The sequence below is a fragment of the Mytilus edulis genome, chromosome 1 (genome assembly GCF_963676685.1).
Source record: "Mytilus edulis chromosome 1, xbMytEdul2.2, whole genome shotgun sequence".
Classification (NCBI taxonomy): Eukaryota; Metazoa; Mollusca; class Bivalvia; order Mytilida; family Mytilidae; genus Mytilus; species Mytilus edulis.
The window spans coordinates 91,850,557-91,994,735 of record NC_092344.1 but is presented as its reverse complement, the minus strand read 5'-3'; the positions used below and the strand labels follow the sequence as shown (position 1 = coordinate 91,994,735).

The following is a 144,179-nucleotide window of genomic DNA, read 5'->3' as shown; positions in this document are numbered from 1 at the left end:
ATCAGTGACAGTGTGAACCGTGATCTAGCCACTATATTTGAAAGACAAATTGTATGAGCTATAAGGTCCAAACATAGAGTTGGTTTAATGACGAATACCTACCAATATAGTAATAGTATTAAACACATCATACTTGCAACTTGAGTATACAGTTTTACATGATATGTATATGTCGTGTACAAGTTGCGATTTTGTACAGGTTATAACATGTACAAAAATATTGTACATGTTATAACTTGTATAATGCAAAAATACAAGTTATAACATGTACAAAAGTACCCCATACATGTTATAACCTGTACAAAATATTGCTTAAAAATGGTTTTAACTTGTACAAAATCAAAAAATAAGGATAGTTTTCTATTATCGCAACAGATGATATTGACCTCAATAACATTTTCATAACTTTTTTATTATTCCTTCATGTTAGTGTGTTTGTCCCTTTTTGATACAGTTGGGTCAATATCTTTAATTGTTTTTACATAGGCGGTAATGGTAACGTTTTTTTCCTGTAGCTCAGTCCATATCGTAAACTTGGATAGCTCTTTAGTTAGCTGTGACATTTTCACAAATGTGGTTAAATTTTCGGGGTACAAAGTGAGATTACTTTTTCCGTAAATTAGCATACCTCGAACATCCTTTTGAGATGTGGCTCCTTGTGGTAAAATATCCACTTTTTAACACAATAAGTTCTTTGAAAATTTAATACTTTGAACACATTTTATAGCTCCATAGTTTTTACACATTTATTCTATATTCCTCTACTTTCCTAATCACCACAAATGGTTAAGTTCAGTCATTTGTAAAAATTAAAAACATGTCCAATATCACTACACAGAGATTTTTTCTTTACACATGACTTTTGAGTTCCTCATTTCGAGGCGCATTAGGGATGTTGTCCCAGTTAATGTCCAGGGGTCGGTATTACAAAGCATTCTTAAGACCTGTCATAAGATATATCTTAGGACATGTCTTATGATCTCTTATGACTATCTATGGACATATCTTTATTTGATGAATTATAATTGTGAGTGTCCACTTTGAAGGCATTAGTAAAATACTTTTATTCTAGATACTAAAAGACATAAGAGGATAGTCAGGATAGATGTGTTTACAAATAAAATTGAGAATTGAAATGGGGTATGTGTCTAAAAAAACAACCTGCCCGTGGAGCAGACAACATCCAAAGGCCACAAATACATGCTTTCAAAGTAGAGGATATATATTTAAAACATATCAAAATGACATTCGCCTCATGCAATGATCTTATAGTTTATAAACAAAAATTGAGTTATAAATTTACATAAGTCATGTTGTAGGCCAAAAATGTTGAAGAGTAGATCCAAAGATATTGATAATGAAGCGTGGTCCAATGAAAACTATTTCAGCTCTCTCTTACTTTTACAGAGTAAGCATATAAGACATTGTTTTAGTGTTTGCACGCTATAAAATCGAGAGGGAGGAGTATTTCCCAAAATTATTAGGAATCGTTCTTAAATTTTTTGGAAGAATTTAGTTACTAGTATCTAATGTAATTGTCATTGAGGAATGCAAGCTTTTAGTAAATAGTTTCACACTTATTTAAGCCATGATGGACTGCATAAAACATACAATTACATGAAAACACATTTTGCCAACATAAGTCATGAAACATATATTTCTGAAACTTTGTGATCATTGTCCTCTACAGAAAAAGACACTTTCTGGTCTATTTATTGTTGTTCTTTATGCATTGGTGAATTTAAATGTATATTTTACTTTATTTTAAATTTTGTACAAGTTAAAACCATTTTTAAGCAATATTTTGTACAGGTTATAACATGTATGAGGTACTTTTGTACATGTTATAACTTGTATTTTTGCATTATACAAGTTATAACATGTACAATATTTTTGTACATGTTATAACCTGTACAAAATCGCAACTTGTACACGACATATATATATATATATATATATAAATCAAATATAAATATTATGTACAATTGTGTGTGAATACAATACTATTTTGTAAAGAATTTAATCAGTATCTCCTGTTTCCCCCCCCCCCCCCCCCAATAGTGTTTAATTAAAACAAAAAGATACCTTTTTTACAAACAAAATTATATACACGGAGAATATATTTGTACATTTACATGTATTCAATTATTTCTTACTATAATATTTTTTGGTGCGTGTTTGTGTTAGGCAAGGGCGGTCTGTTTGACTTTTATTATATTTTTGAAAACTTCTTTTGATCGAAATCGACATTTTTCGTTAATAGATTTATTTAATTACAAGCTATAAAAAATGTACAATTAAGCTGATATGATTATAAGCAAAGTTGACGAAAGAAGAACAGAACATGTGTACGTTCACTATAGAATGCCACATTTACACTGCTTTTTGTTTTTATTTTGAGTGATCGAGAGATGGTAATTTTATCAACTGTTGAAAAGATCTTACGATATGTACGAACATTCTACTACTTAGCCAACTTTATATAGTTGACATGATGTGGAAAGAAAAAAAAATGTTTTGGGGATTTTTTTTTTTTTATTGAATTACAGACTTTGGTTGTATTTTGGCTATCAGAACAACTAGAAGAAAATCAGCTATACCGTTACAAAGTGTAACTAAATCAACCGTTATTAGAGCATATATAACAGGGTGGAAAACAGAACAAAACAGAACAAAATGAACTCAACATGAAAATAATTAAATCAAACATAAAAAAAAAAAAAAAAAACACACAAAAAACCCACATATAACAAATAAACAATGTCTATAGGTTATGAAGTATTGGTAAACATTTTTTAAACTTTTGTTGATAAGATAACAACTTTTAAAGCTAGAATAAATCAGTTTTTGTAACTGTCTCCAATCAATCATGATCTTCTGATTGCTGGTTTGCACTGTCTGGCTGATTGACAGGATGATTGTCAGGATGATTGTCATAAGCAGCAGGCCTTTTAAATGGAGGTCTAAGATCACCAACGTCCTGCCAATTCTGTATAATTAGCTTTCTACTGCTTTCAGATTTTTTAGCGAATATTCGACCGTCGGCAGTCCAGTAAGCACTGATTTGATTTTTAGTTTTCATATCGGCCAGGCTTTTTACTAGTTCTGTTCTATATTGTGATAGGTTTTCGGTTATAAAAATACCATTTGTGTCACCCTTTAGTTCCTTTTTATTGCTGTACACCAAATGTTTCATTCTATATGATATGAACCTGACTATAACTTGGGACCTGCCTTTTCTTGCCTTGCCTATAACATGTGACCTTCCTATGTCATTCAGGTCTATGTTTATCTTTAGCTTGTTCCTGATGATATCCAATACTATCTCATCTGTATTGACAGGGTGTAAGATCTTTCCTTGGTTGTCAATAGGAACTGGAATGTTATGAAAACGAAGACTTGTTCTTCTAGAATATTGTTCCTGACTTTCCACTCTAATTTTGAGGTCAGAAATTTCATCACTCAGACAGTCAAGGTCTTTGCCTTGTTCTTTGATTGTTGTAATATGGTTTGAGGTAGCCTTTTCAAGGTTTGATATTTGTATGAACTGTTTAAGGATGTGTTGCTTGTCAGTTTGTATTACAGTTTCTTGTTCCTTTATTTGTTTTAGTAGTGGTTGTATCTGTATATCAACGAATCTTTTTGCCTCTTGCTCAATTATTGGTGTAAGGGTATCACTGATCTTTTGTGACAATAAAGGTATCATAACGTTAAGAACTTCTGGGCTATTAAGGGCATCAAGTACTTTATCGGCAACTGTTTTCCTAAGTGTTGGAGTTTTTCTTTCGCCTACTCCTCGCAGATCCCCAATTGAGTTACTATGGCGTCTGCGGATTTGACGAGTTGACTGTTTTTGTGTGGCTGGTAGGGAGTCTGGGCTATCAGGATTACCACGTTTATTGCTGCCAGTTATTATGGAAGAGATTGATGGACTTGGCTGTGAGCTAGTCAATATAATGTCGGACTGAGATTGAGACTCAATGTTTACATCAAAGGAGGCATCCATTTTGTGTTCACTCATCTTGACCTATGGCTATTTTAATGTTTTTGTCTAATTTATTGTCAGTTTTATTCAGTTTACGAAGGATCAATCACGATTCAATTGTTTAAGTTGACTATTTAACGATGCATGTGTTCATATCATATACGTTATCCATCATACAAATCCCATTTTGTTGGTCAAATATTTTACCCTACCATTCCAGTTAGCGCATGCCCAAAACCATCATATAATTGATATAAATCAAAACATCGTGTTATTTCTGATTAATTTTTTCGAATTACTTTATTAAGGTGTTGAGAACCTTTGGCGACCCCATAGTTTAAGTGTCTTTAAAAAGTACACAGTGAGCAATGGTCGTTACATACAAACGTTCACCTAAATTGTCCCAGTCAATGGATGAATTTAATGTGTCAATCAATGGCCACAGCCACACTGTTTTGAATTTCATTCTAAATAAACAAATAATTACAGTTCGTTGGAACAAAACTAAAGAACTTTCAAGATTTGTATTGTGCTCCCTTAAGAATACACAATTTTTTTTGCTAATACTTATTTTATCAGCACTATAACCCATACAGACCTCAGATTGTTTGTCCACTTTTGGTTATACTGTTTTTAATACCATAGCACAATTAATGCTTAGAATCATTGCCCGGATTCTGCAATACTTATGTCCTTTTATATTCTAACTTAAAAAAGACACTTATATTGAGGTTCTGAACTAGTTCCATTTATGTTTTGTTCATTAAAGTACAAGACTGCTACTTTAACACAGCCGAAACTTAACCTTATGATCACTGTGACGGTAGACGAAGACAATATACGGCACAGACACGGAATATAGTATACTCGTCTGTCTTGTCCTGGTGTCATTGGCTCATACTTCCTGTTAAGGTAACCAATCCGATACATGATTAGCTTATATATTTTACTTCGGTATGATATACTAGTATATCACAGTTCTTTCTTAGCGTGTTAGAGCCATATGACCTTTTTTTTTATATTTCTTCGCGCAAACATTAGTCAGATAACGTAAACCGACTGGATACATTCTCAGTTGTTGTTGGCTTTAAACTATAATATTTCGATTACTGCGAGTACTCTCAGATCGTTACTTTGCGTCCTTAAAAATAATAAAAAATGTAATCGAAATGACATATTTGTTCTTACCTATTAAGCGCTTCAATTCTTCTGGTGAATTTGCGTTTGAATTCCCTGAAAATATATTTAATTTATTTTTTGGGTTAAATATTAATAATTTGTAGACATCGGGAGACTGGTCCTACTCGTTAGACGAGAATGTTCTGGATGGTCTACCTCGCTCGTAACGATTTGACATTCTACTTTAGAATTTTTGATATTAGAAAAAATCGAGAAAGGATCGAGAAGCTAGTCACTCGTAAAGAGATCGGGAATTCGTCGACTCGCGGTCAAATTGACCGAATTGATTGGTCGAACTATAATTATTCTACCGATCATTACTCGATTATCGTGACCTCTGCTCGACTTAAATCCGATCGTTTTTCGATCAATTCCATTCTGTTTGATATGTGGTCCAGATCACTACGACTGTTTTATTTCCGTAATCCCAGACCAGATGCACCTTTACCCGATGTTTACTCGTCCTTGGACCTGTTTTAGGGATGTGCTGATTTTATCCAAGAGTCGAAAATTTGGAAACGACAAGACAAGCAGCAGTCAATATAACACATCATAGAAAACTAAAAACTTAAAAACACGAATTCGGAAACCCAAACAGATACACGTTACATCCGTCGTATTGCTTCCCAGTGACAAGTCTCATATGGTGGCGACTTTTTCAAGAAAAGAACAGTACACTTTATAAATATAAGAAAATATAAACGGTTCAATGTCTTTTTGAAACGCAGAAAAAGGCAATAAATATACTACCGGTACTAGTAATTTTAAAGCTTAAGTACAACTTTAAGCAAAACAAAACATAATAAAACAATGTTCCGCTAAAACTGAATGTTGCCTTATTCAATAAGAAGGACTAAGTTACCCATATCTTCTAATTTTATTTGATATTGTGAATTTTGATGACAATAGATAAACATGCTACATAATTACCTTTATCTCAGGCAAGACAATCTTAATTTTATAACACATGGGCAAATAGTGTCATATTAATATCTACAACTACATAAGCGGTTTAATGTTGAAATTACAAGTTACAGTAAACTGTATAGTAACATCGATAATCTAAATTTTGGTATTCTTGTCTTTCATTTTGCTAATATGCTTTGTCTATATGCCTTTTGTGTTTCTTTGTTAAACATGACGTGGCTCTGTACTTGTACATCCCGTCATTGTGTTATTGTGTCATGGTAAATGTTTGATTATTTATTTGTTTGTTTTTATAGTGATTAAGATAATAACACAATGTTGACTGCTGCACCCCTATTTTTGACATTTTACCTATTAAATATTTTCGCTATTTTTAAGAGGTTCCCGAATATTTAAAGCTTGTAATGTATTCCATATTTTTTAGCTGATAGGAAATGCAAGCACGGGAATATCGTATTAATTGGGAGATATATACCCCGTATGCAGGTGCTGATGGAATGTTGCTACTTAGAAATGGAAAGTTCACAATTGGAAAGCTGAAATCATCTCTTTTGTCGTAAAGTTTTGTTTTTAACCGACCCTCATTGTCAATTTCTAGATGTAAGTCAAGATATGAAGCCGACTTAACTGTATCTGTAGTATCCTTTATCTCCAATTCGATGGGATAGATGCGTTCCACATAGTCACCAAATTTTGAATTGTTTAGTGAAAGAACGTCATCTATATAGCGGAAAGTAGAGTTAAAGGATATTGCTAACTTCTTATCTTTCTTCCTAAGAAGTTCCTGCATGAAGTCAGCCTCATAATAATAAAGAAACAAGTCGGCAAGTAGAGGGGCACAATTTGTTCCCATTGGGATGCCGACAGTCTGTTGAAAAACACGTCCTCCGAATGTTACAAATATGTTGTCAATCAAGAAATCAAGCATCTTGATAATATCGGTTTCAGAGAATTTTTTGTTTGAATCAGAGTGATTCTTTACAAAGTATGATTTATCCCTCCCTAAGACAAGATACTTGTATCTACGTTGGCCATTCTTTTTTATGAAGCAAAGTAATACCAACTCTTTCAATTTGTCTTTTAGTTTGGAATGTGGAATTATTATACTTGTGTACAGAGTAGAAAAGTCAAATGTTTTAATACTGTTACAAGATGAAAGAGAGTTAGATTGTATGTACTCTAAAAGATCTTTGGAATTTTTAAGTATCCACATCGGATTCACGCCACCTCTAGAATAGGCAGTTTCACAATAACTTTGAAGCCCGTCTTTGATTGCTGATAAAATAGATGTTAATAATTTAGAAAGAGGTTTCGTGGAGCACTTGGAAGACCCAGCAATATACCGTTGTTTGTAAGGACACTTATGTAGTTTAGGTATCACTAAGTTACCCATATCTTCTAATTTTATTTATATTATGAATTTCGATGACAATAGATAAACATGCTACATAATTACCTTTATCTCAGGCAAGACAATCTTAATTTTATAACACATGGGCACATAATGTCATATTAATATCTACAACTACATCAGCGGTTTAAAGTTGAAATTACAAGTTACAGTAAACTGTATAATAACATCGATAATCTAAATTTTGGTATCCTTGTCTTTCATTTTGCTAATATGCTTTGTCTATATGCCTTTGTGTGTTTCTTTGTTATATATGACGTGGCTCTGTACTTGTACATCCCGTCATAGTGTTATTGTGTCATGGTAATTGTTTGATTAGAATGAAATTCAAAACAGTGTAGCTGTGGCCATTGATTGACACATTAAAATCATCCATTGACTGGGACAATTTACGTGAACGTTTGTCTGTAACGACCACTGTTCACGACGTACCTACGATAGACATTTAAACTGTGGGATCACCAAAGGTTTCTTAACGCCTTTAATTATAAAATAATTCGAAAAGTTAATCAGGAATAACCTTTGTGTTTTGATTTATATAATTAAGATAAATCAAAATATCGTGTTATTTCTGATTAATTTTTCGAATTACTTTATTTAGGTGTTGAGAACCTTTGGTGACCCCATAGTTTAAGTGTCTTTAAAAAGTACACAGTGAGCATTGGTCGTAATATACAAACATTCACCTAAAGTGTCCCAGTCAATGGATGATTTTAATGTGTCAATCAATGGCCACAGCTACACTATTTTGAATTTCATTCTATTTTTTGTTTGTTTTTATAGTGATTAAGATAATAACACAATGTTGACTGCTGCACCCCTATTTTTGACATTTTACCTATTAAATATTTTCGCCATTTTTAAGAGGTTCCCGAAAATTTGAAGCTTGTAATGTATTCCATATTTTTTTTTTTTTAATTAATATATTTTTTTTATTTTATATATCATTTTTATAATTAAAAGTGCACGACATATAATATGTGAGAAACAAAAGTAAATACAACTTAAAAACAAAACGGGGATAAAAAAAAAGAGAGAAAGTTCACGAATGTTAACAATTGCCTCTAAAATAAAAAAATAAATAAAAAAATAAAAAAGATGTGGTATGATTGTCAATGAGATCAGAATCACACAGAAATTAACAACTATAGGTCACAATACGGACGTCGACAATGAACAAAGCCCATACCGCATAGTCTCCTATAAAAGGCCCCGAAATGACAATGTAAAACAATTCAAACGAAAAAACTAACGGCCTTATTTATGTACAAAAAATTAACGAAAAACAAATATGTAACACATAAACAAACGACGATCACTGAATTACAGGCTTCTGACGTGGTACAGGCACATAAAGTGTAGCGGGGTTAAACATGTTAGAGGGATCTCAACCCTCCCCCTAACATGGGACAGTGGTATAACAGGACAACATAAGAACGAACTATAAAAACCAGTTGAAAAAGGCTTAACTCATCAGATGGACAAAAATAAAAGTAGATCTAAGAGTTTGTTTTTCAATCAGGCCAAATATGCAATATATGATACTATTCACACACAATAAAATTGAGAAAGGAAATGGGGAATATGTCAAAGCGACAACAACCCGACCATAGAGCAGACAACAGCCGAAAGCCACCAATGGGTCTTCAATGTATCGAGAAACTCCCGCACCCCTAGGCGTCAAATTACCTTTTTTAGTACCTTGCATTATAAATTACAAAAGTTGTATCCCCTTAAGGGGATAGACCTTGGTTCAGGGAGATTTGGGCCAAAACTCTAAAATGTGCTGAATTTGAAGCGAGTATTTACTCTTACGCAAAGAGTTGTTTCGCCTATATTGTAACATAAAGCTTTTGAAGGTAAATAATAACCTAATTTGAATATATATTCAAGTCATTTGAATATGTTATCAAATTGGCCTGTGAGTATGAACAATAAGTTTTTTTTCATATAATTACATAAGATGTATGTTTCATTATAATACTTTATTCTGATTGGCTAACAGCACATCACGTGTTATTCCGTAAGCAATTGCATCACTCAATAAAACTTTTCATTCATGATAACACGTGGTCACACAATAAAGTGCACAGGTGAATTAAATAAAAACAATATAAAATTCGTTTTTTCTTGGTCATAGCTAAAAAATGTAATTATAAGTATTGAATGCTTCTTTTTGTAATTTCATAGGGTTGTAAAAGCGTTGACCGTGCGCACATTTTTAGAATGAAGCGCTTCCGCGCTTCATATAAAATGTACTTCGGTCAACGCTTTTACACCCCAATGAATTTACAAAAAGAAGCATTCAATTCTTAAATAAACCTTTACCATGCATTTTTCTCATTGTTCCTACCAAGACATAATGAATACACAATATTCCATTCTCTCTATGTATATCCTGTTTCTCAAAAAATTGCATTTTCATACTCCGTTTAATAGTAAACCACTTATAAAAATAAAAGTCAATTGCGAGTGTATTTGTATTGTTTGTAACTGTCTCACGTAACATTTTTATTTACAGTAGTTTTGTAACCTTCAGTCACGTATCTCATTACCGGCATATATAATTCATTGTAACCTTACCACAGGTTTTAAACGTCTGCCCTCGTGCACCGAGGTATTATGCATGCAATTTGATTGCGGTATTATGATTAATAAGAAAAGGCAACTCTTTGGTCGGGTTGGTGTCTCTTTGACATGTTCACCATTTCCATTCTCAATTTCCACAATATATTACCTTTTAAATTGTATTTACGTTTTATCAAGTATAAAACGCTAACTATGAAAAGTGTTAACAGTACACCAATGCCAATGCCAAAGCCAACAGATGAGCTATCAAAAACAGAACCTAAAACATAAACTTGCTTATATTATTTTGATTATCATAACATACGATGTTAAGGTGGTATAGTAACAATACTACAGAGAAATAACTCTGTAAAAATCAGCTGAATGTTTTAATCACGTTCCAGATATATTGTTAATGAAATATTAAGCTTCTCAATGATAAAAAAGAGTGTTCGTCAAACTGCCAAATATCCAATGATTTTTTTTCCAAAAAAGTGAGTGGTTCATTTTTTGTGGATTCTTTTGTCAAAGGGTCAAAGTAAATATTTTGTAAATATTTAATGAAAATTAAACGAACAAAATTAATTTTAATCAGAGTGTTTGGTACCACCTTAATATATACATTATAAAGGATTAATCTATTGTGAGAATAAAGATATATATCAAATATTAAGATAAAATTCTGTTTGATTTAATTACAGTCAGAACGGAAATTACTTAATTCATAACATTTTTTTTTATTAAAAGGTAAAACGACCCTTGATTTAAACACCTTTTTAAATGTAAGATTCCAGAAGCAAGATATAGCTATTAATGCAACATAGAATACGACAGATGAAAACTAATAATAATTATGACAGATAGAAAATCTACTCTTTTTAAATTTTTAACCGGATTTTTGTGACAAAAATGTCGGTTATTGATTTGGGGATGTACGGCGGGCGGCCGGGCGGTCGGGCGGCCGGGCGGTCGGGCGGGCGGGCGGGCGGGCGGCAATCAAATGTTGTCCGTGCATTAACTCATGAACCGTTCAACCAAAGCTTTTAAAATTTTAATATGTTATTACTGACAACTATACGAAGGTCAAGTTCAGTAATGGCGATTTTGACTTTTACCGTTCAGGAGTTATGGTTCTTGAAAGATTGAAAAATGGAGTTGTCCGTGCATTTACGCATGAACTGTTCTACCAAAGCTTCCCAAATTTTAATATGTTGTTACTGATGAAAGAATGGAGGTCAAGTTCAATAATGACGAATTTGACTTTTACCGTTCAGGAGTTATGGTTCTTGAAAGATTGAAAAATGGAGTTTCCAGTCGTGTCCGTGCATTTATGCATGAACTGTTCTACCAAAGCTTCCGAAATTTTAATATGCTGTTACTGATGACAAAATGGAGGTCAAGTTCAATAATGACGATTTTGACTTTTACCGTTCAGGAGTTATGGTTCTTGAAAGATTGAAAAATGGTTTTTCTCGTTGTGTCCGTGCATTTTCTCATGAACCATTCAACCAAAGCTTTTGAAATTTTAATATGTTGTTACTGATGACAAAATAGAGGTCAAGTTTAATAATGACGATTTTGATTTTTACCGTTCAGGAGTTATGGTTCTTGAAAGATCGTAAAATGGCGTTTCCATTCAGGTTGTTGCATTTACTCATGAACCATTCAATCTAAGCTTTTCAAATTTTAATATGTTGATACTGATGACAAAATGGAGGTCAAATTTGATATTGACGATTTTCACTTTCACCATTCATCAGTTATGGTTCTTGTGATATAGCCAGGACACAAATAAATGTTAATAAATCCGGTTTGCTGTCGTTGTGACAGCCTCTTGTTTTTTTTTACTTCCAATGCCAATGAAATTTGTCACTTAGGGAGCTACCATTTGATTTTTATGGGGGGGGCTAGGATGAAAAATTTTGTCCTGCATTTTTTTTTAGCTGTAATCTCTGTCCTGCCTTTTTATTTTTCACTCTGTTCGGTCCTGCCTTTTTTTTTAGTTTATCCTGACTTTTTTTTACCTAAATTATCGTCCTGACTTTTTTTTTTTGTAAGTGTCTCATCCTGCCTTTTTTTTTTTACTCAAAACTCCTGTCCTGCCTATTTTTTTCAAATTTCATCCTAGCCCCCCCATAAAAATCAAATGGTAGCTCCCTTATATATGGGCCGATACAGGAATTGATTCTTCTTCTATCATGATAGCTGTTTTATTTATTATTACAAAGCTGAGAACTCTGTTATGTGAAATTGTTCAAGAAATGACAAATACAGTCTTCCAAAACAAGTCAAGGCAATTGAAAGTGGTTTTGGATGTGTCCATAAATTTTAATAATAATACAGACTATCTTATTGACGGTGGAAATAGAGGCCGTCTCAAAATTGGATTAAGCTAGCAGTCTTGATTGCAATATTATTTCAAACTGTTTTAAAATATGATATAGATCTAATATTAAATGTAAATTTATTAAATTTATTTATGAGCTGAGACTTTAATTGACAATGATAAAATAGCACAGCACTAGGACATATGCGATTATACTTTTAGTCCGTTTTATGTTAACAGCCGTCTTTGTATTAAGCTTTGGTCTCACAGTTCATCTATAAAAGCATGCAAAGCAAACCATTGACCAACTTGCTTGCTATGTTTGTTTGGATGTTTGTAAACAACAGGTACGAAGTCTGTTTGATATATATTGGAATTTGATTGGGCAATAAACATTACCTTCAAATTCATGTCCAATCAAATATCAGTATATATTAAAACTCCGCCTACCTATTGTTTGCAAACATCCAAGCAAGGATTTGTGTAGTAAGAAAAAGGCCTTGCAAGATGTTTTCCTGAAACGGTGTCAAAGCAAAAATCAAAATAGCCTTGCAAGATGTTTTCCTGCAACGGCGTCAAAGCAAATAATTAGAATAGCAAGACGTCATAATTTTTTTAAACCTGTGCATTACAAATTTACATGAGCTTTTTCTTTTCTAGGCCCAACTGCCTTAAACTAAATGTATACTTCAGTCAAGTCTAGTTAGAGTTTTATATATATATATATAATATATGAAGGATATTCTGTTATCCAAAATATCTAACATTTATTCCTTTTATTATCATTTTTGGTGATGTTGTACCCTTTTAGACTGGTTATATATTATATTTTGTAGTAAAATGTATCCTAATTTTATGATCCATCGCCCCTTAAGATTTATCGTTTGCTATCATTCAGTCATTTTATATATTATTTATATTCATATCAAGATAGACCCAAATAGTTCCAACTTTTTTTTCTAAGTCGCTAAATATTAAATTTTCCCATACTTTTTGTTTGTTTGTTTTCAATACTGTGAAGATATGAAAATATCAATTTGTTGTTTGAAGACACACATGAATGGTGTGACAACGTGCTACATAAGTAATGATATGTTCATGTATATGTACATGTACATATTTTTGTAGTTGAGCATTGTCATTAGCAAGCACTATTAAATCAAAATATTTGATTTTTTTTTGTTTGCGACATCTTTTGATCCTACAATATTGCAAAATATTTAAAACATTGCTACAAGTATAAATAATTCCTGTGTTTGCATAAACCCATAGAAAACTAACATAAATCTAACAAATATAATTGTTCGAGCAGAGATTTTGAGGTAATATTGCTATTGTTAAGCAAGGACAGATTTGATATTGGAATTGTTTAAGCCATATGCTACATTGTATTGTATTATTATTGCCACATGTAACTATATTAAACATTTTCCCCCAGTATTTTCCAAAATGCGCAAACTGGTGAATGTTAAGAAGAAAAGTCCAGGCACAAGGATTCAAGTCCCCCAAAAAGTCTAAGCAGTTGTGTGCCAACAGCAGTTGGCCATTCATGCACTAATCTAGTGGACTAACATATGATATGCCTTCAAATAGAAATAAAAATACTAGTGTATCGGTACAACTGAATGCCACTATTGACCAGAATGTTCCTCCGGATATCATTTATGGAGGATATACCAACAATATTTTATTAGATCATTAACATTCAATCTCTTATACCAAAACTTGAGAGCTACACATTGTGTGTAGGGAACTTTGATAGTGACTTGATAGATGATCATGTGATACCTAGGTTAAATTGGATTATTTCTATATTTTAACATAAAAATAAATCATTGAACATCTTTTTTTAAATTCCATTACATGCCAGATTCATTTAATACTTCAAATCTGCTTGGTGTTGAGTGTATATTGATCATGACGATTCTCTTCCTTTGTCACTGCCTTTATTAATTCTGTTTTTCATATAAATCTGTGTGATTAATGTCTATGTATGAGTAGTAAAATAAGCAAGGAGATATGGGATATGATTGAAATAAGACAACTATCCATCCAATATCAAATGAAGATTTTAAAAGCTAGTAGTCTACATGTACATGTACAATGATTGAATCAATGAATGTATGTTGACCACCATCAACAAAACCCATGCAGCATAGCAGGTCGATAAATATTATCACATGAAACCAACAGCCCATACATCATGTACATAATACATGTACAAAAAATAGTTTTATACCAAATTTGAAGTTAAGACATAAGAGTAAAGAGATGCGGGATGTGGTATGATTGCCAATCGAATGAGACAGCTCAGTTTACAAAAGAGACAAATGATGTTGATGTAAGCAATTATTCAATCTACTGTTATTTCTTATCTTGATAGGCAAAAATCGTTTTACATGTATATTCGTAATTGTACGAAATAAAGTCAATACATGTACAAGGCAAAATTGTACAAAAAGTATCTTCTGTTAGACGAGAAACATTTGAGTTATCATTTAAACAAAGACATTTATTGTAAAAATAGTTTTATACCAAATTTGAAGTTAAGACCTTAAGGTAAAGAGATGTGGTATGATTGTCAATCGAAATGTCATGTATACCAATTTTGAAGTTAAGACCTAAGAGTAAAAAGATGTGGTATGATTGTCAATCGAATGAGACAGCTCAGTTCACCACAGTTCAAATGATGTTAATGTACCCGTAAGCAATTATTCAATCTATCCTTGATAGACAAAAGTCAGTGTTTTACATGTATACTAGTAATTGTGCGCTATAATGTCAATACAAGGCAAAATTGTACAAAAAGTATCTACTGTTAGACAATAAACATTTTAGTAATATGTTTACGAAGACATTTATTGATAAATATCTATAAACGCTACAGTTTAGACCTAGCAAGCATGAAAGTTACAAACAGAAAAGTATGGCTTTTGTTTTAATACTTGATGTAAATTGTTGTTACTTACCTCATATGAAAGTGTATTAATAGTGTACAGTCAGAAAAAGATAAAGTCTTCTTTGATATATGACAAGTCGCTCTTTTCAAGTTAATTTCTGTATTATACATGTATACTACATAACCAGGAATAATTCCATGACCGACGACTTGAGATGCCGTCATACATGCATGACAGAGAGCTGACACTATAAGGTTGTCCTATTAATTCATGCACAACTTGATGTAAGTGCTCTGATAAGAAACAAAAGTGCATTAAAGATGTAATGTTATTAGTACAATTAAACAAATTTGCTTGCAGTTGATAATTTATAACACACTGACTAACGTTTCTTGTATGCCTATATAAATAAATTTGGTGTTTTTACTATCTTCTGATTGGTTAAAATTATTAGTTTTATTTTCAATGTTGTCAATTTTGATGGCGACACGCCCACTCTGACGTTGTGTATTCATACGCCAACATGTGTGTACGTTGTTATTGTTAATATAAATAATATAAAAAGTTCTTTGAGCCTTATTTTTGATAGAAATTTATATATAATGTATGGCAATAATTTATTTTGATTTTATTGAACCATAAAACTAATTTTTGACTCTTCACATATTACATAATCCGCTTTGCAATAAATTCAAAATAGATAATAGCCATTCATTAAATTTTATGATGATTGAAACCGACTACAGTAACATGCAGAGGCAGTTTTATAGGGTTTACCAGTGGGATCTCTCTTTAACAGTACTTGTTCCAAACTTATGATAATGATCAGCCACTGACATGTATATAAAACGCAATGCAGTAATTAGTCCTGAAATTTGTGGTCAGTTCTTTTTTGCCACAGAAATGGTTTTGCACCTGTTTCCCGAGATTGATAGTTTCCGAAGATGCAAATTCGCATTTAGCTATAATGACATAATTTACAAGAGTAAGATTTTTTTTTAATTTCTTTCACAATTGACATACAAACACATTGTCAACTGTCGTTATACACATTGCATTACAATAAAATTGAGAATGGAAATGGGGAATGTGTCAAAGAGACAACAACCCAACCAAATAAAAAACAACTGCAGAGGGTCACCAACAGGTCTTCAATGTAGCGAGAAATTCCCGCACCAGTTAATCTATGTTCATTATTTATTCGGTTTGTTGCTTTATTTTCAGCATGGCAAAATTTTATTGTCTTTACTATAGTGCTTCTGCTGTTTTGTGCTAATTTTAGAAACTTTATGTGCTCTTAATGTGCTTTCTATGTGCAAACCATTTTATTTGTGCTTTTGTTTTTATCTCATAATTGCATGTATTAGTATGTGTTTAACTTATACGATGCTTAAAGAACTTTTGTGCTGCATGGTTATATACTGCTATGAACTCTTGCTTTATATGTTTAAATTATCAAGTGGGTGAAATAAAAGGAAGTCAATAGGTATAATTTGTATTGCCTGATATAAATATTTTTTTCAATATATTACAAAATACAATATATCATAAATAATTAAATACACAAATGAAAATACATAAACATAGATATATAACCAAATTTTTTGGCAAACATCCGCCACTATGAATTTATAAAAGGAAAAAAAAAAAAAATTTAACAAGGGAGGGAGGGTGGGTAATTTCAACGTAATATCAAATTCAAAAATGTAAAGAAAACACTTTGCAATAGTATAAATAAACAATTAACAACAAAGGAAAAGTTTATATCCAATAAAAAGAGCGAAATAATATAGTGAGTAAATTTAATGCAAGAGTTTATACTAACGAAAATCTAGTTTGAACCAGTGTGATTACTGAGGTGTAAAATATAAATTTCACTGTTTTGCTAATTAAATAATTTAAATCTTAAATTAAACCAATTATCAAGTGGGTGAAATAAAAGGAAGTCAATAGGTATAATTTGTATTGCCTGATATAAATATTTTTTTCAATATATTACAAAATACAATATATCATAAATAATTAAATACACAAATGAAAATACATAAACATAGATATATAACCAAATTTTTTGGCAAACATCCGCCAAGCCTGCAAGGCCGCCAAAAAAAAATTAAAGATAAAATAATAACTATCAAAACAGTTATAATGATGATAAAAACCAGACATACTATCATCACTCTTTTTTCTCACTTCAAATAAGCTCCATCCTTTCAAAATGTGTATAGATAATGAAAGGACAAAACAGCAAACCAACTCAAAATATATGTAGATCTTGAGTAGTTAGAGGAAAACCAGCATCATATTCGGGATGCAAGTTCTCTGAAAAGAGAAAAAAGAATAATTACAGTAAACAATATACATGTATGAAGTAAATAAAAAACACAATTGTAACACATTACAATTTATATACTCTGATGCTTAATAATATTGATTATCTTTTTTCTGAAAAGTTCTGTACCAGCAAAATTTAAATGAAGCCCATCTCTCGGAGCAAATAAGGAAGCATCTGGAATATTGTCGAGTAAGAAACTCCTATACAAATTACAATATAATAAATTATTTCTTTTACACAATCTTTTTAACTCAGTATTAACTTTATTAACTTTAGCTCCAGTTTTCATGTGATCAACTGGTCTAGGAAGAATAGAAGTAAAGATCAACTTAGCAAATGTCATCTTTTTTAACTTGTGAATTAAATCTCCGAAATATGATATAATAGTATCCACGGATTGAGACGAAGAAATATTATTAGTACCAACATGAACTATAACGAAATCTAATGAAATTAAATCTACTTTCCCAGATGAAATTAACTCAGTAAGACGACCAATAGTGGCACCAGGAAAGGCCTGAGTTGTACACCCATCTATTCCACTAACATATTTAGGTATAGACGCTGACACAATGGTCGCCCTTTTTTCAAAGAAATTCCCTGTAAAAATTTATAATAAAACATCTGAAATATGTGCCGTCATCTTTTCTGCTACTGAAATCTTATCATCTAATGAAAATTTTAAATATCTTTTATAAGCATCGCTTTTCCAATCTCCGTACAATTGAATTAATTCAGTAGGTACTTCGGCTGCAAAAGCCCAGCTAGCCCCCCCTCGCCTAAAACTATGTGTAGAATATGAACAAGCATCTAAACCAATCTCAGTAATTAACTGTCTCAATATTGTCTGAAATTGTCTATACGTGACAGGTACACATAATTTATGTTTTATAAAACAATAAGCTGGACTCTTATCAGAAGTACAAACTAAAGACTTCATATTCAAAAAAGCTTGAACGGGACACAATGGAGAATCTGGTATCGAGACTAAAGGTATCAATAATTCTCTCTCACCAAACTGAATGGTTTTCGACCATTTAACACTTATCAATAATAGCTTACGCTTACAATCGAAAATAATACTATCCCTACAAAGCTGCTTATTATGATCAAAAGTAGAAATGGAGTCTGGCACCAAATTAGATTTTCTAAACATTAGAAAAAAGGCATGTAAAAATAAACACCATATAGTAGCATCATATGCACTATTCATATCCAGCTTCTTATAAATTTGAAGTAAAATGTGAGGAGTAATTGGCAAGGCCTGTTTTTGACAATGTGCCTTAATTCTACATAAACCTCTTAATACTAATCTCAAATGAAAAGCTTCAAACTGTGGATATTCTAAATCTAACAATAAATGCAGATATCTTACTGAACTAAGATAATTCTTTATAGAGTCAACAGATTTAAAACTTCTACTTAGAAACTGTGCATATAGTGTCAAAACATGAACTGTAGCAGGAACAGGCATAAGTTCAAAATATATACAAAACATAAAATATGATTCTAACTGAGTTTTCTTATTTTTATAAGTACTCTCCGCAAAAGCATGTTTAGCAGAATCTTTACATTGAAACCGCAGAACCTCTAACTCTGTAAAAAAAATTACCAATTATTTAAAAATGAAAAATCTGACATGAGAACTGGTACCTCTTCATATCTATCTACTGAAATAGCTGACTTAAATAACTCTCTGTATTTATGACTACAATGCCATCGAGACAAATAGTCAGCAAGTCTATTTTCTACACCTAAAATGTGTCTGGCTCGAACTTCAAACTGAAATCTTGCTTGAATAAAACAAAGCTCTCTCAAACAAGTTTGCATAAAAGCATCCTTAGATGAACCTGAATTGATGACCTGAACAGACGCCTCATTATCACAAAAGATCATAATTTTTTTCCCGCAAAATGTTTCCCCCCAAATTTTAACCGCAACTACAATAGCAAGTAACTCCAAACAATTGATATGTAATTGATCTTTTGTGATATCAGAAGGAAAAACAGCATGAAAATACCTATTTGAAGTAATAGCTCCAAACCCTTCTAAACAAGCATCGCTTGAAAAAATCTCATCTGGAGACGACCAATCTTCAAGAGACATCATCGATATACCATTATAGCTCGACAGAAACCTATGCCACCACAATAAGTCTTTCTGTACCTCTACCGGAATCTTTCTATATATCTTATGTCCACTGCCCACGACATTTGAAGGGAAAGCACTACGAAGCCAGTTCAACAAACGACTGACAAATAATCTACCGGGTCGTACACAGGTGGACACAAAATGAAGTTTCCCAAGTATTGACTGTAACTCTCTTAAAGAAGCTTTTTTCTTTCTTAACCAAGCCTGAACTAACAACGAAATCTCTAGAACACGATCTGAAGTAACTTCCAAAGTCAACTTCACAGTGTCAACTGTGATTCCTAAAAATTCCATCCTCGTAGTAGGAGCTACTCCTTTTTGCTTTGACTCCTCTAGCCCACAACTATCTAGTAATGCACCTAAAGCAATATAAGCTTCATCAGCTTTATCCACCGTATCCGCACCACCAAAATCATCTAGATAATTGATAACCATGTATCCCATCTTATAAAACATAAAACTAACAGCTGTAGTGATTCTTTGACAAATCAAAGCACTAGACCGTAAACCCATAGGAAGAACACGATCCGCAAAGAGCTTATTATCCCACTGAAAACCAACTAAATGCAAATCACCTGGGTCAATTGGAATTTGCCTGTAGGCCCTTTTCAAATCCTTCTTAAAAACCAGACACTTACCACCTTTATCCTTAATTATTCCGACTAAATCATCAACTTTCGGATACGATAATTGAACCCTTTCACCTAAATAAACATCCTTTGAGATAAAATCATTTACGGATCTTCCAGGTGGGAAACTTAAGTCTAAAATGACCCTTCGTTCCACCGAGTCTTTTTTATACACCGAATTTAACGGTGAAATTTTGAAATGACAAGAAAAAGGATTTTTGTCAAACGGTCCAATTATTGCTCCATATGTAGCTTCCTTTAATAAGTAAGCCAAAATTTCATCATGAAAATCTGTAGCCCCTTTATGATTCTTAACTTTAGATGAACCTTCATTTAACATTTCTCCCTGATATCCAATCGGAGCACCAAACTGTAAAAACTCGCAAATGATTTCATCGTCATAGTCTATCAAATTTTTCCTAAAAAAATCTACATTAATTCCAGATTTAACTGGAATTCTACAACCCAAATAATTTGGGTAACCTGATTGAACAATTTGATTATGTATTTCAATAGTATTTTTAAACTCAGTATCGTTCAGTTTATCCTGAGCAACTAAACCAACCTTATTAATCTTAATATTCAATGTGTCTACATTTACATCACACAATAAATCTTTCTTGTATTTTTTACAAAAATGTGTACACTTATTAATAAATGCATTTCCCTTGTCAAGATTATCAACCTTATCAATATCAAGTTTATCGTCACTTTCCAACGATTTCATATAACTTGGTAAAAAAACTTCTGCTAGTGGGTTTAACATTGTACATTTACCAAACACATTTTTTACTGCCAGTCATTTAGTTTGATGCGGACAAATTTCTGACGATTCCGGATGATAAGCCTTTCTGTTATCTTCTCTCCAGCAAGTCGCACAAATATGTTGAAGGTACTTATCGACACCTCGAATTTTGCCATAATGTGAATCCTTATGCACACATTTTTTCCTTTGAAAATGCGAACAATAAAACACAGTCTCTTCTTTCTTTACTGGTTTTTTGTTTTCCCCATACTGAATAGATTTTTTAGACTTGACATCTGATTTTACATATTTAATCAAAATGGGAGTTTCAATCTCACTGAAATCTTTCGACCAATCAGCCAAACCATTTTCAATCTGCCTTATTATATGAGCATACATTTTTTTCAGACCCTTCCACTCATACAATTCTGTATAATACGCAATTTTTTTCAACAGCTTTGTTCTACCAATTCTTTCGACATCGCCTATCTTTGAAGAGGACAAAATTTCCAATTCTCCAGCCACAAATAAGTTAAACTCAAGATCATCAAAATTGATTTTAGACCCCGCATATTCAAACTGCAATTTTGATTGCGGCCACAATTGCTTTTTTACTACTTCATCTGACGGATGATCAAATATACCAGACTTTTTCTTGCTTTTATTTTTGTGTCTTTTGGATTTTTTTATAGAATCACTTAATTCATCGGACTCACAGCTAGAAGTGGTATCCCCACTTTCATCAGACGAATCATCTGAATCAATTTCTAAAATTTTCTTAACAGCCGATTCTGCCTTTTTCTTAATTGAAGGACATTTTCTTAAAGAATTAATGTTAAGAGAATCATCTACTTTAGCAGTACCTTTTTGTTTCTCCGTTTTCTTCTTTAACTCTTTTTTCTCCTTCTCTATTTCCTTCCTGATCTTTTCTTTCTTCTCCTGTGACTTTTGTTCCTTCTTTTTCCGCTTTACTTTCGCCAACTCCTTCTTTAACTTCTGCAACTCCTCATCTTCCTCGCTGCTTTCACCACTGTCATTGCTGTCGACCTCCGACTCAAGTTCCTCCACTTTCTGTAGTCTTCTTGACTTCACTGGAGTCATCTCCTTCTCCAAACTGAACACATCTTCCGTAACATTAGGGCTAGACATTCCCACACAATGCAATTGTTTATAGTTAACGTTCTTACTTTCCTTTAATTCCCGAGACATACTTTAACGGCGGAAAAGTTCATTACTATCAACTTCAAAAGTCACTTTAACTCAAAAAAGGCAATCAAAAAATTCCAAGTAGCTTTTACGTAATATCTAATTTCAACGTAATATCAAATTCAAAAATGTAAAGAAAACACTTTGCAATAGTATAAATAAACAATTAACAACAAAGGAAAAGTTTATATCCAATAAAAAGAGCGAAATAATATAGTGAGTAAATTTAATGCAAGAGTTTATACTAACGAAAATCTAGTTTGAACCAGTGTGATTACTGAGGTGTAAAATATAAATTTCACTGTTTTGCTAATTAAATAATTTAAATCTTAAATTAAACCATGTTGTGTGCATGACTCGATATGTATGTTTTGTTTTACTTGTTGTTATGTCGGTTTTAAAAGCTCTTCAGAGGTTATGTTTGTAATTGCTTGCTTATACCGACTCTAAATAAAGTTTTATGTCTTATGTAAGTGTCGAGTAGTAGTAGTAGTAATAGTGGCGAGAAGCGAAGTCTCGCCGCGGAAGAGATTACGATAAACCGCGAGATTCCGATCCTTCTTATTATACAAATCCTAGCCTGGGGTCCTAGCTAATCTTGTCATGCGAAGTTAGAATGGGCCAGGCTATACAAATCCTTGATCCAAGCAAATATAGCAAGCAAGTTGATCAAAATTTTGTTTTGCATGCTTTTATAGAAGAGCTGTAAAATATTTTAGCATTAAACTTCAATATTAGTACCGTTACAGTTTTGATAGGGGTTATAAATAGACTGAAACCGGCATAATAAATCTGATAAGCAAAACACAAGATATACAATAGGTCAATGTGAATAAAATTTTCAATCGACTCCTTACAGGAATTGTTGCCCATTAATTACAAGTTTTTTCCCCCCAACAAATGGATATACGAAAATTTGGTCAAGTGAAAAAAAAATTAAAAGCAATCCAAGTTGTTGGCCCACTGTTTCATCACATAAAATTATAATGAAAAAATGTCAGTTGATCAGAAAAGGCTCCTTGAATTAATTATATTAGTATAAATTTTCAATGTTTTAATTATAAACCATTACTAGATAATTTTGTCTATTATGAATTGATTCATAGGAGAACAAGAAATTGTAAAAATGTACAGACTTTGGACGTAAAAGGGGTCGAAAGCTTGCATGGGCAAATAGGCTAGTAGGAGAGCAAAAGATTTTAAGGAAATATTTTAAACTTTCATTCATTCCAATGTGTTGGGGGTACTTACCATTCACTGCAACTGGAAAAAATGTTATTTAAATTGTAGTGCATATAAAGTAAACCGTTCAACGACAATATATTATTCTTTGTTGATGTGGGCTTTTAACTAGCTTTAAGTAAGTAAGAGTAGTCTTACTTATTTGTTTTTTGTTCATTATTTTGGAAATATTAATTAAGTAAACCGTTAGTTTGCTCGTTTGAATTGTATTACATTTGTCATATCTGAGCCTTTTGTAGTTGACTATGCAGTATGGGCTTTGCTTATAATTTAAAGCAGTACGGTGACCTAAAATTGTTATTTTCTGTGTTATTTGGTCTCTTGTGGATAGTTGTCTCATTGACAATCATACCAGATTTTCTTTTTTATATTATATCGTTAGTTTATTTCTGTTATTTGTCATTTTTACATGATGACAATGTTTAATAACTGTTGAAAAATCAAAAAGGATCTTATTGTTATTGATAGGAATGCATACAAATTAATGGTAATCAGATGAGTCAATTTTAAATATTCATACGACAACACTTATGCAGGAGGGACAAAATGACTTATTTTTTTATCAGTAAAACTACTAGTCGGTATGGTATTCATAAATGATCATCATTAATCAAATCCAATTGCACTGAACCACCATTGTCCTTTTTGCAAACAAATATGAAGCGGAATCAGTTATCCAAATTCAAATTTTACAGATACAAACTATTATGTGTTTAACTGCTGGTGGACGTTTCGTCCCCGAGGGTATCACCAGCCCAGTAGTCAGCACTTCGGTGTTGACATGAATATCAATTATATGGTCATTTTTATAAATTTTCTGTTTACAAAACTTTGAATTTTTCGAAAAACTAAGGATTTTCTTACCCCAGGAGTAGATAACCTTAGCCGTATTTGGCACAACTTTTTGGAATTTTGGATCCTCAATGCTCTTCAACTTTGTATTTATTCGGCTTTTTAACTATTTTGATCTGAGCGTCACTGATGAGTCTTATGTAGACGAAACGCGCGTCTGGCGTATAAAATTATAATCCTGGTACTTTTGATAACTATTTACACCACTGGGTCGATGCCACTGCTGGTGGACGTTTCGTCCCCGAGGGTATCACCAGCCCAGTAGTCAGCACTTCGGTGTTGACATGAATATCAATTATATGGTCATTTTTATAAATTTTCTGTTTACAAAACTTTGAATTTTTCGAAAAACTAAGGATTTTCTTACCCCAGGAGTAGATAACCTTAGCCGTATTTGGCACAACTTTTTGGAATTTTGGATCCTCAATGCTCTTCAACTTTGTATTTATTCGGCTTTTTAACTATTTTGATCTGAGCGTCACTGATGAGTCTTATGTAGACGAAACGCGCGTCTGGCGTATAAAATTATAATCCTGGTACTTTTGATAACTATTAACAATTATTTCATTATTTTCGTGGATTTTTTTTAACAAATAAAGCGACAACAGATCTTTCGCGATCATCGTTAAACAGTACCTGATGAAATCGATTTTTACAGCGGATGGCCTTGAGCGCATTCCGATGTTATGTTGCCATAAGCACTTCTACCCATGTGACTTGTGTTTTTAACTGATAACCGAACGTATTTCGTATAACTGTTATACAAATATTAATATAATATATAACAACAAACCATGCAGAGTATACTGATAAAAAATGATTATATCACTCCAATATAATAGTTATTACTGTGAGGTTGAATTTTCTGTCATCAACACAAGAACTAGTCTCAGATTTTTTTTTTATCTATGTACCTTAACCTAACTTTCAGGTATGGAGATGTGATTTTTTTCTGAGACAATTGCTTTTGACCAACCACCAGAACTTGCAGTCATCCGAAGTTTAGAACTGTCCCATGAATATCAAATACTGCTTACACTAAATGCTTTGATTAATTGTTTAAAATGAATTAAACTTTTACCTTTATGGTCATTGCAAGGATTAGTCACATAAAAGCTGTCCTCTTCTAATTTTTCTCCATGCTTGCATTGCCAATAACCGTAAATAACAAAATAATCGTTGTTACTTGCGACAACTGTAGTAATATTCGTATTTAGATTCTGTGTCATATTAATTTTCTTATCGCAAATTATGATAGTTTTCGAGTTTGGGGTTGGTGCGGGGCAAAAGCCGTACCGTTTACCATCTTTATAAAAATCTACATCTAAAAGCAAGTTGTCGATTTTACAGTTTAAAGTCAAAACTTCGTTTTTTACTTCTCCTTTCAAACAAATGCAGATTGCTTTACCTGAAAAAAAATTAATAAAATAAACAATTCTTCACTCGGTAAATAACAAAATTATACCAAAACAATTATCATAAATCGTTCATTAAAAATTTGAGGTGAAATAATTGCCAAAAAGTTACCTAACTTAAAATAATGTTTTCCAAACTTCCAAAATGCAACCTTTTTTTCTTTGTCCAACTTTAAGGTTTCTAAGGAGTAGAGATAACAAACAAATCGTTGACCCTTATATCAATTTCAAGTTCATTAAGATCAAATCAAACTTAGACTTTTTCTTTGTATTGATTGATGAGTTATTTAACATACAGATAATTTCAAGTACATCACTAATGTCGTATACCGATGGAAGTGTTTTCCATATTACTTGTTGCGACATACAATTCATTTGGTCGAAGTGGTCATATAACTTTTTACAGTCTATAAAGAAAAAAAGAAGTAGTTTGTTGTTGTTGTTTTTGTTGTGTATAATTTTTACAGATTGAGAGTACGCATTAATTGTGGTTTCTAATTATGAAAAGCTACCATGATTTAAAACTCAGTATAGATTGCCGATATCAAATATAAACCAAAAATGTTAAGTTTACAATAAAATCTTTTTAATTTGTGATATTTGTATACTGATGTTTATTTAGATAAGCAATATCTATAATTATCTACATAATTATATATATTTACATAATTTTGTGTAAGATAAAACATTCATAACACGTTAAAGTCAGATGGTATAACGGGAATGTGGTTTAGACAATGTTTTTTGTCTGAGTTCCTATTAATTTTAATTTTATTGTATTATGTATCATATAAAGCCGTAGTCTTTTACTTTCGAATTTTTTAACATTGGTAATTATATAACCCTATATAGATTAGTATGCGATATTAGCCAAGGCTTTACCTTGGAGGCCGTATGATTATTAGTTGCATACATGAATGACATTTGCATGGGGTTTGATGTATAGTTTATAAAGCATTTATTTTGTCATCAGAAGGAGCGTTAGCTAATGTCATTCAAATGTAAAGTAGTACTCGATTTCATCTGGGGGAAGGAATGGTAGCCAGAAAATTTCCGCCGGCCATTTACCAGTGTCAGTTGATTTCTTTCTATACTCTCAAGGTGCTTAGCCCACCAGACTGGATTTACCTCAAAAGTTCTATACAAGATGAAAACGGCGACAATCTATTTGCAGGGCACAACATTTATATACTTAATTGACAAATTCATAACATATGTACAACTGGCTAACGGAAGTGGTTTACATTGATAAGTGAAAAATAACATTCATCTGTAATTCATCTGTGCACAATCGGCGCAAATAAAAGATCGAAACTTCTTAAAATCGGTGCATATGTCATACGCCCAAGTCAAACAGAATATCGTTCTGTAAAAGTTATATACCTGAATCAACTCTAGGAGTCTGGAGAAGAACAAAAAGTAATTAAAAGTTCCCTTTTGATTGTTAAATTAATTTGTAATTGCATTATTGTTTATTTATTGTTTATCTAACATAACTATATAGAGGCTGTAAGGAAATTGTTTAAGATCATTCGAATAACTGTTGATAGATTCCTTTTTTTATAGCCTAACCATGAAGTCAACTTCATTAACATTCTTGTAAGGTAAACAGTTATTAATAAAGATAGATATGAATAAGAGAAAGAAAATTCTTACTTGCAAAACATGCAGTCAAAAGAAAAGTTCTCAAAAGCATCTTAACTTTTCTTTCAATACAAGTCACATGCATATAAAATCACAAGTCAATGTTTATAATATTATGACTACGCACATATAGATAACGTATCTTCTATAAAAATAGTCCTACACATTGTTTTGTTACCTGTACATAGTCAACGAAATAAGATGAAACTTTGACTTATAATATGCACAAGGCAAATAAGATAAGTCTTCTGAAGTTGGAAGTCAGTTTATCATTCATTGCTTTTTTTGTTTTTTTTAAATGAGATGCTTTTATGCAAACAAATTGAGCAATCTTTCGATCTTGCTTTTTTTTTCTTTCATAATTTTGCGTTATCTATAAATAAGCATAAGGTTAATTGAATATTTCAAAATTTATTTGTTTCCGTTATTTGCTTTTTTTTTTCCTTTCTGGGACTGACTATTAGTGTTTTAAAGAATGTTTTCCGATATTCGGACAGACATTGGCATGCATGTAGTTGTCTCCTTGAATTCCTGAACTTAACGGTCATGTGTACAATTTTTGTACAAAAAATTAGAAACTGCAAAGTAGAATGCACCACAGATGTTTATCCTCAAAATGATTAAATAAATCATGGGACATCGCAATTCAAAATTTGATACCTGTAATTAAGCATATATCAAATTTCTGAAGAAAAAAACCCATCTAATTTTAAACACGTGAATGACTGAAATGAAATGTAAAAAATAAAAAAAAACCAGATTTTTTTGGAACCCATTGTCCGTCTATCCATATGAAATATGTTATAAAAGGGAAAGAAAATAGAACTGCCGTACAGATAATATGTATTTACTTGGTTGGTGTTTTAGCAGTTCCAATCCATGCCAAATGTCAGTTTGAAAACAATACTATGATTATAACTGTCATTAAAAGAAATAAGGAAATGGGAAATGCGTAAAAGAAACAACACCTCGACCAAAGGTAATAAAAACAATGGGCCTTCAACACAGCGAGAAAATCCTGCACCCGGATGCATGCTTCGGCTAGCTCCTATACAAAAATGTGTACCATAGGTCAGTGAAAATGGACGTCACACTAAAAATGCGAATGATATAAATGAACTAAAAAAAAAAAAAAAATAACATACAAGGCTAACAAAGTCCAGAGGCTCCTTACTTGGGACGGGCACAAATATGCAACGGCGTTAATAGATATAAGAAGATGTGGTATGAGTGCCCATGAGACACTGAACTCTCCATCAAAGTCATAATTTGTAAAAGTAAACCATGTTTTGTCAGATCTCAATCGTCCCCCTAAACCTTTAGCCAATGTAGAATAAACAAAACACTCATAGCAATACGCACAGTAAAACTCAGTTTAAAAGAAGTCTGAATTCGATGTTAAAATAGGTATTAGAAGAAACAACGCAAAATAACAATGATCAACATATATTAATTACCAACATGCCGGCTCCAGACCTCAATTCAACTGATTGAAAGATTTTGTCTTCTTCATATGAAAATCCGGTAGGGGGTTAGTATCATACCATCATAAAATATATGAGAAGAACATAACCCTTCTCATGCCCAAAACTGATTTTTAGAATAAAAGTGTTTATTACCATGAAAAGACTCTATGAGTGAATCAATATTTATACCAAAATATGCCATCTTAATGACAACAGTATCGTTACTGGTGTAGTAGTAAAGAGATATCCGTGTAATCGCGATTTTATTTTTAGGAACACTTAAAAAAAATATGGTATTTTAAAACGCGGTTGCGGATTTTTTCATTACAAGTACCTGCACTAATTGGGTTGAGGTGATTTGAACCATACTGAGAAGACATGAAAGTATGAATAAAAGTTTCTGTCTTGTCAAAGTATGTGTTTATTTAAGAAAAACAAATTTGGTTGTTTGTATATAATTAAACGTAATAACTGTTTAGACATATAATTTTCGTCCTGTCTATATAAATTTGTCTTAACTGAAAAGATTATAATTCCTTCCGTAAGGATTTGACTTCGACAAAAGTGATGAATAAGATCGAACTATCAACCAAGATTGGTTATATAATCACAAACGTCAGACAATTCCTTCACAGTGACGAATACAGATAACCACTTTATTCAAATATTTCACACAAATTAAAGTTGTAAAAAGAAGAAGGTGATGAAATTCGCCTACATTTTACTAGTCACTACGAGACATAACAAACCTTCCCATTATTAAAAAACAAAAGATACTATTTTTTAACTTATTATTGAATTTTTACGTCATCTTTGAACCTTACTTTAAAGTATATAAAGTATAAAATATATCAAAGGTATTGATTATATCTTTTAAAATAACTATGTGGTCCCATAAAATAATGTATTTATGTTTAGAATTTGTATTTCTGACGGGGTTAAATTAATGAGAATCTGCCCGATGGTCATTGAGAAGCAGTGTTAAAACGGTCCGCAGCAATAAAACTAATGACCACGTGTCTGGTTTGTTAACAAGGCAATATTTCAGAAAAAATGACGTTTTTACAAATCATTATAGTTCTCGGACCATGATGAATGAGTATCGTTGATAATTATCATCATGCTTGTAATGAAACTCTTGTAATAGATTTGTGATTGTAAAAGATGGAAATAACATAATAACAATATATATACGAATAAATATGGAAAATAATAAGACAAATTATTACGTAGATAACTGTTTTGATATGGAACTTATTTCTAAATCTGGAAAACTTCTTGGAAAAGGACAAGTGAATATCGAACATTCTTTTATGCATGCTAAATTTTGTGATAAATCGCACAAGAAAAATTTTGGTAAGTTTGCGTTTTAAATATAATGATATATGCATGAAAGTTGATATTTTACATTGTTTTGTATATAGCATTTTTTTTTTGGTAAAACAGTATCTTATACGTCAAATTCTCTACTCTTATTCGATATAAGTATTTGTTTTCAATAATATACACCGTTTTAAAATGTAATTTTTGATATTTCTAAGATTACACTTAATTCTAACAGATAAAAAGTAGTTGTTTGGCTAATATACAATCTGTCTTTAATATGGTAAGTTAAGAAGATCTTAATAGAAACAATAATTCACTTGAACGTTTTTTTTAAATGTTAAACGGACGAAATAGTATAAATTGCTAAACAAAAATTGAAAACTATTAATATAAAACATTGTTTAATATCATTAAGACATATTTTGAGAGTGAGAAAAACATATTTGTCAAGAAATGTAACATCATTTAAAAAAAAAAGTTTCGTCTTTTCTTCTATCTATAATCGATATAAATTATTAGTGACTGAAGAATTTACATTTTCAAAGTAAACTTGCTTTCGCAAATATTAACTTTAAAACATTACATTTTAGACTGAATTGAACAATTAAACAACGATAGCATCTGTTCTATGTAGCATTGTCAGTTAAGTATCGCATTATAATTAGCTCACGAAAAGACAGAAGGCAAAACCAAAAATCGTTAAACAAAGTTATAGTTTTTAAAACAACAAGTAAAGAATTTTCTGTGTGCTGAAAATATTTTAATGCCGTAACATTTTAAGATGCTGTCCCAGATTGTGTATCATAAAACAAATCTCTGTATATTTGCTTTGCAAAAACAACAAAAAAAAAACTGTTAAATTTACCGAGTAGATTACTAGATATACTCCTTATTAAGGTGCTCCTACTTACGGGAAACTCAGTGAGTTATTGGCTGTAATAATATCTTTTTACTTTGAGGTGTTGAAGGCGATTTTGTAGTTTTAATATTTTATGTTTCAATTAATAACAACCTTGCATGAATGACTTTTGTATTTTTAGTATCCGATGGTCATAACAAGACACAATTGGATACCTTCGCAATCAATTTACTGTCACATTTCACCATGTACTTGCATAAGGCCCTATATCTGGATGTATTTGTTTAATTCTATGCAAGTATGTAAATGAATCAAGCTATCAAACTTTCGAAAGTTTAAGAGCGTTTAAGAGTGTAGCAGGGATTCTTCAGTCCAGTATATAGTAAACCCGTGTTGAGCGTTTGTGGAATGGAGATCCGTTTGACTATGTGGCTAGTATAAGGATGCTGTCAACTTTATTATAAATGGGAGTTTTCTTTTTGTGAATATCATAGTCGTAGACATATAGGCTAGATGATACACTGGTTTGTTAACGTAAATATATGCCATGTGTCCAAAATTAATCGACGAACTTATCCTTTTCACGTTTCTAGAGCATGAACAAGTTTTTTTTAATTATTTTCCAAAAATGTTCATATATTGTGTATCTATACCACAGCTTGAACACTTCCTGTTGGTTCTATTTACTTAACAGAGTAAATAAAAGTGTCATTCATTAATATGTTATTTTATGACCCATCATTTTTCTCCTGGGTTTTCAGCATAAAATTTTCGAAGAGCTCGGTAGACCTTCTAACTTTTCCAGAGATTCTAACCAACAAACCCAAAAAGTTTTTATTTTTTCTAAAACCTGGTATTGAATACTAGAATTTCAATGCTTGCACTCAAAGGGTTACTGCGGAATAGTAATATGGTAACTACACATCTTCATCCGGCCGGCAGTAAAACTTTTTCTAAAGTGGGGCGTCCGTTTTCCTGTGCAGGATGTACAAGTACGCAGCCACGTCTGGTCAGAGTGGTGACGTTAAATCAAATGTCTCGTGGTCGTTGCTGGTACATGTCTGTTATAAATCAAGACGTTATTTTTCTCAATTAAATTGTTTCATATTATTTTATATCAAGACCATTTATAGCCGACTATGCGATATGGATTTTCCGCATTTTTATAGTTTGTACGATTACCTATATATAATTGTTCGCCGCGATATAGCCTTTTTGTGCTAATGCGGCGTAAAGCAACCAACAATCAATCAATCAATCAATATATAATTGCTAGCATCCACTTCATTTGAACTTTGGGTGATAGTTGTCTCTTTTTTCTTTATAATAAGTTTTTACTTTTAAAGACTAAACCTTTATCATTTGCTCTTTAGGAAGATCCATTTGTTTAAAGAAAGATGGTAATAGTGAATATATGACACCATACATCTTGCCCTCATTATTATACTGATATCTATTTCAAGTATTTGAACTCATTATATTGAGTATTGTTTATTTATCGCCTTTTTGACACATTTACTGTATATTGCATACCACACAACCAAACTAACATCAACATTATGCAACGTGCATTATATTTCTACTGACAATTACTTTTAACCAAGACAGACACACGTTGCAGAACCTACGATGTACCCAATTAATGTATTGTTTTGTAAATGTTCCATATAAGACATGTTATACTAGCTTCTGAACAATTAATAAATCTTTTTGTATTATTTTGATCGTAAAATATGTGAATTCCTTGTGAAATGTGAATATACGTATAACAACTTGACCAAGTCCCTTCATGGTATTGTCTACCAAATTTCAGAGACAACTTGAATAAAAAAATATCACAAATCATCAAATGGACAGTACAACTGACAACAACCATCACTCACCATTTGGCCCGGTAAAACACACAAACCAAATCCCGAACATATATATACCAACAGCATAAATAATAAATTAAACTAGGGAATTGATATTCGAAAAACAAGGAAACAATTTGCTCGCTACTACAGGAAGCTAGTAATTTAGTTTCTTTTATGATTATTCTTTGTTAGTTTTTATGATATGATTTTTATAACAAGATCGTTGTTTTGTTACGAATTTTAGGCGAATGTACAAACAATGCAAAGTTATGATATTATGCCGTTTAGCCATGACGTTGTCGAATTATTTTCGATCTATGAGTTTGAATGTCCCTCTGGTATCGTTCACCCCTCTTTTATCAAATATTTCGTAATGCTGTTTTGATCGACAAAACTGTAAATATCATATATTTTAAAACTAGATATCTGTTATGGTGGTTTTTTTTAAGGTGTATGAGATTATTTAGAATATTTATATAGAGAAATCAATAAAATCATTGAAAAATAAACTCCTCATAGATACAAGCATTGCATTTGCGCCAGAACGAGCGTTTCGTCTACAAAAGACTCATACATGATTCTCGAATAAAAGAAATATTAAAAAGGTCATATTAGAAAAATCTAAGTACAAAATAGAAGAGCAAGTTTTGCAAAATACAGCTAAGGTAATCTATTCCTGTGGTAGAAAACCCTTAGTATTACAAAATTCTGAACTGGACTTGAAACTTATTTTAATTGTTGAGTGTTTTAAAGATTTTACGGATATTTCTAGGCTGCACTATGGATTTTGTTGAAAGTTTTCCAGTCAGGCTTGTTGTAGAAAATAAAATAGAGGGGGGACCATGATAAATATATCAATGTATGCAAAATGTGTTTTGCGTTTAAAGTTAATACCTTCGACTGAACCTCATTTATGTTAAATGCAAACTAAAAAAGTTAATACATCAAACTAAAAAATATAAAGACAACCTTTCTTACGATGACAAAATCACACGAATTTTGGATAAGGAGTCATGTCTAATCTTTGCGACATGCATCTGTTCCGAATGATGATTCAACAGTTGTTTTCATTATCTTATTGCGACATATTCGTTTAATCCTGTAAAGACCTTTCAGTTGAAGTCATGCATAGCCAATAACTATCCATTAGCACATATCCGATATGAACACTCTGTTGACCGATATGTAGATGACTTTCACTTGTAATAGTTAAACTTGGGCAAATTTTTTTTTATTGCTATTATCTTACTCATCATTGTTTAAATGACCGTCTAATTACAAATCTTTAAACTCCTTTCCACCAAATCAAAAAGGTCTATATTACATTCAGTAATGACTCGAAGCTGGTTCATTTGGAAGGAATTTAAAAACCAAAGGGTACATGCTTTAAAACACAAACCAGACTACTTGAAAAGTTTAGACTTTGAACCTACCTCAGTTATATACAGAAATTTATTTCTGACTCGTCTGAATAAAAAAAGAATATTCGAGTTTTCCTCATTCCTCGTGTTTTTTAATGAAGGATCAGTGAGGAAAATATGACCAATTGTGCTGAATTTGAGTGTAAGCAAAATATAAACTTGATAAAAATGCGTTTCTGTTTTTCTTGTTTTGACCCACTTTCCCCCTTATTGGTATAGGATTCTTGTCTCTAAACATATGAATTTCTGTAAATCAGTTATATTCTTCGGTTTTATTTACATGTTTGGAAATATTACAATAGAAAGCATATTATTATTAGTAAAAACAATAAGTAAGTTTATGTTCGTCATATATCACAACATTCTAGTTTTGATATTTGCTACATTCAAAGAAATGGGTCAAGAAAGAAACGCAAGAATTGTAAACACAACTGTTTTCTTTATAGACTCAAGGACAATAAATATTTCGTTGGCTCAAAATGTTAATAAACTATTTAATATCATAATTTACAGACAAACACATTACTAATTTCTCTGCTATGGTGTTGACACAAACATTCTTTGAACTTGTTTTTTTCCCTAATGATTGTTATGTAGACCGTGGGCTGTTTAACAAGTTAAAATATGACGTGTTGGAGAATTATTGGAATTTTGGATTATCGACATAATCCTTTTGAACCTGATATGGTTATTGTTTGCAATGTTGTTACACACGTCCTTCATAAAAAAAAAGAGAAAAAGAAGTTATTGAAGTGTTTACGATTAAGGTTTAAAATGTAAAATTCGTGTTTCATTTTTGTAAGTGTATGAGTGGACATGTCAGAAGATACAAAATAAGTTATATTTGAGCATCTTTTAGGTCGCCATTTTGGATTTGTTGCATTTGTCACAAAGCTAGACCATTTTGAAATTTGCAAACATTAAGACTTTTAAAATACGTTGCTTAAACCATTCCAAGTTCATTGATTTTGTATAAAACATTTGCGTCATAATTTCATAATTCTTGTATTGAAAGCTACCAAAAAGCACCATTATATTTTAGCCACAACCCTTTTTCAATGAACAATTATAAAACGTCATTTTTGAAGGTGTTTTGCAAATGTACAGAATATTCATATAGAGTGTTCAGTATATTTTATAAAACTGGACTAAACCCTTGTTGTTGATTGCCCTAGATTTTACATAAAATATTTTATATACGATATCAAATCGGGCTATAACAAATTCAAATTCAAATATTTATTGCCATGTAAACTTTAAACATTAAGTTTGTGACATACAAAATAATAAACAATATAACTATATTTCACACATATATATATACACAATCATTTATTTACAGTAAATATTCCAGTATAAAAAAATATAAAGAAATAAAAAAAAACCGCTTGATCTATTTCACTGCTGGTTAGCATTATTCACCGAATGCATTTTTGTGCTGACATCAAATAGCATTGAATGTTTATTTTCTGTAAATTTACTAAATATTCTTAAGTTTTTCTACCCCCAGTTATATATAGATTATTATGGCTGTATTGTCCACCTTTTCGGTATTATGGTTATAAATGTTCATCAACTTCGTATTTGATTTAGTTATGCAACTGATTCCAGGCCCCGGATGAGTCTAGTGTAGACGAAACACGAATCTAGCGTACCAAATTATTAACCTGGTATATTTAATGTGGTTTTTCCTTGGATATCCTTTTTAAATAAACAAACAAAAACAAAAATGACAATGTAAGAGACTTGCCATCAATTTTAACCGTCATACTATTACTTCCGAATTCTGATTCAATCTTAAATTTTATTATGATTTTTGCACATATTCGTAAACTCCTTGAAAGACCCTTCTGAATCAGTAAATGTCATGCAGAACTAAGCAATATCCATTAGCCATTAGCACATAAACAATGTAAGCACATTGCTGGCCGCGTGGAAGCAGTTTCACTTGAATTGGTTGAACTGGCACACATTACTGTTTGTGGCTTACTGTTAAAATGACGATTTTAAGAATTGGCTTTAAATGACTGTTTTACTGGGAAAAAAATTCTAAGTTACATTTTTGAACAGTGGTATACTATTGTTGTTTTTTTTTTATTATCCTGCTAGAAATAGGTTTTTGCTGGTTTTTCTTAAATCAAAATTGAATCAAAATGTTTTGAAACGTAAACGAGAGAAGAAAAAATTTAGATAATGTTTTCCTTAATAGTGTGTAAGTCCTTGTGTTTTCCTAGGATAAACATGAACAAAATTTTGATTAGACAAATATTTAAACAACAAAAAGCGAGAAAATTATTAAAAAGCAATAAAAGCTACAGAGAAATATCATCACATTAAGTAGACCAAGAACTTGATTAAGAACTCTTAAAGTTAAACTGCAACGTGCTTCTTTTACAAATACATACATTTAAAAATAGAATTTTAGGCGGAAATAAGATACATTTCTCTATTTAATGAATGTTCAACAGAAGCAAGGACAATGGCTATTTATATAGTTTTACATTATTTTTCTAATGCCCGCGTCACACTGTCCCGATTTTTATATACGATGGACACCCGAATGCGGAAATTGTAAGTTCGTACGAAGTTGGTCCCGATCTCGTTAAAATACCAAAAAGTGACCGAAGCAAGTACGATGAATAACGAAGTCTATACGATGGTGCCGAAATTATATACGATAGCAAAAGATGGACATACGAAGGTTAACCGAAGACGGGTATTTAAGCTTCATATCTCAGCCGAAGCCTACACGATGGATCACGAACCCTACACGATGGATTACGAAGGCTACACGATGGATTACGATGATGGCGCGATGGCCATACGATGTCTAAAAGATACGAACAGAATTTCGACAACATATCGTTTCTGTACAAGTCTGCCATGCATGGCGGGAAATCGATCTTTTTGTCTAATTCTTATAAAACTTAGTTTATTATCCCCTCGCCTACTACATGTAAGTTGCGTGTAGATACAATTGTTATGGACACTCTAGAACCAAAATGCTCAAAACTTGGTATGGTGTTACTCGTTAAGAATATCTTAAGCGCTATTGACTTTAAAGTTCAAAGGTCAAGGTCACAGTGGCAGTTGTAATACAAGGCAATATCGCCCTTGTGGACACTCTAAAACCAATATGCTTCAAAAGATTTTAACCACAATTGGTATATTGTTCCTCCTTGTAATGATCTGACATTTTTTACGTTCAAGACCAAAGGTCAAGGTCATGCAGATGGACTTGATTTTTCTCCTTGAAATAGCATAATACACAGGAAATTGTTTGCTCATTTTTAACCTGCTGGTTCTAAAGACAATATTAAAGGTATTTCCATTTACTGAATGTTTTGGTTGATTTCTAAAAAAAATAGTTTATGTATCAAATATGCATATTCAATTTACAATTTTCTGCATGTGTCATATACAAATATAGTGTCCATATTTGTCCCCAATATGTTACATACGAGGGGATGCCACGCTCGGCATTGCCTTGTTTGAACTGTAAAATGTGTGCACTAGTCTGAATAATCACCCATAATTATGCCCATGTTTACTGATCTATCTTAAAGGTAAGGTAATGGGTTCGTTGATCCCTTTTATTCAAAAAGAGCTCTTACCAGGAGAATATCATAATAATATAGACAAAAGGAAGGATGTGGGGAAAGCAACAAATGCGGCAAAATATGACATATAGAAAACAAAATGGGTATGGAGTAAATATTCGTGTGACAACAACTCAGACGATACATAAAAAATCAGAAAAAGTTGGTTTCCCTATATACGTGTACCTGCAGTGTTGGTGTACGAGGCGCGTTTATGATTTTCATTATGTTACTTGATATGAAAAATTGACAAAAAATAATATTTTACTTGTAAAACTTCTTAACTGTCGTATTAGACTGACCAGTGCATATCGCGCATGGCACTTTAAACGTATTTTAGCGCGAAAATTAACTTACATTTAGCTGGATTTATTGCCGTCGTAGTTCCATCTTGTCGCCTTCGTACTTTTATTCGATGGCAACACGACGGGATTACGAGGTCTTAACGAAGTCGTGTTGCCATCGTAAGACCTTCGGGTATCTTCGTGATTCATTCGTGTAGACATCGCAATGTCAAAACTGCCCGATGGAAACGATGGAAACACGAATGCAATACGATGTGCAAAGATGCATTCCCGGTGACATTACGATGGTGAGGATGGTGATACGAACTCAATACGAACCCTCAACATCGGACGCACCTTCGGGGATTTTTTAACATGTTAAAAAATTTAGAACCCTTCCCGAAGTTGTCCCCGAAGGCTAGAAAAAGTGGCCGATGGTTAAAGATGGTTAAAGATGGCACTACGAATAGCCCGATCTGGATACGATCAGTCCCGATTTTGAAAATTTCCATTATCGTGTTGCCATCGGCGTAATAATGCCCGCGTCACACTGTCCCGATTTTTACGCCGATGGCAACACGATTATGGAAATTTTCAAAATCGGGACTGATCGTATCCAGATCGGGCTATTCGTAGTGCCATCTTTAACCATCTTTAACCATCGGCCACTTTTTCTAGCCTTCGGGGACAACTTCGGGAAGGGTTCTAAATTTTTTAACATGTTAAAAAATCCCCGAAGGTGCGTCCGATGTTGAGGGTTCGTATTGAGTTCGTATCACCATCCTCACCATCGTAATGTCACCGGGAATGCATCTTTGAACATCGTATTGCATTCGTGTTTCCATCGTTTCCATCGGGCAGTTTTGACATTACGATGTCTACACGAATGAATCACGAAGCTACCCGAAGGTCTTACGATGGCAACACGACTTCGTGAAGACCTCGTAATCCCGTCGTGTTGCCATCGTATAAAAGTACGAAGGCGACAAGATGGAACTACGACGGCAATAAATCCAGCTAAATGCAAGTTAATTTTCGCGCTAAAATACATTTAAAGTGCCATGCACGACAGTTAAGAAAGACGTTCACAAAACATGGAGCTCATATCATATGATTCTATGAGAACAAGAAAGGCGACAGCGTTGTTTCTATTAATTTAAATGGAACCAGAAGAGCAGCTATTACAGGCTCAGGATTTACTTTTACAAGCAAAATATTATTTTTTGTCAATTTTTCATATCAAGTAACATAATGAAAATCATAAACGTGCCTCGTACACCAACACTGCAGGTATACGTATATTTTCTTCATTATTCTGATTTTTTTATGTATCGTCTGAGTTGTTGTCACACGAATGTTTACTCCATAAACAGTTTTTTTTCTATATGTCATATTTTGCCGCATTTGTTGCTTTCCCCACATCCTTCCTTTTGTCTATATTATTATGATATTCTCCTGGAAAAAAGCTCTTTTTGAATAAAAGGGATCAACGAACCTATTACCTTACCTTTAAGATAGATCAGTAGACATGGGCATAATTATGGGTGATTATTCAGACTAGTGCACACATTTTACAGTTCAAACAAGGCAATGCCGAACGTGGCAATCCCTCGTATGTAACATATTGGGGACAAATATGGACACTATATTTGTATATGACACATGCAGAAAATGGTTAATTGAATATGCATATTTGATACATAAACTATTTTTTTAGAAATCAACCAAAACATTCAGTAACTGGCAATACCTTTAATATTGTCTTTAGAACCAGCAGGTAAAAATAATGAGCAACCAATTTCCTGTGTATTATGCTATTTCAAGGAGAAAAAAACAAGTCCATCTGCATGACCTTGACCTTTGGCCTTGAATGTAAAAAATGTCAGAACATTACAAGCAGGAACAAATGTGGTTAAAATCTTTTGAAGCATATTGGTTTTAGAGTGTCTACAAGGGTGATGTTGCCTTGTATTACAACTGCCACTGTGACCTCGACCTTTGAACTTAAAAGTCAATAGCGCTTAAGATATTCTTATACCAGAGTCAAGTTTTACCCTTCAAGTCCACGGTCTTCCGTCTTATGATTAAACCAGAAATTAAATGTACAATATAATATATATTCAATATTGATCAAACAATTTAAAACGCGTGATGCCTTCGGCATATAATTTAAATGCATCGTAAGCTGTACACGACGTCTTTTAGACATCGTATGGCCATCGCGCCATCATCGTAATGCATCGTGTAGCCTTCGTGATCAATCGTGTAGGCTTCGGCTGATATATGAAGCTTAAATACCCGTCTTCGGTTAACCTTCGGGTGTCCATATTTTGTTATCGTATTTTAATTTCGGCACCATCGTATAGACTTTGTTATTCATCGTACTTGCTTCGTTCACTGTTTGTTATTTTAACGAGATCGGGACCAACTTCGTACGATCTTACAATTTTCGCATTCGGGTGTCAATCGTATATAAATATCGGGACAGTGTGACGCGGGCATAAACAATGTCCAGAAATACAAAGATTAATAGACTTTTCTCTGCTATGGTAAGATAAACATTCTTTGAACCGGTTTTTCCTTATGTTTTGTTTTGGGACCTTGGGCTCTTTTCAGAATGATAAAACACATTGAAGAATTAATCAAATTGTTGTGTGCAATGTAGGCACAAACGTTCTTCATGATAACTAAATGTACAGAAATTATGTTGTTTTGTTACGATAAATTTGTGGTACACGATAAAAAAAAATATATAAAAATAAAATGATTAGTATTAATATTATTATTAAATTGTAAAATTCGTATTTGATTTTCATTTCTATAAGCGGACAGCTCAGTGAATAAGAATGAGGTATAACTGAGTATCTTTTGGAAATGTCCATCTTGGATATTTTGCTTATTTTTTTTATATAAGACTTTATCAATAACATTTTAAACGCCAGAAACATGGCCTTTATGTAAATTAGTAAAGTACCCCAAATATTGACATACGGTTATGTTGTTGTCTCTTTGACACATTCTCGTTTCCATTTTAAATTAAATATTGTGTAATTTCTTAGCTTTTAAAGTTGATGCCTTCGATGAAACAGTAGAAGGATACAAAATGTAAGACAAACTCATAGAAAGAAAAAAAATGTTGCTTTTTAATGTATATTCCTACCCCAACAAACAAAAAAATCATACCACTACGCAGAATGAAAAATCATATTTTCTTTAATAGCTATATACCTACCTGCGAATTATGATGCAATCGTTATTTTCATTATTCCTATGCGACACATTCGTTTAACTCCTTGAAAGACTTTTATAAACGTCATACACGACAATTAAATATCCATTAGCACTTATGTGCCATAGACCTCATTTCTGACCAACATGAAGATGATTTCACTTGAAAAAGTTGAACATTGACAGTATGTTGTCTGTTTTTGATATAAGCATGTCAAATTATATGTCATTCAAAACAAAACGGAACTATATATTCAAGTGATTAAACTCAATTCTTGAGTTGTATTTTTATCATGCAGCCCAATATTCATGTCGTTCCCAAATTATAAAAAATCCAGAGCCAATCCATTCCCACCGAAAATTTAAAATCTTAAAATAATTGTAACTTTGAACAGGGACTTTCTATACTAAGTATATTAATAGAAAGTCCCTGCTTTGAAAGATGAACACCAGTTTTCTCCCTTTTCAAAACTTTGACGTATTATTATAATTATCTATTATGTTTGATATTGCAACAACTTGTTCTATATGCTCCTTGCACACGTCATTTGGTGTTTCATATACATATTAAATAATAAACTGGATTTATAAATTCATTAATTCTTCAGAACACTTTATTACAGATTTTAAAATCTCACTTAAGGACATTCTTGTAGTAAAGGAGGTTGATGGTACGTCAGACGAACTCATAGTTGAGATACACTATATAAAACACGAACTTCACAGACTGTTGAAAATGGAAAGTATTAGATTTAGAGCGGGCGCATCTGAGGCAACATATTTTCATATTCTGATGGATGACGTCATTCAAGGTATGGCTTATTACAAAGCATTAGTACATGGTGGGTAATGATTTGGTACAAGCGTTCCAACTGGTCTTATTTCCGACTCTCCTAAATTGATAACTTTCATGTTAATTGTTATCAAAGGTACCAGGATTATAGTATGAAATTCAAAACAGTGTAGCTGTGGCCATTGATTGACACATTAAAATCATTCATTGACTGGGACAATTCAGGTGAACGTTTGTATGTAACGACCAATGCTCACTATGTACTTTTTAAAGACACTTAAACTATGGGGTCACCAAAGGTTCTCAACACCTAAATAAAGTAATTCGAAAAATTAATCAGAAATAACACGATATTTTGATTTATATCAATTATATAAATCAAAACACAAAGGTTATTCCTGATTAATTTTTCGAATTATTTTATAATTAAAGGCGTTAAGAAACCTTTGTTGACCCCACAGTTTAAATGTCTATCGTAGGTACGTCATGAACAGTGGTTGTTACAGACAAACGTTCACGTAAATTGTCCCAGTCAATGGATGATTTTGATGGGTCAATCAATGGCCACAGCTACACTGTTTTGAATTTCATACTAATTTAATACGCCAGACGCGCGGTTCGTCTCATAAGACTCATCAGTCACGCTCAGATCAAAATAGTTATAAAGCTAAACAAGTACAAAGTTGAAGAGCATTGAGGACCTAAAATTCCAAAAAAAGTTGTGCTAAATATGGCTACATTAATCTTTAAGCATGGAGATATGGCATAAGTTAAAACAACAATTGGATTTTACTGTTCAAAAGACATAAATCTATTGAGAGAAAACAAATCCGGGTTACAAACTAAAATCGAGGGATCACATCAACTATAAGGGGATAACAACGGAACAACTGAAACACTGAAGTGCAACAAAAACGAACGCCAACAAACATAAAAACGAACTTTTTGATAATAACTGCCATATTACTGACTTGGTATAATTGCCATTGAGACAAATGTCCAACAAAGTTCAAAGCAATGGGCTTAGGCAATCATACGGTAGTCGACAATGACAAAAGCCCCAAACCGTATATTGTCGGGTAAAAAAACGGTCCAACCATGAAATATATGAAAACAACTAACGGCCTATTTTATAACAAAACAATTTACGTAAAACAATATTACAGAATTGAACGACAACCACATAACTACAGGCTCCTGACTTTGGAATCATTCATTACAGAGTGTTGGACTCTCGTCTATTAGAACATTTTCCCTTAGTTTAACGATAACGTGCCATTTTTTTGCCCACAGATGTATAAGTATGGTTATAATACTTTAATGTAAACTCTTCTTTGTCCGAAGATAAAAAAGTGAAAAAAATCCCCTTTTTATAGATAAACAATAAAATAACTAATCTCTTGACTCTAGTGTCAACACTATGAGCATTGACATTTTACATCAATGATAGCCTAGTGTATTTTTTTTCCATTATATTTTATAATAAATGTACAGTATTTTTTTTCCCGGAAAATACCTTGAGTTTGAAAAGGTTACTAGTACAAGTGTTCTTGTTGAACTCAACTTGTTCATTCATTTATCATATTCATCCTTGTAGGATATGTAAGCGAAGTCATATGAATGAGAAAAATATGTATTTAATCAATTATGATAAAAAAGGGTAACTTTTTTGTTTAATTAAAATATTTTATTTGTTTAAAAATAGATCGATATAAATCAGAAGAAACATATAACAAAAGCAAAGGGTATTTATACATCCCTCACAACCAAAAAAGACACAAAGCACTGATATGAAAGACGTCGCTCTTAGTAACAGCTAGTTTAATGCCAATAACAACTAACAGATCTGAAACATTATTTATCTCGGACTAAGATATCATTCAGTATATATCTGGCATCCAATGGATTTAGATAAAGACGTCATTAACTTTCAGAGAAAACATTACTTTGTGCTTGAAAATCAATAAAGCATCTTTCAGACACTCTAATAAACTAAAAAAGCAACATTCTTAAAGATTTTTTCAGTTTTACAACTAAATCGAAGTAAGCATTCATTTAAGAACCAGCTTAGATTTTCTAAGAGTTTTGTCATCAACATAATTTCTTTGAAATTTCTTTATTATAATTCATTTTTACAAAAAAAAAAGTATACTTTAACCCCGCCGCATTTTTCCCCTGTCCCAAGTCAGGAGCCTCTGGATTTTTTTAGTCTTGTATGCTCTTTAATCTTAGTTCAAGTGTATGTTTTTGAGTGTAGTGTGACGTCCATTTTACTTAACTAGTACACATTTTCTTAGGATCTAGCTGAAGCCCGGCTCCGCGTGCGGGATTTTCTCGCTGTATTGAAGACCCATTGATGGCCTTCGGCTGTTTTCCTCTTTTTAGTCGGGTTGTTGTCTCTTTGATATATTCCCCATTTCAATTCTCAACTTTATTGGATGTGTTATTTGGTTATATTTTGCTGTTGTGTTTCCTTTTCATTCAATTTAAACACAATTCATATTTCAAACTTCCTTATTTTTATTATTTTAGGTTTCTCTCGTCCAAGAAAGCTTCTCGTTTTTATCAATCCCATCAGTGGTAGGAAGAAGGGATTAAAAATTTACCGACAACAGATGGCACCTATTTGCAAACTTTGTGGAATAGAATGCAGTGTGATAGGTATGTACATTTATATAAAAGCAACGTAATATTTCCCACAGAACATAAAGAAAAAGTAACATGCAATATCGAAGCAGAGGGATATAGTTGAGGGACTATAAACTTGCCATTGTCAGATTAGCAAATCAATTACGGGTTGATAGTTTCAAAAATTTTTGCTGCAAGCAAACATTTCCCGTACTTTTTGTATACTAGTAATTCACCTATGTTCTGACCATTCAGACAAAAGAAAGTTAATATTCCCCCTCGTTTGATTTGTTGATTGTTGGTTTATGAACGTCCAGTGGCAAATATTTGACGGATGTTAAAAAGTGTATTCTTCCTCGACACCACCTCTTACAAGTAAATAGTATGTTTACGGGAAAAAAGTTTTTGAAACTATTAACCGTTAACTTGTTTCTTCAGACAATTTTGGTAAATTTGAAATAGTAAATTTATTCATTTATCTTTTTTATTTAAAAAAGAAAATACATGCTGAGGTATATTAATCCAAGGTAATTGCTGTAGACGTGATACAACTTAAAATTCTGGACGTCATCAGTGAGAAAAAAAAAAGTTTTTATAGATTTGCATTACAATAAAAGTGTTAATTCATACATATTTAAATATGTGAATATTATCTTTGGTAGAATATATTGCAATAGAAAGCTCGTATAATATAAAAATCTACTCTGGAAAATTTTAATAAATATTCATGCAATATCCCCATAGACTGTACAAGTATACTGGACTTTTATGGTATTGTCATCAGGTATTTTATCTCGTTACCTTGAAATATGTTACTGTTCGCATAAACATGTTATTATATTTTTAAGTTAGTCTGAAATAACAAAACATTTCTTTTGACTTTACCCCACACATTGCTTTAAGAAAATAAAGATTAGCAGTATTAAACAGTTCTTTAATTACTGCGATTCGTCATGTGGTTGTTTTCAAATAACTTGTCCTGATTAGTATTAGTATTGGTCAGTTATAATGTCTGCTTCGTCATATAATAATCATTGCTGTATATAATTTTATAGTAACAAACAGACGTGGTCAAGCGCTGGAAATCCTAGACAACTACGATCTGAGTAGTATAGACGGGTAGGTATGCGATAATTACTTTTATATCCTTTATTAACTTTTTCGCCTCCATTAAAAATATGTCCGTAGGTCGTGTGATTTAATGCTTCAGTAAAATTGTACATAAAACTGTAATAAAATAATTTGTTTTCTAAATGAGCAATGTTTTTCTTTTCGACAGGAGAATGACCATGATATAAAAAGAAGATTAGTTACAAAACATATCAACCATCACTAAAATTGTTTTATATGGTTGATGGACATGTTACTAATTTTTTTTTCTTCAGACATATGTATTTAAAGAACGCGTGTCCTTAAAAAAACCACCATTTTAATCGCTTCAGCAGTGTATCGGCAGTATTCTGTGATATTGTTTTAAAGAACATATTGATTAATATTTATATACAACAATTCATTCATTTATTTTTAATTATAAGGGATATTTAGAATTTAACTACACAAATAACACTTTAAAAGTATATTCATTGAAGTTGTATATATTGTAGTTTAAAACAAATCTGAATTATATCGTGATTTTAATATTTTTTTTACAGCAATAATCGTTTTAAATGTAGTTAGTTGTATTTTAAGTTATCTTTTGCGTGGTCGAACATTTTTCTAACATGATTTTTACGAAATAAGAGGTAAAAAATCTGAATACTCTTCATTTAATAATTTAAAATTTTCCTTTCAGCGAGTTTAATAAAAAAATTTACAAAATTTTAAGATGGAAGAATATATTTACGATAATAACACAGAAGCGAGTTATAAAAAAACCTGATAAGAAAATATTTTTACATTATTTAAGCTATTGTCGAAGTAAGATCAACATGCACGTATTCCTTTTAAGTTATGTCAGAAGTCCATTACTAGGACTTCTAGTCATGTATATAGAGTGTGACTTTGAGGATAAATTATTTATCAAGTTCAAATAGCTTGAACAAAAAAGCAAAAGACGTGTATATTAAGCAAACGAATTTTACGATTTAATACTTCCATTTGGTTTTTTTTAATATTTCATTATAGACTAGACTAGTGATATTTTAACTTACAGTCCTGAGTATAGTATATACATAATGAAATAAATCTACATTTGTATATATTGGATTGGAAAAATGAAGAAATTGAATGGTAATGATAAGAACAAACTTTTACAGATTGTACTAAGTTTGAGGGAACTAGTATAAATAATTTAGAAATGGAAAAATATATTAACGTTTTTACAATTTCAGTATTGTAACTGTTGGTGGAGATGGGATCTTTTCTGAATGTGTAAATGGACTTCTTCGTCGACACCAAGCCGAACATAATGTTGATATCCACGACACAAACAGCCGTCTGCAGCCATGTAATATCCCACTTGGAGTGTTACCAGCTGGTTCAGGAAATGTTTTATTAGAGCTTTTACATGGCAATAAAGACGTGCAAACTGCAGTTTTAAGGATAATTTTAGGTTGGTTATTACTACTGACACAAGATAATTGTAAAACAAAATAATATTTCAACAACATGTTAATTTAAAAAACGGTGTTTACCCTAGGTTTTCGTTTTATTGTAACTGATTATTCTAATCTTAAAACTACATGCATAACACTGCATCGTAAAGAAGCAACATAACGTAAATGCAAACAGTTTCTTGTAAAAGAGTCAACCGATATTAATTTAACGAAGTCCATCGGCGAATTATTTAGTTATTTGCAATACTAAATGTCGAATTTTAAACTAGATTTATCAAATGTTGTTTATAACTGTCTATTGGCAAATTGTTGATATGCAAATTGTGGACTAAGCTAACTAATAACTGATACAATTGGTAGGTTTTTCAAGTGCCTGACTAAAAAAAGGGCGAGAAATTTCGACCACTGGAAATGATTTTGATTTATTTTTATTAACTGATTTTTTAAAATATATTTCTGACTTTCTTGTAATTTATCGCCAGTATTACTATAATACTATTTTGTGTACAATTTCATTACATTTCACTCGGACTTAATTGTTTTACTTTGGCTCACAGTTTACTTTTAATTTAGCATTTTATTCTAAACTGAACAAAATATAATTAAGGTCTTATATAAATAAACATAGAGGTCGGGTTTATAATGAGACAACAATCCAACGACAATGTAACGTTTCAAACAATAGACGGGTGTCTATACATTATTTCAAACGTTAGATCTAAGTGTGCCTTAGCGGCCCAATGGTCCAAGTGATTCATCTACAGCCATCACTAGCCAGTCAACTTTAGTTGCGAGCTCAAACAACGCTTCGACAAGTTTCTGTATACTGCAATCAATCTTAATTGACTAGAATTTCAAGTTTTCCTTTCGAAGGTCGGTGGTTCTCTCTTGGTATTTGGCTATCTTGGGCAACACAACTAACCGCCATGATAATGCCAACTGTTCTGGAAGTGACATTAAAATCAACAATAAATCAAAATAATTCTGAAATGCTCATGATATTGGTGTGTTATATAATAAAAGATAATTCATTGTTGGCCTTCGGCTGTTGTCTGCTATTTTGCCGGGTTGTTGTCTCTTTGATACATTCCCCATTTCCATTCTCTATTTTAATTTATTGTTTTTCCTTTCATATTTTGTTTTGCAATATATAATTTGTGTACTTTTGAACATTTCTTTTTTCTCTTGTGACTCGATGTAATTGCTATAGTGTTTTTATATTCAGGCGATGTGACGCGTACAAACGTAGCAGGAGTATATCAGGGCGGGGTACTGTCTGTTTACGCCTGTTTAATATTGGGATTTGGACTGTGTGGACGTATGGTAAGGGACTGCGAAAAAACAAGATGGATGGGACCAAGACGTTACTCGAGTAAGTATATAAACATAGCATCACAGAAAATACGGATTACTAACAACTGACAAAAATGTATAGATCCCGTGAACTAGTAATTTTGTATATTTTGAAGTGATTTACAGATGATCACCTTTACCTTATAGCGGTCATTTGACAACTCTTCTACAAGACAAAACATAAGAAAACAAACAAAGCATATTCATGCATTCTTCGTTTTCGAATAAGCGTACAAACTATATACCAATCTTTTGCAAGTAATAAACAAGAGTCGAAACTGAACATACATGCTCTAAAGAATTTGGAGAGGTGAAAATAATTCAGATATGCATTATTTTATTAATAAATGCAATTTAGATGGATAATATTATCTTTTTCGTTCACAATTTCATATATTGAAATATATAATAGACATTTTGTATGTACATTTGAAAATGTTCTACAAGTATCATGCTATATGTTTTGTAGTTGCTCCTCTGAAAGCCTTGCTTACCCGAAAAATGTATGATGTAGAAGTTAGTCTGTTGAAGAAAGACAATGAATCCTTTATCAAAAAATCAAACAGGATTGTAACAAGGACAAAATCTTATGATGTTCGAATGGGAAAATCATCTGTTAGAAAACAGAAGCAGCATTTAGTTATAAACCGAAGTAAATCTTTAGACATTTATGAAAATTCAAAATTTCATGCCATTGAAAGAGGAAGAGTCTCTTTAAAAAGGAGCGTGTTTTCTAACGTGTCCGCTACCTCACAGACTAGAAGAAATAGCGTATTTAAAGCGTCCAACAGAATTGCCTCGAATCATGAAGTGAGAGTGTCGTACAAACACAAAAATACTGTATCAGACATAAATAATAAGCCAATAAACTTTGTTCAAAGTTCATTACACGTTAATGGAAGTATTAAAAGGACTTACTCTGGCCAGAACAACCTGTTACGAACGAATGCACGTGTAGGTAAAGTTTATCCAAATTCCCCAAACCGCGGAAGAAATACACACATCGCAAACGGACTTTATTCTGACCAGGAATCTAGTGATAATATCTCAGACTTTTTACCTGATGATGATAAAGGTAATTATATTAATAAAGGGATGCAGGATTATTCTAGGCAATACAATGTGTAGAATTAAGGCAAAACACAATATAATAGAATATAAATTTACACTGAAAAAAAATATTCTTTTGTTAATGTTAACTCTTGAAAAAAATTGACAGTTGACTGTCATAATCCGGATTCTGAGCTACATGTACAATTTAGAATTGGAAATTGGGAGCCAGGTTTGCGGTTAAAATTTAGTTTCACATCATATACATTTGTTATATGTGTGTATAGTGAATATTGACATATCATTTTCCATTAAAGTTTTGATATTACCCTTCGACCTCATATCACACTCGGCTAACGCCTCGACCTGATATTGGAGTTTGAGATTTATAATATCAAGAATGATGTGTATGCATGAATTTCTCTTGACTATTTTACTATCCGTTATTGAAATAGATCACATTATTCATGATGATATAAACACGTGGTTATATGGATCATGTTATTTAATAGGGGTAGAATGAGTGTTGCGTGAAGGTACACGAGTGTTGACATTGGCAAAGAGAGCATCAATAACAATCATAGTAGAATATCTAAGCAGAATTTCCTTTAGTTGTAAATTAAATAAAATTGAGAATGGAAATGGGGAATGTGTCAAAGAGACAACAACCCGACCAAATAAAAAACAACAGCAGAGGGTCACCAACAGGTCTTCAATGTAGCGAGAAATTCCCGCACCCGGAGGCGTCCTTCTGCTGGCCACTAAACAAATATATACTAGTCCAGTGATAATGAACGCCATACTAATTTCCAAATTGTACACAAGAAACTAAAATTAAAATAATACAAGACTAACAAAGGCCAGAGGCTCCTGACTTGGGACAGGCGCATAAATGCGGCGGGGTTAAACATGTTTGTGAGATCTCAACCCTTCCCATATACCTCTAACCAATGTAGAAAAGTAAAGTATATTATAGCAACCATTGATAGTACTAACATAGACATTTTGTTTTGTTTCAGAAAACTATGTGATTCGAGACCGTGTATACAGTATCGATACATGGATTCCAACGTTAACGGATATCAGCGACCAATGTCATCCAGTCTTTGGTGACTCTAAAATAACAGCGCATTGTGTCAAAGAATGCTCATTCGGTGATCATTTAAAACATTTATTGAAAGTGAACGAAAGAGTCGCATATTGTGTAAGTATACCCTGTTTGTAGTTGAATGGATGACTTTCAAAGTTGTAATAAAAGCGGTAGGTTCAGCTAGCTTCAAAACCAGGTTTATCCATATTTTTCTTATGGAAATGCACGTACCAAGACAAAAATATGGCAGTTGTTCTTCACCTGTTCTGATGATTGATAGTGTTTGATTTTAACAGAAAAACAAGGGATATGGGGTAGTCCTCCAATACACAAAATGAGTACATGCATTTTTTTCTGGTATTATATCGTGTCTATGGTTCCAACAAGACGAAGTCAGGAATTGATTTATATGCAATTTTGGAGCAGCAGACAGGTTTAAAATCTACAAATTAGTTTAATGCATTTTCCTCTGCAACAACGGATGAATGCTTCTAAATAGTATTAAATTAAAAGCCTGGTACCTTTGATAACTAATTATTCCAAACCGTTTTCAGCTTATCTGTCAGCACGTCCGTATATGCGTAGTATTTCATATGGAGTAAGCGCGTTTTTCACGACTTTTCGTAAAAATAAAAAAGTCAACATATGATTCGTGTTAATCAAAATTGTATGACCCTTATATATTGCATATTCTTAGTAAATACTAGAACACACCCGTGATATCTCGGGTCTGTGACTGAATTAAAGTATATTAATATGCGTAAGCCTTATTTTTGTATTGGGATTGTCATCTGATAAAGTCATGCCGATTATAAGATGCACAGTTTTCTCTGCTTTTAAAATCAGTCTGTTTGAACACGTCGACCTGGAACTTATCAATTATTGGTAATAATAATTATTTGGAAAACAAAAGGTCCTGGAATGGAATATTTTTTAATCAACAGCAATGTCCTATATTAGTTATAAATAAAGTTGAATTCTTTGATTCGCTGTTTTACGTCATGCCCGCTAACAAATTGAAAACTGTACCTATACGCCTTATTTTAAGTCCTGATTTTTAGTATTCGTATTGTCATCTTAAAAATTCTTACTGATTAAAATACTACACTAGGGAACAATTTGACATTGATTGAATTAAGTAGTGTCAACCCTGTGATTATGACCCGTGTATATAGCAAAATCCGAAATACACCGTCTGGTGGTGCGCCTGTCAGATGCGGAACGTACAAATAAGGTAATAGGTAACAGGTGAATATATTATTGGTATCGGTATCGGATTCGACCCGGAACTTGTTTATTATTGGCAATATTAATTATGTGGAAAACAAAAGGGTCTGGAGTGGTGTAATTTTTAATCAACACCATTGTCCTATATTGGCTATATATAAAATTGAATTCTTTGATTTGTCGTTTTTACCCCATGACGGCTGACAAATTGGACCTCGTTATTTTAGTATTATAGATGTATCTTGCACGTATTTTTCAGTTTAAATTCGATTTTGTCCATGCGCTTAGAGGAAGAGGATACAAAGTACGAATATTTGACACAGGGGATTCAAGACATCGTAGTAAATACTACATTAACTATGATGGTGATTCACTTTTATTGAAGTCTTCTGAATTTGATGTCAGGTAATACCATTATTATATGCCTAAACTTTACTTATAATGAAATCTTTCACGTATGTTTAACACTTTGACTCCCTCAACATATTTTTGGTTTTATTTATTGAAATATCACATTTCCTATAAAAAAAGATTGAATAATATGAAAGGGATATATTAAATCATCATATATACCAGGATTTAATTTTGTTTTACGCCAGACGAGCGTTTTGTCTACAAAAAAACTCATCAGTGACGTTCGAATCCAAAAGAGTTAAAAAGGCCAAATAAAGTACGAACGTAAAGAGCATTGAGGACCAAAATTCCTAAAAGTTTTGCCAAATACAGCTAAGGTAATCTATTCCTGAGGTAGAAAAGCCTTAGTATTTCCTCATTAGTAAAAACAAACTGACAATGCAATGGCAAAAAATTGAAAAAATGAGCAAAGGAAAACAACAGTTTACAATAGTTTTCAAAGGTACCAGGCTTATAAATTAATACACCAGTTGCGCGTTTCGTCTACCTAAGACTCATCAGTGACGCTCATATCAAAATATTTAGAAAACGAAACCAGGATAAATTTGAGTATTGAGGACCCAAATTCCGAAAAGTTGTGACAAATATACGGCTAAAGTAATCTATGCCTGGGAAAAACACAACATAAAAAACTAAAAACACAAGACCACTAAAACAGGTCAAAAAATAAACAAGGAACGTATATCATGATTTTGACCTTAACTTAAAAGGACATTAAGTGAATTTATATGGTCTCAGATGATATTATAACCTGTTTGGGGGCAATATTAGCGTTGCAGTCTCATGTTGTATAGTATCATCATAACACAAGTAAACGTTTCTTTTTCAGGTTGCATAGAAACATTATTAAACTTTTTGGCACGAAAGAAGAGGATGATATTTCAAGTAATGTCAAAACCTAATAACTTTGCAAAACTGTGAAATAACGTTAGCTCCAAGTTGCCACAGAACTTAAAGTTCAAGTTCAAGATTAATAAACACTTATAAAGTGTAGTGTGCGCTTCTTGCACAATTGGTATGAAATTTCTCTTAAACGAGTGTCTGTACCAGACACTATATGAATAAAATCGTATTTATGAATAATAAAGTTAGTGTAAATATCTTTGATCCTTTTTGTTTGTATATTACAACCAAATATTATTTTAATTCAATTCACTTCAACACTGAATTTATGTACTGCACATAGATACAGCAATCACAATCAAACCTTTCTGTTACCTTTATTTTACTCCTTGCTGTATTTAAGCTGCTGTTTGGAGCTTTCCGGTTTCATTTAACAGGGTATGTTACAGGTTATGTATGTTTCCACATTTTTGAAACCTTTAAATTGAAAACAGCATATCTCGGTTTGATACACAAATGATATCATTTATCATAATACTAAGGGAGGCCCACATTTCAAAGTAGTAGCACACTTCTGCTTAATATCCTTCCAATATTTCAACGATGACAAACCCTTCATTGCAATAAGCAAGTTGATACAATACTCTAACACAATATGCCAGCTTCAAGGAGAAACGAATTAAATCGACAAAACAACAGCTTGCAATGCCTTCTTTGTTGTATACAATTTCAACGTAAGAACGACAAACAAATTTGACACACCGAGATGAAATCGCATTTGAAAAATGTACAAAAAAGGGTTACATTCTTTTGAATTATCTCAATTCTTAAGTATTTCTAATTGAGTTATTTTGTATTTTCCAATAAATGTGTGAATTTTCGTTCTTATCTACAAAACTATAAAAACTTTTATGTTCGATGTTTGAAAATATATAAAACTGTATATTACAACTTTCAATTAAATGTATTCCACAACATTGTTTTTACTTCAAACAAATCAATCTATGTAAGTAAGTTGACGTGAAAATGTTTTAGCTGGATCGATAAATTATTGTTTCACCATTTAAAATTTTTCATAATATTTAAACATGAAATAATCTCATCATATAAACATGCACCAGGATTAAAATTTAGTATGTAAGACGCCAGTTTTGTCTACAAAAGACTCATTAGAGACACTCGAATAAACCAACCGGATGTGATCTCAGGTTACTTGGAAGAGTAGGCAGATCCTGCTCCATCCATCGTGTTGCTCGTGTAAGTACACAGCCTGTGATTCGGTAGATCAAATTCGACGAACAGCGGACGGGCTCATCTTTACGATTCAGTGCAGAAAAGTTGATACCGTTTATGTTATTACGACAGTAATATACATCGTCATCTGTGAAACAGAGATTCCTACAGTCAACCAAATAAAGTAAAATAACAAAAAATAACGAACTCCAATGAAAATTCAAAACGGATAGTCCCTTATCAAATGGCAAAAGCAAATGATCAAACACATAAAACGAATGGAAAACAACTGATATATTCCTGACTTGGTACAGGCATTTCCTTATGTAGAAAATGGTGGATTAAATCTGGTTTCATAGAAGTTATCATGAAGTTGCAACGAAATATTAATAAACAAGGTGTTAGTATCTTCCGATTAACTTTTTTTTTTAAATCCTTTGTTCACCCATTTTCTACTCGGACACTGGTGACGTTTATTAAGTCAGAGTAAGCTTTTCATAACCGTATGTGTTGGGAAATGTATATCCCATATGCAAACTGTGGAGCATATGTATTGCTCCTGAGGAAGGGGAAATTGATAATTTCAAATTAAAAACGTCATAAATTCTGGTAATGGGATGACTGCTGATGTCAAATTTGAGTTAGAAGAAATGGGGTGTTGTAAGTCATGTCTAATGTTTCTTAAGTTTATACTTCTGCAGCCGGAATAAATTAAACGAACCAAATCAAAAAAGGGTGGATTGTTGATGAAAAGAGTATTGAATGTTTAATTTAATGATCTGGGTTCTTTGATCTTTTCGTTTTTGACAAAGTCTGAAGGAACACCGACTCATATGAAAATGAGCAAGGAGAGACACGCAGTGTGTTCCCATAGGTATGCCGACAATTTGCTGAAAAAAGTTGAGCACTTTAGAATTAGGAAACCTGTCCATTCCATATATTGGTAAAGTATGGTCAAAGTCTTTATTGGATTTATTGGGTTTTATTTAATAAACCGAACCTCAAATTTGCTGATTATCATTGAGAAATAACATTAATGACAACTCTTGACATTGTATTCTTTTATGTAGCACTATTTTTTTTTCTAATGTCTGTTTAAAAGGAATATAAATTCCAATGACCCTTATATTTTTAATGATGATTTAATAAAAACAATCACAGTCAAAATATAGTACAAGAGAGGAAAAGTGTATTGGTATTTATATATCCTCACTGAGTGATAATCTTTTATACACTGCATACGTAACGATATTACATAATAGGTATCAAAGTTACCAGGACTATCATTTAGTAAGCCAGACGTGTTTCGTCCACATAAGAAACATCAGTGACATAAATATTCGATAACTAAAAAGAAACAATAAGCAAGGAAAAATGTTCCAAAGAAGTTGTAGAAACGACGAACTAAGTTTAAGCTATTTAATGATGAGCATTTATTGCTCTAATTAACATCTATTGCATGACAGTTTACAAAATTCTAACCGCCACCCGTCACATTGTCCAGCATTCGCCCAAAATGGACACACTGCATCATTATCTTTACATTCCGTTGTACCAGCAGGTCCAAGTGTAGTTACAAAATTGATCTCGCTATTATCCTGACCATCAGTTTCTGCTCGATTGTTATCTATCACCGTGTTGGGTGTCGTAGGGTTTACATTATCTCTACCTACGGTGACGTCAGATGAATCTATTCCATTGGTATTTTGGTTCGAGATAATTTCAGAAGAAGTAACACTAGCAGCTGGAACATTTGGAGTAACACCGCCAGAGACACCATTTCGGTCAGAACATAGTCCACTTCTACAAAATTGTCCTGTTTTACACTGGGAACAAGGACGTCCATTCCGAAGAAATGGATAACAAGAAGGGAGGCAAAAGTTAGCCCTGAAAGATATTTAAAATAGAAAACTTTTTATTTCTTTATTTTTTTTCTAATGATCAATATATACATATTTAGTATGCAGACACAATGCATATGATTTATCATAGTTTATTTTAAGGTGAGTAGTTTTAATTTTTCTACTTAAAATTCCCTCTAATATAGTATTACAAATGCATTAGTACTTTCCGTATGTGTAAAAAAAAATCAGGATTTTTAATCTTCACCCACTGGAACTTCAATTTAATATTTAGAGAACAGATCAGCACTGGTCGTTTTATTCTTGTCTAAGGATTTTTCACAGAATGAAAGTCCTATATAAGCTTTGTATGTGTACTCTGGTTCTATCTGAAGATTTAGTAAAATTTTAATTAACTTATGATTGTTTAAAGAGTAAGTGAAACTAATTAAGGGAATATAAGTCCTATTTTTTTGGTGCACACTTACCTTGGAGAGTAAAAACACACAAAATGCCAGGCATTCCTGTAGACATTACTCAAGAAATCACAGACATACATACCACATCCTATCTTGGTGGTATTTGCCCAAACTATCTAAAATTCAATTATACATGTGTTGTAAAATTATTCCTTTAGCACGACATCACTATTTAAAGAGATATTCACACGTCATGATTGTTTAGCAAACGTTGGAATATGTCCAACTAAAGGAGTAAGGTCTGTTTTCCCGTTTAGAGCACCTGTTGGGTTTGTGTTGCTGAGTAGTCATTTTTATGTACAGTGTTAAGAATTTTTTTTTCAACTTATAGTTTGTACGTTATGTACGTTTTGTATTCTGTCTCTTTTCGTTGTGGTACCCGAAAAGTACCAATAAAAAAAAAATGAACGAGAATAGTATATGATAAGTGGAGCAGATCCATGTTTTTTTGTAACTCAATTCAAAAAATATTTGTATTCCATAACGTCTAACAAGTTAGGAATATTACAGTTGTTATCCATTTGTTTGATGTGTTTGAGCTTTCGACTTTGCCATTTGCTTAGGGACTTTCCGTTTAGAATTTTCCCAAGAGTTCAATATTTTTGTTATTTTATTTTATAATACAATTGAGAATGGAAATAAGGAATGTGCCAAAGAGACAACAACCCGACCATAGAAAAAAACCCACTACAGCAGAAGGTCACCAACAGGTCTTCAATGTAGCGAGACATTCCCGCACCCGGAGGCGTCCTTCAGCTGGCCCCTAAACAAATATACACTAGTTCAGTGATAATGAACGCCATACTAATTTCCAAATTGTACACAAGAAACTAAAATTAAAATAATACAAGACTAACAAAGGACATGCCAGCTCCAGACTTCAATTAAATTGACTGAAAGATTATGATTTCATCATATGAACATCAGGCACAATCCCTCCCGTTAGGGGTTTAGTATCATACCATCATAACATATATGAGAAGAACATAACCCGTGTCATGCCAACAACTGGTTTTTGAATAAATGTGTTTAGTTTCGATGCAAAGACCCTATAAGTGAATCAATTTTAACGCCAAAATATGCAATCTTTAATGACCTGACAACAGTATCGTAACTATATCCCTTCTTAATAAGTCTATTCAAAGGTTTTGTTAGTTTTTGAGGTGAATACTGACACCTTTGTGCTTTATAAAGAATATTTCCATAAAAATTGGATGTGAAATACCTGAACGTATAAGAAGTCTGCATGTTGAGCTATATTTACGAATTACATTGTTAAATGTTAAATGCTATACATTCCAACAATCTTGGTTTTTATGTTAACATAAAGCTATTCCATAGATATTGTTATTCATGGAAAAAAGTTTCATTTATTTCAATGGATTTTATAATATATTTATTTCTAGTACTATAATTATACATATTTACTACTTACCTGTGTGTAATGACATGATGAACCACAGTTATTTTGGTCGTTGTAATAGTAATCGTTTATTTCATCGTACATGTCCTTCATAACGGTTTCTATTTGTTCTTCTATTCGGTACTGATTTGTCATAAATGCAAGGTTTTCACCAGGTCTTTCCAAAAGTGATCCGGTAGCCGGTCTATGCTCAAAGCGACATCCTCTTGCCCAAACTAATGCTTCGCGACTAAGAGCATTATCCCAAACCTATTAATGTGAATGTATTATAGATTTGTTAGTCTCTTTGCTCTTGATGATTTTTATTGATTTAAATATACATGTATTAGATAAAAGTTGTTGGGAAACATTGTAGGAACTAGTATATAGTGTTAGTGCAAAAATAAATATTTTAGTATGCTTCATACTCATTGCGTGCCTAGTTGTTATTGAGAGGAACATACATACTTTATGCCATGAAATTAAATTCTCGTGACATCCAAAATTACGTTTTTTTTCTTTCAAACCAGAGAGCAGGTCTCTCTCTACACAAGGTATCGGATTTAACGTCCCAATTCTAACTGGACGTGGTTGCGTACTTCCACTCCTTAATAGCTAAAATAATGTCACACTTTTGCAAGGGTTTAACTGATATATGCAATAAAAATTCTGTTTTATTCGGCATATAATACACTGTTTGTACAACAGAACTGTTCATACAAAACAATACACAGTACCCAAGATATGACAAACTGCTTATAAGGTCCCTCAACCCAAATTGACTTACTGTACCAGTCATTAATTTTTTGATAAACCATAGCTGATTTTTTCAAAGAAGAGAAGGATTTAACATATATTAACAGCGCAAGTTAAAACAAAATAACTTCAGCACATCACCACAAACAGCTTTCAATAACCAACACATATGACAAATTCAATCATGACAAAGGTAAAAAGATACCAAGGGAAAAATCTAATATCATTAGTCAATAAAAGTAATTTAGTCCATTGACTGAAAGAAATGAGCCAATCAACAGTCCACACAGAACAACACAGAAGAATTAGACCGTGTAACACTAACACAAACTGAAATCCGAAGATGAAAAATTAACTACAGAAGGGCCATACGTTTCTGATTCATTACACCTCCTTGCGTTATTACCATTTTTAAACAAGTTGATGATAAAGAAAAGATGGAAAAGGTAATAAGCAGTAGTGGATGGGAAAAGTCACTTGTTTTACCGTAAGACAATACCAAATGTATCAGACAATCGGTACATTAAAATTTTCTATCTACAAATTGATGCTAGATTGTGATAGTTTGAAAAGAGAAAGGCAAAGGACTTAATCGAAGAAATTTTAAATAAAATACAGAAACAGTAAAAAAAAAACACGAGTCCATTTAAAATTCATACGTGTTTTGTTTCCTTACCTGAAATTAATATAATCCGGTTTCAAGACAGATGCTATTGTCTTTTTTGTGGGATATCTTGATTTTGATTATACATCGTAAGAATTTTCTTTATGGAGTGACGCACAGACAGAAAAAATGTCTCTAGGATACCGAAATGTATTTATGTACAACTTTTAAACTATTTTACTTTTCTATGCAAACCACAATCGAGTTTTCTTTAACTGAATTTTATTAAAGTTTTACTGAACATAACATCATTGTTTAGTTATATTTACAAACCAGTTCTTGCATATTTGAACTCTGTTGAATCCTTCTGTATCTATTATGAATATCTAGAATCATTTGAATATATGGTCCAACCGGTACTTCTTGAGACATTATTGACGTAAGAGTCATCAGCACGAATAGCCAACCAATCATTAACTTCCTGGAAGAAGAAGTTATTGTCAGTTCAATTAGCAAGACAGACAAACTCAATCATTTGTTTTCTTTATCGTGTATCATTTGTATTTGTCTTTTCTGTAAGTTTTCTGTTTGTTGTTTTATCTTGTGTTTTAGTTTTGGTATTTTTTACTCTGTTTTTTTTTTCTATGAGTTGTGTTTGTCTTGTTTTGTTGGACTTTTCTCTTTCTTTCTTTGCCAAATTCAATATTAAGTTCATTATCAAGCAAATGTATTTCTGATAAAAAAAAAATATGCCTTATACGTTTCTATGGTTAATTTTTAAGCGAGTTTAATGAGCCATTGTTGTTAATATTATATGTGGATTGTATGTTTCAATTTGAATAAAAGTAACAAGGACGTTAAAATATAACTATGAAAAAAAAATGTTATCAAACTTTCAAGTGTGAAATTATAATCAAATAGAAAAGAAAGTCTAGAAACTTAATGGTTTGTATATTTTGATAAAGAATATTTGAAGTTTTAAATAAATCTTTTATCTTTATTCAAGTTTTTAAAATTGAAAATTTGAAATAGTATGTGTTTTAAATGATTATGAATTTTATACTTACTCCATCCAGTTGCAGCAACAAAGAAAGACTGATGATGGTAGATTTTGCTTACTTTAAAAAATAAAACGAAAAAGCCATCTGCGTATCAACTTTTCTATTATTTTTCTTAGCCGACTCATTGTTTAATCGTTCAGTTTATGATGATTGTCTATATATTGCTTTGAGTGGCATTACATTACGGCGACATCATTTTTAACCAATATAGAGACAAAAATATAAGAAGCGGCTGTTTAACTTGATAACATTTGTATGCTTTGTGATAGTTAGTACGTTGACACCGACCATGCAAAGCTAACTTGAAATTCTTTCAAAAAGGCTAAAGGTGTGTTTTTCGACGCGAAAGTACATATTTGACGCCATTAGACGAAAGCTTATATCACCGATCTATATCAATATTCTTTTCTGAGATTGAATTAATTTTTATAAGTAGTTATATTTATCATTTTCTTTTTTATTATAATAATCATATTTCGATATCAAGTTACAGCTAATTCGGTAAATAAAACAAATGTTAACAAATATTTAATTAAAATATATATAAATGAGCAATTAAAGCCATTTTTATATATCGGGAGTCAGGAATCTAACAGTTGTTATCCATTTGTCTGATGTATTTGAGCTTTTGATTTTGCTATTTGATTACAGATTTTCCCCTTTTGAATTTTTCTCTTTGTTTACTTTTTCAAGAGAAAAGATTGATTCGTAACAAAAAGATATCATAACTTTAGATGAAATAACAATCTGCTCAATTAAATAGTTTATATGATTATGCATATGAGTATCTAGATCTAATGCAGTGTAATTAGTAGGCCAACACATAGGGCTCATGAGAGAAAACAAAATAAAGATCAGTACAGAATATGTACTTTTCACTATGATTTCGCTATAATAGATGAAAACAAAACGATATTAAACGCTACCTGTATCAAAGAATGGTCACAGTTATATATAGCAAGGTTTAGGTACTTGAAGTGCTGAAAGTATGCCATCCTACATGCTAATATGTTGGGGAAATAGTTTATCATTTAAACATTTTTTATACAGAAACGTTATTAACAGTAGAGATATAAATGCTCTTATGATATGGCAAAAACAAACCTGTGACGAATTCCAATACATAGTGTGTAAGCTAAACAAAAGTAACTTATAATTTGAAACATTTACTAGTACATGAAGACACAATTCAGCACATCTACAACTGATATCATGAAGGAACGGACAAGATTTTTTTCTTCAAAATGTATTAATTTCAAACACAGTTCGGCGTGAGTCAATACTCCGTGTTGAAGACCGTGCTTTGACCTATTATTGTTTACTTTTACAAATTGTGACTTATTAATGTAAAGTTGTCTCATTGGCACTCATATCTCATCTTTTTATATCTAATAACGATAGATACAAATTTTAAAAGTGTTACTTATGAGTTAATTAATGTTCAGTTTATAATGTTAAAGATAGCTTAATCCCCAAACACATGAATGCTACTGTTTGGAAATAAAACCCCTCTTCAATGATAGGATCGTCAAGTTGGTTACTTGTTCCTTATTCTTTTTCTTTTATAGGTCAGAAGATAACTTTTGTCTGTAAAGTTCAATTTATTAATATTATATAATTGCTTAAACTAAGGCCAAGGTAGCATACTCTCTAATGCAAAATTGTCGCATATGGCATTGACTGTTATATTTCGTCCTTAGAAGTTTTCAATTATCTCAAACGTTTGGTGTTCTTGTTTTTTTCTCTCCAAGTATTTGGGTTATAGTGAACCAGATGAAGGTAATTCAGGTTATACGTTTGAAGGTGTTATATTTAGTCCTAAGGGGTTTCCAATGATCTCAAACGTTTGGTGTACTTGTTTTTATTTTTGAAGTTTATTGGTCTAGTGTACAAGATGGAGATTATTCAAGTTATACGCCTTTGGCTATTACATTCAGACCTTAAAGATTTTCAAGCTGTCAAACCTTTTGTGCACTTGTGTTGTTCCCTAATTATTTGGGTTCTAGTGTACCAGATGAAGGTTATTCTGGAAACACGTGTTGTTTGTACTGAAATCGTTAGCATTTTACGAGTTTGTTTACTGCATACTTCAAACCGTTCAAGTAGAAAATAATAGTTGTCTTTAAAGAGTTACAAATTTTCATTGATTTAAGATTTGAGAATAATAAATACCCACCAATTATTTTTTTCAGGTCTTTAATACAAAAAAATATTTTTGATACAAAATCATTTGAAGTAGCAAAATTGTTTCAAAATTGTCTAATGTTCTTCTAATATATTTTGTAATGGCTTGATACTAAATCCCTTACTGGAGGGATTGTACTTGATTTTCATATGATGAAGACATAATCTTTTATCAGTTTAATTGAGTTCTGGAGCTGGCATGTCAGTAAATGCTAGTAGTCCTTAGTAAAATGTATATATCATTGCCATTTTGCTATGTTTCTTTTCGTTATCTTTTCTGACATCGGACTCGGATTTCTGTTTAACTAAGGTTTACTGTGCATATTGCTCTATGTATTTATTTATTCTAAATTGGTTAGAGTTATAGGGAGAGTGTTGACATCTCATAAAACATGTTTACTTCGCCGCATTTTACGCCAGCTCCAAGTCAGGAGCCTCTGTCCTTTGTTAAATGTATGGTTTTTTTTTAAATTTTAATTGTTTTGGAGTTAAATGTGATGTCCACACTGAACTAGTGCAGGGACCAGCTGAAACCCGTCTCCAGATGCTGGATTTGCACGCTGTGTTGGAGACCCATTAGTGGCCTTCAGCTGTTTTCTATCCTTTGGTCGGGTTGTTGTCTGTTTGGCACATTTTGATTTCCATTCTCTACTTTATCTAACACACCAAAAAGCACTAAGTAACATTCTGATTAAGTCATGTCTGACAAAATGTAGAATTATGAAAAAATATTTTTGATGTTTATAATTAGCCTGTTTAATATTCAAATTGATGTAGGCCTCATGGCATTTCCTTCTTGACCCAATGAGTAAAACGTTTTTAACGGATGATTATACCATGTTACATTCCAATGGTAAAAGCAACATTTGAACCCATTCATCAAATGCTATTTCGATCATTTACATATTAGATACTTTATATTTAACAAAAATGACCTTTTGGAAAAGTAAATCAATAAACTCGTCATATATACTAAGCTAAAATTATGAACGCCAGACTCGTGTTTTTTCTGCAAAAGATTCATCAGTGACACTCGAATAATAAATGTAAAATGACCAAATCAAGTAATTGAAGGCAACAGTGGTATACCGCTGTGCGAGAGTCATACATCGGTTAAGTGAACCTCAACTCAACCTAAATATAAAAATAATTTAGTCTCTATAAATAATCAATTTTTACATCATATTATTTATATAATTGAGGAGAGTTTGATATACATGCAAAGTGTTACAACAAATACTATATTACACAAGTTGCCATGAAATATTAAGATTACAAATTCTAAAACTATTAAGAAACTAAGATTTTAATTCCCTCAGGTAAACTTGATATACGATGGATTTTAGTATTATATTCATGTTATTATTTGGGTCATAGAGGTCTTCATTGTTTCGGTTCTTATACACCAACGGCTTTCAAATAGTCCGCTTTGTGCGTTCCTGATGAAGGTTAATTTTTCAAATAATTCAATTAATGTCTATTTAGTGATTTAAGGATGTATTCGTCTAGTTCTGGAATTATTTCCAAAACATGCAATATAAATGGAAAATAACACTGAATTTGATAATTATTACAATCAAACTTAACTCTGTGAAAGAATTGTGTATTTCCAATAAGTAGTTTTTGAGAAATGAAATTTTCAAATCTTATTACTAATCAAGTCAGTCTTTTTGAGTGAAATTTTGAGAAAAATGGGTGAGGGGTTCAAAAAATGATTTTACCAGACACATAAACATCCCATATAACTTTTCATTTTCAAATTTCCTACATATGTATTTTTTTCAATCATTTATAACAAGGAAGTTGAAAAAATATGCATTTTGTTCTTCAAACAGAGAAAAATCACAAATTTCCAAAATTGACAACATGGTAAATTTGACACTAAAAAGCATCAAAATATGATAAAACTTTCTTATATTAACACCTACTACTTTATTAGTTGAATTTATACAGATTTATCCCCCTCATCTTTATTGACAATATGAAAAAAAGTTTAATTGTGGAACTGGAATTTTTTTCACAATAATAGCCCAAAAATGGGTAAAAATTGATGAAAAATGGAAAAATCACCAAAAATGGGTACTTTCAGAGGTCTATAGCAAAAAAATAAGCGCACTACCATATGATTTTTTCTTCACCAATTATTTTTTTACCGTCATATAAACCCAAAAATCAGGTTTAGAAAAAAAGTTTATTCTAGAAATGTTTGGTTCCTCAGAGGTGTACATCCTTAAGTTGTAACAACTATCAAATTAACGTGCATATTCATTACGAAAACTATAAATACATTTATTCATGAGTAAAAAATATCGCGCATCTGATTTTTCAATAAAAAGAATTAACAAAAATACCGAACTTCTGTGTAAAATTTCAACTGGCAAGTCCTTTATTAATGTCAAATGTCTATCTTCCATATATAGCGTTGAACTAAACTTAATGGCTCCAATATTAATCAGATCTATCCAGAATAATTTTAAGTTGACTATATTCTACAGCATTATTTTAAAAATGAATTGCATTGTAATTGAAAAATCCAAGGAATTCCGGTGATGTCTTACCTAAAAACAAACATATTTGATGCAAAATTCACAAAATCATTTAAAAGTGGCAAATTTGTCTAAAGATTGTCTTCAACACAATAAAAGCACTAGATAACATTAACATATATCAGTTAATGTACAACATAAAAAAATATCTTTTAAGTCTATCATTAGACTGTTAAATATTCAAATTGCTGTAGGCTTCATTGCATTTCTATTTGACCCCTGTGAGTAAAACTGTTTCTGGTGATGACTTCACCGCGAAGTATTTCTATGGTGAAGATACAGATGGACCCGTGGAACAAATGACAATTCGACCTTTACATTTTATTAACCTTATATTTAAAATTAAAAAAAGACCCTTCGAAATTTAACTGAATATGAGACTCAACCTTAATAAAACAATACATCTGTCCCTCTATTTTTCAGTAAAGAACATATCAAAGATGAATGACTAACTGTGATGAATATTATTAATTGCTACAAATTAGTAAAAATTTGCCGATAATAATGATCCAGTAAACAAATGGAACCTTCAATAAAACAAAGACCTTTGATTCTGATGCATGAAATAATGATCTGATAATTTAAACAGAATCCGCTATAAAAAGATAAGTGATATCTAACCATCAACATTTGTTTAGAGGCAAGCAAAAACTAAGTAAGTTTTTATTTATTTTTAACACATTTCAACGTTAACTGGTATTGTATTTGCAATAATAATGATCCAGTAAACAAATGAAACCTACAATAAAACAAAGACCTTTGATTCTGATGCATGAAATAATGATCTGATAATTTAAACAGAATCCACTATAAAAAGATAAGTGATATCTAACCATCAACATTTGTTTGGAGGCAAGCAAAAACCAAGTAAGTTTTTATTCTATTTTTAACACATTTCAACGTTAACTGGTATTGTATTTGCAATACTATGTTGGATTGTTAATGATAAGGTGAGTTGACATAATTTTCTAAATTAGATTTATTTGGACTATCGTAAAATTATATATAAAAAATGCATTAGCAAAAATTCCGAAACTCCAACGTAATTCAAAAAGGGTGAAATCAATAAAATCTAACAAAATGAAAGGCTCGACTAACAACCAATAGATCAACTGTAAATCAACTGTGATAGTCCTGAAAATTAAAGTTATAAACATCCAAAACATGGTTACACTAATATTATTGTAAAGCATTTAAATAAGTCATTTTCTGTTAACCTTCTTTCAAACATTTTTTTTCAATCAAATAACTTTTAAAGCGGTGATAAGAACTTTCCATATTTTACCGGTAGTTTTTAATCGTCTATCTATGGGGAACTAATCTTAATCCATGAATAAGTATCTTTCTGTTGACCGATTAAATGTAGCATCTTTTTTGGCATTTGAAACGTTTTTGGACTCGAGCGTCACTGATGAGTCTTTTGTAGACAAAACTAGCGTCTGGTGAAAATACAATATTTAACCCTAGTTTCTCTAATTTTTGCGCTTTTTTTCACATTTCTTGAACAGTGTGAGAAAAATATTCTCTTCGCTAGTGAAAAATCTGTTCTCAGCAAATGATTGGTCGAGAGTATTCCTATTGTGACGTCATGAAAAAAGGCGACCATGCCAGTTAACGTCACATAAAAAGTATAAACGCGCTTTAAATATTAAAATTTAACTGTCTCGAGTGGAGAAATATCGTAACACACTAGTTGCAGTTGTGGAATCTATATATCTATGATGAGTGTATATACTACTGTTCAATTTAAAAAAAAAGGGAAAACGAAATTTGGAAACGATATAAGTTAGAAAAAATGTTGTTAATACAACGTAATCCCATACTGGTAATCTGAAACTTAACAAAATACTGTAATTAATGATCCATACTCTTAAAAAACACTGAATTGTTTTCCGGTTTTTAAAATGTATTTATAGAAGTGAAATACACAAATGACAATCCACCCTACAGTTTTTTTCTCACTATCATACAGTTACACGTTTATCTTCTATATGTCGTTGTTTTCATCTTAAAGTTGACATCACCGAATATCTAGTATGTTCCATTGTTGTTTGTTTTTGTTTCAACTCAGTGTTCTATTATTTCGTTGATTTCCTCTTATAGTTTACATCACTGCATGAGCCTTATCTTGTATGTTGTATTGTCGTTTGTTTTTTGTAGGATTGCAGTGTTCTATTATTTCGTTGTTTTCCTCTTATAGTTGACGTCACCGAATGAACATTATCTAATATGTTGCATTGTCGTTTGTTTTTGTTGCACTTCAGTGTTCTATTATTTCGTATTTTTCCTGTTTCAGTTGACGTCACCGAATGAGTCTAGTATGTTGTATTGTCGGGGTTTTTTTTTGTGTTGCACTTCAGTGTGTTCTATTGTTTCGTTGTTTTCCTCTTAGAGTTGACATCACCGAATAAGCATTATCTAGTATGTTGTATTGTTGGTTTTTTTTTGGTTTATTTTTTTTTTCCTTTTTTAGTTGGCATCACCAAATGAGCCTCATCTAGTATTTTTTATTGTCGTTTTTTTTCTTGCACTTCAGTGTTCAATTGTCTCGTTTTTTTCCTCTTAAAGTTGACATCACCAAATGAGCATTATCTGTTATGTTGCATTGTCGTTTGTTTTTGTTTTAATTCAGTCTTCTATTGTTTCGTTTTTTCCTCTTAAAGTTTAAGTGCTTCCTTCGGTTTAAGTAAATAACCTGGATTGGTTTTCTCTCAATCGATTTATGACTTTTGAACAGTGGTGTACTACTGTTGCCTTTATCTAGCACATACAATTTGTTTTTGTTAAATTTAAAAAATGCTATTAATCCTCGACATACAAATAAGTTGCATCCTCTGAATATTTTTTACTTTGTACGCAGGATTAGATTTTTTGCTCATCCCATTTTGTCAATATAACAGAGCTATAAACTAGCGTTAATAAATCAGTGTATTAACTTCATCAAAAGTCAAAAGAATTTAGTTCTGAGTTAAAATGTCATGTCTGTATTTAAGGCAACATGTACATCTCATTCCTTTTTTCATCAGTTTAATTGGGCAAGTGAAAAAAGTTGTGACCCCAAAAAAAGATTACTAGCACATTGGTACAGAAAAGAACAATTTCTTAAAAAAATCTATTTTTCATAAATATTATTTATCACAACGTAAACATCAGTTTAGAGGTTATTTTTTTTAATGTGTTAACATTAACTTCTAATTTTGTATTGATTTCTTTCTATCTTTTTCCTTATTACAGACAGTTACAGAATGTTGTCGTTGTGGTTCATCTGTTTTGTTGCCATGTCAGCTGGTGAACTTATAGATACTGAGAAGTACAAACAGTTATTGTTAGATGAACATTCTGCCTACAGAAGAAAACAGGGAGCTTCTAACATGAACCAACTGGTAATAGTTCTTAGAGTGTACAACATCCAACATTTTATAAATGCCAAATCTTGTTATAACATGTTTGGTGAAATAAATAAAATTCAACGGCATCTCAATTCAGATTAAAAAACAAATGTTTATATTAATATCTTTTGTGTTTCTCGCGTTTCATTTGTTTCACATTTGTAATTTTTTAGCCTTTTATAGCGATAACTATGAGATTTGTGTTATACTCATTGTTTAAAGCCGTACGGTTATCTATAGTTTTTAATTTCTTTGACATGTAGAGAGTTAACTCAATGGCAATTATACTACATCTTATTTTTGAAATTATAAATCAATAGATTGTCATTCTCGAGGATGCTTAAAGTAAGCTAAGTGTACAAAAATGTCTGCTTCGGAAATTATAATCTTTTTCAACTCGTGTTTTTTATAGCAATTTTCTTGCAAATTTCCGTAAACTTCATAATTGACATCAATTTAACATAAATTAATGACAATGCTCAAAATCATGTCAAATGTAAAGACATATATTGTTAAAACATTACCTACTGTTTTTGTATCATCTTTTCCAAAACAAAATTCAGAACATTGAAACATGGTTTGGTGTATTAATGAAATTGTATTTTTTATAAAAGCAATCAATAATTAATTTCTTACAAGGTATGGGACGAACAGCTAGAACAGGAAGCAGGTGATTGGATAAAATCATGTAACTTCGATCATCAGCATAAAGGTCGCGGTGAGAACTTAGCTTTTGCTACCGGAGACGATGCCGAAAAGATGGCTAAAAACGCAATGAAAGGGTGGTACGATGAAATTAATACGTACAGCTACTCAGGGAAGGCTTGCATGTCTAGCTGTCATTATACGCAGGTAACACTCTTAAGTTATGTCCTTTTCTAGATAAGGCAACAGTAGTATACCGCTGTTTGAAATTCATAAATCGATTGGAAAAAAAACCAGATCCGGGTTACAAACTTAACCTGAGGGAACACATCAAAGATAAGAGGAGAACAACGACACAACAGAAACACAACATTAAAGTGTAACATACACAGAAATGAACTATGGTACACGACATTTTAATACAAAAACATATGGTGGGTTGAACCTGGTTTTGTGGCATGCCAAACCTCCCGCTTTTATGGTAATGTTAAATATAACATTAAAATGACAATATTACATGATAGGACTATAATATAAATAAATGGGAGAACATATAAGACAGAGAAACACAATAATAATATCTAACAAAAGGTGCCAGGTTTAAAATTTAATACGCCAGACGCGCGTTTCGTCCACAGAAGACTAACCAGTGACGCTCTGATGAAAAACGTTCGAAACCCCCCCCCCCCCCAAAAAAAAAGACAAAGATGGAGAGCATTGAGAACCAAACTAACGAGGATGTCGTAAATACAAGCGGTTTCTGTTTGAATACTGTAGATTCTATTCAGTTTTTACAATTGTATAATGTAATGTATAACACTGTCTCTAAGTTTATTTATCAAACTCCATACGCGATGAACAGTTCAAAATTGAAAATAACTTCGATAGAAAATATGTTTATTATAAAAAGAGACTGTAATAAAACTATGAAAACAAAAGAGTAAAATCACAAAAAACTCCGAGGAAAATTCAAAATCCCGAATCAAATGGCAAAATCAAAAGATAAAACACATTAAATGAATGAATAACAACTGTCATATTCCTGACTTGGTACGGGCATTTTCTTGAACTTGGTTTTATAGCTAGCTAAACCTCTCAATGGATTTTTGTACAACATGAGTAGAAATATATCATGAAAAGTAAAATCGCAAAAACACTGAACTCCCAGGAAAATTCAATTGGAAAGTCCCTAATCACATTGCAAAATCAAATGACAAAACACATCAAACGAATGGACAACAATTGTCATATTCCTGACTTGTCATATTCATCTGACCGTTAGTGATGTGATTTTTTGCAATATAAAAAAGAAGATGTATACTAGTGTCGATATAAAAGGTACATCAATCTCACAAGGTGATTTTTCTAGGATCTGTATATCTGCTATGCTCTCTTTATAAAAACAATCTATTTAGATTTTAATACAGAATATTTGTTCTAATGAAACGTATCTTATCCTTAGGTAGTCTGGGCCGAAACAAGGAAAGTTGGATGCGCTATCAATAAATGTGATTATTTATCATTTTCTGGACGTATGATAAAGAATGCATTGTATTTGGCTTGTTTCTACGATCCAATGTAAGTTTACATTTAATAGTTTTTATGTTGTGTATTTGGCATGTTTATTCATAAGCTTTTCTGTATATCCTTCCCAAACGTTTTCTTTGAAAATGGAAAAGTTGATTAAACTTATTTTTTTTTTAAATGGTATGCAATTGCGTTTCTTCATTTTTATCTTTACCTGTAAATGCTTAACTAGCCAAAAAACAAAGCTAGCACTTGATCGCTAATGTGTTCAAGGGGGTTGGTGTTTAATTTTTATCAATATCTTCCTTTGACGAGATAACCAATTAATATAGAGCATAAAAGAATTGCACAGAAATTTCAACCATTCGTCTAGAGTCAATGGTATTCTATCTGCCCAGTTTTTGTTTTATGCTGATTAGATTTTGTTTCATATTTCTTACTTGAAAATGATCTTCATAGTTATTTTTCCACAAAGCAAACCAGAGGATTTGTTGACCTTTCAAATTCTTTAAAAATTTCCTGTACAACTTAATAAATATGTTTTCTTTTTATAAATTTGTTTCAATGTTTCTTGAAAAGTCTTTATATTAATCTAGAAACTGATCAAACAGAATTTTCAAAGATAACATTCATATTAAAAAACAAGAAATTAAGGACAATTAGTGTCTTTGTGTATGTAAGCGATAGAAACATATGATTTGATTTGTGTTCTAGGGGTAATGATATGTCTGAGTATCCATACTTAAAAGGAGAAGCATGCTCGAAATGTCTTGAAGGCCAGACATGTGACGATGGTCTTTGCACAGGTATGAACTTGTTTCAAAATCACAAAAAAAACCGTTTGGAAACACTATTAGTACGCTTGATTGTATGTTTCGTCTATGATTGAATACATTTCTAGTTTCTGTCATAATATCCAGTTTGAGTCGAATTCCTGAAGTTTACCGGATTGAAATAAAATAATTTTGAATAACAGAAATTTTGAAAAAGTAGTAGTAAACCAATGATTTGTATAGTAAGAAAACGATGTGTATAGTGAATACTTTACAAATCCGTGCTCAAGAAATCATAGCGCAAATTCATCAATTGGCATAGGTTAAACTAGACACGTTTGTGAACTTCATGTCATATCTAAGCGTTTATAAATATAGTCAACATCGAGACTACCTATTTCTAATAATATTAAGTGTCGAAATAAGACGAGGTGGTATGATTGCCAATGAGAAAACTCTCCACAAGAGACCAAATGACACAGAAATTAACAACTATAGGTCACCGTACGGCCTTCAACAATCAGGAAAACACATTCCGACTAGTCAACTATAAAAGGTCCCAACATGACAACTGTGAAACACTTCAAAAAAGAAAAATAACGGCCTGATTTATGAACAAAATAATGGAGAAAAAAATATGATATACAGCAACAAAAGACAACACTGAAATACAGGCTTCTGACTTGGGACAGGCACATACAGAATGTGGCGCGGTTAAACATGTTAGCGGGCGTCAAACCCTCCCCTAAGAAACCAAATAAAAATATTGAAATTTTCTGTTTAAAAAAAAAAATTTTTTGTGCAATAACATATTTGAAATATGGATGCTTCTTTTCCTGGGGTTAGGTGCGGTGGGGTGTCAATGACACTGAATACTCATGTGGGTTGGTTATATATTTTGAATGTAAAACGGAAATTACTCGTTCGGTATTCTGAAAGAGAGATATGGTGTAAACATATCATATACTTGTATTATCAATATTTTAAAGATTACTGCTTTTACTCTATTAAACAATAACAGCCTTAAAACTAGATTAGGAAATGGTATCTTTCGGGACTTTTTATGGTTCTGCTATTTACGTATCGGACAAATATGGTAACTATGGTAACAACAATATAATAATATCGCGATTCTATTTTATATTTTACTCTATTTTTGACAGGGAAAGGTAGGAAGATATGTGAAGACAAAGATGATAAGTGTGAATACTGGGAATCAATTAAAGAATGCAACAAAAACCAAAAATGGATGGAGAAGACATGTAGAAAGTCTTGCCATTTCTGCGAAGGTACTCATTTCATTTAATATGCGTATTATACATATATAGCATTATGTTATTAATATATTATGCCTATACACTGTATATGATAAATGTACGTGCCGAAATATTTATCATTGCAATTTTATTTAATTTTAGAATAGAACACAATTCGTACAATAACAAATATGATAATAACACGATGTTTCGTTCTGTTCAGATCAACAATTATAAAAAAGATTGTCGCTAATGAGTCTAGACTCAGACATATCAACGCACTCAACCAATTCGAGATGGTGACCATACATCCTACCTTGCGTCAAATTCTTTATCATAACTCTGTTTGGGAAGTTTGTGTGAAAGGAGCGCACCCGTTCGAATTAAGTCTGTATGTTGGATCATTCACCAAAAATAAGCGTAACATATCAATCAAGTTATGTAAACGCCATTATCGAGAACTAAAGATTAAGAAGCAGACCTACCAATTTAATAATGATATATCAGATGCAAATAAAAAAAGTGGGTTATTGAGTGACAAGACATCATCAGTATATAAGAAATTAAAGAACATTTCCAGGTAGTTTTTTTCTATTCTTTCTGTCTCCTTTAAAGCTGCCTATATATTTTACTTCAATGATACCACATACAGGTCATCGATCTCTGAACTGAGCGTTTGGAATAGTAGCGTGAAGCGTAGACAAATCAGACACATGTAACAGTGTCTCAACAATATGTTAACATATCATAACTTATTAACTGCTATGTCTGTCTAAAATTAATTTGATCCTTGACTTTCATCCTCGTTTCTCGTTTTTATATAGATTAGACCGTTGGTTTTCCCGTTTGAATGGTTTTACATTTCTAATTTCTGGGGCCCTTTATAGCTTGCTGTTCGGTGTGAGCCAAGGCTCCGTGTTTAAGGCCGTACCTTGACCTATAATGGTTTACTTTTACAAATTGTTATTTGGATGGAGAGTTGTCTCATTGGCACTCATACCACATCTTCCTATATCTGTTAATCATTTATAAATATTTACAAAAATGCAAATATCTCATCTCTAGAAAACATGCCTTAAGGTCTAAATCCTGAAATATTTGTTACTTTTTTTTCAGATGACGATATTCAGACAGCAGGTAAGAACTGAATTAGTACTTTTTTCTATGATACCATCTTCTTTTGTTCTTAATCTATTATAGTGTTGCAAAATGTGTTCTAACGAAAATAAGGGTAGTGCATAGGGACATTCAAAACAAGGACCAGCAACTTTGTTGTTTAATAAAAAAAAGCAGGTAAAAACAGTAGCATTTTTGTTTTGGTGTAAACATTTTTTCTAATTTTCCAAGCATGATGGTTTGCATGTGTTTACTGTTTACAAAACTTTTATTTTTTAAATATTCAGGCTTTTCTACCCCAGGATTAGATAAGTTTACCTAGCAGTATTTGGCAAAACTTTTATGAATGTTTAGTTCTCAATGCTCTTCAACTTCGTACTTTGTTTGGCCTTTTAACTTTTTGATTTGAACGTTGATGATGAGTCTTTTGTAGACGAAATGCGCGTCTGGTACAAACCCATTTCAATCCTGGTATCTATGATGAGTTTATTTGCATCAAATTGCATTTTTAAGTTGTTATATTGTTTAATTTTTTACGACTAATATCGTTGACTAGAACTCTTTACATGTTAGTAATGGTTAAATCTTTAATAAAGATAAAAAAGCAAATCAACCTTTTATTAATCTCATACCCCCGAAGCACTTCTTTACCTTCATGATGAATGATTAAAGTAAATAATTTAAACCCAGTTCTTAATTTATTGAACGGTATTAAGGCAAATATAGATAGTATAAAAGCATAAAAGGAAACTCTTGGATAGGGTATGAATAAAATTGGTTTGTAAGTACCTACACGTACCTTTAATCTAATGTAGATGATTCAATACATTTAAAAGGCTACAGAGCAAACTAAATTATAATTCTAATCTTGAATGAGAGCAATTCGACATCCATATGTATAGTTACAATTGTTCAAGTATATTATGGCTTACGCAACTTTCTTTCAGGACCAGCATGTGAGGATAAAGCTGGAGATGCGAAATGCGCTGGATGGAAATTCTCCTGTGTGGACAATGCAGCTTACATGAAGAAAAATTGTAGAAAGACGTGTGGACATTGTTAGAAAAGGAACAACAAATTGTTTGATATTTATACGAAGACTGTGTAGCTGATGACTACCAAATATAGTTGAATAAAGCATTGCAATCGTTAGACTTCTGAAATTGTTTTTATGACCCTTTGATATTGTCTAACGTATAATCAACTAGATACTACCTTAGGGATTTGTAAGAGATAAACAAAAAATACGATTGTTTACTGAAATTTTATCATATGTTCACCTGTGTTCATTATTTTTGTCCAAATCTATCCATTTTACAAAAATTGCATGTTTTTTTGCAATTGTCTACCATAAACTCTTCTGATTTCTTACAATAACTTTGATATTTAGCACACAACTCTGTTTCAAGTTCATCTTTACATGATTCTGCTACATGAAAACCTGTCGATGAAAGATGAATATATATATATATATATATATATAAAATTTTTAAAAAAATACATAAAAAGGTTTGGATAAACATACGAAACAATAGAAATAAGAGATTGAAAAAAATATAAACCTGATACATCTGCTGGAGTACTTCAATTCGATTGAAAACCAATGCAAAACGTTGGTGTTTGTTTGGCAGCGCCTTATGAATAAATACACAGACACGTTCGATTAGGATTAATAACGGACATTGCGACAACTCATTGAGAGTCCCTATAAGTTGCAGGTTGAAAGGAAAAACTCCTGTGTTAATAATCCCACACTTCATCTCAGTCATCCTCTCTACAGTAACAAACATTTTTTATTTATGTTTTTTTTTGTTTCAGTCCTGATTATGCGTTAAAGTTATATAAAAACCAGTAAATCAAGCAGTACTTATGATGGTTCAAAGTAATAAAGTTTTCACATATAAATGTACCCGCTCATTTACTGAATCTGAACTGTCTATGAAAAATGACATGATATAAAGTCAATGACACAATGGATGTTTTCGGATGTCGTTTTTAAGTAATCATCAATTGATAAAATTTACATCAAAATTCTATTATTTAGCATCTGTCGAACACTATGATATATTCTAGGAAACTACAATTTTTAATATCACTTGACTTTCAGATAACCGTTTTTACTATTTTTTATAGCAAGAAATTTAGCTGTTTCAGTAATAAACGTTTCGTGCATTACATTACCTGTACTAGCTGTACATAGTCCGTTATCACAACCTTCATTCACCAGACATTTAGAACATGGAGTACCTTTCAGGTATGGGTACTCAGACAGATTATTGCCCCTGCAACGAAATTGCTATCAGGTACTCAATAAAATAAAAAAAAATAATATATGCAGAACTATAATTAAACAAATTGCATCGACACCGGCTAGTAAGAGCTAAACAAAGAAAAACGCAAACTAATTTAGTTGTTCTAACCTCTACCGTTCTACTTCTATCTTCGTAACTAGACTTTGTTTTTGACCCTTGATATATTTTGATCTTACATGAAGTTATAACAGTGATCTGGCAGTTCGTTTAGGACTTGTTTACATTTGGTGCGATTTCGCAATTTGTGCATATAGCATGGACATAGTTTATCGTTGGAGGTCTTGTCATCCTATAGTTGTTATAGTTTGTATTTCATATGTCGTGATGTACATCAGTAGCTGTCATATTGCCAAGAACCACATATTTATCATCTTGTATTCATGCAAAGCTAATTTTTTAAACATCGATTACTCTGACATACATGGGGTCGTAGAAACAGCATAGGAACATCCCGAAGTTACATTTGTTCAAAGAACATCCTATCTTTCTTGTTTTGGCCCAAACCATCTGAAACATTCAGAATTGATTAAGAAAATATGTGGAAAATAAGTGTCTGTTTATGCGTAAAGATTTATGGGCAAATCTGTTGAACGTTTTTCAACTGATACTATTATTGGACTACTTACCGCAATAATATGTAATATAAAGCGGTTTTATATCCATCTCAAAAGGACATTCCTATTTGAGATTGGTAATTTCGAAGCTTCACATAGTTCTTTTCGAAGCTTCACATAGTTCTTTTCGAAGCTTGTATAGTTTTACTTCATATATATATATATATATATGTCGTTAAGAATAGGAAATACCTAAATAGTTATCAAAAGTACCAGGATTATAATTTTATACGCCAGACGCGCGTTTCGTCTACATAAGACTCATCAGTGACGCTCAGATCAAAATAGTTAAAAAGCCAAATAAATACAAAGTTGAAGAGCATTGAGGACCCAAAAAGTCACGCTTCAAATGAATTTCTCATTATCTTATAAAATTGAATTAAATAATAGTTCATACAGTTAACTGACAAAGTTACAAATTGTTACAAATGTAAAAATGATAATATAAGAAAATGCTTTAATTTTTATATATTTTACATTTCTATGTTGTGTTTTGTGAATTGTCTTTCGTTCGTTTTCTTTTTCTTATTTATTGAAATGGTGTAGTCGGTGCTTCTTCGAGTTTGAACGCCATTTGGTTTCTTTTGTCTTTCTTTTTAGGAATATTGGCATAAAATAAAATAATATATATGTTGTTTAAAAATCTAAGATTTAGGGAAATTACTAGTATAAAATTCGGTGGGAATGGTTTACTTAATTTCTATATCTAGTACCGTGTACACACTATGAATCTTGTTCCAGGAAGAACACGGCGTGGATAGTTTACCTGCTTAAATTACCCAGATTCACACTAAATGAAAATTAATCCCACTTGTTGTTTAGCCCCTTCAACAAAACTTTTTATGTAGATATGTGACACCTCTCTTTTTTTATATACGAATTTTTATTGTATGTGAATTTTGTCATTTTGATACCCGATTACAAAACAATTGAGATTTTAGATCTAATAAAACAAAGCGTATATATTATTTTCTGAAATTTTGAATGCTCTACATACTTGAGTATAATGACAACTAGAAGGCAAACAGGATTTCCCAGTGTAGTTGTATTCTTTGATCTCGTCATACCATGATTTCAACATATCGGAAATCCCTTCTTTATAATTGTCTCCTATGAAAAGTCCTTTGTTTTCACCGCGACCTCCGCCTTCGTGTCCCCATATACAGGCTTTTGTCCAGTTATGAGCTTCATTCTGTAGTTGATCATCCCATTCCTTTATCATATATGTCATAAAAGGTCATTATATGGACTGACTACTTTAGTTTGTAATGGTATATCAAGGGTTTAGTTACTTTCAAACAGATTTATTTTGAACGTGATTAAAATTGCATTTACTTCGACTTGGCATTTCAGTTTGACGTAGTTTTCAGATTGAAAATAAAGGAAACAATGTTAAAACGTAGTTGTAGGTGGAAAAGGTTATCAAAGGCACCAGGATAAAAATTTAATATGACAGATGCGAGTGTTGTCTACATAAGACTCATCAGTGATCAAAATAGTTGTAAAGCCAAAAAGAACTAAGTTGAAGACCATTGAGGACCAAAAATTCCAAAAACATGTGCCAAATCCGGCTAAGATAATATTATCCTGGGAAAAGAAAATCCTTAATTTTTCAAACAATTCAAAGTTTAGTAACAGGAATTTATAAAAATTACTCCTTATAACAGCACCCTAAATTCATCATAGATAACAGGCTTAAAATCAGATTCATGCAATTATATAATTTCAATGGTCAGAATGTTATGAGATTAACTTCTAAAGAGTATCATATACGATGAAATCAACCTAAAACTTACCAGTTTGTTCATGTTTGAAGCACCCTGTATCTTCCTGTATTTAGAGTGTTCATCTAATACCAACTGTTTATATGTTTCATTGTCCATCAAATTGCATGATGCAATTCCAACAGCCAATATCAGAACGGGTAATCGTAGCATTTAAAACCTAAAATTGAATTGCTGAAAAAAAATACCCAATCATTAAAGTTTTTTAACACTTTTTCGAACAGCGGTATACTACTGTTGCCCTTATTTTTTATATTCCTTTTTTAAACTTAAATAAAGTTATTACATCACTTAAGACTTAACTATCAAAGCATCTGAAAATTTGCTTATTTAAACTATTTTAATACTTGAAGTACTCTGAACCGTTCATGGATGTTTATTATATAATCTAAGTTGATGTGGTATGTTTCACAATAAGACAACTATTCGACAGAGTGCAAATGATGTGTTTAATAAATTAAAACAGTCCTGATTAATAAGAAATCTAACTGTAAAACATGCAGTTTTCCATTTAGTCCTTCGATGGAAATAACAAAAATGTTAAAAGAATTGCAGAGTGACCGAATAGAATGATAGCAGTGATGTAACAACACATGCGCAGACAAAACTTAATCAATAATGATAACTTTCAATGTCATTTATTTTAAATATTATTTTACGACAAACAAGGAAATTTTCAACTACTAAATTCCTTCGTGAACTTGTCATGTATTTTAGTTAGATAACACGTTCTTCTATTATTTAGGTTGATATCAGTCGTTAATTTAAAGTATTTTATATCTCACAAATAAACTACCTTACACCATCGAATAGCATACTAACCAGTCAATATGTTATGTCCAAGCTTACACACAAACTTAGTTTCATAACTTGAAATAGCATGCAAACTGCTTACTTCACATGCAATCGTACTATTTTAAGGCAAGATGAATCTCGAACAAGCTGTGTTTTAAAGCTTCATTTACATTTTGAATTAACATTTAACGTTTGTTCACGCACATTTAATCACTTGCATGTCCTAGAAAAAGTGATTCTAAATGTTAGCAAGCTGTTTCCATTTGTGTCAACCAACTTTGAATTTTGTAATAGCTCAAAATATAAAGATTTGAGAATGGTTAACTAATTGATTCTTTCTTGCTTAATTTCCAATTGCACATGGTTGCAATCTCAGGTTTACAATTAAGTGGGAACATTAAAACATTTAAAGGTTACTTTTATGAAAGTTTATCTTAATTTATATAAACTCTATGAAATTGACAATTGTATAAAAAGTATTGAGTGTATTTCATTGCAAAAGAAATTCCTAAATTGGCAGGGTTTACTAGTTTATATCTTCAAGTAGAAAAAACGAAGAGAGAGCTCGCGATTAGGACCAAGGATTTGTATAGTATCACTATACAAATCCGTGTTTTAACTTATTGGTGTGCTTGAAAAAACTTTAATTGAACAAATGAACACAAAATATATTTTTCACATAAAAGTTGAACAATGAGATTTAAATATTTTAACGTTTTTGAGTGCATATTGTTTATAAATTCCGAAGCAAGAAAGTATTAAAGTGAAATATATACTGCCAGAAACTGAATTCATTTATCAGTGAAACACGAAAAATATTGAATAAAAAAAGTCTTCAGCTCTTTAATTTTTTTTCACAACAAAAAACTTCAAGAGAGGTCGTTTACAGTGAAGTGACTGTCCGTGAAGTCATCCATGGGTATAACCAGAACATATTAACAATTTTGCAAAAGTAAGGCTCTTTTTGTGATAATGTAGTACTACAGAAAACTGTGTTAATTATCGATATATTCTTTGATCTTGATACATTATTCAATAGCTCAGATATTAATTACTAATGACTATTTATATGCATGCTAAACACATTTTACTACTGTAATTTGTTCTTTTTGCATATTAATACTCTTCATAATTGTTTTGGTTTTTCTGTCACTGATGTCCAAGTGCAATGCACTGTCATACTGCAGTAAAACGTTTAACATAAATAAAAGTCGGTTAACCAAAGAATGTATTATTTAGTATAAATGATAATGTAACGAAAGACCAATAAAAAGTAAAATCACAAAAATACTGAACTTAGAGGAAGATCAATAACTGAGTTTCATAATAAATAGAATAACGTTTATGGTACCAATAAAAAAAATGAGAATGGAAATGAAGAATGTGTCTATAAAAGAGACACAACTCGACCAAAGAGCCAAAAATTATACAATTTTCTACAATGCATATCTCTTCAGGGATGATCGTATGTAAATAAACTCATCATAGATACCAAGACTAAATTTTGTATATACGTCACTAATACAAACGTCGAAGTAAATCAAATAACTTTTAAAGCGGTGATAAGAACTTTCCATATTTTACAGGTAGTTTAAGTTCACAAGACTTCCCTTTATTTTTTAATCTATGGGGAACTAATCTTTCCATGAATCAGTATCTTTCTGTTGACTGATTAAATTGAGCCTCTTATTTCATATTTGGCATTTGAAACGTTTTGGACTAAAGCGTCACTGATGAGTCTTTTGTAGACGAAACGAGTGTCTGGTGAAAATACAATATTTAACCCTGGTTTCTCTAATTTTTGCGCTATTTTTCACATTTCTTGAACAGTGTGAGAAAAATATTCTCTTCGCTAGTGAAAAATCTGTTCTCAGCAAATGATTGGTCGAAATTTAATTGTGACGTTAATTTTTCTAGGTTTCTTCTGAGTTTTCCTATTGTTACTTCATGAAAAAAGGCGACCATGCCAGTTAACGTCACATAAAAAGTATACACGCGCTCGAGTGGAGAAATATCGTAACACACTAGTTGCAGTTGTGGAATCTATATATCTATGATGAGTGTATATACTACTGTTCAATTAAAAAAAAAAAAGGGAAAACGAAATTTAAAAAGGATATAAATTAGAAAAAATGTTGTTAATACAAAGTAATCCCATACATGTAATCTGAAACTTAACAAAATACTGTAATTAATGATCCATACTCTTAAAAAACTGAATTGTTTTCCGGTTTTTAAAATGTATTCATAGAAGTGAAATACACAAATGACAATCCATCCTACTGTTTTCTCTCACTATCATACAGTTACTAGTTATTTAACCGTCACTGCTATATATCGTTTAATTCAGCGTAGACAAAAACTTAACGCAAATAACCACGGATATGTTCAATTTTTTGTTACCACAATCCCCGTCATCTTTCCCTCCATTACGACATTACTTACAGAATGAGCATTATCTAGTATTTTACATTGTCGTTTGTTTTTTGTTGCACCTCAGTGTTCTATTGTTTTGTTGTTTTCCTCTTATAGTTTAAGTGTTTCCCTCGATTTTAGTATATAACCTGCATTTGTTATAGTGGTATACTACTGTTGCCTTTATCTAGTACATTCAATTTGTTGCTGTTAATGATATCAATCCTCGACACACAAGTAAGTTTCATCTTCTGAACATTTTTACTTTGTACGCAGCATTAATTTGAGCATTGCATTTTGTCAAAATAACAGAGCTTTAAACAACTGGGATGTTCAGCTTACTATAAAACAAGGTCGTTCTCATCATTTCATGTTGGGAAAAGCCTGTACCAAATCAAAAATATGACAGTTATTTTTCATTTGTTCTGTTGGTTGATATACGATTATTGCCTTTTGATGATTTATCAACCACATAGATATGATATTCTCATAGGCCAACGGCCGAGGGCGGGTGTCATATTTCTAGTGTCACTAAATCATTGTATCAACTTCATCAAATGTCAAAAGAATTTAGTTCTGTGTTTTCTAAAGTTAAAATGTCATGTCTGTATTTAAGGCAACATGTACATCTTATTCCTAATTTCAACAGTATAATTGGGCAAGTGAAAATAGTTGGGATCCCGAAAAAAGACTATTAGCACGTTAGTGCAAAAAAGAACAATCACTTTAAATAATATTTTTCATGAGTATTCGTTACACATCTTAAACATCAATTTAGATGTCATTTGGTTTTTTAAATACTTGTGCGTGTTAACATTAAATTCCAATGATGTATTGCTTTCTTTGTCAGTTACATAATGTTGTTGTTGTGGTTCCTCTGTTTTGTTGCCATGTCAGCTGGTAAACTTATAGATACCGAGAAATACAAACAGTTGTTATTAGATGAACATTCTGCATACAGAAGAAAACAGGGAGCTTCTAACATGAACCAGCTGGTATGATTTTAATAGTTTACAACATCCAACATTTTATAAATGCTAAGTGAAAAATCTTGCAATAATATTTTAAATGATATGTTTGTTGAAATAAATAAAATGCAACGGCATCATAACTCAGATCCATATCTTTTGTAAAATGAAACTGCATTCTGTTGGTTTCTTGCAATTCCCTCAGTTTAGTTTTGGACCTTAGTGTTTTTATCTTATGGTGGATGTATGTTCTACCTACATCCTTCTGTCGAAATTATTAACGTCTTCTGGGAGACGTTATTAAGAATTGAACGATGGACAGTCAGTGCGTGAATGCTTACTACTACCTGATTGGAAGATATTACGGGGGGGGGGGGGGGGGGGCTATGGTTTTTTTTCTGGACAAACTTTTTTTTTCGCCTTCGGCGAAAGACAATCTATTTTTTTGGCGACAAGTTGAAAACAATTTTTTTCTTTCAATTTTAGCATTACATATAGTGGCAACTGAGGGTGAAACAAACAATTTTTTTTCTCAGGGTCAAAAACAAATTAGTTTTTTCTCCAAAAACTGGAAACAAACTTTTTTTTCCAAAAAAACCATATTTGTTGATTGATATACAAGGCTATTCTGATTGAATTAATCTACAAAGCGAGAACACTTTCCATTTTCATCAGCTAAGAGACGGCTAGCCTTTTTTTGAAAAGCTATTACTTGTTTCGCCATTAGTACGGAAAAGAGGTAGACAAAAGTAGAAGGAGTAGTCGTTCGTTTCCGTATGTCATATGTTATTTTCATTCAATACTTTGTACATAAATCGAATTGTTAGTTTCCGTGTTTGAATTGTTTCGCATTTGTAATTTCGGTGGCAATTATACTACATCTTATATTTGTAATTCTAAATCAATAGATTGTTTATCTCAAAGATGCTTAAAGTAAGCTCAGTGTACAAAAATTTCTGCTTCAGAAATAATAACCTTCTTTAACTCGTGTTTTTATAGAAATTTTTTTGGCAAAATTTCCTTAAACTTCATAATTGACATAAATTTAGCATTAATTAATGACAATGCTGCAAAATTATGTCAAATATAAAGACATATATTGTTAAAACATTACCTACTGTTTTTGTATCATCTTTTTAAAAATGAAATTCAGAAAATTGAAACGTGATTTGATGTGTTAATGAACTTGTATGTTTTTTTGTCAATAATCAATAATTAATTTCTTACAAGGTATGGGATGAAGAGCTGGAACAGGAAGCAGGTGATTGGATAAAATCATGTAACTTCGATCATCAGCGTAAAGGTCGCGGTGAGAACTTAGCTTTTGCAACCGGAGACGATGCCAAAAAGATGGCTAAAAACGCAATGAAAGGGTGGTACGATGAAATTAACACGTACAGTTACTCAGGGAAAGCTTGTATGTATAGCTGTCATTATACGCAGGTAACTAAGATAACATAGTTTCGATAAAAGTTTGAATAATTTCAGGTGGCGGATACATTCTTAAGTTATGTCCAGGTCTAAATAAAGGCAACAGTAGTATACATCTGTTCGAAATTCATTAATCGATTGAAAAAAAAAACACAAATCCGGGTTACAAACTAAACCTGGGGGAAACACGGAGAACAACGACACAACAAAAACACAATATTAAAATGTAACACACACAGAAAGGAACTGTAATATAACAATGGCCATTTTCCTGACTTCGTACAATACATTTTAATAATAAAAAAAAAATGGTGGGTTGAACCTGGTTCTGTGGTATGCCAAACCTCCCGCTTTAATGGCAATGTAAAATATAATATTAAAATGACAACATACATGATAGGACTACAATACAAATAAATTGCAGAACATATAGAACAGAGAAACACGAATTATAGCTAACAAAAGGTGCCAGGTTTAAAATTCAATACACCAGACGCGCGTTTCGTCCACACAAGACTAACCAGTGACGCTCTTATAAAAAAAAGTTCGAAAGTAAAAAAAAGTTCAAAGTTAAAGAGCATTGAGGACCAAACTAACGAGAGTGTCGTAACTACAAGCGGTTTTTGTTTGAATGCTGTAGATTCTATTCAGTTTTTACAATTGTATAATATGATGTATAACACTGTCTTATTTATTTATCAAACTCCATATGTGTTGAACAGTTCAAAATTGAAAATAGCATCGATAGAAAAAATTGTTTATACTAAAAAAAGACCGTAATAAAACTATGAAAACAAAAGAGTAAAATCACAAAAATATTGAATTCTGATTAAAATTCAAAATCTCTAATCAAATGGCAAAATCAAAAGATAAAACATACCAAATGTATGGATAAAAACTGACATATTCCTGACTGGGTACAGGCATTTTCTTGAACCTGGTTTCATAGCTAGCTAAACCTCTCAATGGATTTTTGTACAAAATTAGTAGAAATTTATCATAAAAAGTAAAATCACAAAAATACTGAACTCCGAGGAAAATTCAATCGGAAAGTCCCTAATCACATGGCAAAATCAAATGACAAAACACATCAAACGAATGGACAACAATTGTCATATTCCTAACTTGTCATATTCATCTGAGGGGAGGTTTGGCATGCCACAAAACCAGGTTCAACCTGCCATTTTTTTCTTTAAAAATGTCCTGTACCAAGTCAAGAATATGGCCATTGTTATATTATAGTTCGTTTCTGTATGTGTTACATTTTAACGTTGCGTCGTTTGTTATCTCTTATTTTTGAGTGTAAATTCACATTGCGATAAGACGTGTCACGGTACTTGTCTATCCCAAATTCATGTATTTGGTTTTGATGTTATATTTGTTATTCTCGTGGGATTTTGTCTGTTGCTTGGTCCGTTTCTGTGTGTGTTGCATTTTAGTGTTGTGTCGTTGTTCTCCTCTTATATTTAATGCGTTCCCTCAGTTTTAGTTTGTTACCCCGATTTTGTTTTTTGTTCATGGATTTATGAGTTTGAACATCGGTATACTACTGTTGCCTTTATTTAGTAATGTGATTTTTTGCAATATAAAAAAGAAGATGTATACTAGTGTCGATATAAAAGGTACATCAATCTCACAAGGTGATTTTTCAAGGATCTGTATATCTGTTATGCTCTCTTCATATTTAGATTCTACTACAGAATATTTGTTCTAATGCAACGTATCTTATCCTTAGGTAGTCTGGGCCGAAACAAGGAAGGTTGGATGTGCTATAAATAAATGTAATTATTTATCAGTTTCTGGACGCATGATAAAGAATGCATTGTACTTGGCTTGTTTCTATGATCCAATGTAAGTTTTACATTTGATAGTTTTTATGTTGTGTATTTGGCATGTTTTCTTTTTCCTTTTCTGCAAAGATTCTTGTCCATGTAAACTAACCTCACAAATCACATAATAGGATTCGTTGACCTTTCAAGTTTCCTGTGGAAATAAATGAATAGGTTTTTCTATATTTATTTGAGAGATTCTGGAAAAGTCTCTTACATCAATTTAGAGATTCCGTTGATCAAGCAAAAAAAGACTGTAAAATAAACGCTGGGTAGCAATATATACAAAACACCAAATTTACTTTCAAATAAAGCTATTGGTACAATTTTTTTCGTATAGTTTTTATTTAAAGCAAAATTTTAATTTATAAAATCCACGACAAACATCTCTTCTACTCATAAGATTCAATGTATACCAAACTTATCAACGGTATCATTCATAAAGAATAGGAAATTATTGGACAATGAGTGTCTTTTAGTAGATAAGTGATAGAAAATATATGATTTGATTTATGTTATAGGGGTAATGATATGTCTGAGTATCCATACTTAAAGGGAGAAGCATGCTCTAAATGTCTTGAAGGACAGACATGTGACGATGGTCTTTGCACAGGTAAAAACTTGTTACAAAATCATGAAAAATTTCTTGAATCATTATTTTTTTAATAGCACATTATAAAATACCGTTTATTTCTCAATTATTGATCAGTACGTTTGATTGTAGATTTTGTCTTTTAATCAAAAGGTTTGATTGAACAAATATAGAGTTCCTAAATTTAAGTTGATTATCTACTAATTTATAATTTGTTTGATGAGAGTTATAATAAATACAAACAAATTCTATTCCAGTTTGAGTTGATTTTTTCAAGTGTAACGGATTGATAAAAGTTTTGTTCGATAACAGATTTTTTGAAAAAACAGAAGTAAACCGAATGGAAATTTAGACGTTTAATGTCAAAACATCTCGATTTGTTTCATGTTTATATTTTGTTTTGACAGGGAAAGGAAGAAAGATATGCGAAGACAAAGATGATAGGTGTGAATACTGGGAATCAATTAAAGAATGCAACAAAAACCAAAAATGGATGGAGAAGACATGTAGAAAGTCTTGCCATTTCTGCGAAGGTAATTGTTTCATTATGTATATGTAAAAAGGCAGATGTGGTATGATATGCATATTATCAATAGTTGACATTGTTTTATTAATATAAAAGGCCTATATATAATAAATGTAATTGTCATAATATCTATTATTAATATTTCATTTCTCAGATGTATAATCATGTTAATTAACGGTGTAATCCATATTTATAGATTCCAAACCTTTTTGGAGATACAGTTTTAAAACATGATGATACTAAAAGAGTATAATTAACATTTCACAATGTTAAAACGAAGGTAAAATGAAAATAACACTTTGTCAATTTATATGGCAGTTGTTATGATAGTCTGCTTATATGTAGTTTGACGTCTTTAATGTAGCGAGAAATTCCCGCACCCGGAGGCGTCGTTCAGCTGGCCCCTAAACAAATATATACTAGTCCAGTGATAATGAACGCCATACTAATTTCCAAATTGTACACAAGAAACTAAAATTAAAATAATACAAGACTAACAAAGGCCAGAGGCTACTGACTTGGGACAGGCGCAAAAATGCGGCGGGGTTAAACATGTTTGTGAGATCTCAACCCCCCCCCCCCCCCTATACCTCTAACCAATGTAGAAAAGTAAACGCATAACAATACGCACATTAAAATTCAGTTCAAGAGAAGTCCGAGTCTGATGTCAGAAGATGTAACCAAAGAAAATAAACAAAATGACAATAATACATAAATAACAACAGACTACTAGCAGTTAACTGACATGCCAGCTCCAGACTTCAATTAAACTGACTGAAAGATTATGATTTCATCATATGAACATCAGACACAATCCTTCCCGTTAGGGGTTTAGTATCATACCATCATAACATATATGAGAAGAACATAACCCGTGTCATGCCAACAACTGTTTTTAGAATAAATGTGTTTAGTTTGCTCTCAATCGATTTATGACTTTTGAACAGCTTTATACTGCTATTGCCTTTATTTATACGCGCAGTAGTTTAAAAATGATTAAACTCCAGAAATAAATTAACCAAGACTAAATCAAGGTAACTAGTAAAAACAGAAGGAATTGCTCGAACTCCAAAAAGGGCTTGACAGGGATCGTCGAACAGGAAGGCGTCTCCTGTTATGATGTTTTGCCAAATACAGCTAATATAATTAACTCTGTGGTAGAAAATCTATAGTTTTTAGAACCAAATTAAAGTTTTGTAAATAGTTAATTTATAAATATTTATGACAATCCCTCCCCAGTTAAAATGTCACAATCGGGAATAATAACAATTAGGACGAATATTTTGTTATGTTCAGATCTAGTATTAAGAAAACAATGTCGCTAACGAGTTGAGACATACAGGTTCCACAACTGCAACAAGTGTATTATGATATTTCTCCACTCGAGACAGTTAAATTTCAATATTAAAACCACAAGGTTTGCCGAGCTTTTTAAATAATTTAAATGTAACTGTTGAGAGTGGAGAAATATCGTAATACACGAGTTACAGTTGTGGAATTTGTTTCTCTTATGATTTTTATCCTTCCTTTTCAAAGATTTGAGGAACGTTGTGTACTTTTGATGTGACGTCATCAAGCATGGTCACCTTTTTTCATGACGTCACAATAAGAAAAGTCAGAAGAAAACAAGAAAATTTAACCTCACAATTAAATTTCAACCAATCATTTGCTGAGAACAGATTTTTCACTAGTGATGAGAAATATTTTTCTCACGCCGGTCAGGAAATGTGAAAAAAAACCATCAAAATTAGAGAAACAGACATATCTTACGAGTCAACCGATTCGTGATGGTGACTGTAAAACTTATTTGGCGTCCATTTCAGTCCTTCTTCATCATAACTTTGTTGGAGCAGTGTCTGTGTAAGGACCTCGTTTTTGCGAATTAAATGTGTAACGCGTGTATAATTAAAAAAAAATTCCAGACGTTTTTTCGTCTCTTTCTAACTTTAAAAAAAATTTCTTTGTATTTTACTATTTTATTCAATAATGACAAATATGAGTCTATCGATCTTTTTCTTGAGCATGGAAAAAGAAGAGGAAAGATAAATCAGACTTGCTCCTTGTGATTCATCATTTAAAAAATTATACAGCTTTGCAAATATTTCCTTCCTAGAAAACATGTTTTAATGTCAAATTCCTGAGTTATTTCTTACATTTTTTCAGATGACGATATCCAGACAGCAGGTAAGACTTTACTCTACTTATTTAATGATACCATCTCTTTAAGTTTTCAGATTACTAATAATATTGAAAATCCCTCATGGGTACACACGTAAACAAGGTAAGTGTATCTATAGAGACATTCAAAACAATAACCAGCAACTTTAGTGTTAATGGGAAAAGCAAGAAAAATTACGGAATGTTTCTTTTATTTATACTTCGAAGATACTGGTTTGCATCAAACTGCAATTTGAAAGTTATTATGTAATTTTATTTTTTAAGACTAATATCGTTGTTAGTTACGGGAGATACTTCAACAAATATTGAAAACAACCCTTTATATTTCGAATGCTGTAGATGAAGCGAATCAGTTGAGGAGACATATGACCAAGAAGGAAATGAAAATAATAACCAACGTCATATGAGGTTAACATTGCTTGTTTTGACAGCAAATGTCGAACGGAGGAATGCACAAGTGAAAGGTTCAGCTAGCTATAACACCAGGTTTAATCCGCAATTTGCTATACTGCTAAAAGAAAATACCTGTTCCAAGTCGGGCATTTTATATTTGTTATCCATTCATTTGGTGTGTTTGCCATTTAATTAGGGACTTTCCGTTTTGAATTTTCCTCGGAGTTCGGTATTTTTGTAATTCAACTTTTTTCTATTTCCTTTACACAAGAACATTTTCCTTTATGATTTATGGGATTTCCCCTTGCTCATTTACCTCTAATTCCTCCTTGCATATGAATATCAGTTTTCTTAACTTATCCTTGAAGTGAGCAATAATTGTTTGTTTAAGATTTCAATCCAGTTCTCTTTAGATTGGATGGTATGAAATCAAATATAGATAGAATAAACCCTAAAGGAAAACTATTCTGCTGGGCATGAATAAAACTGGTATCTACACGTACCTTTAATCTAATGTAGATGATTTAATACATTAATGTATTATTGAGCAAACCAAATTATAATTCTAACCTTGAATGAGAGCAATTCGATATTCATAGGAATTGTTACAATTACAATTGTTCATGTATATCTACCATATTTTTTAAAGGACCAGCATGTGAGGATAAGGCTGGAGACGCAAAATGTGCTGGATGGAAATGGTCATGTGTGGACAATGCAGCATACATGAAGAAAAATTGTAGAAAGACGTGTGGACATTGTTAAAAAAAAATAAACAACAAATTGTTTGATATTGATACGAGACTGTGTATAGCTGATGACTGCCAAATAAAGTTGAATAAAGCATTGCAATCGTTAGACTTCTGAATTGTTGTTATGATCCTTTGATATTGTCTAACTTATCATCAACTAGATACTACCTTAATGATTTATAAGAGAAACACACAATTGTTTATTGAAATCTGATATTGTTTTCAGTGTTTTTGTCAAATTTGACAAAAATTGCATGTTTTTCTACAATTGTCAACCATAAAAGCTCCTGAATTATTACAATAACTTTGATATTTAGCAATTTAGCACACACCTCTGTTTCAAGTCCATCTTCACATGATTCTGTCAAACCTGTCAATGAAAGAGGGATATATTATAAATTTCAAAAATTGCAACAAGAAAGTTTGGATAAACATATGAAACAATAGAAATTAGTGATTGAAAAATAAATACAAACCTGATACATATGATGGAGTACTTCAATTCGGTGGAAAACCAATGCTAAGCGTTGGTGTTTGTTTTGCTGCGTCTGATGTATACATACACTAACACGTTTGATCAGAATTATTTAAAGAACCTTGCGACAATGCGTTGAGAGTCATTAAGTTGCCGATTGAATGGCAAAACTTCTTTGTATATCAAACAAATATTCGCTCTGTGGCAGTTGGTATCCCAAAACTTTATCTCAGTCGAATCTTGTACAAAAACTTTTTTTATTCATTGTGTTTTGGTTCCAGTCCTGATTATGCGTTAAAGTTAAGAAAAATCAACAAATCAATGATGGTTCAAAGTTCAAAGTAATATCTAATGTCTACGCTCATTTCTTGAATCTGTACTGTCTTTGAAAAATGACATAATATACGAATGTTACTTTATCTGTTAAAAGCTGCTCAATCAGATAAAAGGAACTATTGAGATGATGTGGTCGGTTTGTCTTTGAGTTTGAAAGTCATTTGGAATCTTCCGCCTCTCCTCTATGGAATATTGACATTAAATAAACTTATATATATACGTTTAAACATCTTAGATTTAGGGAAATTGAATTACACATATAAAAATTATCAAACCAAAAAGCGGAAATGGTTTGTAAATAGATAATTGCCTAGTATTGAAAGCTGTATTTGTATTTCTATACGTTCTTTTGTTCTATTGTAGTTGGATAACACCCTAATTATCGTATGTATGATATTAGATTATTTACGTACTTGTGTATAATGACAACTAGAGGGCAAACAGGATATCCCAGTGTAGTTGTATTCGTTGATCTCGTCATACCATGATTTTAACATACCGGAAATCCCTTCTATATAATTGTCTCCTATGAAAAGTCCTTTGTTTTCACCGCGACCTCCGCCTTCGTGTCCCCAAATACAGGCTTTTGTCCAGTTATGAGCTTCATTTTGTAGTTGATCATCCCATTCCTATATCATAGATTTCATAAATGGTCATTATATGCAATAAATACTTGAGCATTTTCTTGATATATCAAAGGTAAAATTTATATGAAAATTAAATTGTTTACTTTCATATCAGATTTCTTAAGATGATTAAAACTGCACTTACGTCGACATGGCATTTTAATTTGATGACATGTTCAGATTGAAATCAAAGAAAACAATGCTAAAACCTAGCTTGTGGTTGAATTAACACCAAAATTGTCGACTGAGATTGAGTCAAACTTTAAATCCTATAAAAAGTATCATAAACTCATTATATTTACCAGGCTTTTAATCAAATTTCTGACATCAGACTCGGACTTCTCTTGAACTGAATTTTTATGTGCGTATTGTTATGTGTTTACTTTTCTACATTGGCTAGAGGTATAGGGGAGGGTTGAGATCTCATAAACATGTTTAATCCCGCCGCAATTTTGCGCCTGTCCCAGGTCAGGAGCCTCTGACCTTTGTTAGTCTTGCATGATTTTTAATTTTAGTTTCTTGTGTATAATTCGGAGTTTAGTATCACTAAACTAGTATATATTTTTTTTAAGGGGCCAGCTGAAGGACGCCTCCGTGTGCAGGAGTTTCTCGCTACATTATCACTGAACTAGTATACCTATTTTTTAAGGGGCCAGCTGAAGGACGTCTCCGGTTGTTGTCGCTTTGACTCATTCCCCATTTCCTTTCTCAATTTTAATAATATAATTTCAATGGTCAGAATGTTGTGGGATTAACTTCTAAAGAGTATCATATACAATGAAATGAACCGAAATCTTACCAGTTTGTTCATGTTTGAAGCACCCTATATTTAGTGTGTTCATCTAATACCAACTGTTTATATGTTTCTTTATCCATCAGATTGCATGATGCAATTCCAACAGCGAATATCAGAACGGATAATCGTAACATTTCGAACCTACAAATTGAATTGCTGAAAAAATTTACCCAATCATTAAAGTTGTTTATGTTCTTTTTTCACTGAAATAAAGTAATTACATCACCTATGACTTTGCTATCAAAGCATCTGAAAAATTCATGAAAAGTGAACGTAAATTAATTTATTTTTCTTGAAGAAGTCTTCATTTCATAGCTTATTGATATGCATATTTAAACTATATTAATACTGGAAGTATTCTAAATCGATCAAGAATGTTTGTTATATAATCTAAGATGATGTGGTATGTTTCATAATTAGACAACTATTCTACAGAGTCCAAATTATGTGTTTACTAAATTAATAGAGTCCTAGTTAACAAGAGAGCTGAAAGTAAAGCATGCAGTTTTTCCTTCAGTCCTTCGATGGAAATGACAGAAATGTTAAAAGAATTGCAAAGTGACCGAATAGAATGATGGCAGTGATATAAAATCAATAATGATAACTTTCAATGTCATTTTTATATGATTTTCACAAGTCAATTTTCAACTATTAAATTCCTTCATGAAATAGTCAGGTATTTCAGTTAGATACCACGTTCTTCTATTATAAAAGTTGATATCAGTCGTTATTTAAAATCATTTATCTCACGAATAAACTACTTTAAACCTGGGAATAGCATACTAACCCGTCAATATGTTATGTCCCAGCTTACACAAAAACCTTATTTTCAAAAGTTGAAATAACATACTAATGCTAACTTCACATGCAATCGTTGTAGTATATGGCAAGATGAATCTCGAACAAGCTGTGTTTAAAGCTTCATTTACATTTTGAATTAACATTTAAAGTTTTTCCACTCACATTCATTCACTAGTATTTCCTAGGAAAAACTTTAAATGTTAATTCAAAATGTTTCCACCTATATCAACTGTAACTTTCAATTTTTTAATAGCGAAAAATATGAAGATTTATAATGGTTGACTTCTTGGTTCTTGCTTGCTTAATTTCCAATTGCATGAATGATACGTGGGTGCAATCTCAAGTTTAGTCAAGTGGGAACATTTATAAAATTTAAAGGTTACTTCCATGATAGTATATCTTGCTATAAACGCTATAAATATTAGCAATTATATAATAATTGTTGAGTGAATTATATTGCAAAAGAAATTCAGAAGTTGTCAGATTTTACTATTAATAATATGTTTCTTCAAGTAGAAACAAAGAAAGAGCTCACGATTTGAACCAAGGATTTGTATACCAACACTATACAACTCCATTGTTGAACTTATTGGTGTGCTTGAAATGTTTTCTTGTGATGTGAACATTCTTCTTTTAATTATTATAACTTCCCATATTAGTTTTTCGATTTCATAGCATGATACAATATTCCAAGTAACCCCCATATTGATCTTTATAATTTTGTTCCACCTACATAACTTTGAACTTTAAGTAACGAAATTTTCCGCAAAGTTACTATGATAGTAAAGTTGCTATCGTCTAAAGAAAACTTAGAAATCGCAAAAATGCTTTCTTATAGATAAGGTCTTGTATTTCGTTTCGTAATAAAATGTTATAAATATTGTTAATATTATTTTTAAACACATTTATTGTTAACAGTATTTTACCAAGGATTTGTATATAAGCATAATAAAAATAAAAATGGTGATAGTTTATTAGTATTGTAATGCTTTCTGTTCCAATTCAATCCCTATAACAATGCAAACTGAAAAGTAAAGTGAAAACATCTTTATAGAACAACAAAAAAAAAAAAAACATCTTTCTACACATAAAAAGTTGAACAATGAAAATTAAAAATATATAAAAATATTTTAACGTTTTTGGTCATAAATTCCGAAGCAAAAAAATATTAAAGTGTAATATGTACTGCCAGAAACCCATTTATCAGTGAAACACAAAAAAATAAGAATGGAATAAAACAAATTATCAGTTTTTATAAATATTAAGTCAAATGGCTTCAGCCCTCTGATTTTTTCATACCAAAAAGATTCAAAAGAGGTCGTTTACAGTGTGACTGTCTGGAGTCATTCAAGGGTAAAACCAGGACATATTAACAATTATGCAAAGTGGTGCCCATTTTGTGTTAATGTAGTACTACAGAAAACTGTGTTAATTATGAATACATTCTTTGATCTCGATACATTATTCAATAGCTCAGATAATAATAACTTATGACTATTTATGTACATGTTAAACGCATTTTGCTACGGTATTTTTTTCTTTTTGTTAATTGATATTGTTATATTCATCGGTTTATTTTGTCAGACTGGTGTCCAAGTGCAATGCACTGTCATACTTCAGTAAAACATTTAAGGTTAAAACAAAAACTCGGTTAATTTATTAACAAAAGAATGTATTATTTAGTATAAATGATAATTTAACGAAAGACCAATAGCTGAGAATGTATGGTACATATAAAATTGAGAATGGAAATGAGGAATGTGTCAAAGAGACAACAACCCGACCAAAGAGTAAAACAAGTTTACTTCAACAGATAATCATTGTGATGATTGAAAGTAAACTATTTAAAAATAAAAAACCTAATACAAACGTCCAAGAGCATATAGTAATAAATTGTAGTAAAGCTATCACACGAAATACAAAATACAATAACACATCGAAACTAATTTACAATAGGTAAAATATCGCTATAACTTAAAAAGCAAGTTGGTTCAAAAATGAAATAATAAGCGATAACAAATTGGAATAGAATAGGCTCCAAACAGCCTGGTATAAAATATGCAAGTTTTTCTCCTGGTATAAACCACCCATCAATGTAGACATAAAACCAATACTTGCACCAAATAAACAAGTATAATCAATACTTGTACCAAATATCCAAGTATAATCAATACTTGTACCAAATATCCAAGTATAACCAATACTTGTTCCAAATATCCAAGTATATATATGTACACACTCTGCATATAAACGCCATAATAGGCTATAATAAATACCAAAGACTTTGTAAAGTGGATAGTCGCACGACAACGCCGATGCTGAACCCAAAGAACGGGAAGCTATTTAGTACTATGTATGCAAAATTATGTAGTCCAAATGTAAATAAAACAAAAAAGATATTCATTTCCCAAATTCTGAGAAACAATCCTACGTTCTGATAAATCTTCTTTCACATAGCCATCCTTTGAAGTGTCCGACTTCCAACGTCCATGACGTTTAAAAAGTCTATCTGAAAAACCAAACCTTGCAGCGGTAATAGCACCACAAGATCGTAAACTATATAATCCGTATGCTTTTATATCGGTAACAAAAGGAGAAAATTGCATCAAACTAAATTCCCTCATCCTTTTATAGTTTAATGGCTAATTTGTTGAACGAAAAACAAAAAAGTTCTTTCACTTGTGACAATTCCTGAATGAATACAAATTTTAATCACATTAAATGCTACTCTATGCATATATAATTCCAAATTAGGACTGGACGCAAATTTGTGCGTTTTTCACAATAATAAACCAGTTTCCATCTCTGTAAATATCCGTTTTTCCGATACAAATTGAAATGTGTATTGACTTGCAATTAATTGCATAATAACGCAGATTCAACAATTCTGATACACTTAAAACATAGATATCCCAATATACACGCACCAATGATACGTTGTGTGAAACGATTATATACACAAAATAACTTATTATACGCATTCTGTAATAACTCATCGGCTCTTCCTTCCAGATTTGTGGGCCTAATTTCTTTTCAACATCCTCAAAAACATACTTCACTAATTGAGAATCTGTTGTAGAATCTACACCAGTAATCGAGTGCACCCCTCTATACTATAGTATGCAGATACATACAGGACTAGACAAAGCAATATCGTTTCTGAACACCTGGAAAAAACATATTAAATAACATAAATTTAAATTGATATGTGGTTCCTTCCAAGTTTTCAAATAGTTCACCAATAAAATGAAAATTCACAATAAAGCATATGCAATAAAAATTACCCCAATACATGAAAACTATCACCAAGTTAATACTAGTTAATTTAATGTCACCCTAAACTCCATTCTAATAGCCAACACCGTAAATGGTAAATCCATATACCAAAAGCCGATTTATTCCCTCTACCAAATAAAAAATTAGCTTTGTTAGTAGGTAATGTAAACCCAACACCTGATCAATAAATATATCTCCTTTGGGACATAAAACGGCCAGTAAAACGCCGATCTCCACAAAGGTAAAATAAAAATTCTATATGCCTTGTACATGTATACATAAGGACTTTCAATAATAGGCAAACTGGGGGAACATACCACCCATTTATACCTTCAGATCAATTAATCTATCTTCTTGGGACATAAAAACGGCCAGTAAAACGCCGATCTCCACAAAGGTAAAATAATCGTTCTGTATGCCTTGTACATGTATACATAAGGACTTTCAATAATAGGCAAACTGGGGGAGCATACCACCCATTTATACCTTCTGATAAATTATTCTATCTCCCTTGATATATAAAAACGGCTAATAATACGCCGATCTGCCTTACACTGCTGCATGTATACATAAGGACTTTCAATAATAGGCAAACTGTGGGAACATACCACCCATTTAAAACCTTGCCAATAGATAGTGAACGCATCAATAAACATGAATGTACATTCCAATACCTGGAGTAAAATACAGGTAATCGATGGTTATGATCACTAACAAACCAATTAATTTCATGAGGACCCAAACAGGGAATCCAAATATTCAAAATTATGTACTGCCAAACGGCAGTCATCAGTATTTATGATACGACTTATATAGTCTGCAATTTTATCTATGCCCTAGGTATCCATTCAACCTTAAAGAACAAGACTTAATTGTGCTTCTAACAAGTCACAAAAATGACATACACAATATCTGCAAATAAGGCTTCATACTGCCCTTATATAAACAATAACAAAAAGTTTTGGTTATCCGTAAACCATCAATGCGTTTATCTCTCATAAAATCCGTCCAAGAAGCCATATATATTTAACAGCCGTAAGTTCTTCCAAATAGAACTATGGTATACATCGTATTCATGACACATACCTTGAGCAATAATCTTACTGAACTGAAAGTCCAATATTAGATTCATATAGGCTGATATAACATCAAAACTAATGATTCAATCATAGTATAGCCACATTCCTATGACATATATACGAAATGGATATAATTTGACCAACGGAAGCTACAGTTCTCCCATAAAATTAACCTCAATATTCTGAAGATAGTTCAACTTGTTTTATGGTATCAAACAGTTATGAGTCTCTCAACCGGTTATGCTTATGATAGCTTTGTCTGTATCAATGAAATACTTTAATAACCAAATATGTCAATGTATAACTGGGAGACCATGTGGATACAACCACTTTGATCAATAAGGTCTTGTCTAACTCAGGTGGCAAAATCTGTACACACGTTAATATCAGAATCGGTGACAAATCCATAAATCTATATACATAAAATTTAAATTTCTTATCATTCACATCAATTTAATTAGTGGTCACGTAACTTCAGTAAATATACATAAGCAAAACTTTATCCCAAAAAGGAGAACGAGAATAAAAATATATATGAACTTCCATCCAAGGATTAGTAGTCTTAACTATTATACCTCGTCATACATGTATGTTCAGTAAAAACCAAGATGATCAGAATGCAGCTCGTATATATGCCTATCTGGCGATAAGCTGAATGTTAAACGTAAATCAATAAAAATATGTTTAATTAGATTGCATATCTACCAAGATATCTTCAAATTTCACAAAGGTGTTTTCCATAGATGTAAATGACATGACCTACAATATATATCTAAAATTAAAACTTTGATTACCATTGTTTAGAACAGAGGTAGCAAGTGGTGGCAAGTGAATAAGCAAACCAATGGTTTACATCAGTACATTCAATAATAAGTCCTCTAAACAAAAGATCTTCAATAGCTTATAAAACAAGATCACTGTATGTGATAGCAGAATAATGTTTTGTAAACAAACGGACAGCCGTGTAGTACAATTTTAACAAAAGAGTATTTATAAGCGTGTAAAATGGTATCGGTATTTAAATTGTCGGTAATGAAATCATGACAACCAATGTTATACCAAAAATCAATATATCTCTATAATCTATCTCTGACGATAATTTTAGACTGACCTTGTTCATATTCAATGTAGTCGTGTGTGAGAAAAGTGTGCACTCGATTGACTACTAATATAAATATTTAAATACTCATCTTATATAAATAATTCCTGATTTGGACCATAGACTGCTTTCGAGTTGAATAGGCATCTATTCCTCAAATATTGGTTATCCACAACCATAGCAGGCTCCTTCCTGAAACTTAAGACTGACTTCCGCTCATGCTGGACATGTTGCAATATAACGGGAAAACGGCATATACAACCGGGATGAGGTTCTCGAAAGGGCTGCTGTTGAAACTTTAATTGTTGTTTACTAGTGTTGAAAATGTCCTGTTGTGAAACACCATGCAGGAGATTCCTCAAGTAATGGAGAATCTGGGTTCATTGTCAAATTCAAGATAGGCAGCGTACCAAGAAAATTCGACTGCTCAGATTGACGATGTCGTGCTGAATGATAACATAGGCAATAAAATACCGCGAAAATAATTTTGAAGCGGGAAAACATTACGCCCTCTATGCTACATATGATGAACACCCAGGAGAAATTAATTTCACTCTAATGCACTGCCCGTTTAAACGAATGAAATTATAATTATATTCATTGTACCTATACTGCCATCAAGTATGTTCTTTTAATTGTAGATATTATTGAGGAATTTGTGTATTTACGTATTTATGATTATTTTTACAGTTTATACCTTACAATTTAAATGTTTTGACAATGTGACCATGTTGACTAATTCGTAGATCTTAAAGTCATATGAAACCTCAATTAAAAAAAATGATGCATATGTTTTTTTTATAACTAAATGGATAGTTTTCATTATAAAACTTATATACATATACTTTTACTGAAGAAAAAATGTAGACCAATTTGAAAACGGGACCAAAAATTAAGAATCTACATACACAGTTAGAGTCGGCATATCAAAGAACCCCAATTATTCAATTTTGATGAAATCAAACAAAGTTTAATTTTGGACCCTTTGGCCCCTAATTCCTAAACTGTTGGGACCAAAACTCCCAAAATCAATTCCAACCTTCCTTTTGTGGACATAAACCTTGTGTTAAAATTTCATAGATTTCTATATACTTAAACTAAAGTTATAGTGCGAAAACCAATGTGTCTTCGGACGACATTGACAACGACGAAGACGCCAACGTCATACCAATATACGACCGTATTAGTCAGTTAACAGTTACAACCAAAAATTACGAAATTTGTTAATGCAATAATTCAAAATGGATTGTCATCTTTTTTGACAATTAAAAAAATTGCCTGTAACTGCTGATCATTTTTACCTAGTCAATCTTTCTCTTACTATTTTAATATTTAGATGAACCAAAAATACATTCAACAAGAATGTGTCCACAGTACACGGATGCCCCACTCGCACTATCATTTTTTATGTTTAGTGGACCGTGAAATTGGAATAAATTCTCTAATTTGGCATTAAAATTAGAATGATCTTATCAAAGGGAACATATATACTAAGTTTCAAGTTGATTGGACTTCTACTTCATCAAAAACTACCTTGACCGAAAACTTTAACCTGAAATTTGCACTATCATTTTCTATGTTCAGTGAACCGTAAAATTGGGGTCAAAACTCTAATTTGGCATTACAATTAGAAAGATCATATCATAGGGCACATGTATGATGTATACTAAGTTTCAAGTTGATTGGACTTCAACTTCATCAAAAACTACCTTGACCAAAAACTTTAACCTGAAGCAGGACAGACGGACGGACGAACGAACGGTACGACGGACGGACGGACAGATGAACGGACGCACAGACCAGAAAACATAATACCCCTCTACTATCGTAGGTGGGGCATAAAAAGTGGGGAAGCTGCTAATATATAATATTCAAGCAGTTTTCTATGCATAACATCAACAGTTCAATCACAGTGATCGGGAAGGTCGTGCGCCCTGCGCCTATAGCGCATATTGACCAGAAATGGCGCATAGAGTGACAAATGTAAGCGCCCACGTGGCGCACGATATTTTTCACATCGTTTCGAAACGTTTAGATATCGTCAAATGGATTTCCGATCGTTTGCATGCCGCCATGTGTGTGTACACAACTGTATAATGTTCCTCCAATCATAGGAGCACCTATATACATTTTTGGGACGTCTCGGTTGTTTTCCTATGGTAATAGAACCATGAAGTTTAACGTCTCGGGTGTTTTCCTATGGTAATAATAGAACCATGCGGTTTAACTGATATCCCAAAAAACGTAATTAACCATCATTCATGATATAATTTTTTATAAAGAACTTTAAATTTGTGAAATTTGGCTATTACAGACGAGATTTAACTCTAATGATAATCTTTTAATTTAGTTTAGCTTGCTATTATTTCGATTGAAAACCCCCGAAGCCTTTTTATGAATATAGTTTTTGTCTCCATAAAAGGCGCTTAACTGTCCTTGCCGTTTTTTGGTCTTTGGCTCGTTTTGACATTTTGTAAACATGACTTCAGCGAATTATTGTTTTGTTCTATCAATTAATGGTACTCTCTACTGTTATTCTTGTCGTCGTGATAAAGTAATAATAATAATACAAGAAGTGCAGAGGAAGTGCCTGAAATGTCTTCTAATACGGAACGTCTGGAATAAGTATGATATCGACGAAGACCCAAATTTATTGTTAAAAAACCCCCAACATAAACATGAACAAGTCAAGGCAACAGTACCAGTTTAAACATTGTAAATAAAGGTTATCTTTAATATTGTCCGTTTTGCAAGAAGTTATTGTATATTCATTGAAATTACAGAATCACAGGAACAATATCCATGATATTATTTAAAATCATAAAGATAAGTTACAACACCTCTTTGGCAAAAAATAGTGATACTTTTTATTTTTTTTACAGAGGTCAATTCAAATGGCCCACTCATTTGACAACATGGCCCATTATTTTTTAAAATGGCCCATTGAATTTATTTTTGAGGGGCCCTGGGCCCATAGTGAAAAAAACCTTCCAGATCACTGCTGAATCAAAATAATTTTCATCAATAAAATTCACCCTCAATCTGTAACTCTTTTCTTCATCATTTGATAAATATCTAATCATAAAATTTAAGCACAACAGGAAAATAAGGAAACTTGCTAGACAGAAAATCAGAGGGACAGACGCAATGCAAACCTTTGACCTCTTTTGACCTCACCTGAAGAGGACTAATAAGCTATGATGATGGCAATAAATTTTGCAAATAACACTTTATAAGAACATGTGAAGGAGCTTCAATGTTGCATTATTACCAGCTGCCAAAGATTCACAAAAACAAATGCAAGCCTAGTCAAGGAGGTTTGAAAAAAAATTCACTTACCACTCTCTGCACCATCTAGTCATGGATTGTGGTGTTTTGTGATTCCTGCTGACTTTTAAATATGTTTTTAATTTCTGTTTTATCACTTGTGGAGTATGGAATTATAAAACCTTTCTCGTGATTGTGGTGTATAAGAGCTATATTCTTGGAAATTTTGTTCACTTACAAATCTCAATACCATGATCAAACCATGTCTTGTTTTATGATTTGTTTGGTGTTTTGTGCTGTGCCATATTTTGAGGGATTCGGAGGTAAAATAAGTCAAGAATTGTTGGATAATATGTTTCTGTTGACAATTATTGATTTGTTGATGATCTGATAGAGAGAAATCATATACTTTCTGAAATGAATAATAAAAATGTCTTATTTTAATTTTTTAATTAAAATTCAAACAATTTATAGAGTAGCAGTTCTGAGATAATTGACCAAGCAAGTGTTTTGTGTAAATAAATCTTGTAAATTTCTCCATGTCTGTAAATGGCGCGAACTTAAAGTTTCTAAAACTGAACACAATGTTGGATTGCTAGCTATTGTATCACCATGAACCTGTAATGAAAAAAAACCAACATTGATATATTTAAAAATAACATAAAGCTGAGTGAAATGTTACAAAAATTATGGACTAAAAGGTGAATGCTCTATTCCACCATCTACTTGATTTGTATGGAATTAATATGAAATGTGGAGTATACATCAATGACACAACATTACAACTACCAAGTCTTTAAGTGGTGACCCATAGTTCAAATAGCTTACATGGACTTCATTTAAACTTGAGTAGATAGTTGTCTCATTGTCAATCATACCACATCTCCTTATTTTTATATATACATTGTATATTAAAGACTAATTTCTGTAACTGAAAGCATTCTTTGGTAAACTGTTATTTAGTATTGCACCTAATTTTTGTTGTTTGTTATTTAATTACTAACTACTGAGCTTGTGATTTACTTACAGATATAGAAATATTTTATTCTTATCGCAGTTTTACCCATAATTTTGTTTTAGTCGTCAGTCACAATTTTTAAACTAGGTGTATTTAAGATTCTTACAGTTCTTTAAAATCTAATTTTTATTAGTCCGTTTAATTTATCAGGTATGCAAAGTTTTTTTTATATTATTTCTATTTTTTACATTGTGTGATTGAGCTGTTTTATATGTATATAACAGTGTCTCATAAGTCTTTTTAGGCTGGGTGTTGATCCTTTTTTTTTATGTGATTGTACTTGTGTAAATATATTACTATTGTGTAAGAACAATATGTGACACTTTAATAAAATAAATTTATCTTATCTTATCTTATCTTACAGACAAAAAGTCAACCAGCTGTGAAATCAACCCAGTGGTTGTAAAATTCTGAACTAAGATTCTGAGGTTCTACCAATTATTTTTAAATAGACAATACAAAATTGGACAATGGTTCTTTTCTATTTTGATCCCTCTCAAACTTACCTTAAGAAAAAGTCCAAGGTATGCATTTATTATTTCAAAGTTATTTTTAGAATTAAGGACATGATTACAGAACATTAAGAATCTTTCCATGGCTTCTATAGATCCTCCTCCTTCTGGTGATAATGACCTTATTTCAAGGTCAATAGCAGATGGTCCTAATTCCTTGAATCTGTTTAGTATTTTGTCATCTAAAATTAAAACAAAATAAAAATGGTAGTGTATGTTTTTGACAAGATGCAAATAAACTCAAAGACTTATTACTACCAGACGTGTTTTCTTTTGAAATCATATCAAATGTTTTTTACTCGTCACTTGTATTATAGGTGCATATCACGCCAAGTGATGACAAATGCTCAGAAAAATATAAACTTTTTTGTATGAGGCTGAGAAACTGGGGAAGGGCAAGGTTCTACAGAGCCCTTCTCAGTTTTATGCCTAGTACAAAAAAGTTTATACCTTTATGACATTGACCTAATATTGTTTTTATACTGCAACTTAAAATAAAACATTGATAGCTTTTTAAATTGAAACACAAATTTCAAACTTATCTTCATCCCTTAATGAACCCCTGATTGTGGAAAAAGTATTCCATGATGAAATTGACATTGCACAAAATATAGCTGTGTTACTATATTTAAGAAATAAAAATATCTAGTTGCAGTATAAAAGGTGTTTATTTATATTATAATTTGTCAAAACTTAAAATCAATTTGCTCTGAAAATAATCAAACAAAGCAAAAATAGTCAAAACAAAACAAAAGTTGTACATATAAAGTCTATTGACTTACAATCTAATCCATCAGCAGTCAATGCCTTCCCCAACTCTGACAGAGGTTCTAGATTACCAATAGTTATCCTGGATTTGGTCTACAAAATAATTTTATATCAAGATTAAATGTCAAAACGTCTATCATCTATAGAGATACGAAAATCTTTATTGTTTTAAAAGATTATCTCCAATAACATCTATCAAATAACTAATTTAATTCAAGCCAAAATATCAATCTATTGATTGACAGCATATGTGCAGATAAATATCTCAATCAATCAAAATCCATGTGCTAAATAAAATCTTACCTCTTTTTCAGTATCATCTGTAATATTGGCAAACTTAGGTTCAAGTCCTGCTATAGTTGGTATAAAGAATGGTGCCGACTTTGGGGCTCTGGGAGCTTCTTTAGGTTTGTTCCTTTTCTAAAACAGAAATATATAACTGATGATAAAAAAGTAATTCTTCTATTCATTTTATAAAATAGCCTTTTCCTAAAGGTGTTATTCATTTTTTAAATAGATAATTTGATATTTAAATAATTTATTTTACAAAAGATTGGGAAAGAATTTTTTTTTTTTATTCTTCCATAAATCTGCACAATACCTGAAATAAATATTTTTTCACAAAAACATTTAAACAACAGGGAAAAAAATTATCTTTTAACTTTTTACTTGATCTAAAAGTTGTTGTAAGAAAGGAGATTTTGTTATAAAATCAAGGTTAAAGAATACATTAGAAATATAACTAACCATTTAAACAATTGTATAATTCAAAAAAATAAAAATTCAAAAATGATGTGACAGATTTGAAATTGGCACATTGTTCACAAACCCACCTTTATAATGTCTAAATTGAGTAGGTTTTGCCATCTTGAATTAGGTAATAATGATAAGGTTATAAGTTCATCAGATATTTGTTCAGGAGATTTAAATTCAGACAGGTCATAGTCATCCATATCTATATCCTCTTTTTCATCGTCTTCATCTGTTTCTATAAATAGAATGCAGCAAGTTTTATTATAAGTAATATTAATAGAGTGGGGGTCGGAGGGGTCCTGATTTCAAAATTCCAGGCTTAAAAACATGGTATCCAGAGGTCTGGAATTTAAAAAAATTGAAATCCAGACATCGAAAAAATAATTCCTGTGTCCCGTAGGATCACTCCGGAAATCCAGAGTTTAAGAACACCTGATCCCAGAGTGCAGATTAAGGGCCTAACCCCCCTTTCCCCCTTAATAGGCAATTTAAATATTTTTGATATATGAAAAGAATTACCTGGCAGTAAGGAAAAGTTGGTGTTTTAATTGTAGTGTCAGACTTTTTCACATGTTGCCTAAAAACTTGACTTCGATCAACTTTAGCTAAAGCATATCTATTGCAAACAAAATATAAATGCTATTTCAATCCAAATATACATTTGAAAATAAATTGAATGTAATACCCTGTTGGTTTACAAAACCCTATGTTCCTCCACTTACTTTTATTTTCATACTGGGTAGCTGGCAGTTCTAATGTGTCAGGTTCATAATCCTCAGGGAGAGGTCTCAAAGAGACAAAGGTGTACAACGTCATGTTAGACCACAGGTAAACACCAATATCATCTACATGTGATGTGGCTAGGAAATCCCCTGTAGGTGAAAGGCTGAGGGATGTCGCTGCTGAACTGACCAGGAAACAGTCTATAAGTCTATAAATATATAAGGGTGCAATCAACAGTTTTTTCCTATGACGTCATATTTTGAGGGACCATCTATAATTGACCCTTAGTGGTGTTAATGTTAATGAAGATACTTGTATAAAACTAGATATCATTAGAATCAGAATTTTCTCTAGTTTATGATGAAATAAAAATAAATTGTACTTTTAATAGTACCAAAAAGTTTTATCCAGAGAAAATGGGAAAAACATTGCCTAATCTATGCATAAAAAACATGAAATCAGGCCATGTGCACACCCATGCAGACATGATACATGCACATTTTTCATATTCAAAACTGTATGAATTTCATAGGTTTTTACCTGGTCTTTCTAAAAATTTATGCTTCAGGCTACGTTCGCCTGCTCCGAAAAGAGCTACATTGGGTGCAAATAAGTTTTGCACTTTTCACTGCCAAAAAAACAGGATGTTTACAGTTTGTCTCCCCTTAAAACATGTGTATTTAATCTAATTTTTAAAAAATATTTTAATCATACAACCTGTTTTAATTGAAGCTAATTAACTTATTTTTACAATCAAATATAAAAAACATGATACTTTTTTACCAATTATGTTGATAAAAAGGGACTTCCCTCCAAGTCTATTTTTAGTTGGGGAATAACCCCTAGTTTTTTATACGAAACTGTTTATAGCACCCTAAGTAAATATTACCCAACAATTTTTAAAATTTATTTAATATTGAAGAAATAATTTTAGAAAATATTTTTTGACATTTTAAAACTTTTTGTGAAATTGTTGAAGGAAATTTTTAAAAGAAATATTGAACATCCTGGACATACAGTAAATAAATATAACACTGAGTGCTTGATAGATGTGTATTATATATTTTTTTAAATGTCATGCTGAATTATGATATTTCTCATATCTGTTTACTTTTTTTGTCAAATCTCATTTAACAAAATTGTGGTAAATTTGTTTTATAAATTTTCCCTTAAAACCCTTTTTCCATACATAGTTCTTGGTGATGCCCTGAAAAAGACAACTCTTGATTTCCATTAAAAACTATGGTTTAAGCGAACATCATATGTGTGTTTATATAGGCAAAGTCACTTCCGTTCCTATGTTGAGCAATTGGTTGAAAACTGATAATGCTGTTTTGTACAAATTATTCAGTAAATTGAATTCTTATGACAGATATTCAGCACTGTTATCATAAGGTAATTATGATTAAGTACTTAAGAAACAAATATTACTTCTAGTTTATCCTGCATAATGACTATCACAAACTTGCATGATGAACTTTAAAAGAGCAAAAATGCAGGCAATCCCCTCTATTTGGTAAATGATGTTACAAAGGAGCACAAAATTGACCAACTTTTCCAGTGAAGAACATAACTCAAATATTATATATGGTCTGTTGTTAAATGTATGTTTGTAGCACCAATCATAGTCTTGGTAGGCAATGAATGATATAATTTGTGGATGATTTCACCAGTTTAATCTGAATTAACTCAAGACTTCCATATATGCTACTATTTAAATATCAAAGTCTTTTAGAATGGTGGTTCATGTGTATATATAAAATATATAATAAAATATGTGACAATAAACATTATGGCTAGTGACATACTTTCCTGTAGGTAGGTCCCAGGTTCTCACTGTAGAATCCATACTAGCAGTAATCAACCATCTGGCATCAGGACTGAAGGTCTGAAATAGCAGATCTAAAGCATTACACCAAAAAAATTATTTACGATGTGAGAGTACTAATAATGCAATGTTCAATATAAATTACATTTTAAAGGGACATAACTCCAGTAAAAATAATCTATAAGCACTGATAAAAACCTTTGATATATATTACATCATAATTCTACATTTACTGGACGCAACCCAGATAATTCTCTGAATAACAGTTTAGGAAAAACCAGATGCTCCACAGGGCGCAGCTTTATACGACCGCAGAGGTTGAACCCTGAACGGTTGGGGCAAGTATGAACACAACATTCAAGCTGGATTCAGCTCTAAATTTGGATTGTGATTAAATAGTTGACACAGCATAGGTTTCTGACACAGAATGAATGTGGTCTAATGAACTTAAAATATTTTTTTTGCCTTTGAGCAATTCACTATGCTGTTGAATATTAATCCTCTCAAAAAATGTTTGAAGAAATTTTCTTTTTATTTATGAAATCTGAAATGAGAAAAATTTAACCCCCCACCCCCATTTGTTTTCACATGGAGTTTGCAACAATAACTACACATTTAAATACATCATAAAATATTAAAATGTAAAATAAAGTGCTTGTTATCACTGAATGGTAAAGATTGTTTTAATTTATCAGTAGGTAGAAAAAGTGAATATACATTGTATATTGTATAAAACAATGATTTAAGTTGATTCAACTACTATTCTGGACAAAGAAAGATAACTCCAATTGAAATATTAATTATATATCTGTATTGTATAAAACAAAGATTTAAGTTGATTCAACTACTATTCTGGACAAAGAAAGATAACTTCAATTGAAATTGCAATTAGATATTTCTTGCTATTGCGCAATACTGAGTAATTGAAAATATTTGCTATTGCACAATACTGTGCAATTGAAGATTTCTTGCTATTGCGCAATACTGTGCAATTGAAAATTTCTTGCTATTGCACAATACTGTGCAATTGAAGATTTCTTGCTATTGGTGAATACTGTGCAATTGAAAATTTCTTGCTATTGTAGAAAACTTAATATAATAATTTTGGAACCTGATTTGAACCAACTTGAAAACTGGGCTCATAATCAAAAATCTAAGTACATGTTTAGATTCAGCATATCAAAAAAGCCCAAGTTATTCAATTTTTGTTAAAATCAAACTTAGCTAATTTTGGACCCTTTGGACTTTAATGTAGACCAATTTGATAACGGGACCAAAAATTAAGAATCTACATACACAGTAGATTTGGCATATCAAAGAACCCCAATTATTCAATTTTTGATGAAATCAAACAAAGTTTAATTTTGGACCCGATTTGGACCAACTTGAAAACTGGGCCAATAATAAAAAATCTGAGTACATTTTTAGATTCAGCATATCAAAGAACCCCAAGGATTCAATTTTTGTTAAAATCAGACTAAGTTTAATTTTGGACCCCGATTTGGACCAACTTGAAAACTGGGCCAATGATAAAAAATCTGAGTACATTTTTAGATTCAGCATATCAAAGAACCCAGAGGATTTAATTTTTGATGAAATCAAACAAAGTTCAATTTTGGACCCTTTGGGCCCCTTATTCCTAAACTGTTGGGACCAAAACTCCCAAAATCAAACCCAACCTTCCCTTTATGGTCATAAACCTTGTGTTTAAATTTCATAGATTTCTATTTACTTATACTAAAGTTATTGTGCGAAAACCAAGAATAATGCTTATTTGGGCCCTTTTTTGGCCCCTAATTCCTAAACTGTAGGAACCAAAACTCCCAAAATCAATCCCAACCTTCCTTTTGTGGTCATAAACCTTGTGTCAAAATTTCATAGATTTCTATTCACTTAAACTAAAGTTATAGTGCGAAAACCAAGAAAATGCTTATTTGGGCCCTTTTTGGCCCCTAATTCCTAAAATGTTGGGACCAAAACTCCCAAAATCAATCCCAACCTTCCTTTTGTGGTCATAAACCTTGTGTTAAAATTTCATTGATTTCTATTCACTTTTACTAAAGTTAGAGTGCGAAAACTAAAAGTATTCAGACAATGACGACGCCAACGTGATAGCAATATACGACGAAAAATTAAAATTTTTGCAGTCGTATAAAAAACATATAATCATTAAATTTTGAAAAACATTGAGGCAAATAAGCAATATGATTAACTGTTTGAACCACAATAAAGGGAGATAACTCAAAGTTAAAATGTTGTCTTACCATATCTGTGACAGCATTGTGATGTCCTTGAAATGTCCTGACAATTTTACGTGTGTCTATATCTATAATCATGACTCTGAAGTCGTCAAGTGATACTGCCAGCATAGAACTACAAATAAATAAATTATAATGGTATAATTAGAGAGATAACCATAATCAAAGTAATTGTTATATGAATAGCATAACATAATCCTGTAATTCCCCCAAAAAATTCAAGACAATAAGGTAGTTTCAGCAGTTTTATATTCTTTTTAAAATCATATGCAACTGGAAATTTTGTATATGCTATCATGCTATCAATTGTATTGTGGTAGATAATAAAAAAAAATACTTCATTTTTCTTTAAGCCATTGTAAGCCTACTTTTCTGCAATTTAATTCAGCAATTTTCAAGTTTACTTCATGAAATAAAGTAAGAAAAGATGTATGTTTTGCATATCCAAGACCATTTATATTTGTTTTATTTTTTTCTTAGGAAAGTCATGGAAAATTTGTTAGTTTAACTTAACCTTAACATTACCTTTCTCTAAAGAAACCACACAATTTTCACACAGCCAAATTCTAGATTAAAAGCAAAATTCATACAAAAAAAAAACCTTACCTTTCTCTATGTAACAATATATCAGATATACAACATTTCAGGTGACATGAATCTATCAGATTTTTCTGTTTAAATTTCCAGAATTTAACTTCACCATCTAGACCTGCTGTAATAGTGATTTGGCTTAATCCATCAATGGCGATACCTCTTACACTGCAGTTATGTGCTGTAAAAAAGTAAAATTGCAGTTAGGCCACAACAATTTAATTCCTTGTTCGATGTAATATACTTTTCTTTTACATTTTAACTCTGTAGTGTATATTTGTTTTATATTTTGTATCATTTATTTCCAATTAGCACAAACACCTTACCTACAGTCTCTCCATAACAGCCTCTATGTATTCCAGACTGAAGATTATAGTTATCCACATGACCAGTGCTGTATCCGATTACCACAAAATTACCACAAGGACTTATATCAGTACACTTCAATGAAAAAATAATATGATTAATGCCTAAAGATGTTAATTTGCATACGAAAAGTATTTTAAAATTAACAATATTTTAGAGATAATGAAATTATATCAAATAAAGCAAATAGTTAATAAGTGTTAACATTCAAAATTCCAAATCACAAATAAAAACATAAAAACATAAAAGTTATACTGTAAATTCAGAAATTATTGTTATGTTTTAATTATTGCCAAAAATGCGACAGAGTTTTAATCACAATAATTTAAACTGGCATTGTGAATTTTTTTAAATGACTTCAACAGGATTTTATAAATATCGTAAAAATAAAAACCGCATTTTTTTAAAGTCTAAAATGACAAAATCACAATAATAAATGCACGCAATAATTTCTGAACTTACAGTATCTAAATAAGATAATTGAAAATGGCTCTCATATTCCTGATTTGATACTTTTTACTAATAGGTGGTAAATAAACCAGTTTTGGTCGGTACAAACCTCTTATAATCATCATACTAAGGACATCCTATAAAAAAATATCTACTGAAACTAAGTTTTCTAATGATCACAGATATTTTCAAAAAATTAAAAAAAAAAAATCATACCAATGCTGTAGCTAGTTTCAATTTTGGATCCTCGTCAAACCTAGGATGTTTGAGCTTATAGGAACCCATTGTGGACCTCTGATAACTCCATGTTGTTACCAAACATTTCCCACGATGGCATGCTGCTATGTTATCCCAATCACTCTGTCTACTGGTATCTGTCAAATATCAAATTATTTTTTTTATTATATAAATTTAAATTGTCTGGGTGAATGGTACTTACTGCCTGATTGAAATGGTAATTAATTTTTACAAGAATCATTCTATTCACTTGGGCTTCCAAAAAATATTTAAGCCAGCTGGACATTTAATATCTGATCCTGATTTTAATTCCTAAGACTAAGTCACACAAAAGGCAATTATGGTAATCAGATGGCCATCCCAATGATTGACATTAAATTTAAAAAAAAAGATACTTTGATATGAATTTGATGTTCTGACGTAAACTGTTAAATTGGCAGTGCATCATTCAAGGTGTGCACATCAGCGTGCTCATATTTGCCATAGACTCTTTATTTGTGCAAAATGACGTTGTCAAAAACTTAACTTTCGTTTTTAAAATCACATTTTCACAGGATGTTGACTTGACAATGGTAAAACATGGACCATAAATGGATACGTAAAATCTGTGTACAATTACAAGCACGACAGAGTGAAGAAGCTCTTTCCAAGTTACTTCTTTAACAAAATACTTGAAATGAACCTTAGATACAGGTATCAATGATAATTTTAGCAGTTTTGAAGAAATGTAGGATGCATAATTAAATTTTCCACCTGTGCCCATGCGCATACATGTTCTAGTTCATACAACGTAGTTTTGACGATTTTTCATTCAAAACCTTTTTAAATTTTTCATCAAATCATGTTTATAAATGTATTTCTTATAATTTTAATCTTTTGGACTAAATCAATTAGATACAAACCGTTGAAATGTAAGAAAATAATTGTGAAAAGATCAATCAATTTATACGATGTCCGGTACTGAAAATAGTTTACCTGTCACCTGAATAGGTAGATTTCAGCTGTCCAACAACTAATAAGCCTTGATTAAAATTAGAAAGCATTGAAGTAGGGGTTGTTTTGATAGTAATTAATCATCGTGTCACCTTATGACCGGAAATGTGTGGATTTGAAAGGCAAAAGGTTGGGTCAAAAAGATCGTGAATTATGTTAAAATGACCAGAAAAGCCTTGAAAACTAAAAAGTAGATGACCGTTTCATTTTTGCCCAGCCGGACTTTTACCAGACATTGTACAATTGTCCTGAATATATGACCTTTTTGGAAGCCCTGGTTAAGCCTTTTCATTTTTTCGTACGCTGGAAATGTATGAATTTGGCAAATTATGTTTTGTTTTTATTTGATAAACACATTTGATCAAATATGCAGCATGAATTGGAAGTCACATCAGAAATGGTTAATCAGTAATTAGATATACCAAGACCAAGTGCTTACATTAGAAAGTGACATCATCATTTTGTAAAATTATGAGAAAAAATATATTTAATACTCTAATGGGCTACTTTCAATTAAGGTAGAAGCTTTATTTACAGATACTTTTTTAGCTTTAAAGTAACCCATTAAGTTCATTCAATATTTTTGATCTCGTATACATGTACTCTAAATTAACATTAAACAGCAAAAATTTTCTAATATTATTATTATTGCACAAAACTTAATGGATTAGAATTCGAACGGCATGTATTCAAACTTATTAATTTTCGTTATATTTTCATATAAGTATGTCTGTTGATTAACAATCATAATAATAAATGCACACAAGTATTTTTGAATTAACTGCAAAGAAAGAAAAGTTATCTTACCTGATGAAAACTGTGTGATAGGAGGCATCATATATCTATCTTTCTTTAATCCAGTCTTTTTAGTTTCTTTTTTGTCATAAGACGCCCTTCCTAAACTTTTGTTGTGTTTGTCATGGGTCACGGAAAATGACCTTAAAGTACTGTCTTGACCTAAAATAAAATGGTATTTTGGCTAATAATGATATATGACTATTGAATCTCCAGTATTAAAGAATGCCATTATTCAAACTGCAAAATCTACATTTCCTAAATCATAGTAATCTTTCTGAGCAGTGGGTCATCAAATATCAGTGTTCTCCCCAGGATTTTTCTAAGGCGCAAAATTCAAGGGTGCGTAACTCTTTTTTATAGTGAACCTTTGTGATCTGAATCAATCAGTCATAAATCATGACATGCAATATGAGTTATAATGCTTTGTGTTGTGTGTTTAATAGTGCAAAGTATTAATTAATTACAAGAATATATATGAAATAAATGATTTAAACACAAAAGTTATTTATATATATATATTCAGTCCATTCAAGATGTCAAAATAAAAATATTCATCTCTGTACTCTCTACTCCTTCTAGGGATATTGTTTCAAGATAATGTTATTTTGTTGGACAGTCTGTTCCTCAACTTTGTCTTTATCCTCTTTAGGGGTTGAACACCCCCTCTTACAATAACTTTTGCTTATACCCCCTTTAACATTTCTAACCAATGAAAACTCATTCAGCCACTTGTCACTGAAACCAGAAACATGGTGCTTGCTTTTATCACTGCTAAAACTTTAGCTCGGTTGGGATTAGGGGAAGCAATAATATCTGTGTATACTGACAGCTGAGTGTAGACGGATCGGAGGTGTTTTTCCCTTTTCATTAGAAGTCATTGGTCTGAAAAAATACTTCTACTTTCATCATCTGCCTTTTGCTTAGAATTCACCCCTTTGTTATTGGCAGAGAGCATGTTCATTCAGAATTAATGAAATCGAATATGGTTAAGATATTTGGTATACAACTTTTTAAAACAAAAATATTTTTAATGAACAGCTGACCATTTTCCGTAGTTTGACATTTATTTACGCTTCCGTGTGTATTATTGTTAAAACCTATCTTTGGCAGGTAGATATAAACAAAACTTCGTTAAAGTTAAGACCATTCAAAGTATTTACTGGTGACATTATACAGAAGCTGCAGCGATTCCGTACCCGTGTTGATTGTCACATATTTCCCGCACGGATTCACGTTCAAAGATCATTTTATTTCTAAAATATGAGTTTGAGACGAATTTACCTTGCAAGCAACATTTTTCACTTTAAATTAAAATAAATCACTACTTGTTATCGTTAATCAAAGTTTATTTTAATTTTTTCAACTACAAATACTCTCATTCATAATTTTCATCGTAAATATCTTTAGCAATGTGTATTCAAATTGATCATGTGTATTGAACACGTTCATTGATCGTGTTTAAATAGATTCTTCTTCTCGACCAATGAAAAAATTTGTTATTTAAACAGTCAAGTAATCACACACAATGTGTAATTACAATGTATTTGCGATCTATTTCTTCAATTTCTGCACTTAAGTTTTTAAATTTTAAAATTTTCTTCTAAAAATATCTATCTTCTTGATGATCATTTACGCTATTACATGATAACAGAGTCCGATAAGGCTGAGATTTGCGTGGCTCAGGTAAAACTAATTATCAGATATTGCGTAACACTGACCGACCTCTCACCGATGATCAGCAACTTGACAATTTTAACCAACATTTATTATGGAAATGTGAAAATATACACGCTGCGGGATCAAGTATCAAGGGACAGCGGCAAATTAAGATGCTGCGGGATTTACGAAAATATTATGAAGGCGCTGCGGCACCGCATCGTCATATGGGCCTGGGGAGAACACTGAATATTGATGTTTGACAACAATTAGAAAACCTAAGAATTAGTTATATTTTTCAGTACAATAACAACTGTAAACAATTCAAAAGAATTGTTCAAAATATTCAATAGACAATATCATAGCAAGAGGCTGTCAACAGATATTTCACAATGGACAAAGCCTTATACTACAGTAATGTCTGGTCTGAATCTTGTGTATCTGGTATATACATAAAGTAAATATTATAATATTTAAACAAGATTTTTTTTGAAAGATATATCTGTACACTACCTGCACTGAGGATATTCTTTCCATTGTTGTCATAGTGTTGAACTTTGTTTGGTGGAGCTGAATGACCTGACCTTTGTCTTAATAACCTTCCACCTCCATCTGGTTGATCAAATATCCAAACCTTCAAAACATAAATTTAACTTACATCATATGCTGTAAATAGTAAGTTTGTTTTAGGAGGACAGATAAAACTTCCAATTCTGATTAATCTATGAGTTTTTACAGTGTTCACATTGTTTCAGCTGTAACTAATCATTTGAATAAAATGGAAATTCAATCACATAAACTGCACATCCTGTCCATTATCTGAGTATTTTTCTACAGATTTTTGGTACCTATATTACAAAGAAAATAACCTAACTAAAAGGATCAGCAAATTCAAATCAATACCAATAATCACAACGGCCATTCATTTGGAACAAGGTTAAATTGTGTTAACTAAGTTCTCTCATGCAGTTTGTAAAAGAATTGTGTTGCAAAGCTATTTTCATGACCACAATAGTGCAGTCCAGACACATCATGCACATGGTGGAAATTCTACATGTAAATTTTATATGTTGGCAGAAATAATCATAAATGTAATAGTTTCACAGTTTTTTATTACCTTTAATGAATTGTCAGCTGCATTGGTGACCATTAGAGGTTCATTTGGTAAACATTGCATACCAACAACAGCTCCTTCATGTGCATCTCTAATCTGACTTTTCAACTTTTTGGATTCTAAGTCCCATAATGCAATATGGCCAATTGTACTTCCTGTCACCATCATTGGATGGCCATCTAAAAAATAGAAAGTTATATTAAACGCATTTCGTACAACCTTAACAGGAAACATAAAATGTAAGTTTTGCATCAATATACAGGTTAATTTCTAGATTTGGTTTTCATGTGACAGCTTCACTCGATCAACTTGAAGTTAAGACATCTACAGAGGTTTTTTTTCCTGCAAAGACATATTTTAATTATGGACTTTAATACAGAACTATTAAAAATTATGTGTACTGTCATACATGTCAAGTGTCATGATATTCGCGTGTAATACACGCTTTTTCAACAGTTTACATGCGAGGATTTTGTCACATGGCGTGTACACGCTTTTCACCACTTTACACGCAATAACACGCTTTTTCGTTCTTTTCATTTTTTAGTCGTTAGAGATATAGCTATTCTCAGGTTTTTTCCTTATTCAGCGATAAATACCGAAAAATTCGAAGTAATTGTTTGGCTGCCATATTGTTTATTTTTCTATATGACAAACAGTAAAAGGTAAGTAGTTTGTGATTAGTTTTAACGATTTTGTGACTTTCTTTCAAATTCACTTTATAGGGGAAATGTACACAGAAAGAGGTCACTTTTAGGGCCTGTACCGTTGTCTAAAGTGCCGATTGTTAAGCCAAAACGATGTGTACGGCAAAATTCAAGATTTATAAATTATATTTTGGAGTTAGAGTTTAAATGATCGAATGACAAGTAACGCATAATTTGTGCATTCTATGTTGCAATGATAAAAAACAATATATGTGATAGGAGAAATACAATGTAGCTATTTGAAAAAGCATTTAACATGTTTATCTTATTATGGAAATCAAATTTATAAAACATTTTTCTTTTTCAATTTCAGTTTCAAATCTAGCCAACACGGCAAAAGATTTCTACAGGCCATGGGGATAAAAATATCACAGAACTGTTGGATCAGCTCTCATAGTTCTGATGAACTACCCAGTTTTAACCAGACAATAGCAATGGGAGCAATGGCAGAGATAATAGATGACATTTTACATTGCCAAAAAAAACCCAACATTATGACATTCTTTCAAATCTTGATGAAGCTAATTCAGTCAAATATCAATTCCTACTGTGGGAGAGCATTTTCAATTATAAAGAAATTGACACTGAATTCTGATCAGAACTTGACTATGTAACATTTGTATTGTGTGCTGTTATCAAATAAATGTAACTAAACTTGAAACTGGCAGTTGTTTTGAATATGTGCCTAGTGGTGGTGCAACATAACAGACCACTGTTTAATACAATAAAAGTTCACAGTAGAATATATATTGTTTTTTATATTCACAAATTTGTATGAAATTATGAACATTACCACATTCATATTAACAAGTCCGCATCTACGTCACACATTTTCACACGCTTTTTGACATATCATGTCATGTCATGACATGATTTCCCATTGTCAGAGGTTGACATGTATGTGTACTGTAGAATTAAAATTTTGGACACATTTTCATTTTGACAGTGGGACAAGAAAGTGTGATAATTACAAGCATGACAAGTTACTTTATAAATCTTTCATGATTATATAAACATTTCTGGGCTGTTTTGATGGTTAATATTTTGATATAACAACTCCAAGCATGCCTCAATTCTTCATATATCTGTCTACTGCCTCCATAAATATGTATGTGTCAAAGTCAATTTCTATGAAATTAAAAAATACCCTTTGAATTTATGGAATAAGGTTCTTTAAATGTATGCCTTTAGGCCATTTGAAGGTATGGTTTATATCCTTCAGATGTATGGCTTAAGGATTTTTTAGTGTAAAACTTAGTGCCTTTGGAATATTTCCCCATCAATATATTTACCTGTTCTGAAAGCTATTGTAGTAACTGGTCCCCAGTCTTGTCTAAATTTCATAACAGTTTCATCAAATTTAAGATTATGTATAATAATCTGACCATCTGCAAGTCCTATGGCTATTACATCCATGGCAGGAGACTGAAAAATTAAACAATGCATATCTACAATTTTTTTCTTGGAATCAAACAGTTCTTGCAATATTCAAATATACATAATTTATTGAGTCAAGGTTTCAAATTTAATACACATAATTTTCTAGACACAAATTTGTCCCTACATATATACCAAAATAGCACATCCCAGGCTATGCAAATAATGAGATTTTATTTTATTATAGATCAATAGGAAATTAATGGTTCTACACAGGAGAAAATTGTGCAAGTATCTGAATTATGTTATTAATAGGCTATTTGCCAATTCCCTTTATTGACCCTGTAATTAGAGATCCCTTTTTTTAGTTGTCTCCCTTATGAGGACATTAATTTTTATTTACAATGGTGAGCTAGCAGAAAGAGCAAATTTACCTGTGCGTAATGTGAGTAATCTTTAAGGTTTACAGGTCTTTTAATTACATAAATTTGTTGTTAAACTAAATACTTTTGTCAACAGAAATTATTTTTCATGAAAAATTAGTTAAACCGCCAATACACCACTCTTAATTCATCATGCTTTGCATTGGCAAAAGCCAATTTTGTCCGGTATGGATAAAACTCATCATAGATACCAGGACTAAATTTTGTATATACACCAGACATGCGTTTTGTCTACAAAAGACTCATCAGTGACGCTCAAATCCAAAAAAAGTTAAAAATGCCAAATAAAGAACGAAGTTGAAGAGCATTTAGGACCAAAATTCTTAGAAGTTTTGCCAAATACAGCTAAGGTAATCTATGCCTGAGGTAGAACAGCCTTAGTGGACCAGTCTACGATTGACAAAGGGAAGTAATTTGTTTAAAAAGTGTGAAATAACAGAATCAAATCGGTAATTGGCAAATGGACTATTGGAGTCCACTGTAATATGAGACATGCAACACATGCTTTTAAACCTTACTCATTTGAATTAATATTGTTAATTTGATCATTCTGCTGCCTTAAAAACTGTGATTTTATTTATATTCGTGGGTACCAATTTTCGTAGACTGAGGAAAACTTGCATAGTCGTGGATATTAAATTTTGTGGTTTTGGCAAAGTCTGCATAATTCCTTTAGACAATTTGTTATTCATTGAATATTTAAATTCATGGTTCCCCTGTACCCACTTAATCCACAAAAATTAGTATCCAACGAATATTAATGAATCCACAGTAGCTTGAAGTTTACTTTACGAAATGATTTGTTTTCATTTTTGAAGAGTTTGCAGTGACCTAAAGTTACATTTGTTGGAAAGATGACTCATTGGCAATCATACCATACATTGCATCTTCTTATATCTCTATCTCTATAAATTATTGTTGCTTATAACTACCTGCTCCAGACATGTTACTGCACTATTCCATCCCTCAAACACATATAACATTTTGTCTTGTTTAATATTCCATAACTGAAGGTATCCTTGTTTACTTCCAAGCACTAATTTATTGAGATAGGTATGTGGATGCATTATAGCTGTCACCTGGAAACCTGCGTTGTCAAAGTTCATATCCAAATACACTCCTAGGAAAAGAAAATATAGGTAAAAACACAGCTAAGCTTCTGATTTTTAAAACTGAAGTACAAAAAAATAGGATTTTATTTATGAATTGCGACAAAATAAAATTGATTTTAGCCAGTATGCCATCCGATAAGAACTATATACATTGCTTCGTCTTTTAGTATGGCTTTAACATGTAAATACATTCTGTGAATCAATACATTTTTAACATTTTTGGTCATGAATCTATAGGTACTACTTTTTGCATATGTTAAGTCATATTTGTCACTTTTACGTTTGATGATATACAAATTGAAGTTTTTTTATTTGTATAAATATGATTTTTTTTTACAAGTGTCATTTTGGACTCTCTATTCTGCAAAATAGGTCTTACCCTCTGAGTGGATGTCCCATACTTTAACATTACTGTCTGTGTCTACAGAGATTAAGTGATTCCCAAAAGGTAACAACAGATGTACTGGGTATTCATGTCCTTCATAGGTACGTAATACCTGAAAAAAATATTCATTAATAATAGTGGAAATTTCTTTAAAATAAAAACGTTCAAATTTTGGTTGTTGATTATTGTTGGGCTTATATAAGCAAAATGTCTTAAAAACAAAAGCAAAATATGCTGCAAAATTGTGAAAAGGGTCTTGATAAAATCTACAAAAATCAATGATTTTCACAGGGATTTCCACGCAAATAAACTGCATACATGTACAAAAAAAAAGTTTGCATTGACAATATCCTTTTTTTTAATATATCTTAAGAATTGCAAATACTACATGTAGCTATATGTACATGAAAACTTCAAAAATGTTTCAAATAGGCCTTTTTGACTGTTTTTTAATTAACCCCTCAATCTTAGTACATGTACCAATCATCATATAATGCCAAAGAATGTTGTATCATAATTTCATAAATTATATTTAAGAAATAATTCATGGAAGCCATAGATTTGTTGGAAATTTACACATGGTCTGGGCCGTGCACGTGATATTCGAATTTTATCCTGAGCGTTAGCCATGTGTAAATTTACAACAAATCTATGGCTTCCATATGAATTATTTCGATTCTAAATATGTCTAATAGGACAAATCCGCTCAGTAAAAATTTGAAGTGCAGGTTGGAATGTCGTGTGTGTGGCGCTGTTCTTTTTTACTCCCTGTTAGATAAAGCTCAAACATTCTAATAAATCTGTAGCTTGCATAAATTATTTGGTGAATAACCGCTAGAAAAAAATCTTTTAATTCTGAAACCCAACATTTGCCATTTTTAATTTTTTAACGCAATAGAATAGAAAATAAAACAAAACCTACCTCATAAATCCATTTTAATAAAATATTATACGAATTTCGATGGTTAACGTTACGGAAACCCTTCAACTGTAGCGTTTTCATTTGTATGACGTGATGTTTTGAAATGACTTAAATGCGCCATTAACATTAATAGACTTTCGCGGAATTTTATTTTTATTTTGTTGATTTCTCCGAGCTCTTGTGCATTAATTCTTTTTGTTATGTATCCGCATAAGAATAAAAGTTCTTTTGACTTTTTTTAATTGCAATTTTTAAAACAATAAAATCAACAAAGCGTTTACAAATAGGTTTCAATACATGTGGATTTACGTGGGAGGTATATAGCAACATCCATTTTTATGTATATCTCTGAGTCTCCGCTAAGTATAGATATATGGAGAATTTTATCACGGTGTTGTTTACAAAGCGAAAGAAGCACGTCGTATTAGAATCTAGAATTACTACTTAACAAAAATTGTTAGAAAATACTAGGAAGTAGGTCTCACCTCTTGGATAGTCAGAATGCATACATTCTATTACCAAGTCTAAACTTTGATTTACCTGTTTTCCTCTCTGAAATGCTTGAACTTTATTACGACACCCAGTAAACACCAAATTAGCATCAACAGCTAGACAAGATATATCATCTGGATGTGTATTACCTACAATATATACATAATGTATTAATATCCTTCATTTTTTCTGTCATAGTACGTGTAAAGCTGTTGATGTTTTTGGGGGTATATTTTCTTAATGTGTTCTACTCATTTGTGACTTTCGGCTTCAGTTTTTTTCATAATCAGACATTGTACATGCAAGATAAAACAGTTAACATAAATGTTCAAGATTACACGTAATAGACATTTCTGATTGTCTACATAAAAACACTGCTACATAATTTTCTGACAACCCTTAATATAGGTAATCATATCATGGTAATTGCATTTAGGGCAGAACATTTATAAATAGTCTCTTATTAGATTTACAAATGTATGATCAGATCCTTTGGCTTCGTTTGTAATAATTTACAATGTAAGACAAGAAGTGTCCTAGCTAGCCCTAAATAGAGGGCATGTACTGTACAATGTTTTCAAAAGTTTTCACAACCAATAAATCCAGAAATCAACTTTAAGGTGGTACCTAACACTACAGGGAGAAAACTCTGTAAAATCAGCTAAACGTTTTAATTACGTTGTGTTGGTAAGGGAATATTAAGCTTCTCAATGATCAAAATAAGTGTTTGACAAATTGCTATATAACCTGTGTAATTTTTCTGATAAAACGGTTGGTTCAAATATTTTTAAATTTTTATATTTTTGTAAAAGGGTCAAAGTAAATACTCTGTCAAAATTTTATGAAAATTAAACGAGCCAAATTAATTTGGTGCAATTAATTTTAGTTAAGGTGTTGGGTACCACCTTAATTTGTTTATTTTTATTTATTTTTTCTATCTGTTAATATAATAAAATGCATGGCTCTTTTTAGATTAGAAACCGTACCCTCTTGCCTTAAATCTTAGCTAAAACACTGATAAAGATCTGTCACAATATTCTCTTTTATATTCACAGGGCACATTAAAGCAGAAAGACAGAAAAAAATATTATCATACTTACTGATGCTAACAATTCCTAACTTGGAACTCTGAAAATAGATAAATAAAATACAATGTTAGTATATTAAGTAAAATTTAAAGTGATACTTTATTCCTGTACTTAGAAAAACTGCTGGGTGCTTTGTTGAATCCATCATGTACAACTCTTTGAAACACTTTATTCAGATATTTATCTGGTGTATTTTATATATATATGTAATGTTAAACGATACTCTTAATAATCTACTGCCAGTCACAAAATGAAGTCTTTGAATTTTGCTGCTGCAAAGAATATGGTTCTTGTCTTCTTATAAGCTTATTAGTATACTGTCAAAATGCGAGCAGTGTTTAAAACTTAAAAATTGGAATGTGTTATAATGGAAGGATCCAAATTAAATCATATATTGTTAAAAAAATTAATTCAAGATTCCATTACTGTTCAGCATATCAAATGATAATGAGAATGTCTGTTTTCATCCATGTACGTGCATGTAAAATATTAAGGAGATAACCTGAAATGTTGCATATACATGTACATGTATTAGATATGTACATGTATATTTCTCATATCTGAGGGGTGTTAGCCCCAAGGATAAGAGACGAATACATCAGATTGATTTACATATAAGTAAAAAATTGATTTTATCTTTCTCTTGTTCTTAAGAGAGCAATAGTTTTATTTTTGATGAAATAGGAATAGTGCCATTATTTCAAATTTAACATATCCAGTAACACTTTCAGAAGATATTTCATAGCCAAAGAGCCCAAAGATGCCAATGCCCTTTTGACACAATCAGTAAAAATCTATCAAATTTTCAGTAATTTTGAAAACTTTTCAGTAAGGCCACACCAATTTAATTCCTTGTTCGACGGACCCGCCCATACCTATTGTTTTCAAAACAGAATTATTTTTTATTTATATTCCCGCTCCCACATCCAGAAATGTAATCATGTCCATTTCCCACACTGTTTTTTTGTAAATATTATAAAAAGATATCAACATTTGTTTTTAGAATCACAGTCTAACCTATATATAACGATTTTAAACCTATAAGCACCCCACCACACTGTGTAAATATGTGTGAGAATATTTGTTTCAGCATGAAACCAATTTATCCCAAGTGGGAGTGCTCCGATATAAATATATATATCAGCGAAAAATACCTGTTCAGAAAAAAACATTAGTTTCTTTCCCCCTTACTTATATTCCTTATCAAAAAATGTTTGTTGTTAGAATAAAGTACAAAGAACTTCTGAAGGATTTGCCTTCAACTGCAACATGTTTAACCCCACCACATTTTTGTGCCTGTCCCAAGTCAGGAGCCTCTGGCCTTTGTTAGTCTTGTATTATTTTTAACTTTAGTTTCTTGTGTATAATTTGGAGTTTAGTATTATTATGCGTTCATTATCACTGAACTACTTTCTAGTATATATAGTTATTTAGGGGTCAGCTGAAGGACGCCTACGGGTGCGGGAATTTCTCGCTGCATTGAAGATCTATTGGCGACCTTCTGCTGTTGTCTGTTCTATGGTCGGGTTGTTGTCCTTTTGACACATTTCCCATTTACATTCTCAATTTTATTTTTAATTATATTGTATGCTGGCGAAACAAAACTATCCATAGCGACTGCATGTTTATTGATTCAGGGGCCTGTCGTTCAGCAGTTATCGTTTGTTGATGTGGTTCATTGATATTTTCCCGTTTGGATATATAAATTAGATTGTTAGTTTTCCTTTTAAAAAAAATTATTTGTGTACATTAATAATTTTAGGGAGCCTAGCTTGCTGTTTGGTCTGGATCAAAGCCTTGTGTAAAAGACCGTATGTTGACCTGTGTTTGTTATTATCAGGTTGGGAACAACCCTCCCTCAGACAAGGGGTAATTTTACTGATGTAGAAAAGAAAATAGAAATATGAAGGATTTGTATAGTGCTTCTATGCAAAACCTTTGAAAACTTAGAATTTTTTACTCAAAAAGAGGAGAAATACATCATATTTTAACTTTTCTAAAAGAGGGGTCCACTTATTTGAATAATATTAAACTGTTAAAGTAAATGTGCTAACATGGTTAAAGTCCAGGAATATTACAAAATTCTAGAACAAGTTTTGACCATTTAATATCAGATAGATATAGAGTTCTTTGGGAAAATATGAGCCCTTTTGTACTAAAAAGTGTTTATAACAAAAAAATATATTATAACTTTTATTGACCCCTTATAAAAAGGGATATTTATAACATTAATAGGTGGTTGTTCCCAACCTGATTATGACTTGGATGGAGAATTGTCTCATTGTCAGTCACACATACATTGAACAGATTTAATTATTCAATATTTCTTGGTGAACAGGGAAAAAATACTTCATAAATTAAAGAAATGTCAAAGTACAAGTGATAAATCAAGTTTTAATATTGTCAAAACCTACTATGTTTACAAAAAAAAAAATATAATTGCTTGCCTTTACCATGTTTAGTTTTCAAGCTTCGCCTCAAAAATTTGCAAAGTAAATATTTTTTTATTAAAATTTTCAAATCGCTCGCTCGCCCCAAATTTTGGAGTCCAAAAATCTGTAGAACAAGAAATTAAATTGGTGTGGCCTAATCATTCAAAAATGTGCACTTAACAAAACAAATACTGACGAATGTTTGCAAAGGGGTGTGCAATATGTTTCGTTCAGATGGCCTCGACTCAGACATTATTGTTTTGTCAAGGAGAAGTAGAGAAAGGGGTCTTCAGAAGACAATTTAGTTTCCAAACGATAGGTCGATTATTCCAGAGAAACTGTAGCAATGCATTGGCGTTTTCTAGTACAGGACTGGACCGGGAAAGCAATGGAAAAAATCTGCATTTTACAAAATTGAACGGCGGGGACTGGGAATGATCCAATCTATAACTAATCAACTAAAGACTGTAAAAGCGTAGTTTTGATTGCAAAATCGTAAAACTTAGGGAAAAATTGTAACGGTTGGAATCTTTGCATAACAATGGACTGAGAATAAAATCTTAATAAATTGCATCTACTTTTCTCAATTCTGTCATCAAAATGATACCTTATCACTGCTTTTGTGTGGCAATAAAAATCACTGTATATTGTACTGTCTTGTCTTTTCTTGTATAATTGTCAAAACCTGAATTTTTTGCTGACAAATGATAACACTTTTATTATATGGACCTAAGCATTCTTAATCACAGAATCATCACGTCATGTCAAATCATGTAAAAAAGAACAGAATGAAGATGAATCCGGGTCCGTTCGCCCTGATTCATGTTCGCCCTAGTACCTGTTCGCCCTGATACCTGTTCGCCCAGGGTCCATTCGCCCTGATTATTATTTTTTTCTAATTGTTGTCTAGTCGCATTATTTTAAGTGTTTGAACAAATTGGGTTAAAGTTTGTTGAAAAATTGACAGAATATTTATATTGCCGCAATCAATTTATCATTTTCCCTTTGATTTGCAGAGTAGAATACTGGAATACAATGTATTTATCTTTATTGATATTTGTCAACAAAATAATTGTAATCAGTCAATCATGAAAGTATGCAGTATAAATAAATGAACTTGTAAATCCGTTTCATAATTTACAGTTCGTACATCATTAGTTTTATTAATTTCAAGCTGAATATTTTATCAAAACAAAACGTTTGTTTTTATTATTAATTCATCAAAAGACAAGTTTCACAATAATCATATATATATTTCCGAATTATTTTGTAATTGAACAATTAATGATCAAAAACAAGCCATAAACTTTTAAATATTTCAATGTTTCCATAAATTTCAAGATTATACATGATATATATACCATAGAAATATCTGAATAAGTTTATTCAACTTCAATGCCCTGAATATTAATATTTTTTATAGTAGGGCGAACAGACTCTGGGCGAACGAACGGACCAAGGGCGAACATGTTATTAGGGTGAACGGTCCCGATACCAATGAAGATGGGCAATGACGTGACAACATTACTTATCCACACACTTGCAGCAGAAAGGCAGATAGTAGTTTAGACTGATGGCTGCAGTGCTAAATGTCAGAAATATTTGCCAGTCGACTGGAATGTGTTATTCATAATTTGCTTCGCATAATTTTGTGTCCGCCCAAAAACATTTATTTGATACGCGCCCCTGGCTCAACAAAAGTACCATTTCAATTTATATATATTTCTTCTGACTATTTACTAATGAAGATGTGGAATGTGTTACCTAATTACTAGTATTTAAGTAAAATTACATTGTAAGTGTGAAAAGATTTCCCCACACAAGTGATAACATAGTTTTCCTTATGCGTTCTGTGGTGGCGAACTTGCAGTGGGATGTGATTGCTCACGTATCCTAGAGCTCTGAATCCTGTGAATATTTTACTTGCTGGCATGGTTGTCACATAAACAGTTCATACAAATTATGTCATGTCCACAGACTTTTAGAGAAAATCAATTTGTAAACAAAACACATGTGCTTCAACTCAAACCGGAAATACTGAGCCACACACTTATAAAAGATAAATTAAGTATTTCACCACCGTCTAAAATAATCAATGAAAATTACATTTAATGGTTATTTTATCATTCGTAATATCCCTAATATCAATTAAGAATTGTTGGCTTCTAAATCAAAACTTTTATTTCAGTGTTATAATATATATTATTTGAGAAATGTATGGTCAACACATTAAGTTCAGAACTGTCCTCTTTAATTTTGAATAACCCTATTTAAGGGATTGCGCAATCATCAATTGGAAAAACAATCATTTTGTAAAAATGTGTGATTTAAAATGCTGCAAGAGTTCAACTCTGGATGAAGTTGAAAGTGATATTGTAGAAGTCAAAACTGTATGGCCAAAACGAAGGGTTAAGACTTTAGAATTTCATATTAACTGGGCTGCAAATGGTGAAGCAAGATTTCATGAACACTGTTGGACACAAATCATTTCTTCAATTAAAAATAAAAGGAACATAAGAAGTGCATTTAAATTTTCTTCACAGGAAAAAACTCTGGTGAAGGAAGCTGAAAAAACTGCTGAATTTAGGAATGCACATAAAAAAATCATTGAAGAAGCGAAACACGTTTCTGATTTGATAAAATCATCTGAGCACTGTGTAGCATTTACTGGTATGCTTATACATGTACAATACAGTAGACACATTTTACCAAGATGCCCCACTCGCTCTATAATATTCTATGTTTAGTGTCACTGGACCGTGGAATTGGAGTAAAAACTCTAATTTGGCAATTTATAATCAGAAAGATCATACATGTATCCTAGGGAACATGTATACTAAGTTTTAAGCTGATTGGACTTCAACTTCATCAAAAACTTTTACCTGAAATGGGACAGACAGATGAACGAACAGACGACGAACGGATTCACAGACCAGAAAAAATAATGCCCCTTACTATCTAGGTGGGGCACAAAAAGAGGTCAAAACTGGTTAAAATATTTGCTTACAGTTACTAGCTATACAGACGGAAACCCGGTTGAAATAGAACAAAAGAATCAAAGCTCTTTGTTAGAGAAGGCGATAAATGCTTACTGTAATGTTTACTATAGTAACAAAAAAAATAAAAGTTAATAGAAACAAATAAAATGACAATTTTCTTCTCAATTACGAAGTGTTCTATTTTAAAAACACCATTTGCGTAAGGTTTCAATTTATATAGTTAAGCAGAACAATTAGATATCAAGTCAACAAAATGGGTATCTATCAAGTTGGATGTAGAAAATGCATAACCTCTGATTTTTTTGAAAAAAAATACCACGGACGGAGAACATATTAATCTATAAATACAGTAATTTTCGTGTCTGCCCTTCCATTATGTGACTCAAGAAAAAAATCTAAAAAATGGGTAACAATTTTATCGAAAAGAGAAAATCGAGTGCACCTTTTTATGTTAGGGCGTGTTTGAGTTGAATATTTTGTCTTGAAAACGTACAAAGCAAGAATATTTTATACATCGTCTCGCTTCAGATTCTATCATTTTTATCTATCAATGCTACAGGTTGACTTTATAACCTAAAAAATCACGTTACTAAAAGATGAAATATATGGGTCAAGTGAAATACCTATCTAATGAATCATAAAAACAGAGTAGGTGTGTTCGAATAGCTATTTTTTTACAAAAAGTACTTGACGACAGTCTTTTAAGTTGGATGATGAAAATGCATATCTTCGAACATTAATAGTTTTTTGTGTGTGATAACTAAGGTTTATAGTCTTCAACCACTAAAAACATCTAGTCTGCCCTCCCACGAAATATTTAATTAGAATTTTTTTAAATATTTATGAATTTTCAAAAATTCCACCTGACAACCGATTAGACAATAATTCTAAGTTGAATCAATGCAGACAAGAAGATCATTAACATATGCTCATTAGCTAGTAGATACATTTGTCTTTTAGAATACAACTGACATATACATTGTAAGGATCGTAATGGTGCTATGCGGATAAATTTATCGGTTTTCAAGAGCAAAATTGGCAGCGCGTCATCCCTACAATGGCTTCCATTTCTACGATTGTAAAAATTAACTGGCGTAATGGGGAGATAATTTTGACAAAATGGAATCCTGACTGTATAGGTCACCTATCCAATTGTTAATGAAAATTGTACATACACATTATCGTGACATTGCAAATTTCACTCTTCTAGGTAATTTAATTTGTATTCCTTCAAGGAATTTCCTTGTAAACAAACTTTCTGACAATTAAATAACTAGATTAACCCAGGCTTGTTTTTTATGCCCCACCTACGATAGTAGAGGGGCATTATGCTTTCTGGTCTGTGCGTCCGTTCGTCCGTTCTTCCGTCTGTTCGTTCGTCCGTCTGTCCGTCTGTCCCACTTCAGGTTAAAGTTTTTGGTCGAAGTAGTTTTTGATGAAGTTGAAGTCCAATCGACTTCAAACTTGGTACACATGTTCCCTATGATATGATCTTTCTAATTTTAATGCCAAATTAGAGATTTTACCCCAATTTCACGGTCCACTGAACATAGAAAATGATAGTGCGAGTGGGGCATTCGTGTACTGAGGACACATTCTTGTTGATACAGATAATGATGCTATGAGAAGAAGAAGAAGATATTTTTATTTCCAATTATGGGCCCCAATGGCAAAGGGCTGAAACATTACAACATCAATAATTTTCATAATACAATACAAACAATGATATATAAAAAAAAAAGATTAATGAGAACTATTTACAAAAATGTAAGTTCTTAAAGAATATGTAGGTAAAGAATCTAGTATAATATGTCATTATGTGTTTTGAATTAAATACTAATGCATTTCAATGCAAGTGTGATTGATATAGTTATAAGAATTGTCATATAATCAGTTTTTCACCAATTTCAATTAACAGAATATTGTTTTATAGACTTCAGCTTGACATTCATTGCCTATAAATAACTTCCAAGAAAATCATGATCATTATTCTTAAGTTAAAAAAAACCTGTCTGCTTGATTTTTGTACATGAACATGATGAAGGTGAAAAGTTCCAAGACTATTTTGGGGGTTGGGGATAAAATGGGGTGTGTTGTATACACAAATGTGTACTATACACAGCCGAACACTGCACTTATCTTTTAAAACAAATATTTAAGGTGCAGGGATTTCTACATCTGCTGGAATTGGTGATTATCGTGGTAAGAGTGGAAAATGGACTGAGATGGATCAAAATGAAATTGATGTAGACCATTTGTTAAGTGACAGGATAGAACATACACCAAGCAAGAAAGCAAAATTACAGACAGAAGGTAGAAGATCTTTTTATTGTAAAATTTTTTTATTACACAGAAAATATTGAATAAAAATAAATTGAAATTAAAACAGGATGTCACATGAACATAGACATGCATATACATGTATGTTCCAACTTTAATCATGGTAATCAAAAATTGTGGTACAAGTATGAAGTAATTATACATTTTGTACATTCTGACCGTGCGAGGGCTGTACAGCTAGTCAAGGTCATTGAAAACTCTATCATCATTTTGTACTTTACACAAAGGAGTAGGTCCAGTAAGACCCCTTTTTGGCCCCAAAATATAGCAGTTTTACAAAATTGTTAAAATGTAAACTTTTAGTCATTTATTGGATAGTAGAAAAGTTCTGCTACATAAATATGGGCTCTTTTTGCAAATACAATGCACATATATTGAGAACTAGCACCATTAATTCATGCTAAATTACTGAAATCTTCACAATTCCAGCATTTTAGTTAAAGTTTTGACGGTTTCCGTGTAAAACGAAAGTGGCCGCATTCGTGTTCATCCAAAATATTGAAATGGAAGTTGTATTTAATGATAATACATAACATATATAAAGATTGAGGATGAACACGGATGCGGCCACTTTCGTTTTTGACAAAAACCATCTGAAAAGTGACATTTTTTCGCATATTTGGTAGATTTCTCATATTTGAGCCAGAATCGGATCGTTTTTAATGACTAAATAAGTTAAAATCTTTCACATAAATTAATTGCATCATATGAAATAGACACTTTAGTGTTTAAAAAGTGGTCAAAATCTTTTGTCAGATGAAACTGAAATTTGAGGCCAAAATCGGTCCTTATCGGACCTACTCCTTTTTGGTTGTAAAAAACATGCAGTGTACAATGTATCACTGCGAAGACCCGTAAAAAGTAAAATGTACCATGAAAGCTACATTTATTTTTTGTTACAATGCTAAAAAGGATATATGGTAAAATGGTAATAATTGTGACATTTACAATTAAGTAAAACTTATAAACAGTTCATGATTAACAATATAATCCAGATCAAACTATTTGACATATAAAATTTTCCGTTGCTTAATCTATTATATTTCATTGTATTCAAACAGGTATGTGACTGATAAACAAAAATAGTAAATCTTGGGTAACAAGTTACAAACAACTAGATATAATTAAGAAGATGTGGTATGAGCATGATGAGTGCCAATGAGACAACTCTCCATCCAAGTCATAATTTGTAAAAGTAAAGCATTATAGGTCAAAAAAGGGTCTTCAACGTGAAGCCTTGGCTCACACTAAACAGCAAGCTATAAAAGGCTCCAAAAAAAATACTACATGTAGTGTAAAACCATTCAAACGGGAAAACCAACAGTCTTATCTTTATAAAAAAAACAACTCTCTAGTCTATTTTTATACGACCGCAAAATTTGAAAAAATTTTCGTCGTATATTGCTATCACATTGGCGTCGTCGTCGTCCGAATACTTTTAGTTTTCGCACTCTAACTTTAGTAAAAGTGAATAGAAATCTATGAAATTTTAACACAAGGTTTATGACCACAAAAGGAAGGTTGGGATTGATTTTGGGAGTTTTGGTCCCAACAGTTTAGGAATTAGGGGCCAAAAAGGGCCCAAATAAGCATTTTCTTGGTTTTCGCACTATAACTTTAGTTTAAGTTAATAGAAATCTATGAAATTTTGACACAAGGTTTATCACCACAAAAGAAAGGTTGGGATTGATTTTGGAAATTTTGGTTCCAACAGTTTAGGAATTAGGGGCCAAAAAAGGGCCCAAATAAGCATTATTATTGGTTTTCGCACAATAACTTTAGTTTAAGTAAATAGAAATCAATGAAATTTAAACACAATGTTTATGAACACAAAAGGAAGGTTGGTATTGATTTTGGGAGTTTAGGTCCCAACAGTTTATGAATTAGGGGCCAAAAAGGGACCCAAATAAGCATTTTTCTTGGTTTTCGCACCATAACTTTAGTATAAGTGAATAGAAATCTATAAAATTTAAACACAAGGTTTATGACCATAAAAGGAAGGTTGGTATTGATTTTGGGAGTTTTGGTCCCAACAGTTTAGGAATAAAGGGCCCAAAGGGTCCAAAATTAAACTTTGTTTGATTTCATCAAAAATTGAATAATTGGGGTTCTTTGATATGCCGAATCTAACTGTGTATGTAGATTCTTAATTTTTGGTCCCGTTTTCAAATTGGTCTACATTAAGGTCCAAAGGGTCCAAAATTAAACTTAGTTTGATTTTATCAAAAATTGAATCCTTGGGGTTCTTTGATATGCTGAATCTAAACATGTACTTAGTTTTTATATTATTGGCCCAGTTTTCAAGTTGGTCCAAATCGGGGTCCAAAATTAAACTTTGTTTGATTTCATCAAAAATTGAATAATTGGGGTTCTTTGATATGCCAAATCTAACTGTGTATGTAGATTCTTAATTTTTGGTCACGTTTTAAAATTGGTCTACATTAAAGTCCAAAGGGTCCAAAATTAAACTAAGTTTGATTTTAACAAAAATTAAATTCTTGGGCCTCTTTGATATGCTGAATCTAAACATGTACTTAGATTTTTGATTATGGGCCCAGTTTTCAAGTTGGTCCATATCAGGATCCAAAATTATTATATTAAGTATTGTGCAATAGCAAGAAATTTTCAATTGCACAGTATTCAGCAATAGCAAGAAATCTTCAATTGCACAGTATTGTGCAATAGCAAGAAATCTTCAATTGCACAGTATTGTGCAATAGCAAATATTTTCAATTGCACAGTATTGCACAATAACAAGAAATATCTAATTGCACAATATTGTGCAATAGCAAGAAATTCCAATTGGATTTCAATTGGAGTTATCTTTCTTTGTCCAGAATAGTAGTTGAATCAACTTAAATCATTGTTTTATACAATATACAATGTATATTCACTTTTACTACCAACTGATAGATTAAAACAATCTTTACCATTCAGTAATAACAAGCACTTCTTTTACATTTTAATATTTTATGATGTATTTAAATGAGTAGTTATTGTTGCAAACTTCATTAGAAATTTGAATTGAGATCAGTTTTGAAATAAGGGAAAGGGGGATGTGAAAAAAAAATTGGGGGGTCAATTTTTTTCATTTCAGATTTCATAAATAAAAAGAAAATTTATTCAAACATTTTTTTGAGAGGATTAATATTCAACAGCATAGTGAATTGCTCAAAGGCAAAACAAAAATTTTAAGTTAATTAGACCACATTCATTCTGTGTCAGAAACCTATGCTGTGTCAACTATTTAATCACAATCCAAATTTAGAGCTGAATCCAGCTTGAATGTTGTGTCAATACTTGCCCCAACCGTTCAGGGTTCAACCTCTGCGGTCGTATAAAGCTACACCCTGCGGAGCATCTGGTTCACTTTTAAAATATTGTGTGGAGAAGGTGAAAACAATTAGCATCTAAATATTTAACATGTATTGTAAATATGATGTCTAGGCTAGAGGGTAATAACCTTAATTTTGACTACAAGGAATGACATGATTTGATTAAAACTTATTTTGAATTTTTAGTATGACTTTGATGGGGAAACACACTGCTTATCAAACCTAAGTAAGCAGGCATCAACTGTAACAACATCATGTTACATGTCAAGGACTGCATTGTTCCTACATTTTTGTACTAAACATTTAAGTATGAAAGAATGTATTATTTACTAAACAAATATTTAATTTATAACCATTAATTTATTTTTTTATAAGAAAATAAGGAGATATGGTAGGATTGCCAATGAGACAAATATATTCCAGATTTCAAATGACATGGATATTCTAACCAATTATCTAGTTCACACAAATTTCTTAAAAAAGAAAGGAAAGAAAACTGAATTTTTTTAATTTTAATTTTTGAATTTGAAAAATTTAAAAATTCCAAAAATGTGCATGCATGTTTTAATATTTTGAATTTGTTTTACAAGTAATCATTCTTATAAAGACTCATGTCAGTACAAACTTTACACAAATAAAAGATTGCACATGAATACATTATACATGTCATTATTACATATAAATCAAATACAAAGTGTTAGTAACTTGTTGTAGCTTCTTGTTTGTCAGTAATTTACATAAATGTAAAATGTCTTCAGAAAAAGTCATGGAAGAAGCAGAAGAAGATGGTGTCCCCTATGAAGCTTTAAGACCAACATACACTCATGAAGCACTTCACAAATTGATGACTGATAGGTATTTGAAATACATTATCAGTCAGAATGGAGACGGTCTTCATGGATTATCAGGGGTACAAGGTGATAAAATTTCAGAACTTCATGGTAATGTTTTCTTAGAAATCTGTGAGAAATGTAAAAGACAGTATAACAGATCTTTCTATGTGATGGATGATGTTGGTAGTCAGTATTTTGAAGAACTGGACGATAATGGGAAAACAGATATAAAGAAACCTAAATATGCAGTGAAGTGTAAAAAATGTGGTTTATCCCATAGAACTGGAAGAAAATGTGAATCTAAGGTACATTGATATCTGTATGTTATTCTAAGCATTTCTGCATTATTAAAATGTCATTATTCATTTGGTATATACATGTAATAGCATCTGTGAAAAGTTATGCTTCAAAGCATTCCCTAATGAAAGTTAATAATTATGAGACTAGCATTTTTTAGTCCCCACCCACAAAATCAAAGGGGACTTTAGTTTAGGTTGCACTCCATGTGTCTGTCTGTCCATCTGGCAGTCCGGCAAATCAGTTTTCCACACTTTTTATATACTGCAAAAATTTTAATTTTTTGTCGTATATTGCTATCACGTTGGCGTCGTTGTCGTCGTCGTCGTCCTCCGAATACTTTTAGTTTTCGCACTCTAACTTTAGTAAAAGTGAATAGAAATCTATGAAATTTTAACACAAGGTTTATGACCACAAAAGGAAGGTTTGGATTGATTTTGGGAGTTTTGGTCCCAACATTTTAGGAATTAGGGACCAAAAAGGGCCCAAATAAGCATTTTCTTGGTTTTCGTACAATAACTTTTGTTTAAGTAAATAGAAGAATAGGAATAGGGGGCCTAAAGGGTCCAAAACTGAACTTTGTTTGATTTCATTAAAAATTGAATAATTGGGGTTCTTTGATATGCCGAATCTAACTGTGTATGTAGATTCTTAATTTTTAGTCCCGTTTTCAAATTGGTCTACATTAAGGTCCAAAGGGTCCAAAATTAAACTTAGTTTGATTTTGACAAAAATTGAATCCTTGGGGTTCATTGATATGCTGAATCTAAAAATGTATTTAGATTTTTTATTATGGGCCCAGTTGTCAAACTGGTTCAAATCAGGATCCAAAATTATTATATTCAGTATTGTGCAATACTTTTAGGAAGAAATTTTCAATTGCACAGTATTCAGCAATAGCAAGAAATCTTCAATTGCATAAAATGTAGTATTGTGCAATAGCAAGACATTTTCAATTGCTCAGTATTGCGCAATAGCAAGAAATCTTCAATAGCACAGTATTGTGCAATAGCAAATATTTTCAATTGCACAGTATTGCACAATAGCAAGAAATATCTAATTGCACAATATTGTGCAATAGCAAGAAATTTTCAATTGATTGGAGTTATCTTTCTTTGTCCTGAATAGTTATTGAATCAACTTAAATCATTGTTTTATGCAATATACAATGTATATTCACTTTTACTACCAACTGATAAATTAAAACAATCTTTACCATTCAAGCACCTTTTGTAACATTTTAATATTTTATGATGTATTAATTTAAATAAGTAGTTATTGTTGCAGACTCCATTAGAAATTTGAATTGAGATCAGTTTTGGAAAAAGGGAAAGGGGGATGTGAAAAAAAATGGGGGGGGGGTTAAATTTTTCTCATTTCAGATTTCATAAATATAAAGAAAATTTCTTCAAACATTTTTTTGAGAGGATTAATATTCAACAGCATAGTGAATTGCTCAAAGGCAAAAAAAATATTTTAAGTTCATTAGACCACATTCATTCTGTGTCCGAAACCTATGCTGTGTCAACTATTTAATCACAATCCAAATTTAGAGCTGAAGCTTGAATGTTGTGTCCATACTTGCCCCAACCGTTCAGGGTTCAACCTCTGTGGTCATATAAAGCTGCGCCCTGCGGAGCATCTGGTTTCTTTGTGCGTGCCAAATCTTTTTTCCTCCCCACACATGACTTAGAATAACATAGTTGTGTAAATATGATTTATCTACAGACAAGAATACTTGTTTTTGCTGGCTGACATGACAGTGAAAAAAACCCAAAGCAGATTTTACATTATATAAAGATGATACTTGAATAAAAGACATTTTATGTGTATTGATTCCTGACACAAAATCTTAAAATGCTCCAGTACATACAAATGTACACAAAACAGCACATTCACTTTTGTTATTGTTTTTCATCTCAATTTAAAATTATTTATTACATAGCGTTGGCTTTTCTTTACCTGCAATATTTTAACTTTCTTAACAACATTTTTTAATAAAGTACAGGTAACCGAGGCTGTTTCTCAATTAGAGGACCACATGTTTGTAATTTTGTAGGATAAATTCTATTCAGATTGCACCATTGTAAAGAAATATAGCGATATGGTATGAATGTGCTATAAGACCCTGGAGAGAACACTGAACATACAAATAGGTTCCACAAATGCTCACTTTGCGAAGGATCAAATCTTGTGAAAATATTCAAAACAACAAAAAAACTAAATAAACTCTGAAAATCAGACATGTTCCACTTCATGAACATGTACTCTGTATATAGAATTTACAGATAATAGACATTTGATTTATAATTTTAAAAGTTATCATCCATTGTCATCTTTCCATTTTTATGAATATACAAAAATGACATACATGTATCAACTTAATGTTGAAATTTATATATGATATTTTTGCAGGGCTGCTCAGGATATTTACAAGACTCCATTATTAACTTTAGAGACTTGCTGGATGATCACATATTCAAACAAGCGGAAGTAAACTCAGAGAAGTGTGATTTGATGTTATGTCTGGGTACTACTCTTACAGTTACACCTGCCAGTGACTTGGTGGAGAAGATAAAGAAGCCCCAAAGATATGTTATATGTAACAGGTTGGTGAATAATTAATAATAGCCTCTGCAAACTAATTTTTTGTTCTGAATTATTCTGAATATGAAATTGCAATGTTTCCTTTGACTATTAGTGAGGTCAAAGATGACTTTCAAAGGTCACTACAGATAAATTTTCTGCTGTGGCAAAGGAGATATATGTGTTGTATTAAATAATATTCATTTAACACTCAAAAGCAAGATTAAGATATTCCTTCATGTAAACTCAAGTAATTTTATTTTGTTAATAGAGGATAAAGTCCGTATAACTGAATAAAAATCAATTAGTGGAAAAATAACTCAAGTTTGCTATTAATTGGTATCCAATTCTCATTCCTATAAACCTATAAAACTATATTTCTTTTAAAGGCAACTTACAGATAAAGACAGTGCCTGCTCATCAACAGATAAAGATGGGAATATTCAAGGATCTAGAATATATGGAGATTGTGATACCTTCTTCAAGGAATTGATGAAAAACATATTAGATGCAGAAGAATTAAAGAAGTGGGAATCTGAAAGATCTGATAGAATGAAGGTTTATGATTCTCAAAGAACTCAAGCTTAGAAACTTATACAGAGTTAAAGAAATAGAAACTGGCTCTTATGTTAAGAAAAGTGAGGCCTTGATAAGATTTGGACTTATATGCTCATTTATACACTATCATCTCTTATTATGTATGATGTATCATCAATGTTGTGACTTACCTAATTGAAAGTAAAAGTATCTTAATATTTAACCCAAAAAAATAATCATCAGAGACCCCAAACATGGAAAAAAAACTTGATATAAATGTAGTTAAATAATGATGAATTAGACTTATAAACATGTACGTTGAAGTCCTGATTCGGTTGCAAATTCATATACATGTAGATTTAAACATTTTGTGAAATAGAAAGTAAGAATTATTGCAGTGACCTCCCTTGTTAAGGGCGTACGATACAGTTTTGAACCTGTATTTACAAGTTGAAGAAAATTTGCATATAGGCTATTTTTTACCTGATTAAATCAAATATGTAATAAAAAATATACCTTCATGTGCTACTTTTTGAGTAAAATAAGGTCGAAATTTTGTATATTTGCTCAAAATTCAGATTTGTGTCCGTATTTTCTTTTTCGAAAGAAAGACATAACTTTTTTGTTTTAAAAGATAAACATAAAATGGTTTTTGTTAAATAATCGGTAATTTCTGCATTTTATAAGTATCATTAAAAATTATGCAATTTTTATTCCGAAATAACTCTATATTTATCAAATGTTCATGAATAGGGAAAACACATCATTTTTTGCTGCATGTTTATCAAAATTAAAAAAATTGCGCTATTTACAGTTTTATAAAATTTGGGTCACATAATCTCCTTGCAAAATGAAACAAATTGCTGTTTTAAAAAATAGGGGTCCATGCACTCGTTTTCAAATTAAATCAGTTTGAATGATAAAAATCATTCGAAAAATGTATCTTTTCCCGATATGTCAGAGTTTGACGTCGCGAAAATAACATTTTACGTTAGCAACGTCATTACCTTCACTGTAACTGTATCGTATGCCCTTAAAATCATATTTTTGTTCTTTTGTGTTTAGAGATTTTTATACGACCGCAAATTTTGAAAAAATTTTCGTCGTATATTGCTATCACGTTGGCGTCGGCGTCGTCGTCGTCGTCGTCGTCGTCGTCGTCGGCGTCGTCGTCGTCGTCGTCGTCGTCGTCGTCGGCGTCGTCGTCGTCGTCGTCGTCCGGCGTCCGAATACTTTTAGTTTTCGCACTCTAACTTTAGTAAAAGTGAATGGAAATCTATGAAATTTTAACACAAGGTTTATGACCACAAAAGGAAGGTTGGTATTGATTTTGGGAGTTTTGGTCCCAACATTTTAGGAATTAGGGGCCAAAAAGGGCCCAAATAAGCATTTTCTTGGTTTTCGCACTATAACTTTAGTTTAAGTTAATAGAAATCTATGAAATTTTGACACAAGGTTTATGACCACAAAAGAACGGTTGGGATTGATTTTGGGAGTTTTGGTCTCAACAGTTTAGGAATTAGGGGCCAAAAAAGGGCCCAAATAAGCATTATTCTTGGTTTTCGCACAATAACATTAGTTTAAGTAAATAGAAATCAATGAAATTTAAACACAATGTTAATGACTACAAAAGGAAGGTTGGTATTGATTTTGGGAGTTTAGGTCCCAACAGTTTAGGAATTAGGGGCCAAAAAGGGACCCAAATAAGCATTTTTCTTGGTTTTCGCACCATAACGTTAGTATAAGTAAATAGAAATCTATGAAATTTAAACACAAGGTTTATGACCATAAAAGGAAGGTTGGGTTTGATTTTGGGAGTTTTGGTCCCAACAGAATAAGGGGCCCAAAGGGTCCAAAATTAAACTTTGTTTGATTTCATCAAAATTGAATAATTGGGGTTCTTTGATATGCCGAATCTAACTGTCATGACTGTGTATCTAGATTCTTAACTTTTGGTCTGTTTTCAAATTGGTCTACATTAAGGTCCAAAGGGTCCAAAATTAAACTTAGTTTGATTTTGACAAAAAATCAATCAGTTAGGTTCTTTGATATGCTGAATCTAAAAATGTACTTAGATTCTTGATTATTGGCCCAGTTTTCAAGTTGGTCCAAATCGGGGTCCAAAATTAAACTTTGTTTGATTTCATCAAAAATTGAATAAATGGGGTTCTTTGATATACCAAATCTAACTGTGTATGTAGATTCTTCATTTTTGGTACTGTTTTCAAATTGGTCTACACTAAAGTCCAAAGGGTCCAAAATTAAACTTAGTCTGATTTTAACAAAAATTGAAATCTTGGGGTTCTTTGATATGCTGAATCCAAAAATGTACTTAGATTTTTTATTATGGGCCCAGTTTTCAAGTTGGTCCAAATCAGGATCTAAAATTATTATATTAAGTATTGTGCAATAGCAAGTCTTTTCAATTGCACAGTATTGCGCAATGGCAAGAAATATCTAATTGCACAATATTGTGAAATAGCAAATTTTTTTTTAATTAGAGTTATCTTTCTTTGTCCAGAATAGTAAGCAAGAAATATCTAATTGCAAAATATTGTGCAATAGCAAGATTTTTTTTAATTGGAGTTATCTTTCTTTGTCCAGAATCAACTTAAATCTTTGTTATATACAATATACAATGTATATTCACTTTTTACTACCAACTGATAAATTAAAATAATCTTTACCATTCAGTGATAACAAGCAGTTTTTTTACATCTTATTTCCTTAGCTTATCTAAAATGTTTTTAGATAATGTATGTTGGACATTTGCCAGACATGACTATGATGTCATTTTCTATTTTTATTTGCCCATTACTTTATGTAAATAACTTCATTGGAAATTTGCCAATATAAAATGTTGCTGATGAAGTTTTTTTTATTGTTTTATACAATAAACAATGTATATTCACTTTTACTACCAACCAATCTTTACCATTCAGTGATAACAAGCACTTTATTTTACATTTTAATATTTTATGATGTATTTAAAAGAGTAGTTATTGTTGCAAACTCCATTAGAAATTTGAATTGATATCAGTTTTGGAAAAAAGGAAACGGGGATGTGAAAAAAGGGGGGGGGGGGTTAAATTTTTCTCATTTCAGATTTCATAAATAAAAAGAAAATTTCTTCAAACATTTTTTTGAGAGGATTAATATTCAACAGCATAGTGAATTGCTAAAAGGCAAAAACAAACTTTTAAGTTCATTAGACCACATTCATTCTGTGTCAGAAACCTATGCTGTGCCAACTATTTAATTTTAGATTTAAAAAGTTTGAAGAAGAAATCTTTAATTGTAAAATTTGTAAAATCTTGACATTTGTTTTGTGTAAAAAAAACCCATGTAATGTCAAAAATTTGATCACAATCCAAATTCAGAGCTGTATCACGCTAGAATGTTTTGTCCATACTTGCCCCAACTGTTCAGGGTTCGACCTCTGCAGTCGTATAAAGCTGCGCCCTGCGGAGCACCTGGTTATAATTATGTATTGGTGTTGGTAATGCAGCCTTGGTAAACCAAGACTGTGAGTGAGTCACAAGCCTGTTTAATGCAGAGTGTCCATACCGTAATATAATTTCATTATCTCTTAATGATTAATTATGTAATGGGCACGTGTCAGTAAACAACAACCGAATTAACAATATAACAGAAGTGTGAGGTAATGATTATTTTGTTTATTGGAACATATTAACTCATTATCACTACTAAATTATATATTTGGTACTGAACATTTCACTATTAAAACTTATTCAATGTATGAAAATAAAGGAAAGTAGCAACAAAAAACATAAATACTAATTTTAGAAGAATATTATTTCTGATTTTTTAGTAACTTAAATTAAGTAAATTTAATACATTTTAAATGAAATATAATAAACTTAGTGAAAGATTGTCTTCTTTGAAATTAAAAATTAAAATTTTTATTTTAATCTTCTTGTTCCATGTTTTGTTCTCTATTAATAATATAAAAACTCAATTTCACATTTATATACCTTATAATAAACGATCAAGTATAATAATTTTTTATTATACGACCGCAAAAATGTTTATTTTTTGGTCGTATATTGCTATCACGTTGGCGTCGTCGTCTGCGATTTTTGTGTGATTTCATCAAAAATTGAATAATTGGGGTTCTTTGATATGCCGAATCTAACTATGTATGTAGATTCTTAATTTTTGGTCCCATTTTCAAATTGGTCTACATTAAGGTCCAAAGGGTCCAAAATTAAACTTAGTTTGATTTGAACAAAAATTGAATCCTCGGGGTTCTTTGATATGCTGAATTTAAAAATGTACTTAGATTTTTAATTATTGGCCTAGTTTTCAAGTTGGTCCAAATGGGGGTCCAAAATTAAACTTTGTTTGATTTCATCAAAAATTGAATCAATGGGTTCTTTGATATGCCAAATCTAACTGTGTATGTAGATTCTTAATTTTTGGTCCAGTTTTCAAATTGGTCTACATTAAAGGTCCAAAGGGTCCAAAATTAAACTAAGTTTGATTTTAACAAAAATTAAATTCTTGGGCTTATTTGATATGCTTTATCTAAATATGTACTTTGATTTTTGATTATGGGCCCAGTTTTCAAGTTGGTCCAAATCAGAATTCCATATCAAGTATTGTGCAATAGCAAGATATTTTCAATTGCACAGTATTGCACAATAGCAAGAAATATCTAATTGCACAATATTGTGCAATAGCAATTAATTTTCAATTGGAGTTATCTTTCTATGTATAGAATAGTAGTTGATAATATATGTTGGAAATTTGCCAGACATGACTATGATGTCATTTTCTATTTTTATTTGCCAATAACTTTATGTAAATAACTTCATTGGAAATTTGCCAATATAAAATGTTGCTGATGAAGCTTTTTTTCCTTATCTTATCTAAAATGTTTTTAGATAATGTATGTTGGACATTTGCCAGACATGACTATGATGTCATTTTCTATTTTTATTTGCCAATAACTTTATGTAAATAACTTCATTGGAAATTTGCCAATATAAAATGTTGCTGATGAAGCTTTTTTTCCTTATCTTATCTAAAATGTTTTTAGATAATGTATGTTGGAAATTTGCCAGACATGACTATGATGTCATTTTCTATTTTTATTTGCCAATAACTTTATGTAAATAACTTCATTGGAAATTTGCCAATATAAAATGTTGCTGATGAAGTTTTTTTTATTGTTTTATACAATAAACAATGTATATTCACTTTTACTACCAACCAATCTTTACCATTCAGTGATAACAAGCACTTTATTTTACATTTTAATATTTTATGATGTATTTAAAAGAGTAGTTTTTGTTGCAAACTCCATTAGAAATTTGAATTGATATCAGTTTTGGAAAAAGGGAAACGGGGATGTGAAAAAAAGGGGGGGTTTACATTTGTTTTGTGTAAAAAAAGAACCATGTAATGTCAAAAATTTGATCACAATCCAAATTCAGAGCTGTATCACGCTTGAATGTTTTGTCCATACTTGCCCCAACTGTTCCGGGTTCAACCTCTGCGGTCGTATAAAGCTGCGCCCTGCGGAGCACCTGGTTTTATATGC

At 31.6% G+C, this 144,179-nt stretch overlaps 8 protein-coding genes across 9 annotated transcripts; 4 read left to right on the top strand and 4 right to left on the bottom strand.

Annotated features, from left to right (window-relative positions):
* Nucleotides 1-16,765: 16,765 nt before the first annotated feature.
* Nucleotides 16,766-22,501, bottom strand: LOC139494908 (uncharacterized). Of its 2 annotated transcripts, none has more exons than XM_071283051.1 (2): nucleotides 22,020-22,501; nucleotides 16,766-17,618 (listed from the first exon to the last, which is right to left on the bottom strand). In XM_071283051.1, exons 1-2 carry the CDS (start codon nucleotides 22,363-22,365, stop codon nucleotides 17,554-17,556), a joined length of 411 nt encoding a protein of 136 aa, XP_071139152.1. In that variant the 5' UTR covers nucleotides 22,366-22,501; the 3' UTR covers nucleotides 16,766-17,553. The 2 variants fall into 2 exon arrangements, with proteins under 2 accessions (XP_071139152.1, XP_071139148.1); XM_071283047.1 differs by having other exon boundaries at nucleotides 16,943-18,231.
* Nucleotides 22,502-30,183: 7,682 nt separating this feature from the next.
* LOC139490117 (uncharacterized) lies at nucleotides 30,184-53,566 on the top strand. Its single transcript, XM_071276998.1, has 10 exons — nucleotides 30,184-30,337; nucleotides 42,178-42,366; nucleotides 44,880-45,008; nucleotides 46,031-46,094; nucleotides 47,306-47,526; nucleotides 48,756-48,902; nucleotides 49,353-49,958; nucleotides 50,953-51,137; nucleotides 52,510-52,655; nucleotides 53,494-53,566. The coding sequence occupies exons 1-10, from the start codon at nucleotides 30,184-30,186 to the stop codon at nucleotides 53,564-53,566; spliced, it is 1,914 nt and encodes a 637-aa protein (XP_071133099.1).
* Nucleotides 53,567-56,145: 2,579 nt separating this feature from the next.
* Nucleotides 56,146-60,297, bottom strand: LOC139520109 (GLIPR1-like protein 1). The gene is made up of 4 exons (XM_071312556.1): nucleotides 60,156-60,297; nucleotides 58,496-58,732; nucleotides 57,070-57,176; nucleotides 56,146-56,627 (listed from the first exon to the last, which is right to left on the bottom strand). Exons 1-4 carry the CDS (start codon nucleotides 60,294-60,296, stop codon nucleotides 56,186-56,188), a joined length of 927 nt encoding a protein of 308 aa, XP_071168657.1. The 5' UTR covers nucleotide 60,297; the 3' UTR covers nucleotides 56,146-56,185.
* A 6,050-nt stretch (nucleotides 60,298-66,347) lies between these two features.
* Nucleotides 66,348-75,471, top strand: LOC139494883 (GLIPR1-like protein 1). Its single transcript, XM_071283033.1, has 8 exons — nucleotides 66,348-66,480; nucleotides 68,848-68,996; nucleotides 69,642-69,854; nucleotides 71,110-71,225; nucleotides 71,889-71,980; nucleotides 73,111-73,236; nucleotides 74,320-74,340; nucleotides 75,267-75,471. Exons 2-8 carry the CDS (start codon nucleotides 68,859-68,861, stop codon nucleotides 75,380-75,382), a joined length of 822 nt encoding a protein of 273 aa, XP_071139134.1. The 5' UTR covers nucleotides 66,348-66,480; nucleotides 68,848-68,858; the 3' UTR covers nucleotides 75,383-75,471.
* A 107-nt stretch (nucleotides 75,472-75,578) lies between these two features.
* LOC139494896 (peptidase inhibitor 16-like) lies at nucleotides 75,579-79,201 on the bottom strand. Its single transcript, XM_071283040.1, has 5 exons — nucleotides 79,042-79,201; nucleotides 78,243-78,458; nucleotides 77,053-77,138; nucleotides 76,501-76,601; nucleotides 75,579-75,760 (listed from the first exon to the last, which is right to left on the bottom strand). The coding sequence occupies exons 1-5, from the start codon at nucleotides 79,180-79,182 to the stop codon at nucleotides 75,609-75,611; spliced, it is 696 nt and encodes a 231-aa protein (XP_071139141.1). The 5' UTR covers nucleotides 79,183-79,201; the 3' UTR covers nucleotides 75,579-75,608.
* A 3,891-nt stretch (nucleotides 79,202-83,092) lies between these two features.
* On the top strand, nucleotides 83,093-90,995 carry LOC139494872 (peptidase inhibitor 15-like). Its single transcript, XM_071283028.1, has 7 exons — nucleotides 83,093-83,234; nucleotides 84,438-84,650; nucleotides 86,374-86,489; nucleotides 86,989-87,080; nucleotides 87,467-87,592; nucleotides 89,749-89,769; nucleotides 90,806-90,995. Exons 1-7 carry the CDS (start codon nucleotides 83,097-83,099, stop codon nucleotides 90,919-90,921), a joined length of 822 nt encoding a protein of 273 aa, XP_071139129.1. The 5' UTR covers nucleotides 83,093-83,096; the 3' UTR covers nucleotides 90,922-90,995.
* Nucleotides 90,996-103,096: 12,101 nt separating this feature from the next.
* On the bottom strand, nucleotides 103,097-127,752 carry LOC139494861 (WD repeat-containing protein 36-like). Its single transcript, XM_071283021.1, has 20 exons — nucleotides 127,479-127,752; nucleotides 123,267-123,294; nucleotides 122,215-122,315; nucleotides 120,747-120,864; nucleotides 120,188-120,375; nucleotides 118,728-118,860; nucleotides 116,732-116,907; nucleotides 116,128-116,248; nucleotides 113,968-114,117; nucleotides 112,147-112,304; nucleotides 111,441-111,555; nucleotides 111,130-111,295; nucleotides 110,530-110,638; nucleotides 108,246-108,325; nucleotides 106,437-106,645; nucleotides 105,795-105,949; nucleotides 105,265-105,381; nucleotides 104,976-105,054; nucleotides 104,188-104,375; nucleotides 103,097-103,281 (listed from the first exon to the last, which is right to left on the bottom strand). The coding sequence occupies exons 1-20, from the start codon at nucleotides 127,617-127,619 to the stop codon at nucleotides 103,132-103,134; spliced, it is 2,682 nt and encodes an 893-aa protein (XP_071139122.1). The 5' UTR covers nucleotides 127,620-127,752; the 3' UTR covers nucleotides 103,097-103,131.
* Nucleotides 127,753-127,954: 202 nt separating this feature from the next.
* Nucleotides 127,955-138,846, top strand: LOC139495226 (NAD-dependent protein deacetylase Sirt6-like). Its single transcript, XM_071283473.1, has 5 exons — nucleotides 127,955-128,356; nucleotides 130,846-130,998; nucleotides 135,119-135,498; nucleotides 137,906-138,099; nucleotides 138,466-138,846. The coding sequence occupies exons 1-5, from the start codon at nucleotides 128,005-128,007 to the stop codon at nucleotides 138,662-138,664; spliced, it is 1,278 nt and encodes a 425-aa protein (XP_071139574.1). The 5' UTR covers nucleotides 127,955-128,004; the 3' UTR covers nucleotides 138,665-138,846.
* The last annotated feature ends 5,333 nt before the right edge of the window (nucleotides 138,847-144,179 follow it).

What these genes read in the sequence shown, in the direction of transcription:
- LOC139494908 (XM_071283047.1), bottom strand. Translation starts at nt 22,365, where the DNA reads ATGTCTCGGGAATTAAAGGAAAGTAAGAACGTTAACTATAAACAATTG. An exon ending in GAAAACGGAGAAACAAAAAG is followed by an intron (nt 18,232 to 22,019) that starts GTACTGCTAAAG and finishes AAATTTTTACAG; the next exon opens with GGAATTTCTTTGAAAAAAGG.
- LOC139490117 (XM_071276998.1), top strand. Translation starts at nt 30,184, where the DNA reads ATGGAAAATAATAAGACAAATTATTACGTAGATAACTGTTTTGATATG. An exon ending in GATGGATGACGTCATTCAAG is followed by an intron (nt 42,367 to 44,879) that starts GTATGGCTTATT and finishes TTATTATTTTAG; the next exon opens with GTTTCTCTCGTCCAAGAAAG. An exon ending in AATAGAATGCAGTGTGATAG is followed by an intron (nt 45,009 to 46,030) that starts GTATGTACATTT and finishes ATAATTTTATAG; the next exon opens with TAACAAACAGACGTGGTCAA.
- LOC139520109 (XM_071312556.1), bottom strand. Translation starts at nt 60,296, where the DNA reads ATGATTGGTTGGCTATTCGTGCTGATGACTCTTACGTCAATAATGTCT. An exon ending in GTTCAAATATGCAAGAACTG is followed by an intron (nt 58,733 to 60,155) that starts GTTTGTAAATAT and finishes TCACATTAATAG; the next exon opens with GTTTGGGATAATGCTCTTAG. An exon ending in CATCATGTCATTACACACAG is followed by an intron (nt 57,177 to 58,495) that starts GTAAGTAGTAAA and finishes ATTGAATTTTAG; the next exon opens with ATAGTTTGGGCAAATACCAC.
- LOC139494883 (XM_071283033.1), top strand. Translation starts at nt 68,859, where the DNA reads ATGTTGTCGTTGTGGTTCATCTGTTTTGTTGCCATGTCAGCTGGTGAA. An exon ending in CTAGCTGTCATTATACGCAG is followed by an intron (nt 69,855 to 71,109) that starts GTAACACTCTTA and finishes TCTTATCCTTAG; the next exon opens with GTAGTCTGGGCCGAAACAAG. An exon ending in GCTTGTTTCTACGATCCAAT is followed by an intron (nt 71,226 to 71,888) that starts GTAAGTTTACAT and finishes TTTGTGTTCTAG; the next exon opens with GGGTAATGATATGTCTGAGT.
- LOC139494896 (XM_071283040.1), bottom strand. Translation starts at nt 79,182, where the DNA reads ATGCTACGATTACCCGTTCTGATATTGGCTGTTGGAATTGCATCATGC. An exon ending in CTTCAAACATGAACAAACTG is followed by an intron (nt 78,459 to 79,041) that starts GTAAGTTTTAGG and finishes TATATGATAAAG; the next exon opens with GAATGGGATGATCAACTACA. An exon ending in ACTATGTACAGCTAGTACAG is followed by an intron (nt 75,761 to 76,500) that starts GTAATGTAATGC and finishes TTTCATCGACAG; the next exon opens with GTTTTCATGTAGCAGAATCA.
- LOC139494872 (XM_071283028.1), top strand. Translation starts at nt 83,097, where the DNA reads ATGTTGTTGTTGTGGTTCCTCTGTTTTGTTGCCATGTCAGCTGGTAAA. An exon ending in GCTTGTTTCTATGATCCAAT is followed by an intron (nt 86,490 to 86,988) that starts GTAAGTTTTACA and finishes TTTATGTTATAG; the next exon opens with GGGTAATGATATGTCTGAGT. An exon ending in TGACGATATCCAGACAGCAG is followed by an intron (nt 89,770 to 90,805) that starts GTAAGACTTTAC and finishes TATTTTTTAAAG; the next exon opens with GACCAGCATGTGAGGATAAG.
- LOC139494861 (XM_071283021.1), bottom strand. Translation starts at nt 127,619, where the DNA reads ATGCCAGCAAGTAAAATATTCACAGGATTCAGAGCTCTAGGATACGTG. An exon ending in GTTAGGAATTGTTAGCATCA is followed by an intron (nt 122,316 to 123,266) that starts GTAAGTATGATA and finishes TATATATTGTAG; the next exon opens with GTAATACACATCCAGATGAT. An exon ending in CAGCTGACAATTCATTAAAG is followed by an intron (nt 116,249 to 116,731) that starts GTAATAAAAAAC and finishes TATGTTTTGAAG; the next exon opens with GTTTGGATATTTGATCAACC.
- LOC139495226 (XM_071283473.1), top strand. Translation starts at nt 128,005, where the DNA reads ATGTGTGATTTAAAATGCTGCAAGAGTTCAACTCTGGATGAAGTTGAA. An exon ending in GCACTGTGTAGCATTTACTG is followed by an intron (nt 128,357 to 130,845) that starts GTATGCTTATAC and finishes CAAATATTTAAG; the next exon opens with GTGCAGGGATTTCTACATCT. An exon ending in GAAGAAAATGTGAATCTAAG is followed by an intron (nt 135,499 to 137,905) that starts GTACATTGATAT and finishes ATATTTTTGCAG; the next exon opens with GGCTGCTCAGGATATTTACA.